Source organism: Megascapheus bottae, chromosome 3 (genome assembly GCF_031878675.1).
Source record: "Megascapheus bottae isolate mThoBot1 chromosome 3, mThoBot2.hap1, whole genome shotgun sequence".
Classification (NCBI taxonomy): domain Eukaryota; kingdom Metazoa; phylum Chordata; class Mammalia; order Rodentia; family Geomyidae; genus Megascapheus; species Megascapheus bottae.
In genome coordinates, this window is record NC_143511.1 from 31,547,999 (window position 1) to 31,677,789 (window position 129,791).

The following is a 129,791-nucleotide window of genomic DNA, read 5'->3' on the forward strand; positions in this document are numbered from 1 at the left end:
CAAACTAGCCAATCATGAGCAGAATGTGAACCTGAGCTCGACCAATCGGAGCAGAGGAACAGGGCCTGCTGCATTAAGAATAAATACTCCAGCAGATTGCCTGTTTTATGTGCTTGCTTGCCACATTTTTGGCTTAGATGTACCCGTCTGCACATGAGTAAATTTTGCCTTGCTGAGACAATTCTTTATTTTTGCATCTATCGTTGTGACTTCAATGGTTCTTGGAGAGCGTATTTATAATAAATTTACAATTCTTCTGCTCTCAGTCTTCTAAGTAGCTAAGATTACAATAAAGAGCCATTGGCATCTGGCTCTTCACTGAACTTTTTAAGTTATTAACATACATTAGCTATATAAAAGGAGATCTCTTTGTGTCATTCCACACACGTATACAATGTATTCCTATCAATCCCTCCCCTACCTCATCATTCTCCCTTGTTCCCTATTTTTCCTATTACAATTTCAATAGGTTTCTTTGTTATACTTTCTTTCTCTCTCTCCTTCTATGTATGTACGTATGTATGTATGTATGTATGTATGTATGTATGTATGTATGTGCTTTTTGTCAGTAGTGGGGCTTAAACTCCAGGCCTGAGCTCTTTTGCTCAAGGCTAGTGCTCTACCACTTTGAGCTCACAGCACCACTTCCCTTCTTCTGGTAGTTAATGAGAGATAAGAGTCTCATGGCATTTCTTGCCTGGGCTAGCTTCGAACCATGTTCTTCAGATCTCAGCCTTCTAAGTAGCTAGGATTACAGGCATGAATCACCAAGGCCTGTCTTCCTTGCTCTGTTTGCAATACTTGCTGACAATCTTTTTTTTCAACAACATCCAACTTCTTTTACCTTTGTTAGCCCAATCCCCTGCTCACTTATTATCACACTACTAACAACATCAGAAACTATTTAACATATACTTTTGATTTACGGTTGGTGAAATCTGCAGGTGCAGAAACCAGGGTTTGGTCCGTAATCGAGGGCAGTGAGGGAGGTCATCGTAAGCCAAACCCTTGGAGACCATGTGAAATGAGGTTCATTGAGCCGCATTGATGGTGTTGTGACAGTAGCCAGCAGCACCACTCCACGGGTTCTCAGGCACCCAGGAGGAACAAGAGTGCTGCGTGACACATCCAGTGGTTCCCACTAGACCATGAAGCCTTGTCCTCTCCACGGTGGCTCTTTACTGCCCCTCCATCATCACAGGAGATGGAGATGTATGATGAGTTAGTCTACAAAGGGGCACCCAGGAGGCCCTTGTCTGATCAGCACTGCAAGGAATAGTCCATCAGGAGGGCAGGAAGAATGGAAAGGCCATTTCCAGCCACATGTCTGTGGAGAGCCAACTCGATCTGATTTGATATTAATAGTTCAGCTTTTGCTCATTCCGGTTTGCTCCTTAGTATGACTTTATAGAATATAGCTGCTGCAAATAACAAGGATAGAGTACGTGTGTGTGTGTGTGTGTGTGTGTGTGTGTGTGTGTGTGTGTGTTTAGTCTTTTCTTGCCTTCTGCACTGGTTAGAACTTGTAGCCCTGCACTTCATAGAAGTGGTAAGAATGGACATCCTTGTCTTGTTCCTATTCTTTTGTTGTTGTTGCCAGTCCTGGGGCTTGAACTCAGGGCCTGAGCACTGTCCTTGGGCCTTCTCAAGGCTAGCACTCTACCCTTGAGCCACAGCACCACTTCTGGCTTTTTTCTATGTATGTGGTACCGAGGAATCAGTCTTCAAGCATGGGTCTTCGTGCATGCTAGGCGAGCAGTCCACCATTAGGGCACGCTCCCGGCCATCTTGTTCCTATTCTTAAAGGAAGAACATTCCATTTTTCAACATTATGGATACTTTACAAGTATTCTTTATGAAGTAGAGGGAATTCTCCTTGTTTGTCATCTTTCTGCTACCTGAGAAAAACAGCTAACAAGGAGGGGAGGTTTATTTTGGCTTCCAGTTTCAGAGGTCTCAGTCCATAGTCCAGTTGAATTCATTGTCTTTGGACCTGTGGCAATACAGTGAGTCATGGCAGCAAAAGTGAGGAAGAGATCTGTTCCTCTCATGGAAAGTAGGTTCAACACTACCTTCCAGGGCAAACTCTTAATGCCCTAACTTGCTTCCAGTAGTTTTTACTGATTAAGGGATTCACAACCAATAGCCCAATAGGCTGGTAACAAAGGCTTTAGCACATGGGCCTTAAGGAAATATCTAAGATCTAAGCCGTAACACCTTCTCTTCTACTACAATATGGGCTGGGAGTTTGGCCTACTGATAAGAGTGCTTGCCTAGCATGCATGAAGACCAGGGTTCAATTCCTCGGTCCCACATACACAGAAAAAAGAAAAGCTGGGAGTGGTGCTGTGGCTCAAGTCGTAGAGCTCTTTCCTAAGAAAGCCCAGGGACAGTGCTCAGGCCCTGAGTTAAAGCCCCATGACTGGCAAAAAAAAAAATAGTGCTACAATAAACATGGCCTGGTGCTCGTGTTTCATGCTTGTAATCCTTAGCTACTCAGGAGGCTGAGCTGCAAGGATTGTGGTTTGAAGTCAACCTGGACAGAAAACTCTGAGACTCCTATCTCTAATTAACCACCTAAGGAAAAAAAAAGGCAAAAATGGAGCTGTGGCTCAAGTGATAGAGCTCTAGCTTTGATCACAAAAGCTCAGGCACAGTGTCTAGGCCCTGAGTTCAAGCCCTAGGACCAACATGCAGGTATAAATATTTCTGTTACATCCTGACTTACATTCTTTTAGATAAATGCTCAAGAATGGTGTCATTGGTCTTAGGGTAGTTTGATTTTAGTGTTTTGAAGAACCCCCAAACTGACTAGTTTATAGTCCCACCAGGGTTTCCTTTCCCTACCACATTCTCATTCCTGCTCTGGCTGGCTTTGAACCAGCAACCTCTAGGCCTCAGACTTCTGAGTGACTAGGATTACAGACATGAGCCCTCAGCACTGATGAACTCCTCAAATACTTTTTAAAGGGTAAAGGATATTCAGCCACTGTGGCTCATGCCTATAGTTTTAGAACTCTCAACCAAGTTGAGAAAAATCACTTGGAGTGGGGGCCAGGAAAGTTGAAGATAAACATGGGAAGGGGTAACAATGTTCAAGAAGTAATGTACCCATGACCTGATGAATGTAACTGCAACCCCTCTGCACATCATCCAAACAATAAAAATAATTTCAAAAGAAAAATCACTTGAGTTCAGGGATTTGAGGTAGTCTCAGAAAAAAGAGGAAAGAATCACTGTGTATAACTCAAAAACCATAATTTATATTAATTTTTAGTCATTTATACTCTTGTATGAATAAATTAGTGGGAAAAGATTGAAAACTTCAATACAAAGATACCTATGAAATGGAAATTTGGCCAAATATACAAACATTTTTAAGAACATCAACTCCAGATATAGACAGTTAGACTTAAAGAATATTGAGGTGGTTTCTCATCAGAAAACAGAAACTTAACCTGAAGAAAGCAATCTACATGTGTGTGTGAAGAAAACAATCTACATTTTGGGGGCAGGATGAAGAAGACTTCCAACTCAATTTTAGAAGTTGAATTTGAAAGAAAAAGCTGATCCTGGAAAGGGGTAAGCTCTAGGCTATGGAGCAAAGCACAAGACTAAGCTAAAAGGTAAATTCTTGTGATGTGGTAGGGCCGTGTGTGTGTGTGTGTGTGTGTGTGTGTGTGTGTGTGTGTGTGTGTGTGTGTATGTATGTGTGTGTGTTTATTTTCAAAGAAGGGAAGCATTTCTACCTTTCATTAGCACAGTTTCTTATATCTAAACTGAGAGAAATTTGCATTTTTGTTAGGGATAGTTAGATAGCCTCTCTGAGTTGGCTTTCAGATCTATTTTTTGTTTTTGTTTTTTGTTTTTTTTTTTTTGCCAGTCCTGGGCTTAGGCTCAGGGCCTGAGCACTGTCCTTGGATTTTTCTCAAGGCTAGAACTCTACCACTTGAGCCTCAGCACCACTTCTGGCTTTTTCTAAGTATGTGGTACCATGGAATTGAACCCAGGTCTTCATGCATGCTAGGCAAGCACTCTACCACTAGGCCAAACTCCCAGGCCCTCATCCATATATTTTATTTGATGAAGTACCTAATCAAGTCTTTTGTTCACAAACTATCGTGCCCAGGCTGGCTTTAAACCATGATCCTCAGATCTCAGCCTTCTGAGTAGCTAGGATCACAGGCATGAGCCACCTGTACCTGGTTTTTGAAAAAGGAAAATATAGACCTTGAGAAGTCAAGATATATAAGATATATAAGATATATATATATATATATATGTATGTGTGTGTGTGTGTGTGTGTGTGTGTGTGTGTATTGGTTTTAGAGCTTGAACTCTAGGCTTGAGAGCTGTCCTAGAGCATTTTTGCTCAAGGCTATCACTCTATCACTTGCTTAATTTCTGGAATTTGTGGTTAAGTGTCCCTTAGTCTTTCCTGCCCAAGCTGGCTTCCCACCATTACCCTCACAGCTTGGCCTCCCCAGTAGCTAGGATTACGGGCATGAGCTACCAGTATCCAGTAGATTTTTTCTTTTATGCCATGCTTATCTGCATAACAGAACTGGGACTTGTATGACTATAAAGGCTGAGACCTTCAGCATGCACAAAGGGGGCTACTGACTGGTGTTTTATTAGAATTCAAGCTTACGTATTAAAGATTGCTAGAATAACTTTGTACTATCCCCACTGCTGCCCCCGCCGCCGCCTCTTCCTCCTCCTCCTCCTTTCTTCTTCTTCTTCTTCTTCTTCTTCTTCTTCTTCTTCTTCTTCTTCTTCTTCTTCTTCTTCTCCTCCTCCTCCTCCTCCTCCTCCTTCTCCTCCTCCTCCCCCCCCCTCCTCCTCCTCCTTCTTCTTCCTTTTCTTCTTGTACTGGTAGTAGATCTTGAACTCCAGGCCTCAGGGCTTTTGTGCTCTTGATGCGCTTTTTCTTTCAAGACTCCTGTTCTATCACTTGAGCCCACACCTCCACTTCTCCTTTTCAGTGGTTAATTGGAAATATGATGGTTTCAAATTTGTCTGCCTGAGCTGGCTTTGAACTCCAATCCTCAGATCTCATCCTCCTGTGTAGCTAGGATTACAGGCATCAGCCACTGGTGCCTAATTTTCCTCCTAGCCCCCTTAAATGGATTAGTAAGCTGGTGCTTTCCCCTCTAGAATCCAAAAAATATCTTCCTTGAGCCACCTGCTTTTGCTGAGTTTATCACCACATCCTCCAGTCCTTACATAAATATCACTTTAATCATTATTCTCTTAAAATCCTTATTCTCATCACTTAAATCAATATTTTCTGGCTACTTTGTAAGGTGTGACAATGCATTCATTGAAAGAAAAAAGAGGTTAAGAAGAGTCAATTGCACTTAAAGTTGAAAAAGCATTGTCTTCAGTTTTAATGCTTTATTTCCACACAGTGAGAGTACTGATTGTTTCTGAGTGAAAAGATGATTCCATCTTCCAAATTTACATGTGTGAGTCATAGTCATAATCTGTATATTTAATCATAAAAACTATGCTAGCGATCAAAACTACTATTATTACACCCACAACTGGGAAGCTGATACTCTATTTCTAAAAAAATAAAATAAAATAAAAAGCTAGTTCTTCATACCCATCAAGATGCCAAAATCCAGAACACAGATTAGACCAAATTCAAAGCTGAGTGCAGTGGCTACAGACATATTCGCTACATTTCAGGTTGACAGCCTTGGTTTATGGGACATCCTTAGGCCAGGCCCCTGCCTCAGTCTCCCATTCCCACCAAACTATACCTACCCCTAGCCCCAACTGCGTAGGCAACATGCTGTCACCTTGATCTCAATGCCTGTTATCGGTCACACACGATTTCTAGTGACCAGAGGCAAGATGCCCAGACTTGACTATGTGCCCCAATATGGAATGTTTTCCCTGGTTAGGGGCTAGCTCTAGAATGTATTGTCTCAGCTAAGGGCCAGCTATAGGATATTTTCGTGGCAATAAGCCAGCTATAGGATGTTTGGCCCTGGCCAACTGTATCTCCACTGTCCAGCTGCAATCACAAAGATGTCCTGTTCCTAGCCCCTTCTCTGAATCCCAACCCCCTATACCCTGCTCCTCCTGCCTGACGGCACTTCTCTCTTCTCTTTCCCATAGGAGATCCACCTGTCCACGGTGGACATTACGCCTTGCTCTTCCCTTTGTGACTAGTGTTCTGTGTGGTTTTCTGGCTTGGTGATTACAGTGGCTATGCCTGTAATCCTAGCAACTCAGGAAACTGAGGACAGAAGGATTACTTAAGACCAGCCTGGACTCGATGAGAGGACTCTTCCTCAACCCCCAACACCTTTTTGCTTAAAGAAAAATGGGGAGGGGAGAATATCTTATGTGAATTAAGATGTAGAGCAATAAGCATTCTCATTGTAAGAATTAAGGGGTTTTTTTTTTGTTTGTTTGTTTTTGTCTGTCAAATTGTTACTTGAGGGACGGGGACTTTGGCCTAGTGGTAAGAATGCTTGCCTAGCATGCACAAAGACCCGGTTCGATTCCTAGGTACCACAGAAATAGAAAAATCCAGAAGTGGTGCTGTGGATCAAGTGGTAGAGCTCTAGTCTTGAGAAAGCCCAAGAGCAGTGCTTAGGCCCTGAGTTTAAGCCCTGGCACTGGCAAAAAAAATTGTTACTTGACATAAGTAATGTCATTGTATGGGAAGTCATTAACCCCTATTGACAAAGTTTAAGCCCCAAGACCCACCAAAAAAAAAAAAAAAAAAAAAAAAGATGTAGCTGAGAGAAAACTCATTAAAACACTGTTAGCCCCATGGAATAGTTTTCCATCTAAAAATCTTCTTCAGAGTATGACTAAAGAGACCTGAGGTATACCGTGCATGGTAGCTCACTCCTGTAATCCTAGCTACTCAGAAGGCTGAGATCTGAGAATCAAGGTTCAAAGCCAGCCCGGGCACTAAAGACCATGATACTCTTATCTCCAATTAACCACTAGAAAAAACTGCGGCTCAAGGGGTAGGGCACAAGCCTTGAGCTGAAGAGCTCAGGAACAGTGCCTAGGCTCAGAGTTCAAGCCCTACAACTGACAGAGAGAGAGAGAGAGAGAGAGAGAGAGAGAGAGAGAGAGAGAGAGAGAGAGAGAGAGAGAGAGAGGAGAGAGAGAGAGAGAGAGAGAGAGAGGGAGAGAGAGGGAGAGAGAGAGAGAGAGACATTAGCTGCTCATGGATTTAGTGAACATTCTTCTGATGCCCACCCCTTCCAGGAAATTCCTGAACTCTGGGATACAATATCCTACTTAAGTCTTACAGCTTCCCCTTCACGATTTACAGGATCGCCTCACTCTCAGCCCTCTCCTGCTCTGAAATCCTGATATGTGGGTGCATGCACTCTCCTTCCCCCCCTCAGCAAATTGAGCAGAAGGGCTTGGGGATGCAAGTCAGCACTGGGGACATGACCAGTTTGCTGTTGCTCTCTCCCCAGCAATAGGGTCGTAGACAGGAACCTGATTCTGCTGACACTGGCATTGTTATTGTTGCTGTTTATATTCAGAATAACTGTCTTTCCTCCCTTTGCCATCCTGGTTTCCCCCTTCTCCTTTGGGAATTTGGGGTGACACTGAGAATGGAAATTCTTTGACCTCCTTGTTCAGAAAGCATCAGACTCAGGCTGGGAGCGTAGCCTAGTGGTAGAGTGCTTGCTTTGCATGCATGAAGTCCTGGGTTTGATTCCTCAGTATCTCATACACAGAAGAAGCCAGAAGTGAAAGAAAGAGAAGAAAGCATCAGACTCAACATACCTATGTCTCCAAACATGTCATAGGATCCCATAAACAGGTACAATTTCTTTTTTTTTGTACTTGATTCCTTTTTTTAATTGATGAATAATATTCGATTTTATTCATCTATTTATTGAGTTGGTGAACATTTGTATTGTTTGGGGAGGCGGGGAGCCGGAGTAGTAAAAGTAGGAGAAAAACAAGGGAGGGGGTAATAACATTCGACAAGAAATGTACTCATTACCTTACTTATGTAAGTGTAACCCCTCTGTACATCATCTTGACAATAAAATAAACACAATTTTAATGCTTCTATTTTCAGTTAAAAGTAAAATTTAAAAAAACTAAATTTTAAAAAACTAAATCCTAGCTTCTCAGGAGGCTGAGATATGAGGATTGCAGTTCAAATCCAGCCTGTATAGGAAAGTCCATGTGACTTTTATCTCCAATTAAGCACCACAAAAACTGGAAATTGAGCTGTGGTTCAAGTGGTAGAGCACTAGCCTTGAGCAACAGAGCTTAAGAACAGTGACCAAGCTCTGAGTTCAAGCAGCCCCTGTATCACATTCCTGTAAAACAACATAATGTAAAACCTACAGGAAGGTTTCTTCCAGGGCAATCTGAAAGCACTAGGGACAGAGCTTAGTGTAGAATGTTTTCCTAACATATACAAAGGCCATTGGTTTAACCCCCAACACCACAAAATATATATAATTACATATAAATATATAATGTATTTGTAAATATATAGTATATATCTATATATTATATATTTTATATGCTAACTATATATATTATATATATTAGGCAATATTCTGTGGGATACTCAGAGCTACTATGTAATATTCATGTGGAAAAACTCAAATCTGAGTATCAAGTTTCTAATTCTAAACACCAGTTCACAGGAAGTACAAGGAGGGAAGGAATGTGTTAGCTACACCATGGGAATGCAATTCATCAAGATTTTAGACTGTGGAAAATGGAACAGGCCAAACACAGGGCACGAAAACCAGAAACAAAGAGAGGGCATCCCAAACCAAAAAAGCTTAAGAGATTAATCAGTTAAATGCACCAGGAAGACTGTGTGCTTGATGCCCATTTGAAAAAAAAAATCAACTACAAAAGGTTATTTTTGAGAAAGCTACAGGTTTTTAAGCAAATGAGTATTAGATGATATCAAGACCTCATTAAGTTGGGGAAGTATAATGATATATTATAGCTTTGGGAAATGCTTATACTTTAAAGAAAAATGATACTCGTCAAGCTTGAAGTCTTAGAATTTGCTTTAAAATGTTCCTGGAGGGGCTGGGAATGTGGCTTAGTGGTAGAGTGCTTGCCTGGCATGCATGAAGCCCTGGGTTGCATTCTTTAGTACCACAAGTGGTGCTGTGGCTCAAGTGGTACAAAAAGCTCAGGGACAGTGCCCAGGCCCTGAGTTCAATCCCCAGGGATGGCAAAACAAAAACCAAACCAAAACAAAAAAAACCCTTGAAAATGCTCCAGGGAAACATTGGGTGACATAGTGAGAAGTGGAAGTAGATACAATAAGACTGGGAAAGTATCCATGACCTGTGAAGTGTGGTGGGGGGGGGGCATGCATTTGGCTTTACCAGTGAAAACACTGTCCTTGGGCTAGCGCTCTACCACTTGAATCACAGCACCACTTCCGGTTTTTCTATGTATGTGGTACTGAGGAATCGAGCCGGGATCTTGGTGCATGCTAGGCAAACACTCTACCACTAGGCCAAACGCACAGCCCCACATACAGTTATTATTTTTTTTTCTCCACTGCTTTCTCTAGATGCATCCTAGGCCAGGACTGGCTCTCTCCCTGTGGTCACGTGATTGCCCTGTTTGTCCCCTTTCTGTACTAATCCTGAGGCTTGAACTCAGGGCCTGTATCTGAGATGCTTTGCTCGAGTCTAACATTCTACTGTTTAGCCATAGCTCTACTCCTAGATTTTTCTTTTTGCCAGTCCTGAGGTTTGAATTCAGGGCCTGAGCACTGTGCTTGGGCTTTCCTCAAGGATAGCTCTCTATCATGTGAGTCACAGCACCACTTCTGGCTTTTTCTTTCTTTCTTTCTTTTTTATTTTTGCTGGTCATGGGGCTTGAACGCTGGGCCTGGGTGTTGTCCTTGAGCTCTTCAGCTCAAGGCTACAGCTCTACCCCTTGAGCCATAGCTCCACTTCCCCAGCTTTTTGTGGGTATGTGGTACCAAGGAATTGAACCTGGGTCTTTGTGCATGCTAGGCAAGCACTCTACCACTAGGCCAAACACCTGGCCTGGATTTTTTTTTTATGATTAATTTGTTATATGAATATTCAATTGGTGAGATACTGAGAAGCCACATTTTGAGAGATTGATTATTACAGCTTTATTACTACTGGTCACTGCAAGCAGATTCACGTCCCAATAAACCAGTAGCCCTGACTGCAGCTATTACAAAGTTTATAAAGGCAAAAACCATGTGATTGGGGCGGGGAACTAAACCTAACTAAAGTGTCACACAGAATGAAGGGACAATTGAAGGCAATCAAGGGCCAATTATCTGGAGAAAACTTTCCTGGAGCTAAACAACACCACATAGCTGCAATTCAAAGAATGACCTACTTCACCTCCAGGGTTTCTGAACTGGATGGAAAGTCCTTACCATCTATCAATTTGCCTGATTGGTGAGGACAAGATGACATCACTTAGATCAAATATGCATATTTCAAATTGAGGATAAGTGTCACAGACTTTGCTGCCTAGGCTGGTTTTATATCATGATCCTCAGATCTCAGCCTCTTGAGTGACTAAGATTACAGTGTGGGCCTTCCATACCCAGCTCCCTAGAGCTTTTTCTTTTTTTTTTTTTTTTTTGCCAGTCCTGGGCTTGAGCTCAGGGCCTGAGTACTGTCTTTGGACTTTCTCAGGAGCCTTCAGCCTCAGCACCACTTCTGGCTTTTTTCTATGGATGTGGTACTGAGGAATGGAACCCGGGCCTTTGTGCATGCTAGGCAAGCACTCTACCACTAGGCCAAACTCCCTGCCCTGCCTAGAGCTTTTTGCTGTTGTTTTGGTTTCAGGCATGTTGTTTTCTTGTGGAAGGAGTCAGTTGTGGGGCTTGGACTATGGTCCAGGGTGCTATCCCTGAGCTCTTCAACTCAAAGCTACTGCCCTACCCCTGGGCGCTGTCCCTGAGCTCTTCAGCTCAAGGCTACCTCCATACCCCTTGAGCCATAGGGCCACTTCCTGTTTTCTGGTGATTAACTGGAGATAAGAATCTCCCAGACTTTTGTGCCCAAGCTGGCTTTGAACCAGGATCCTCAGATCTCAGCCTCCTGAGTAGCTAGGATTATAGGCATGAGCCACTGGGCCCAGCTTTGAGTTTCTTAATGTAGAAGGCTAGCTGGACAAATAATCTTTAAGTACTGCTGTGCTTTATTAGTCTTTTCTGATGGGGAATTCCCTTTGCTTCCATAAGAAATGAAAGCAAAGATTGCTAATGCATTCCAGGGCTCCCAGGGGAGCGATTAATCGGTTAGGATTGGAAGGAAGTTGCTGGGTGATTGCTAACTCTTTGCTGGATTTCCTTTGATTTAGTCTCTTTAGATGCATGAGACACACCTTAAAACTTCAGGACCAGAATGGGGGCCATTGAGAGCTCCTTTTCATTCCAGACCACTTTGTTCCCAGAGTGAGTGGGAAGATCAAGGAAGGTGTGATGGGTCCCTTCCCCTCTCACTAGGGGTGACATATTCTGGCTTCCTTGTTCTGGAGATGGCAGGATATTTGGGAGGAAATGGGAGACTGGGGTAGAGAGTGTGCCGTTGTGGACATGGGGCCAGGTGAAGTGTCTGAAATATTCTTTACCCAAACTGCTGTTGGTATCTATTGTTAGCCTGATCTCCTCCATCTTAGGAGTTGAAGAAGGAATGGCCAAGCTAAGAAACCCCCTCTAGGCCCATCTTGTTCTGGGAAGTGAAAACTTTAGGGTCCAGTGGTCATGGTAAACATCTATTCCAGGAACACAATTCATATACATAAATTCTAGTAACTGGCCTGTTTACAGGGTCCAGCGGTCACCAGGACCCAACAGTTAGTCACCTACACCCAAAACAATCAGAAATATACTTATGAATCAAACTAAATGTCAAATCAAATGTTATCCAGTCATGAGCCTGTAGCTGTAACTTGTTTGTACATGATTATAAAAGCTGTGTAAAATCTTTGCTCGGGACCTCTCAGCATCACTGACAACAAGTGCGCAGAGGTCCGGGTTTGAACTCGTAATAAACGACCCTTGCCCCTTTGCTTTGGCCTTGGCCTCTGGTGGTTCTTTCGGGGTCCCAGGAGTTCGGGTACAACAGAGTCATTGTGTCATCTTAGGCCTTGTGGTAGAACATAGCCTTTCCCTGAAATTAGGTGACACTGCTCTTTTCAAAACAGGCAGTTGTAACTGCTAATGACAGAGAGACAGGAGACACAGACACACTGACACACACACACACACCATTAACACAATTCTTGTTTGTGCCGCTATAATCATAAATCTTAGCATGGCTACAATGGAATTCCACGCTTTCACATCCCACATGAATCCAGCTTTATAAAAAAAAGTGTGCTGCTACTCTCTGTCTGTGAGAGAGCCTGTCAGGTTACTGACATTAAACTTTGCATGCGACCAAGTGTCCGAGTGATTTTCTTAGGGAAGCCTTTCATTGGTGTCGTGACTCAGCTCAGGCCTCTCCCGTTGACCTTGTTCTTCCCCCTTCTGAGGAATCTGAGCTGCTTTGGGAACCTGGACTCCTCTGTCCCCCTTTCTTTCTTATGGTTCCTTCTCAGATCTGATTTTCTTGGGGGAAGCCTTTGATTGGTGCCAAGTCAGTGGGAGAGTCCTGAGGTGAGTCATGGCACCAATCAAAGGCTTCCCCAAGAAAATCACTCAAATCTTACATCTAACCCCCCTCAAACTATATTAAGGAACTACAATATGTTTTCCAGTCCTATGGCCTGACCTGGCGTGATGGGCACATGATCCTTCCCAGAATCCTCCTCCCAGAGAGGAGAGAAGGATCTGGGAACATGCCCAGACCTGTGCAGATGAAGCACATCAAGCCCCATTGGCACCACTGCAGTCAGACCTGGACCCACTGTGGCACTATAATGGCCTGGTGGGAAGAGAACACAGAGATTGATTTATTTCATGCATTCTCATGGATCTCTGGCAGTCCACCCAAAGGCCATCAATTATGAGAAGCTCTCTAAAATAAGCAAAGATGAAGGTGAAAATCCCTCTGCCTTCTTGGACTGCCTAACACAAGGCTTGTTACAATTTACTAATTTGGACTTCAAGTCAGAGTATAAAAGAAATCTCCTTAGGACTCACTTCTTTGCCCAGTCCTTTCTAGACCTTTGAGGCAAACTAGAGTACTTTTGACAGGGGTCCCTCTACCACACTGTCCCAGAGTCTGGAGGTAGCATTTAAGGTATATAACAGAAGGGAAGAAAAGGCAAAAAAAAAAAAAAAAAAATCCCTTAATGTATCAAATGCTGGTCAAGGGCCTACAACCACAACCACCACCATCACAGACCACTAGCCAGCAGGACAACTACTGAGGCTCACAAGGGTCACTGGGTGAGAGCCTTCCCCAACCCTCACAAGCCTCCTGGCTCCTGGCCCCAGTGCAGACGACATGGACATCGAGCCATACACTATCCTCTAGCCACTCAAGGCTATACTTCACCTTGGAAATGTAAACTGCCACTATGTTCCCAAATACCAAGGTCTCCCCTCAGATTAGAACAATGACTATGGCACAAAAAGGACACTACTTAGTATGGCTGCCTCTCCTGGACCTGCAAGACTTACTACTATATGCCCCTGGGGCCCTGGGAAACTTAGAATCTGGGCAACAGATCTATTTTTTTAGCCAACAATATAACATTAGCCTTACCATAGACAACCCATGGGACACAAAGTGGGAAGGAGCAAGGGGATAATTAATGTGGAGTGGGCTCAGGGAATAATTAAAATTTACCAGGTGTGTGAGCCCATCAACCCCAAAGGAGCCCTCAAGATGGTGGTCTACATCATTAAAAACAACAACAACAACAAATCCTCTAATAACTTTAAAAATTCCCTATGCCCCTACAGGCCCCTTACCTGGAAGAACCTGCTAAACCAGTCTCTTCTTTTTTTTTTTTTTTTTTTTACTTCCAGCCTCTAATTATACTACAGTAGATTGTTTTCTTTGTCCTCAGCTACAACAATCCCCTGTGGCTTCGGTCCTACTTAACATTTTTGCTAAAAGTGAAAGCTGCTCTTTACTCATCACACAATGGCCTTCAGATCTTCCCTTACCTTAGACTAATTCCCCCGTGCTGTGCTATACAATTTAGGATTCCTCAGGTGCCCCAGCAAATCCCAACACGTGCCAAGCGAACACGTCCATTACTGAGTCCCTGGCCAGCTCCAATGCCAGCTTCTTCTGGTGCAGCTCCACCTTAACCAGGTATATCAGTCCAGGATCTCTCTTCACCTGCATACTGGTCTCTCTTCAGTTCCACAGTACATTTTGTACTGTCAGTCACCCTGAGTTCAAAACCTTAAGCACCTTTGCTTGCCTCCAACCCACATCTCGGTCCATAGAAACAGGCCATTTTCCTCCCAGTTCTGGAGGAAATAAACTTGGTATCCACCATCGCCTCCTGAGGGCTGTCTGGGAGTCTCTACCATTCCACAACATCCACTCAACAACTCAGTGAACACCTCGTTCCTTCTACTGAGGGCTTCTCCAAGGCCCTGAACCTTTAACAAACTCAACTTAATTCCTTGGCTGATGTTACACTCCAAAATAGAGTCCTGGACCTTCTCACTACAGAAGAGTGGGACATGCATGCTCTTATGGGAAAGGTGTTGCTACTACGTAAGCATGTCAGGACAGATGGAAGAAAATATACAGGCTCTAGACAAGCTTGCCACTGACTTACACGCTAGGGACTCTCCCTCATCTCTGCAGTCATCCCTATGGAATCCACGAGCCGTATGGATTTTTGTCCCTGCTGGGTGCGCTTATGGCCATGTTTGCTTTGCTTTTCATTTTACCTTGCATTTGTATATCCTTACAGAAAGAGCAAGAGCGTTCACCAACCAGACGGTCAATCAAATAAATGCGCTTAGGATAACACCATATTGCCTCTTACCCAGAGGATATTTCCATAGAACTCCACCATTATCTAGCAAGAAGCAGTTACAGAAGACAGACTGTTAAGGGGAGCAGGGACTGGCACCATCCTGGATGCCCGAGTTCCCTGCCTCATTGTGGAAGGTCCAGTCACCTTTGCCCTTCTAGGGAGGGGCAACCTTCTCCCCACCCCCCATGAGGCGGGATGGGATATCCGTTTGGGTGTGGGGGGGGCCTGCTTTGTGTGGAGACCCGCCCACTTTGCGTGCCAACTCCAACTAAGGTGATAGGTAAATTCAAACACTGGGCTGTAACCCTACTGGCTACCTGCGTGTGGCTGGAGCTGGCTGTGGTCCCTCTGTGTATGTGACTATCCCATTGGCACCTGTCTGACCAGGTTCAACCGCATGGGTTTTGCCTTTAAAAACCCAGCGTGAGAGCTGCTCGGGGTCACAGTGTCAGCTCCTGAGTCTGCACTGTGTCCCTGGCCGGTCAGTTCACCATCTACTACTTCCCCAATAAATTCCCCTTTTTATATGAGACTGTCTCTGTGTGGTGGACTCTGCTGGGACATGGAATCCCCACCTGGAGGGATGTGGAATCCAGAACAAGACCGTTACTCATACATCCAAATGTGGTATCCCTGCCAAAAATAAACCAAAAAAGGGAGTGATGTTAGCCTTATCTCCTCCATCTTAGGAGCCACTCAGTCATCTTAAGCCTTGTGGTAAAGCATGGCCTTTCCCCAGAATCAGATGACACAGCCCTTTTCAAAACAGCCAGCTGTAACCACTAATGACAGATACCCCTCCCCCCCACTAAAGCAACTCTTGTTTGTGCAGCTACATCCATAAATCTTAGCATGGCCACAATGAAATTGTCACGTCCAGTATCCACTGAGCCCATGTTGATTCTTTTGATGTTTGAGTATAGTTCTAAATCATCTTACTAATGACATCAATTTTCTTTTCTCATGACAGATTAAAGATTTGAGGGGGGGGGATCAAATTTGACTGGGAGTGTGGCCTAATGGTAGAGTCCTTGCCTAGCATGCACGAAGCCCTGGGTTTGAGTCCTCAGTACCACATACACACAGAAAAAGCTGGAAGTGGTGCTGTGGCTCAAATGGTAGAGTGAGAAAGCCCAAGGACGGTGCCCAGGCTCTGAGTTCTAGCCCAAGACTGTCAAAAAAAACCCCACAAAAAACAAAAAAACTTCTTTACATTAGCACTACAATAGTCTGATTCCGTTGTTGGTGTCTAGTGACTTTTAGATTTCAAGGCCAGAATCATTCTCTTCCTCTCTGTTGACGGTCAGTGAGCTGATTAAAAAAAAAAAAAAAAATCCTACTGCGCCCCCCTGTGGCAGGGGGCGGTAATCCCAGCCACGCAAGCCACTGTCCCCTGGGGGGAACCCACACTAGAGACCAGCTCCAGTCTGCAGAGAACTGATTCCTGGATTTTCTATAAATGTCCAAATCAGAACGCTCAAGTCCCTCCTATCAACTGGGGTAGTATTTCCAAATAGCCTATGCACAGCTGTGTGCTTAAAATCTCCTCTGCCTCCTTAATAATAGCTAATGCAATGTAAATATTGTATCATCTATAATACTGAATTGCTTAGACAAAGAGTTTGTACTGGGGCTAGGAATGTGGCTCTGTGACAGAGTGCTTGTCTAGAATTCATAAAGCCCTGGGTTTGATTCCTCAGTACCATATACATAGAAAAAACCAGAAGTGAGACTGTGGCTCAAGTGGTAGAGTCCTAGCCTTGAGCAAAAGTGCTCAAGGACAGTGCCCAGGCTTGAGTTCAAGCCTCAGGACTGACTGAGAGAGAGAGATGAGGGGGAGGGAGAGAAAAAGGGAGGGAAAGAGAGAGAGAGAGAGAGAGAGAGAGAGAGAGAGAGAGAGAGAGAGAGAGAGAGAGAGAGAGAGAGAGAGAGGACAGACAGACAGACAGACAGAGATAGAGAGACATTCTTACAAAGTTGTACAGGGCCGGGAGTTTGGCCTAATGGCCTAGCATGCACGAAGACCTGGTTTCAATTCCTTAGTACCACATACACAGAAAAAGCTGGAAGTGGTGCTGTCACTCAAGTGGTAGAGGGCTAGCCTTGAGCACAAAGAGGCTCAGGGATAGTGCCCAGGACTGGTGCAAGGTGGCTCACATCTGTTCTCAGGAAGCTGAGATATAAATGATTGCAGTTTGAAGCCAACCAGGGCAGGAAAGTCCATGAGATTCTTGCCTCCAGTTAACCACTTAAAGCTGGAAATAGTGCTGTGGCTTAAGTGGAAGAGCATTAAGAAGCACAAGAGCTCAGGGAGAGCACTCAGGCCCAGGGTTCAGGCCCCATTCGTCACTGGCACTAGGAATGGAGAAGGAGAGGGGGGGGGCATGGGGTTGGAGAGAGAGAGAGAGAGAGAGAGAGAGAGAGAGAGAGAGAGAGAGAGAGAGAGAGAGAGAGAGAGAGAGCGCGAACTAGCTATTTCCTTGTATGACCTTTGTCTCTGCCCAACTTGAGGAAGATACACTGCTTGAATCTAATGCCATTTTTCTTGATTCCCCTCCCTCCCCCATCATCACTTTTTGTTTGTCAGTGTTGAGGCTTGCTCTGGGTCTGGGCGCTGTCCCTGAGCTCTTCAGCTCAAGGCTAGTGCTCTACCACTTGAGCCACAGTGCCACTTCTTGTTTTCTGGTGATTAAACAAAGATGAGTCTCACAGAGGACTTTTGTGCCTGGACTGACTTGGAATCATGATTCTCATGTCTCAGCCTCCTAAATATCTAGGATTACAGATGTGAGCAACTAGAACCTGACGTCATCACCATCTTTGCATCAGCCCTCACCCTTTTCCTCAAAGGCAAATGCAAAAACTCAGTTTCATAAGCAAATACCACACAGAGCCACTCTACAGACCTATACAGTTAGCCTGACCTCAGTATGGGTGAAAATTTCCAAGAAATACATGAAATACAGTGGCCCCTTCACTTAACACATTGAGCAAAGAAATGACATGTGTCATGGCAATTTTCAGGCCCCTGTGAAGGCATTTGCTGTTCAAAACACTTTTTTTTTTTTTTTTTTTTTTGCCAGTCCTGGGCTTGAGCTCAGGGCTTGAGCACTGTCCTTGGACTTTCTCAAGGCTAGAGCTCTACCACTTGAGCCTCAGCACCACTTCCAGCTATTTGCTATATATGTGGAGTACCGAGGAATCGAACCTGGTCTTCATGCATGCTAGGCAAGCACTCTACCACTAGGCCAAACTCCCAGCCCTGTTCAAAACACTTTTGCCAATCAAAACACACTTTAGCCTGCTGGTAGAGTGCTTGCCTAGCATGCACGAAGACCTGGGTTCAATTCCTCGGAATCACATACATAGAAAAACCGAAAGTGGTTCTGTAGCTCAAGTGGTAGAGATTTAGCCTTGAGCTGAGGAGCTCAGGGACAGCACCCAGGCCCACAGTTCAAGCCCCTATGACGAGAAAAAAAAAAAATAAAAGCTACCAGTGCCCAGCTTTAAGTACTCTTACTAGTACAAATTTGTCATTCTCTCTGCAAATACTTGTTATAACAAATAAGACAATGTTCAAGTGACATAACTATGCAGATGGCAGAGAACCATATGTGGTGACAAGGCAGAACGGAGTATCTTAAAGGACAAAATACACAGATTAGTTTGCAGCAGTGACTTGGGGTAAAGAGACCATCTGCTGTGACTCAGCAGTGCCCCATGGACTCAACACAATGGAGAGCCCAGGCTGTTCTTCCTCAGAAAGCATCCACTCCCTATCACTCTCTGACTCGTGTTAGCGGTCATGCTCACCTCAAAGACAGACTGGTGAGAATGGAGGACTGTGCTTGAGTTCTGGGTTCCTGCTCTGCTCTTTTCACTGATCTGGCACAGAGGTCTTGTTTCTTCCTCCTCCTCCTCCTCCTCCTCCTCCTCCTCCTCCTCCTCCTCCTCCTTCTTTTTCCTCTTCTTCTTCTTCTTCTTCTTCTTCTTCTTCCTCCTCTTCCTCTTCCTCTTTTTCCCCTTTCCCTTCCCCCTCCTCCTCCTCCTCCTCTTCCTCTTCTTCTTCTTCTTCTTCTTCTTCTTCTTCTTCTTCTTCTTCTTCTTCTTCATCATCATCATCAGTTAATGACCTTGAAAAGAGGTTAGGGTGAGAGGTTAGGGGTTATGGTGAAGTTAGAATGAGAGGCAACATCAGCACCTAGAGATGGGAGAGAGAAGGAACAGTGACATTTAATAAAATGAAAAGGAAGGTGATTACTGGTGGCCAACACTTGTAATCCTAGCCACTCAGAAGGCTGAGATCTGAAGATGACCATTTAAAGCCAGTCTGAGTGTTATCTCCAATTAACCACCAAGTGATGGAGCATTAGCCTAGAACAAAAAAAAAAAAAAAGCAAAAACATTAAGAGACAGCGCCCAGGCCCTGAATTCAAGCCCAGCCCAGAGAACGAGGCAGAATGACATTTGGAGATGTCATTCTGGGAGATGCATGGGATTAGGAGAAATTGTTTCTGGACCTGAACCCCTAAGCAAGAAGTGTGTGTCAGGAGAGCATTACAGGCCAACACTGGGGCAGTGGATAGTGAGTTGGAGGAAGGAGAAATGGAGAGTGCGGTCAGGTGCCAGCGACAGAACAACTCACTCGGAGGCAAAGGTAGGCTGTGTTCAGGCTGCAGGGTGGAGCCCAGAGAGAGAAAGTGGAAACCCATAGCACCCAGTGTAACACAGAAGAGGCTAGCATTGAACACCACAGCAACAGGGAATACAGGTTGCATGTCTCCCAGCCACAGTGCCATGTCCAGGTTTCAGGTGGTTAATTGGCGATAAGAGTCTCATGGACTTTCCCGGCTTAGCTTCAAATTGCACTTAGATCTCGGCCTCCTGAATAGCGAAGATTACTGACATGAGCCACCAGAGCCCAACTTACATGGTCTTTACAAAACAATAAATTGGGGGGCTGGGAGTTTGGCCTAGTGGAAGAGTGCTTCCCTATCATGCATAAAGACCCAGGTTCGATTCCTCAGTACCACATATGCAGCCATAGAAAAGCCAGAAGTGGTGCTGTGGTTCCAGGGTAGAGCGCCAGCTTTAAGGAAAGCCCAAGAACAGTGCCCAGGCCCCAAGTTCATGCCCTAGGACTGGCAAAAAATAAATAAATAATAAATAAATGAGTAAATAAAATAAATTGGTACCATCTTCCTGAGTGATATAAACGTAAACATTTTCTGTTTACTTCTGGCTCTTCCAGCCAACCATCTAACTGTTGGGACCCAGAGCCTAGATCATATATCAACCCTAGGGTCAAATGCCAAATTATAATCACATCTGCATTTACAAAGGGCAGGATCTCTTCCACTTAGTACAGCTCCTAAAATAACACACCACAGCTGGCCAAACAAATCTCCAAAGCAACATAGCATGAAAAGAATCAGTATTAATGGAAGATATGTGCTTTATAATTTGAGAGTCATCTATAAGTAGTCCTTTGGAGTTGAAAGCACTTAGGCAGCAATTAACTATGAATGTGCTCATTTCCTGACAACTAGCTGCCATTCTCATCCAGAGAAGATATGCAGCAAATCAACTCCGTGAAGAGGGCCCAAGAAGAACATCTGGACTGGTGACAAATGGTGGGAGTGGTTTTTGCCAAATGTTGAGGATAATCAAGGATAAAGATGTGAGACAGACTGAGGATCTGAGGTTCAAAAACAGCTGGGGCAGGAATGTCCTGGAAAGTCTGATCTCCTCCAGTTAACCTACAAAAAGCTAGACATAGAACTGTGGCTCAAGTGGTTGAGAACCAGCCTTGCACACACAAAAAAGCTAAGAGACGGCTCCTAGGTCCTGATTTCAAGTACTGGCACACACACACTTAAACACACAGAGTGAGACAGCACTGACCCATTTAAAACACTTTTCTATCATTCCCTATCTATCTACAGGCTGTACTCAGAATTGTTTCGAATTTCCAGCATTCCAAAGAAAATGCTAGGGAAGGCATAGGGGTGTGGCCTAGTGGTAGAGTGCTTGCCTAGCATTCATGAAGCCCTGAGTTCGATTTGTTGGCACCACACATGCAAAAAAGGCTGGAATTGGTGCTATGACTCAAGTGTGTTACCCTTAAGAAACCCCAAGAATAGTTAGTTCAAGCCCCAGTATTGGCAAAAAGAAAGGGGGGAGGGAAGGAGGGAGGGAAGGAAAGAAGGAAAGAAAGAAGGAAGGAAGGAAGGAAGGAAGGAAAGAAGGAAGGAAGGAAGGAAGGAAGGAAGGAAGGAAGGAAGGAAGGAAGGAAGGAAGGAAGGAAAGAAGGAAGGAAGGAAAGATGCTGTCAGGGAAACCTAAAACTTCCTGGATTAGGTTTTCTTTTTACCCTTTAACACCACAAGGTGGCGCTAGGCAAACATCATAGCATAGCCTTTTTTGCACCTTTTTTTTTTATTGTAATTAATAAAAGGGTTACATGATATTTGCCAGATAGAAGGTGCATTAATTCACATACATTGATACCCTTTCACAATTTTGGTCCCTTTATCCTCCCCCCGCACCTTTTTTTTTTTTTGTCCCCTTTTTCTCCCCTTTTTGTACTTTCTTGATGCTCTAGTTCCTTTTGGGAAAAGCAGAGGGAAGCCAGAGCTTTTTGGGAGCTCCCTGTGAGAAAGACTTCAGGCAGTAAGGAGGATTAGACACCTCTTCGGGTTACTACCATAAGGACCAGGATGGGGTCAGCAGAGAGTAGGGGTGCTAATATCATTTCAGTATTACAAAAGTCCTCATTTGCCTGGCTCCGCTCATAACTATAATCCTAGCCACTCAGAATCCTGAGATCTGTGGAACACAATGCAAAGCCAGACTTTGCAGGAAAGTCTGTGGGACTGTCATCTCCAATTAAGCACCAAAATGCCAAAAAGTGGAGCTGTGGTTCAAAGTGCTGCAGTGCCAGCCTCGAAGTAAAAAAAAAAACTCAGCCCAGGCCCTGAGTTCAAACCCCAGGACTAGCAAAAAAAGATTTGTTTTGGGGCACTGGGGGGCTTATGCCAGTAATCCTAGCTACTCAAGAGGCTGAGATCTGAGGATTGAGATTAAAAAGCAGCCTGAGATAAAAATCCAAGATAAGACTCTATATTTATCTCCAAGTAATCAGCAAATAAAAATAGAAGTGTGGCTCAAAAGGTAAATCAACAGCTTTGTGACAGTGCCAGGCTCAGTTCAAGCCTGAGTGCAGGCACCCACAAAAAGCATCCTTACATCTCATGTCTCACCTTTGAAAAGACTCACTCCTACGGTTAGAGGAGTGGCTCAGGTGGTAAATTACCAGCCAACAAGCAAAAGCAACCATCAAGTACCTAGTTCAAGTCTTGGACTCTGATAAAGAACAAAAGAGGAAATCTCACCCATCTGTCAAGGCTTGGTTGTAGTGACTCTCATTTTGGGGGGGGGGTCCCATTTGGGATGCCCCAATTTGTGAAGGCGTCCCATTTGTAAAGATTTAGTTGGCAAAAGCCCCAGTGTGAAGTACCCCATTTGTGGAGGCCCCGTTGAGAAGGTCTCACCCATTTAGGACTTCTTATTTGTGAAAGTCCAGTTGATAAAGATCTCCAGGCTGAAGAACCCTGCCTGAGACTGGCTCAGTCATAAAGTCTCCTATTGAGAAGGGGGCTTGGTCTATGAAGCCACCTTCCTTTGATAGAGGTCTCCATCCTCCCCCTCATTAAAGGTTATAAAGAGCAGTACGAGGCTGGGAGTTTGGTTCTTACAATTGGACCCTTGCCTGGTATGTGCAAGACACTGGTTCCAACAGCAACACTGAAAAAAATCAATAGGTCTCGTTTCCATGAAGAGAGAAGGTAAGTGTGAACAAGCAATCCACTTATTAAACCAATTCTGTTTTGTTCTTAATTGATTTTTTTCTTCTAAAGAATCCTCTGAGGGCTAGAAAAAAGTCACAAAGCATTAAAAAGTAATTAAGTACCTGCCAAGCACCTTTACATAACATTATACACTCTTATCTGTTGACATTCCAAATCAAAGTTTGTTCTACTCGGCATTTCTCTTCCAGAGCCATTTTGAGGAGATAGGTTAAAAGCATCTTGTTGAGAGAGAAAAAGAAATGTACTCAAGTATATCAAAATCAGGTTTTAATGTTACCAAAAACATAGTTCTTCTTCCAGATGCATGGAGACCACCAAAAAGTGATTGTCAGGAGACTGATATCTGAGCATCATGGTTCAAAGGTAGCCCAAGCAGGAAAAGCCTGAGACTCACCTCCAATTAACTACCAGAAAACCAGAAGTCAGAGATGTGGCTTAAAGTGGTAGAACTCTGGCCTTGAGTAAAATAGCTCAGGGACAGTGCCTGAGCTCAAGGGAACATTTACAGCATTGTATAGTATACCCGGTATATTAATTATGCTAAAGATACACATGTTCCTTGATTTTTCTGAATCAAAAAATTTGTTCTCAGTGATGACTGATTTTCTTCCTGATATTTACATAATTGTCTTCTAGGTTTTCTAGTTTCTCTAAATCACTTATTTACATTGAATTGTATGGTTTAGTAATCCTGTACAGTCTACTTGCTATTCAACTAAGAAAAACATTTTTTAGATTTATTTTAATATAGCTGACAATGATACTGTAGTTATTTCAGTTATTGGTTTACTGTCAGATAAATGTTGACACATAATTGAAGTTATTGTTATAAGAAAATCAAGTGCATAAATCTAGAATGGGATCTTCTGGAGTTCTGACTCAAAAATCGCAAACTCAGCTGGGCTTCAGTCACTCATGCCTGTAATTCTAGCTACTCAAGAAGCTGAGATATGAGGATCAGAGCTCGAAGACAGACCAGGCAGAAAAGTCCCTGTGAAACTCTTATCTCCAATTAACCACTCAAAAACTGAAAATGGTGCTGTGGCTGAAGAGTTAGAACACAAGCCTTGAGCAAAAGAGCTCAGTGACAGAGCCTAGGCCCTGAGTTCAAGCTTCATAACCAATCACTCCAAAAAAAAAATCACAAACCTCCTTGCAGTTTAAGAAAACTCTGGATAGCTTGTAAGTCAGGTTATAATTCAGAGTACTCAGAATGGTAAAATTCCAATTGAACAAAGGAGGTAAATTAATAAAAGAATAACTCAGCTGAGCACAGTAGCTGACGCCTATAATCCTAGCTACTCAGGAGGCTGAGATCCATGGATCATGGTTCAAAGCCACCCCGGCACTAAAGACTGTGTGACTCTTATCTCCAATTAATCACAAGAAAATGGGAAGTGGGGCTGAGGCTAGGACAGTCGGGTCATAGCCTTGAGCTGAAGAGCTCAGGGACAACGCCCAGGCCCAGAGTTCAAGCCCTATGACCCACAAATATAAATAAATAAATAACTCAGTTAAAAAAAAAAAACCCACAATATAAGAGGGCTTGCTTAGCATGCACAAAGACCTGGGTTCGATTCCTTGGAAAAAAAGCTGGAAATGGTGCTGTGGCCACAGTGGTAGAGCGCTAGCCTTGAGAAAGTCCAAGGACAGTGCTGTGTCAAGGCCCAGGACTGGCAAAAAAAAAAAAAAAAAAAAAAACACAATAACTAAGATAATGTTCTATTGTGTCTGAAAGAGTTTTGCTTATCATTTAACTTGTTCCCTCCTAATGAACTTATAGCTATAATTTATACAAAAAGTTATAGACTTTTCTCATTTTCAGCTTGCACCTTAGAGATTTTCTTCTATATTTTTCTGAAAACCCTTAACTCCCTTATCTTGGATTCAACTGTGTATACATGGAACAGCCACTTCTCTAACCTCAATGTAACCAACTCTTGAATTATGATTCATAATAGCAAGAACCTTCTACTTATTAAAATGTAAAGCTTAGAATTTGTAAAAAACAAAAACAAAAACATGCCACTTGGGGCCGTTTTCTAGTGGTAGAGTACTTGCCTAGCATGCACAAAGCCCTGGGTTTGATTCCTCTGTACCACATACACAGAAAAATCCAGAAGTGGTGTTATGGTTCAAGGATAGAGCACTAGCTTTGAGAAAGCCCAACAACAGTGTCCAGGCCCTGAGTTCAAGCTCCAGAACACACACACACACACACACACACACACACACACACACACACCACACTTATACAGAGCATGTGAAGCTGGGATTCTGAAATGGCTTCCATACATACTGTATTATAGAAAAAATAAGCAGACAAAAGATACTATTATGGTAATGAATCCCACAGGATGATTGGGGAGTGAGAATCTATTACTTGATGAAACAGTGACAGAAAAGTAGATATTTCAGGTGGACAAATTTGCTTATAATGACAGGGCCTATAGTTTTCCAGGAGGCAGAAGAAATCCAGCATTATACAATCTGTAAGACTGCAGAGACTACAAGGAATAACAGCTAGGTCTACAGGCAACGAAGAATGTGATTGTACAGAATTACAACACAAAATATATCTCTCCCATTTTCACCTTGCCTGTGGAACATGAAAGATCCAAATCCAAAATTAAACTCACAGCAAGTGAATTAAGGGAGACATCTCTGCAGCAGAATAGGCCTTGGGTAATCTGGGTGGGTAGCACATGAGTAATGAGATACTTGAAAGGCTAAGACATTTTTATAATTGTGGAACCCGCTGAGGCTGAATGGCAGTAATGAAACCACAGGGAAATGCAGTGCAGAGCATCATGGGTAATCCCCCAATCACACATCTTAATGAGAGAAAAAGCCCTTCCATTTCTCTAGGAACCAAATGCTGAATTTCCAGTGAGGAAAGTTATCAAAGCTAGTAACTATTCTTTGGAATTTGTCCTTATTCGTGGGGAAAGGCAAGTGAAGGACAGAAAGTTCAGAAAATAAATGAGTTCTAATACATTTTCTAAGAAAGTTTGTCTTTGTTTCTATGGCGTGGATGTGGTTGATTCCTCAAAGGTTCATGATTTGGGAGCTTCATCCTCAGTTTGGCAATGTTAAGGAAGAGTCAGTACTTTTAAGAATGGAACCCAGGCAAGGAAGGTGGCTTAGTGGTAGAGTGCTTGCCTAGCATGCATGAAGCCTCAGTACTCAATTCTTCAGTACTATGGGGCCTACTGGAGTTAAATAGCTCATGTCCACACTCTCAGCTACTGGGAAACAGACGCTGGAAAGATTGTGAAGCTAGAAATGGGAATGAGAAACTAAAAATTGTAGTCACTAACTAACTGCTAGTTCTGCTTCTGTAACCCACTTCACTGCCTTATTGCTAGAGACCCTATGTTGTGCTATGACCCTTCACCCACTTCCGCCCTAATGCTGGGAAAAAGTCTAGTGCAAAACAACTCTCAGAACCACAGATGGCGCTTATCTACCACTAAGATGTCAAAATATCTATAATACCAGTACAGCCCCGACTGGAGTCTGGCAATCATTACCTAGACCAGAAATCCTGAAGTTTAGCAGCATTCTCTTGAGTCACCCTCGTGGTGTCACCCAACCAGTTCAAAGTATGTCAACCCTCGGACTTAACCAATAATTTGTTTCTGCTCCTTTCCCGCTTGGTAGCATGCCAATCATACTACAGAGCTGTTTTATGATTTTCCCGTGGTGTGGTGTGATTTGTTACAAGGTACTATGATGTATGCTTAGCCCCTGCCTCCCCCCCCAAAAAAAAATGTATAAAAAGTGCTGTACCTCTGGGCTTGGGCCTCTCAGCGTCACCAGTTGCTGCTGTGTACATGGGAGACCCAAGCTTGAGCTTGCAATAAAGACTCCCTTGCTTTTACATTGGTGATGGTCTCTGATGGTCTTTTGGGACAAGGCTTCCTGAACTCGAGCATAACAGAAACATTCTAGAATAACTGAGATATCAGAGAAAGAAAGAAGGGCAATTCTTCCCAGGAAGAACTTTTGAACCCTGCCATAGCTCATGGCACAGGCGGCCATACCCTGACTCAAAGCCCATGCCCTAGGTGCGTCTTTCCTCAAGGACTCCTGAGTGCACACATGGCAGTCGTTGGAGGGAAATCTGCCAGATACTTAAGCTCTCAGTCCTAACCTGTGTCTCAGCTCGCAAGGTCCTGTAGAACAGCTGCATGAAACATTCCAGAAGAAAAATGGTAAAAGTTCTAGAAATTTCTGCAATGAATTCTGCAGAAATGATTGCAAGAAACACAGGGAGAGAAAGCAACAAAAAGCTACCAGGCTAGGAAGGTAGCTTAGTGATAGAGTGCTTGCCTCAAATGCATGAAGCCCTGAGTTCAATTCCTCAGTGCCACATAAATAGAAAAGCCAGAAGTGGCACTGTGGCTCAAGTGGTAGAGTCCTAGCTTTAACCACAGAAAGGCTGAGGGACAGAGCCCATGTCCTGAGTTCAAGCCATAGGATAGGCAAAAAAAAAAAAAAAAAAAAAGGCCAGGAGTTTGGCCTAGTGGTTAAAGTGCTTGCCTAGCAAGCATGAAGACCCGGGTTCGATTCCTCGGTACCACATACATAGAAAAAAGCCGGAAGTGGTGCTGAGTCTCAAGTGGTAGAGAACTAGCCTTGAGGAAAACCCAAGAACAGTGCTCAGGCCCTGAGTTCAAGCCCCAGGACTGGTAAAAAAAAAAAAAAGTACTATTTGGGTTGTAGGCTAGAGGAAAATGCCTCATTTTACCCCCAGAACTGTTAAGGACTTGCAATAGAACAATGATACTGACAATGTCTGTGAGTCAGGTTTGTTTTGTCTGCCAGTGAAGGAATTAATTAGAGCCAAAAATTGTTTAAAGCAGACAGTAAAGAAAACAATGAAAGGAGCAACAAACAAAAAAAGTAAAAACATCTGAGCACTGATGACTCACACCTGTAAGCTTAGTACCTCAGGAGGCTGAGATCTGAGGATCCAGCTTAAGGCCTCTTATCTCCAATTAACTACTTAAAAATTGGGAGGTAGAGTTGTGTATGAAAGTGGTAGAACACTGGCCTTGAGCAAAAAGAAAAAAGGTCCTGACTTCCAGCCTCACAACCTGGGGGGAGGGGGGAGGGAAAATAAGCAAAATTTAACTCCTATTACAAGGAGGGGTGCTTTCCCCACCCTTCACTTTGTCTCTTTATTTACACTTAAGGGCAAATGGCTGAAATAGTTTGGGTTTAGAATTCAGCAGAGGTTGAAGACTTATGCATAAACATGTTAATTTTATTATTATTTTTTTAATGTTAAACTCAGGGACTTAAACTCTGGGCCTAGGCAGAACTAGCAAGCCACTATTATTTGAGCCACAGCTGTATTTGGGACAGTGTGTGTGTGTGTGTGTAAGAGCGTTAATTAGTGTCTCACAGCTTTCATGTCCTTGCTAGTTTTGAATCAAGATTCTCAGATCCCAGTCTCCTAAGTAACTGGGATTAGTAGCGTGAGCCACTGGCACCAAGCTTGAGGAATCGGGTTATTTTGGGGGGGGGAGAAGGGGATTATGAGCTTTGAACTCAGGGCTTGGGTACTGTCCCTGAGATCTGCTCAAGGCTAGAGCTCTATCACTTTGAGCCCCAGCTCTACTTACAATTTTTGAATGGTTAATTGGAGATAAGAGTGTCATGGAGGGGTGGAAGTTTTTGTTTTGTTTTGTTGTTTTGTTTTTTGTGTGGATCATGGAGCTTGTACTTAGCCTGGGAACTGTCCCTGAGCTCTTCAGCTCAAGGCTACCGCCCTACCCTTGAGCCAAGCCCCACTTCCTGTTTTTCTAGAGGTTAATTGGAGATAAGAGTCTCAGGTCCTTTTGTGCCCAGGCTAGCTTTGAACCTTGATCCTCAGATCTCAGCCTCCTGGGTAGCTAGGATTACAGACGTGAGCCACCTCACCCAGCTACTTTGAAAGTCTTTTAAGCATCTGTGTATTTCAATTGTCTTTTAATAAGCAATGCATGTCCAACCACGTTGAAATGCTTGTTATTTTCACTGAATTTTTTTTTCTTGCCAGTCCTGGGGCCTGGGCACTGTCCCTGAGCTTCTTTTGAACAAAGCTAGCACTCTACTACTTGAGCCAGAGCATTAATTTTGGCTTTTTCTGTTTATATGATACTGAGAAATCAAACCTCGGGCTTCATGGGTGCTAGGCAAGCACTCTACCACTAAACTACATTCCCAACCCCTTCACTGGAAAATTTCTTGGCTGTGTCTACTGAGTTGATGTCTGTCTTGAGAGCTGAATTTGCTGTTTGCCTGCCTGGTCTTGAATTCCTGGCCTTGTGACCTCCTGCCTCAGCCTTCCAAGTAGTTGAAACTACAGGTTACATATGGCTAGCTCCACTGACTCTTGACCAAGGCAACATGCTCCAGAGTGCTGTGTTATTTTTATTTGGTTTGAGTTTTTGTCCTGGAATTGGAATTCAAGGCCTCCTACATGCCTGGCAGATGCTCTGCCATGGTATGTTATATAGCCATATAGACATATTCATTTTTAGTTTATTTACAGTGGGAAAATGAAAGGAATCTCTAGGGACGTTTGGCATTTGCATTTTCTGTTACCCAAAAGTAATTTGATTTGGTTTCTCAGCTAGATGTTCAATAAATTTACTTTGGATGGGTTTCAATAGAATTTTTATTAGCATACATGAGTTATACAGGGAGAGAATTTCCTTGTTACATTTCTACACATTTACTATCTATTCCGATCAAACTCTCCCTCTATCACTCTCTCCCTTTCCCCTTTCCTAAACAACTTCAACAAATTTCATTGTTTTGTGTTCACAATTGCAAATAATTCCCTTCGACTGTATCCTTGCTTTCAATAGTTTTCTGTAACTACTTTAAGGTCTGAAAAAAAACCTTTTTGACATAACCCTTATTTATTTTATTGGCTGATAATAGTTATACAGGGGAGGGTTTCATTATTATATCTCCATGTTTATAATCCATTCTATTTATTTTATCCTATCACACTCCTCAAGATAACTATGTTAAAAAAAAAAAAACCTAAAATAGTAAAAACACAAAGTTAGAAAGGCATAGTTTTCTTTTGGCCTACGTCTCCAGTTTGTCTCTGTATGGTACTGTTGGATCTTGTTGTTTGACATTTTGTTAATTATGGGGCTTTATTGTTGCATTCATACTGGCTTTTTAGATAAAACAAAATATTACTCATCTGATTATTCCTTTATAAATTCTTCCTCCGAGGATATCTTACTCATCAGCACAGAGGAAAGCACAAAAGTGGGGGGACATCAAGAGTAAAAGAATATGTGAGATCAATAAATAGCAGAGTAGCCAGATATGGTGGTACACAACTGTAGTCCCAGCACTGAGAAAGCTAAGAGAGAATGATCGCAAATTCGAAATCAGCCTGGGCTATAAAGCCTATCAAAAAGGCATACAGGTATGCCCAGGAGAGCCGAACGTTCCTGGTCTCCCTGAAAAAAGGGTCACTCCTTTTTGCCATTGTTCTGTTTTCTTTTCTGCTTTTTTTTTTCTTTTCGCCAGTTCTGAGGCTTGAACTCAGGACCTGGGTGCCCATCTCTGAGCTTCTTTTGCTCAAGGCATTCTAACACTTGAGCCACAGTGCCACTTCCAGCTTTTTAGATTTACATGGTACTGAGGAATTGACCCTAGGGCTTCATGCTAGGCAAGCACTCTATCACTAAGTCACATTCCCAGCCCATTGCTCTGTTTTCAAACACGTTGCCTGCACACTTTGGGGAACTTTAGGGATTGCATGTGTACAGAAAGCACAGAAATAAGACTCTGATACCACACATATGTCCCCATAAGAATGACAGTCCTGTGACAAGAATGAGCACCATCAGGGGCCGGGAGTTTGGCCTGGTGGTAGAGTACTTGCCTAGCATGCACGAAGACCCGATTCCATTCCTTGGTACCACATACATAGAAAAAGCCTGAAGTGGTGCTGTGGCTCAAGTGATAGAGCCCTTGAGAAGGGCCAAGGCTAGTGCTTAGGCCCTGAATGCAAGTCCCAGGACTGGCAAAAAATAAAGAATAAGCACCATCATTGGCTAAAGCTGTAAAACAATAGGACCTTATATACAAAACTTGTGTTCCAAGCCCTCTGTGTATGCCACAGTATTTCAAACCATGGAGCAGAGGGACTGTGTACCTTTCGTGGTCGTGGCCATTCTTAAGCCTGTCTTTACAGCTAGTAGAAGGAACAGAGAGTGCTAGCAGTTCCTGTCTTTGTTTGGGGTCAGTTATAGGAGCAGCCTTCCCCAAATCCCTTTTATATCCAGTCTAACCAGAACTAGCTATTGATGGAGAGAGCACATGACACTATTCCAAGATGGGAGTTCTGGTGCTATAATTTGGAATTGGTATTCCTTTATACTGTTCTACTATTCATGTATTTTAGACAGAGTATCTGCCTCCATATTCCAGAAGCACTTGTAGACCAAAGCTTTAGTCCTACAAATCCTGTCATCAATCCATGTGGGAGGAGGCGTGAGGGGGCAGTCCAGGATGCCACCTCGGAGAAGGGGGAGGTAACTGTCTCTAGGTTGTGCTAGTTAGCTAGGTAACACAGGTACTGGGTGAAGACTTAACCAGGAGCGGGGAGAGAGAATCCATGTGCAGATTCCCACTTGAGGCTTGACTGCTGCCTTTCCTCAATATCTCTGCCCCATTGTCACAGAGGTATAATTGTCAAGCCATTTTAGGTTCACCCAGCTTCTGTTTAGCTAAGTCTTACAACTTCTCTGCTCTGGGCAAGCCATAAATATATATATATATATATATATATATGTATATATATATATATGTATATATATATGTATATATACTGAGCCAGTGGGCCCATAGGTTTGCTTTTCCAACTTGACTGGACAACTTTTTGCATTTTGTAATCCAGCATTTCTGCTGGATTCCCCCATACTTCTACAGGCATCCTTTTAGATCCATCCTGTTCTTATCAGTTTTTAGGGAAGCAGGTCACTCTGCGTGCCATTAGGCCAGTATGCTAGACTGAATAATTTTGGCCAAAGGTGGAGGCAAGTATTACTTGAACAAGCATGGGGCAGGTACATGTGTGTCTGTGTATCCCAGGGAGTTAACCCACCTTAGAAAATAGAACAAAAGGGGTCCATTATCAAGTCCTATGACCTTCTTGGCAACAACATATTGGGCATACGCCTGGACTAAAGACTCAGAGCTTTACATGATGTACAAAGGTGAATTCATTTTTTTTGCGCTGGCTTCCTTAAATAGTCTGGTGGCTTTTTCTGCCCTAGCTTTGAAGCTCTCCTGCAGGTCTTCACACACTGAGTTAGCCAAGACTGCAGGCATGAACCACTGGCACCTGGCCACAATAGAGTTGGAAGCTGTTGAAAGGTCCTGTCACCAGGGAAATATGGTAAGTTTTTCTTAGAAGCTTATGAATTAGGTAACCAAAAGTTAGCATGAGACTGTATCAAACAAAAATAAATAAAAAAGAAATCATTGCTTTTTATTATTTTTATTTTTTAATATTATGATTATAAAAGACAAAAAATCAAATTGTGAATTACTAGAGCTACTGTAAATTAGAACTGTATAATAACAGCTAAGAGTATTATTTAGGTAAAAGTATACAACAAAAGAAACTCATCTCCAAAATATAAAATAGAAAGGATAATTTTTTAAGGTAGAAATGGGTGAAATCAGAATCTACAGAATCAAGATACAATTAACTAGATTAACACAGTTGGATTTTTTTTTTTTTTTTGCCAGTTGTTGGGCTTGAACTCAGGGCCTGGGCACTGTCTCTGAGCTTCTTTTGCTCAAGGCTAGTACTCTACTGCTTGAGTCACAACACTACTTCTGGCTTTTTCTGTGTAAGTGGTACGAGGAATTGAACCCAGGTCTTTGTGCATGCTAGGCAAGCACTCTTACCACCAGGCCAAACTCTCAGCCCTTCCCTAACCTTTTCTTACTCTTAAGGAAAACTCCAAGGTCTTCTGCTTGCTTTATGTCCTTTGCATTTCTACACTGGCATCATCATTTCCTTAAAATTAAAAAAGAAAATTATCACAAATCCTTTCTATGCAACAGCTGATCATACCTCAGCCTCCCAGTGGCAGCTGAGTGGTTCGATCAGTGGTAGTAGCCTGACATGCAGCGCTCATGTGGCTCCTGCTGCAGGCTAAGTGCTCTGGGATATCCCGTACATGAGGAGAAACACAGCTCCTGACACTCAGCAGGCTCTGTTGGCATCTCTAATGGCCATTGCAGAGTGGGAGACTGACTCAGGCCGGAACAGCTGGGAAGGGGATGGTTCTGGCTGCTCCCAGGTCTCTGGATGCCCAAGTGCCACCTCTGGCTTCACAGCTGGCAGAGGTGGTGTCCAGTCCCACAATAACTGCAGTTCCTTAGAGGAAGGATGTTGCCCTGATCCCTGCAAGGCTGGGTTCCCATGCAGAAACAGCGCAGATGTCTCCAGACAAACTTGAGTCCCAGCATTCTTAGCTTCCAGATGTGGGAAGGGCCTTTGGAGAGCAGGTGGAAACTCAGGTGGATCCCAGGAGGGAAAGTAGAAATCTCTCGAAGACTGTCCTGGCATGCTGGCTGGAGTCCCCAAGTAAGGATCACCCGTGCTAAGACCCAAGACACCAGTGTGGCCCCAGAAGGTCGCTTGATCTTGATGGGAAGCATGTTCTGACTTACAGGAGAAGTAACTGTTCTTCCTCTGGGGTTTCGGAAGGCCAAAACAGTTCAGGGCAAATCCTCCAGGCCATTCTAGGTCTGGGATGGAGACCTGTGCCCAGTGCACTTTTTTATTAAGGTTGGTCTGGTTTTTCTTTGCTATCCTAGCTCTCCGGTTCTGAAACCACACCTGGAAGGGTATGAGGGAGAGATGGAGAGAAGGAAAAGAAGAGTAGAAAAAAATATCTGATTAAATTCATTTGCAAAAATATCATCAACAAGTAGCCTGTGATAGATGGTAAGAGTTAAATGGTAGCCAAAATAGGATTTCAGGCTGAGAATGTGGCTTAGTGGTAGAGTGCTTACCTAGCATGCATGGATCCCTGAATTCAATTCTTCAGTACCACATACACAGAAAAATCCAGAAGTGGTGCTGTAGCTCAAGTGATAGAGTGCTTAGCCTTGAGCAAAAGAAGCTCAGGGATAGTCCCCAGACCCTAAGTTCAAGCCCCAGGGCTCACAAAAAAAAAAAAAAAAAAAGAAAGAAAGAAAGAAAGAAAAGAAAGAATGGCAGCTCAGCCACAGGGGAGCAGCAGGCCTTTGCAACATCCTTACAGGAGATCCATACTACTTTTCCAGTTTTGTTTTATTTTCCGCTTTTGTTTGGGGCTTTGGTACCAGTATAGAGACTTGAACTCACAGCCTCGCACTCTTGAGGAGGTTGCTCAAGGCTAGCACTTTACCATGTGAATCACCAAGACCTATCCTTTCCTTGTTTTTTAAACATACACACATCCTTTCCATTGCTTTCTTCCAACTCATGATTGAGGCAATAAGGATGGATGGATTGACAGACAGACAGATAAATTGGAAAAGGAAGCCTGGGAAACAGCAGCCAGGGATTCAGAGACAAGTATTTTATTAATGAATAGCTTCATTAAAGGCACAGAAGCTCTACTTTCGTCTTAAACCCTTATTCTCCTTCATAAACTCTAATATTTAGTAAAAGAGAGGGAGAGAGAGAGAGAATTATAAATAAAGCTGGACATTGGTGGCTCCTGCCTGTAATTCTAACTACTCAAGGGAATGAGATATGAGAATTACGATTTGATGTTGGCACAAAAGTCCATAAGACTCTTTACTCCAATTAACCACCAAAAATGCCAGAAGTGGCTCAAATGGCAGAACACTAGCTTTGGGCAAAAAAGCTCAAAGACAGCACCCAGGCCCTGAGTTCAAACCCCAGTGCCAACACCAAAATAAAATAAAAATAGGCAAAAGGACATCTCTGCTCCTGCCTCCTTCTTTGCCCAAAATAATATGCTTTGGAAACTGCACAGGAATATCTTAATGAAAGCAATTTACATTGAAGAAAACAAACACTTGGAAAAATGACTCCCTGTGACACAAATATTGTTTCCAGTTCTATCTCAAGGATGGAAATCTGTCTTGAAAGACGCCCATCCTAGCACCCATCCTTTGTTTGAAGGGATGGCCAGACATCAATAACCCAATTTTAGTGAAGAGGCTAACCTTGAGATCTCTGGGCCCCATCGACAAAACAGTATTGTTGCAACCATTGATTAAATGGTATTCTCAGTGAGTTGGAGTGCAATCCTAGCCTATTTTTTCCACCATAAATACCCATGATGCTCAAGTGCTTCCAGCAGCAATTACAGATGTTCTGATATCCAGGGTTGTTATCCTTCCTCAAATTCTTTTCTACAACAACATCAATATAAAGTACCCAAGAATTGGTAGAGGCCTTGTAAGTACTTAACACTCACCCATCCAGTAATAAGGACTAACAAGAGGAAGCCCCATCCAAAACCTCATAGCATGCCCCCTACCTGCCCCAGCTTCCCAAGACAAAGGATGCCTGCCATCAGGACACAGGAATTCTGTACAGGAGGTGCTACCTGATTAGCCCTAGCAATGAGCCATCTTGCTGGTCTCATTTCCACAATATTTGACAAACTTTTTCTTGCCTCTTTCCTGTATGACCCTTACTGGAGGCTTTGATTCTCCTCAGGCAGCTAAACAACATTCAAGGCTCCCTCTACCTGATCTTTGCTTAGAAAGGAATCTTAGGTTGGGTGCTTGTGGCTCAGTTTGTTCCCAATAATCTTAGCCAGAAGGCTGAGATTCAAGGACTTCATGTCAAAGCCTGCCTGGGCTTAAGAGTGTGTGAGAGACTTTATCTCCAAAATACTAAGCAAAAACCTATGCTCAACTAGTAGACTTGCAGTTTAGCAAGCAAGCTGAATAACCTTAGGGGATCAGAGCACAAACTCCAGCATAAACAACAAAGGGGAGGGAGAGGGGAGGGGAGGGAGGATGGAGAGGGGAGTGGGCAAAAAACAAAAAGTCTGGATTTGAGAGTATGACTTCTGGGTAGAAGCCTTATCAGAAGGCTTAAAGTTCCATTTTTTGTTGCCACCTTTACAAAAGAAATCAAATCTTTGGCTACAGATTACCAAATAAAGCCTAATTCTTTACCAAAGCACTCCCGACAGGGTAAACCCTTTGTGCCTGGACCCACCCTAGCCCCAGGCTGGCTAACAGCCCCAGCAACTAAATTTCTGCTCTCCCCTCAAGACCTCAGCCAGAATCATCAAAACTTCTTCAACAGCAAACTCTACTAGCCTTTTGGATCAAATTACTTGTTTCTTAATTGCTCTCTGGAAGAGCTCTTGAGACACACTAATTAATATTCAGTATCTGACTACACAAACTTCAAAGTTTCACACATTGCTCTACCTTGTTCCAGAACAAAAAGTTGTCGGCTTGAGTCATCTATCCAATTACACCTTAGTCAAGAACTAATCCTTGAAGAAAACTGTGACAACAAACTGCCAGGTAATTAAGGAATTACCTACCCCTAAGGCCAGCTAATAAAGAGCAGACAGCACTTAAGACTACCAATCCTCAGGGCTATCTCATTTTGGACATCCAGATTCACTACAAACTTTGGGTTTGAGAGAAAAGATAAGGAATTTGGATTACCCAAAATCAAAGGCTCCACCTTGCCTTTGGGGACATCTGTCACAATAACACTGGGTACTCTCCTTAACCTTTTCCTTGTGGGAATGAAGAGGGAGGGACAGATTCAGGTAACTGTTAGTGCCTTAAGGCTGAGATGAGAGAACCAAATTCTATCAGGAGGTCCCTAAGGAACCCTGACAAGACTATTCTCCTGGCTCAGGATATGTTGCTCAGTGATTGCACATTCTCCTTGCTTACATGAAGGTCTTGGGCTCAATTTCCCTGAGGGAAAAACAAGGAAGAAAAGAAGGGGGGGGGGGAGAGAGAGAGAGAGAGAGAGAGAGAGAGAGAGAGAGAGAGAGAGAGAGAGAGAGAGAGAGAGAGAGAGAGAGAATTAAAATGGTTCTTAGAACATTCATGTATAAATTGATGTATAAATTGCCTTTTCTCTTCCCAGTCTCTCAGTGGATGTTTATAGAAGCTGTCTGAAGTGGAGCAAAAAAAAAAATAGCTGGGTTTAGCTGGGTGCTGGTGGTTCATGCCTGTAATCCTAGCTATTCAGGAGGCTGAGATTTGAGGATCAAGGTCAAAAGCCAAGGGCACTAAAGTCTGTAAGTTATTTATCTTCAATTAACCACCAGAAAATCAAAAGTGATGCTGTGGCTTAAGTGATAGAGCACTAGCTTTAAGCTGAAAAGCTCAGAGACAGTATCCAGGCCCAGAGTTCAAGCCCCAAGACCGACTTAAAAAAAAAAAAAGCTGGGTTTATAGGATACCTGGATTCGAGACTTAGGAATCTGAGTCAGCTCGGCCAGTTCTTCTCTCTTGCTGAAATCAGGATATCGGTTATTTTCAAAGGCCTCAATCAGCACGTTGTACTGATCTTTGTTAAATTTGGTCCTCATGCGTCTCCTGCCTTGTTGAGGTCCTGGGGCAGCTTGGTGTCCTGGGAGAAGAGAAAGAGCATTCAGAGAGTCCTAGAGCCTACGAGTGACTTCAAATGGGATCTTTCCAGCCTCCAGTTCAGGCAGAGTAGAACCCCACCAGTCTCCCAACCAGAAGGGATTTTCTGGGCAGAAAACCCAGGCCACTGAGCCAGGGTCTTATCAACCCTAGTGCCTATGGGTTCTGGTGTTTCAGAATTTAAAAAAAAAATAGACTCAGAACGGAGGCACAGGGCCTTCCCTCGGTTTCCAGCTCGAGGTTCGGTCAGCATGAGTTCTCTTGTTTTGGCTTTTTTTTTTTTTTCTTTTTTTGGCTAGGGCTTGAACTCAGGGCCCTGTGCTCTTACTTGACTTTTCTGCTCAACTCTGGCATTCTATCCCTTGAGCCACAGCTCCATTTCTGACTTTTTTGCTAGTTAATTGGAGATAAGAGCCTATTGACTTTGTCTATGTAGGTTGGTTTTGGACGAGTCTCCTCAGATCTCAGCCTCCTGTATAGGTAGGATTATAGGCATGAGCCACTGGAAGCTAGCAGTTTAGTGTTCTCTCTCTCTCTCTCTCTCTCTCTCTCTCTCTCTCTCTCTCTCTCTCTCTCTCTCTCTCTCTCACACACACACACACACACACACACACACACACTTTCTTTTGCCCTTACTCAAATTTGAACCAAGTATTTCACTCTTGTTTAGCTTGCTCTCAGTGCAGACACTCCACCCTTTGAGTCATCCCCACCCCCACCCCACCAAACCAGAATGCAATTTCTTTTTACAGTGCTAGAGGGTGAACTCTGAGCTGTGAAAATAGGAAAAAATACAAGACCCAAGTCAAGGTCCAAGTTGAATCCTTCCATCTCCCTCCAGAGCTCCCGGGAAGAATGCTCTACCCTGGAAGCTCTTTCCACTTCTCCAAAAAACTACCATGTAGGCTACCTTCCATCTCCCAAACTCCTCCAGGGTGTCTTAACTTGGTTTTCCTCCCTTTTCTAGCTACCACTGGGAAGGTGGCCTGTTGGATTTAAGGCAACTCCATCAGCAGGGTTCTACTCTCCACAATCCACAAGCTATCACTGAACAGACTGGTCCTAGGTTCCCAGGCTCTGACCTGGAACCCCACAAACCCTAGGAAGGGAAGAAACTCACGGTTGGAAGCCATGGCCTGCTTGGGTGGTATTGTCGCCTGAGAGTTCTTCATTTGGGAGTAGAAATGCTTCTCTTCAGGCGGCCTCCTGAAAGGTCTGGAGGTGGGACCCACCCACTTAAGCTCTGCTTTATAGTTTCCAGGGCCCACCTTCTAGTTATCTTTCTCTGGGAAGGGATTTACCAAGAGCAATGCTGACCAAGCGCAGAGATTTTCCCCTGGCTGGGCAGAAATACTGAAATGAATGCCTCCAAGTTCTGGCTTTGAAAAGTGTGGAACCAATGCTAAGCACCTTTGCTCATCAGGGAATAGTGATCTGAGAAACTGGGTACACCTTCAATGTGCCTCTTCTGTTGGTTATCCCTAACTCAGGAGGAAAGTGGGGCTTCCTGTCCACCTGTGGGGCCCCTCGACAACTTACTTTCCTTACTCAATCCCACCCTAGTCACATGTAGATCATGAAAGTAACTCTTAGAGAGTAGGTTGCAGAAGTGGAGCTGGACCTCATATAATGGAGAGGTGATTTAAAACAAAACAAAACAAAAAGCATGTTGCATGATGCCTATCTGCCTCTTAAATGGCCGTCATTCTAGGTTTAGATCTCTGCATATCAGAGGCCCTTTTTCTTGAATTTGGACAGATCAACACCAGAGCTAGGAAACTTAAGAACACTGTAAGGACACTACCTTGAGAGTGGGAAGGCAATTGGAAATGGCAGAGGGGGGCAGAAGCCAGCTGGAAAGCTGCAGATCTGTTGGTTTACCTTACTTGGGAGATTGGCAGGGTAGAGTGCCACGGACAATTAATGAATGCCCTACAATCCCTTCTAAACTTCTATGGAGCTTTGTTTTATTTCTGGCAGGATAAAGTTGCAAATAGAATATTGTTGAGCATTCAAGTAAACTCTTTTAGGGATTGTGTTAGAAAAACAGTAGAAGTTTATTCCCACCAGGGGCAGGAAGTGTGGCTTAGCAGTAGAGTGCTTGTCTAGCATGCACAAAGCCCTGGGTTCGATTCCTCAGTACCACATAGACAGAAAAGGCCAAAAGTGATGCTGTGGCTCAAGTGGTAGACCACTAGGGTCGAGAAAGCTGAAAGACAGTGCCAGATCTTGAGTTCAAACCACAGGACTGGCAGAAAAAAAAAAGTTTATTCTCACCAAAGTATTTCTTGAGGGCTGGAGACATGGCTCAAATGGTAGAGAGCAAGTTGGGAACAAGAAGCTGAGGGAGCTGCACACTCATCCACAGGTATGAGGCACTCATACCTGTGTAATCCTTACTACTCAGGAGACTGAGATCTGAGGATCCAGGTTTGAAGGCAGCCCGGGCAAAAAAACCCATAAGATTACCTTGTTTTTTTTTTTTTTTTGCTAGTCCTGGGGCTTGAACTCAGGGCCTGGGCACTGTCCTTAGATACTCTGCTCAAGGCTAGTGCTCTGCCACAGAGCCACTTCTGTTTGGTTTTTTTTTTCTGTGTATTTATGTGGTACTCCTCGAACCCCAGGCTTTGAGCATGCTAGGTGAGCACTCTACCACTAGGCCACACTCCTGGCCAAGTTTTTTTTTTATTATAAGTATTTATTATTTATTTTTAAATATATTTTTATTGCAATTAATAGAAGGGTTACATTATCTTCACCAGATAGAAGGTGCACTACTTCACAAACATTGCTTCCCTTTCTCATGTTTTTGTCCCCATTTCCCTCCCCCCACCCCCTCTGGCCAACTTTTTAAAGAAGAAATATAAGAAAGGATTGTAGCTGGGCACTGGTGGCTCACATCTGTAATCTTAGCTTACTCAGGAGCCTGAGATCTGAGAATCATGGTTCCAAGTCAGCTCAGGCAGGAGAGTCCCCAGGAGACGCTAAGCTCCAGTTATCCAGTCAAAACCCAGAAAACCAAAAGTGAAGAAGCTATGGCTCAAAATTAGAGAGGGGGGTGGTGAGCTGCTGAGCAGACAAGCATGTGCATGTCTAATAGTTTCCTCCTGTCTTTGTTTTCTCAAGTTTCAGTTATATAACCATCTAAGTAAATGGAAAATTCCCAAAGAAATCATTTCAGCTGGATATGGGTGGCTCATGCCTAAAATCCTAGCTACTCAGGAAGCTGAGATCAGAGGATCCATGTTTGGAGCCAGCCAGGGCAGGAAATTCAGTGAGATTTTTGCGTTTTGTTTTCATTTTGGTGTCAGTCCTAGGGTTTGAACTCAGGTCCTGGGAGCCGTCCTTGAGGGCTTTTTCTTTTTTTCTTTTTTACTCATGGCTAGCACTCTTACCATGAGAAGCTATGGTAGTTTCACTGCAGACTTTTTGGACACTCCTGCTCTATCCAGTCTGGCTTCCAGTCAGACCCTCTGATCTCAGCCTCCTGAGTAGTTAGGATTGCAGGAGTGAGCCACCAGCACAAAGCCCCATTTGAATTTTGAGAACAATGCTTCAGCTTCATCCAACGGACCAGATCATGTGGGAGGATGTGAACTGTTCCACTTTATGTTTCCCATGTCTACACCATGTGTGCCATCCACCCATTCTGTTACCAAATGGATTGTGTGGGGTGTTACAAAGCTCTGTGTGTGTGTGTGTGTGTGTGTGTGTGTGTACCAGTCCTGGGCCTTTAACTCAGTCTTAGGTGCTATCCCTGAGTTTTTTAATTTGTTTGTTTGTTTTTATTTTTTATTTTTTGCCAATCCTGGGGCTTGAACCCTTGGGCTTATTCTTCAAAGCTAACGCTGTACCCCTTGAGCCACAGTACCACTTCCAGCTTTTCTATGTATGTGGTACCGAGGAATCAAACCCGGGTCTTCATGCGTGCTAGGCAAGCACTCTACCACTTGGCTAAACTCCCAGTCCCAGTCCCTGACCTTTTTTGCTCAGGCATAGCACTCTACCACTCGACCCACAGCAATACTTTCATATTTCAAGATTTAGTTGGAGATAAGAGTGACAGGTTTTTCTAACTGGACTAGCTTTGAACCTCAATTCTCAAATTTCAGCTTCCGAAATAGCTGATTATAGACAACAGCACCTGGAGGCATTGCTAATCTGTGACTAAATCTAATCAATAAACATCATAGGTGGGTTTGTGTAGGCTAAAGCATAATACAAACACTCAGGTTCTGATGGTAATTTGCTTTGTTCTCATAACCCATTGTTGCTCTTATGACCCACTGACCTCTCTCCCCTGATCTGTCTCCTGGGACTCCCCCCAGAAAATCTCCTCCCTGGAATCTTATCCCTGATATTCTCAGCAAAACCTTGTCCGCTATCTTATCTGAAAGCAGAGGATTTGATACAGCTTCAGGGGCATTATAGGTCTGCTACAACAAGAAGATATCACCCTCCCACCCCCCAAAAAAAGCAGGCTGGGAGTTTGACCTAGTGTTAGAGTGCTCATCTAGCATGCACGAAGGCCCAGATTCCATGCCACATATTTAGGAAAGGCTGGAAATGGTGGTGCTGAGACTCAAGTGGTAGAACTCTAGCCTTGAGAAAGTCCAAGGACAGTACTCAGGGCCCTGATTTCAAGCCCCAGGACTGGGGAAAAAACAAACAAAACTTATGCTGGGGCTGGGAAGTGGTTTAGTGGTAGAGTGCTTGCCTAACATCCATCAAGCTCTGGGCTCCGTTCTTAAGTTCAACATCCACAGAAAAAGCTGGAAGTGGTGCTATGGCACAAGTGGTAGAATGCTAGTTGTGAGCACAGAGAGGCTCAGGGACAGCACCCAGGCCCTGAATTCAAGCCCCAGGATCCGGAAAAAAAGAAAAAAACAAAAGCCTCTCAATGCTCAACTATATGTAAATTCTGGAACCCCCATAATCCTTGTTTTTCCAGCTCTTCTTGGTGTTACTTGAAGTCCCTCTGCAGTGACGATTAAAATCCGATCTGTTGGAATCTCTTTCTTTCCTTTCCTCTGCTTGATCTTTCCTAACAGGTTTCATACCCTCTACAGTTTCAGCCAGCCACTAAGGACAGCTAGAAGTCTGCACAGGTCCCCTTGCTGGTTACTGGTGGAGAGTTCCATCTTGAGTGTGCATGAATAGCAATTCTGGTCTTTTTGTTCTTGCTCTAGTTTCCAGGGATCTCAGAAACACAGGTGAAAATGTACTGCAAGTCGGAGAAGCAGCCCATACAGTGAATATGTCTAGGCCTGGTCTAAGGTGGTAAAGCACCAGCTAGAGTAAAAGCATCAACTATTGCATTGGAGTCATGGTCTTGGACCAAATAAAGAAAAGGGAAAGGGACAAAAGAGGAGGGGATGGAGAGGGAAGAAGAGAAGAGAGAGTTATAACAGAGACAGGAGAATGGAGGGGTTTTCTTTTGTTTGTTTTTGTGGACCATGTTGCTAGAACTCAGCCTGGATGCTGTCCCTGAGCTCCTCAGCTCAAGGCTACCGTCCTACCCTTGAGCCAAGTCCCACTTCTCCTTTAGTAGAAATTAATTGGAGATAAGTCTCAGATCCTTTTGTGCCGGGGTTGGCTTTGAATCTTGATCCTCAGATCTCAGCCTCCTGAGTAGCTAGGATTACAGATGTGAGCCACCACACCAGGCGAGAATGGAGATTTTTAAGGTCACCTGGACTCCACAGGAATACCTTGAAAGAGACAAGAAAGCAAGAAAACAGGACTGAATGAATGAAGGAAAGAAGGAAGGCAGACAGGCAAGAAGCCTAAACAAGCAAACAACAAAAACAATGGTCTCTCAAGCTGCTGGCCTCAAGAAAAGTATGGGTGCTTGAGCTTCCTGCTGGTCTTGGGCATAAGGATTTGCCTTGAAGTTATTTCAAACCGTTTGTCAACTTACTTCTTTGTTTGTTTTGTTTTGGTTTGGTTTAGGGTTTTTTTTTTTGGGGGGGGGGGGCATGGGGCTTGAACTCTGCCTGGATGCTGTCCCTGAACTCTTCAGCTCAAGGCTACTGCCTTACCCTTGAGCCAAGCTCCACTTCCCGTTTCCTAGAGGTTAATTGGAGATAAGAGTCTCAGGTCCTTTTGTGCCTGGCTTGGTTTTGAACCTTGATCCTCAGATTTGTCTCCTGAGTAGCTAGGATTACAGGTGTGAGCCACTGCGCCTGGATTTCTTTGTTGTTTTGTTTTGTGTTTTATTTATTTATTTTTGCCAGTCCTGAGGGCTTGAACTCAGGGCCTGGGCATGTCCTTGAGCTTCTTTTGCTCAAGGCTAGTGCTCTACCTCTTTAGCCCCATCTCTACTTCTGGTCGTTTCTGTTTATGTGGTACTGAGGAATCAAACTTGGGGCTTCATGAATGCCAGGCAAGCACTCTGCTACTAAGCCACATCCCCCACCCCTCAGTCTCCCCCCACAAATGTGCCATCTCAAAACAGGCCAGATTGAGCCAGGTGCCCATCACCTCAGTTTACATAGAGGCTGAGATTAGAGGATTGTTGTGCCTGGGCAGAAAAGTTCCATGTCTTCTCCGATGGAAATGCGATAGAATGGAGTATACCCATGATTCCATTGGTAAAAGGAAGACTGAAAATAGGTAGATCAGGGTCAATCTTGGCACATGAGATCTTAAACCCGACCAGTGAAAAGTTGGGTTGGAGGCATGGCTCAGTGGTTTTGAGTTAGGAGAACAAGTGCAAGGTCCTGAGGTACTGAAGATGAGATGGGGGTAAACAAATGATTGTTCTAATTTTTAGTATTGTCATTATTACTTGGAATGCCAATAGTGTTTTCCAGCTAGCCCCTATTGAAAAGTTCTGTAGTCATGCTTGTTAAACTTGTTTTGAATGTGTACTTGCTCAGAATCTGTTGTGCTCTGTATACCCACACTTGTAAGACATTGTCTATTATAACTAGATATTTTTCAGAAGGTAACTAGCCATATCTCTTACCAGAAATTGTCTGTATTGTTCTACTCTTCTATGATTTTGCACAGCTTGGCCTATAGTTACTGTAGTTACCAAACTTGTTTTACCCCACTTGTAACTGAGAGCCCCCTTTCCCCTCACCAGCAGGCACCTCCTACTTTGTCACCAGCAGGCACCTCCTACTTTGTCTCTGGATGGTTTCTGACCCGTTATCTGTCTTGTTAAAGTTTTCCAACTTTCCAAGAAACAAAGCACTATACTTAGGCAAAGGGGAAATTCTGGTGGCTTTCAGGTTTAAAGGTAACCCGCAGAAACAGCTTTGCATGGCATTTTGAGATTCCCATTTGGGTATCATCCTGATGCATCCGCCATTTCTCATTCAACAAAACATCTTTTCCATTCACGACTGTGATTTGAGTGGTCTCACTGTAGACTGTGATTTGAGTGGTCTCACTGTATGCTGATTCTCGGGCCCCATAACAAAGACAACAACAAGGAAGCCAGATTTGTATGTGGGTAGTTCCTGTAAGCTCAGAAAGGGCTATTTAACCTGTATGTTCCTATGCGCCTCAGTCCATTTAGAAAAAAATCGGTTAGGAGCTGGTTCTTCATGCTTATAATCCCAGCTTTTCTGGAAGATGAGGTCTCTGTAAGAAAAATCCTCGGAGATTCTTATCTCCAATTAATCAACCAAAACCTGGAAGGATGGCTCAAGTGGGAGAACATTTTCCTTGAGGGACTAAACCAAGCAAGAGAATGATGTCCTGTGTTCAAACCCCCATACAGGCACAAAAATAAATACAAAAATAAAACTTGGTGCAGTGGCAAGTGTCTGTAGTCTCAGTTTCTCGGGAGGTTGAGCTAGGAAGATCGCTTAACCCACAACAGCCAGGTCTTTGAACAGTTTCTATAAATGTTTACTCATAATTCACATGATCTTTCTCCTGGGATGCTGGACTCTGGGTTTGTGGCACTAGAACTATCATTAGCCCTTGCTGTTGTACAGAGTTGTGCAGAGTTTTAAAGATTGGAGCACGCCTACATACCGAGAGGATGCAGAGTTGCCTCCATCTAAGGCAAATGTGTCTGTGTCATCCTTTTGTTTTTCTCCCCACATTCCCCTTTGAAGACAGAAGGCCTCCTGGGACCTTGGTCCTGCAGGTCTTTCAGAAATGGCCTCTCTGAAAATACAACCAGAGCCTAGGACTCTCAGAGTCCTGAGAGTTCACACTCTATCAGATTAAAAAAAAAAAAAATTCTTCCCCTTTTTGAGACTATCCCTACCCAGAAGCAAATCAGAGAAGCCCAGAGCCCAGCAGGTGGCTTTCCTGAGGGACTATAGCCTTTTACATGCAAACAGACTGCTTTAAACTTCTTGTCCCAGCCCCATATTTTTTTAAATTTATTTATCTATTTATGTATTATTATTATTAAATTTTTTTTAACCAGTCCTGGGTTTTAAACTCTGGGCCTGAGCACTGTCCTTGAGCTTTTTCAAGGCTAGCACTCTGACACTTGAGCCACAGCACCACTTCTGGCTTTTTCTGTGTATGTGGTAGTGAAGAATTGCCCAGCTCCATGCATGCTAGCCAGCGTTCTACTAGGAGGACACATTCTCAGCCCTCCAAATAGATTTTATTTAAACATTAACTCAGGACATGGACAACCAACGCAACATAACCGTTGTAAGATGAGAAAATGGCGAAGTCACATTATGAAAGATCAGATCTGGAGTCTTTATCAGTCTCAAAGACTGGCAGCCCAAAACAGAGCTAGCACTTAGCATTTAAAAACAAAAATCTTAGGGGTGGAGACAAAGTCCAGATAGCCTTAAGGAAACAGTCCTGGTATGCAGAGCAGACCAGGTGGGGATATTTAACTCTTAACAAAGGTGTTTATATAGGGAAGTAAGGCTGTGACTCAAGTGTTAGAGCCCTAGCCTTGAGCACTGAGAGGCTCAGGGACAGAGCCCAGGCACTGAGTTCAAGTCCCATCATTGAAAAAAAAATGTTATACATAGGCAAAACCAACTATCCAGGAAAACAATAAGGGACAATCAGGACCCCAATTATCTAGGAGAAACATGAGCTTCCTGGAGCCCTACAACTCATGACATGTTTACAATCCAAAGAATGTCCTCTATAATGTCTAGATTTTCCAGAATTTCACATCTACTATTAACTTCTATCAGGATGCCAAGATGGTATTGTAGGGGGTCCCTTAGAATAAAAAGCCCCTAGACTAAGTCAGGAAACTGAGTCAGGAATTTGACCCCTTACTGGGAACTAAGGAATGCTATAAAACTGCAGTTTTTCTTCAACCCCATACTCAGTTTTCCAAAGAATGTCCGGGGACCTCCAGTGGAGTAACATGTAACTACCATTGTAAGTCCTTTGTTTCAAAAGAGCTGATGTTATGTTAATGGAACCCTACAACTCAAACCTGTTTACCCTTATAAGCCCAATTTGCACCCCTGCTCCTGGTCACAGAGTTAGCTCCCAAGCCTGCACTGTGTCCCTGGCTGGCCAGCTTCTGCAACACTTTAATAAACTTCTTCAAGTCCTAAATTTGTGTTGGTGGGCTCATTCACGGACCGGTAACATAGTTCTGGGGGTTCATATGGAATAGAGTCCCTAACCACGCTTTAACGTCGAAATGAAGCAGTTTTATTGAGGGTTCTTTGCAAAGCCTCGGGAGATAAGTTTTTGACCCCATGGGTTTGTACTTGTCTGAGTCTGTGTCCTTGTGTTTGTATAGGTGCACTGTTTGTAGGTCTGCAGGCCATCTGTACTTGCATGGGTACACCATTTTTAAGTCTAAGCCAAGGGTACTGGATGCAATATTGCTCTTTGAGACCAGGAAGGTCAAGGGATGCCTTAGCCCCCGTTTGCCTGCATTTGGAGGAGGGCTTAGCGGGGGATGCTTTAAGGCACGCCCCCCCCCATTTGCCTCCTCTGTTTGGAGGAGGGTTTGTCTGTTTCCTCTGTTGCCTGTTTGTATTATTATGGGGTCAGAGATCTGGGTTTCTTGAAGCAATCGGCCAGCTGGCTGACAGGGAATGGAAATCTCCTCAGGGGAGGCGCCTGCTGAAACATTTCAGGGCCCCAAGGTCTTTCTGTCACTCTGACAGTTTGTTGCATGCCATCAAAATTGGGGGGTTACTTAAAGGTCTCTATTTCTCTGTCTTTTTTTTTTTTAATGCATTTTCCTGAGGTATCTTGTCTTGTCCTGTTTTGTTTTTGAAATTGGTACCAGTCCTAAATATGGATCCTTGCTTTCTGTGTCTTTGTTATTATTTATTTGGACATTTCTGGGGAATAAAAGTTTCACCCGCCTGGTATGGCCCCACCCAAGGCTGCAGTTGAGATACGCAGAGGTCAGGCAAAGCTACTGCAAGCCTAGTCTAGTTTTCTTTTTCTTAACAACCTGGCTGAAGTGACAATCTGGAGACAGTTGGGGGTAGGACTCAGACATCAATCTTGGTTCCCCCAGGCTTAAATTTGGCCCCAGTATAAATTGGTATGTAAAATGTTCTAGTCAAATTGGGAAAATGACTAGAGTCACGCTCTGGGTGGGCTAAATTCAGCTCCAGAGAACTCCCACCCAGCTTTCCTCTGCAGAAAGTATTATGGTAATGTGTCTGATATCAGAAACAAGCTCTGGAAAAATGAGTCCCAGCTAAGGTTTGTTAAGCTTTGCTTTAAAACTTGGTCGTTACCTGCAAGAGTAAAATAGGCAAAAGATCTCTTACACTAAAAGTTCTGGAAAATATACGGCCGATATTAATTTTGTGCACTTTAAGATTTTTGTGAGTATGACTGTGTGAATGTGTGTGTGAGCACACATATTCAAGATTAAACTGTCAGCATGCTGTGTAAAACAATGGGTGAGTTTATACTTGAAACACAAAAAGGTAAATGGGAAATCTGAGTCTAAACTTCAAGAAAAATGATCAGGTTTGGGCGTTTCAAATATCTTAAAGAGTACTGCATTGTTTTAAAGAGGAACTAGTTAAAAGATTTTTCTAAGTATTTTGTAATTTGCATTTGAAAAATATCTGGTATTATAATGTACAAGGCTGCTTACATTGTAATCAAGTTATCTGGCTTAGCAAAAGGCATCAGAAAATTTGGTTTTTCCCTCCACTAAATTTGAGGCTAAGTACTAGAAATAAGTATTTGAAATTTAAATGTGAAGGTTTGTTGATCAGTTGCAAAGCTTGCCTGTTTGTTTAGATAATCAAGTGCCCAGAGAAAGGACCAGAAAACCTTAGGGTAGGCTTTTGTGCCTGTTTTTGTGGGTGAGAGGTGATCTAGCAAAGGTTCAGCTCCGTCTGGTCCTTGCCAGGTAGGAGAGTCCCTAGGGAAAGTTCCAGCATGGTGGAAGAGGGTAAACTGGCACAAAGCTGTTCAGCTAAGCCCAGTTAGCTGGGTAGGTGCCTATTTGTAGAAGGGGCTGGAAGGCTATCTTCATCCTGTCTCTTTTGCTTACAGATGACACTGGAAACCCGATGGTAAAATGGGTGATGTGACTGGTATTTCTAAAATTTCCCTTTGAGATGTCTTTAACATTTTTTTTCTGGGAAAAGCTTTAATGGTGGGTTCAAAAATTTATGCATGGGACTGGGAGCATAGCCTAGTGGTAGAGTGCTCTCCTAGCATGCACGAAGCTCTGCGTTCGATTCCTCAGTACTACATACTCAGAAAAAAACCCAGAAGTGGCACTGTGGCTCAACTTGCAGAGCAATAGCCTTAAGCTGGCTTCTGGGATTTGCCAGAATCTTCAGTGGCATCTTAGGATAAACCAGTCACATGCCAGGTGCCAGTTACTTAAGCCTGTAATCCTAGCTACTCAGGAGGCTGAGATCTGAGGGTTAAGGTTCAAAGTCAGGACAAAAGGACCTGAGACTCTTATCTCCAATTAACCTCAAAAGTGGGGGTTGGCTCAAGGGTAGGGCAGTAGCCTTGAGCTGAAGAGCTCAGGGACAGCACCCAGGCCCAGGGATTGGGGCTGCCATCTATCAGCCTGAAGGTGGAAAGTAGTTGCTGTGCTGCTGTTATACTAACTCCTAGCTCTGTTCACTGAGTGCTGGTGACTCTATTGCTGGGGGTCCAGGGTATCCTGAAATGGCTGAGGTATTGCGAGGTAGAGTGGGGAAATAAAAGACATAGAGCATCAACCTGGAGTGAAAAGCTAAGGGACAACACCCAGGCCCTGAGTTCAAGCACCAGACTGACACATCCTCCTCTCCCCTCACCATGGCCCCTGATAGCTGTCACTCCAATAGCAAGCATCCTTCAGAAAACCAGAATCTCCTTTTACTTCATGCACATACTATATTAGCCATTTTACAAAAGTGTAAGCATGAACTGGACATTGGTGACTCCTGGGTGGGGATGGGAGGGAGTGGGAGAGAATGAGGGAACAGATGACACTGCATAAAAGGAAATGTACTTATTGCCTGACTCTCTGTACAACACCTCTATAGTAACCATAAAGTAAATTTTAAAACATGTAAGTATGAGAACTCAGGGCCTGGGCACTGTCCCAGAACTTCTTTGCCTCAAAGCTAGTACTCTTACCACTTGAGTCACAGCATCACTTTTGGCTTTTTTCTGAGTAGTTTATTGGATATAAGAGTCTCACAAACTTTCCTGACTGCTGGATTTGAACCATGATCCTCAGATCTCAGCTTCCTGAGTAGCTAGGATTACAGAAATGAGTCACGTATGCCTAGTATTTAAGATCTCTTGACATTTGGAGTTCAGGCCTTAATATTCTGACAACACAATATCATGTGTAGATACCAAATTACATGTTCTTTTCCCCCCTTTGTTTCTGTATACTATGGTAGTTTAGGTACTTGCACAGAGAAATAGATGTATTTCTTGTGTCTTGCCACAAAAGAATAAAACAAAAATTAATTGTGGACCAAGTTTCAAGATAGTTGCTACCTAAATCAAGATCCAGATAGAGGTCAGGAGTGTAGCCTAGTGGTAGAGTGCTTGCCTTGCATGCAGGAAGCCCTCTCTGGGTTAGATTCCTGGGTACTACATCTTTATGTTATGAGCATAAAGATGTGAAGGTATCACAGGGGGTAATGGTATGAAAATACTAACATAATGAATATGATGTGAAAATAATAACATAATGGATATGATGTGAAAATACTAGAATAATGAATATGATATGAAAATACTAAATGAAGATAATTGGAAAGTACTAATATAGTGAATATGATTAGAATGAAAACCAATGGGATGAAATACTTAAAGAAATATATTGCCAATACAAACTTGTATCTAAAGTCAAGTGGACATGGGAGATAAAGTTGATGCAAGAACACATATGACCATAACCATAGGAACCATCAGGAGCATGGCTTACAAGATAGAGTAATTGTAAAATACCTAAGAGCCCAGACACCTGGACTTAGGAGATAGAGCAATAGCTAAAGTACCAGCACATCTCTGGGTACTACCCACTAAGGCATAACCAATCTGAATCAAGCAAGAAGGAGCTTGGGCCAGACAAGAGCAGCCAAGGACCAATATAAGCAAAGGACAGCACTTCTGCTGTTCCTTAACCGAGACTGCAGTTCGAGGATCTTTGGCCTACAGAAGCTGCTCCTTGCCTGAGAGGACCAACAAGGACCTCACATCAAGGCAGAACTGGGAGCAGCGTCTAACAACTGATGGGCAGGTCTGGTTCAACTTTGGGACTAAGAGATGTCAGAGAGGTGAGTTCAGCAGGTGTGCTGGATAGGCTGGATAGAATTAGGCAAGTTAGGACTAGAATACAGTAACTAGACTATAGTGTTAACTCTGCTACGCTATGTTAAATCAATAAACGATGTTGCATCATATTACCTGCCTATTGGTGACTTACTTCGCCTGCTTACGACACGCATACTCAGAAAAAGCCAGAAGTGGTGCTGTGACTCAAGTGGCAGAGCTCTAGCCTTGTGCAAAAAGTGTCCAAAGACAGTGCCCAGGCCCTGGGTTCAAGCCCCATGACTGGAAAAAAACCATCAAGCAAAAAAGATTTAGATAGAAAATATATAATTTCTGGCACAATTTATATAATCCTGGATAGTTTATTTGTCAGCCAAAGGCTGAACTAGATGGGAGCATCTGACTCTCTACACAAAAGTTTAAATGGCATATGGATACCTATCTGGTAGCCGTCATATTTGGATATCTTGAAATACTTCTATTTCCCAATGAAATTAATCTAAAAAAGACAATTCCTTTGCTTTGGCGCCCCCTCATGGCCTAACTCTGTAGTTCACGTTCTCTATCTGATCCACTCTTCAGCTAGTGACAAATTGTACTACTTGAGCCACATCTCTGTTTCTGATCTTTGGGTGGTGAATTGGAGATAATCTCACAGATTTTCCTGTCCAGTCTGGCTTTGCACTGTGATCCCCAGATCTCGGTCTCCTGAGTAGCAAAGATTATGGGCATAAGACACTAGTATCTGGCTACCCACTGACCTCCAGCTGAGAAAACAATGATTTTGTGAAGATGAAATGTAGAGGGGAGTGGAAAGACCTATCATTTTATTTCATTGTTTAACAGATGAGAAGTTATGAATTTAGTTTACATTTGTTTTTTTTGTTTGTTTGTTTTTTGTTTTTTTGCCAGTCAGTCCTGGAGGTTGAACTCAGGGCATGGCACTATCCTTGGACGTTCTCAAGGCTAGCACTCTGCCACTTGAGCCAAAGCACTACTTTCAGTTTTTTTCTGCATATGTGGTATTTTGGAATCAAACCCAGGGCTATGTTCATGCTGGGCAAGCACTCTACTACTGGCCACACTCCTGGCTTGCATTTGTTTTATGGTGCATAAACATATATTTATAACACACACACACATACACATACACACACACACATGTACATATATTTGTTGTTTGGCTAGTACTGGGATTTGAACCCCGTGTGCCTGGGCCCTGTCCTCAAGCCTTTTTTCCCTCAAGGTAAGCACTCTATCACTTGAGTCACAGCTCTACTTTTGGCTTTTTGCTAGCTAATTGAAGATAAGAATCTCATGGACTTTCCTGTCCTGGGTGGGCTTCGAACTGTGCTCCTCTGATCTCAGCCTCCTGAGTCGTTAGGATTACAAGTGTGAGCCACTGGTGCCCAGCTTACCTCAGCTTTCTGTGTGCTACAGGCTGTATGTCTATCAGAGCTGAGGGTACCACAGTTATAGATTTATAGATAGATACAGATACACATAGACATAGAAATATGTAGATATAGCGGTAGATACATGTTGTCAGTGGAAGAAGGAACTCCACCCACTCTATGCCACTCTGCGTCTGTTACCCTTCACCACTGGCTCTCTGTCTCCACCAAAAGGAAACAAGCAATACCTTTGTAGTGGAACCCAGTACTAGGAATGGAGCTTCTTGGTTTGCCAGGCTTAAAGAGCTGCCCTCACTTCCTATCCCAGAGGCCAGGCTCTTTTTTTTCTTCTTCTTCCTCCTCCTCCCCCTCTTTCTTCTTTTGGCCAGTCCTGGGGCTTGAACTCAGGGCCTGGGCACTGTCCCTCAGCTTCTTTTGCTCAAGGCTATCACTCTACATCTTGAGCTACAACATCACTTCCGGCTTTTTCTGTTTATATAGTACTGAGGAATTGAACCCAGGGCTTCATGCATGCTAGGCAAGCATTCTACCACTAAGCCCTATTGCCAGCCCCTTGAACTATTTCAGTAAATTGTTCAACTATTTTAGTAAATAGTCAAATAGATTGTGATAGCGCATGCTTTAAACTAAGTACATAAAGGTCTCTTTGAAAGCCTTAAAAACAGTAGAACAGAAAATGGTGTTGGTGGCTCCTCTGGAGGTGTGAGGCCTAAATTAATTGTGAAGTTTGATGAACTTCAGTAAAAAGTTATTTCTAAGCTGCTGGGAACCAAATAGCTATTACTATGACCACCAGAAACTTATAGTTTCTGTAAACTGAAAGAACTTAGTAACTGTAAGACTCTGTAAATTGAAAGAATCACCTATTGTTTCTACTTCCCCTTCCATGATGACCCAACTGCAATATTCTGTTAAGCAAAAAAGAACTTTATTTATGTATCCTGTTTGGCAGAACAGTTTGACCACCTTCTGACACTGTCCCCAGGTTTGTTTCAGGTATATGTTGTGTAGAGGTTAGTAGGCAACCCGCACTAAGCAACCTGCTTGCGTCAGTTACCCTTTACTAAGCCTATATATATTTTGCTGTGCAAAAATAAAGATTGAGACCTTGATCAGAATACTGTCTTGGTCTCCCTCCTTGTGTCTGGTTTGTCTCTCTCATTCAGGTCTGCTCCTCCTCGGGCTCTAGTTGACAAACCCAGTTGGCCGGGGCACTAAGCAGTCTCTATTTTGTAAAGTTCTGAGAAATCTCCTAACTGCCTCTTCTCAGGAGAACTGTAAGAGGCTCCATCAGTTGCTTACTCAGAGAGCGTGCAAGGACATTCAAAGGTCATTTCCAGGACTGTAGCTGTGTTCCACAGCTAGCCAGGACACCGAAAACGAAAGTTCTGTGGGAAAACCATAACATCAGAACCAATAATAAGAAAACAAAAACCAGAGGAATGTCTCTATGTACACGTTAACTAAAACATGAGGCAGTGAGAATGAAAAGGAACACTTGTTTATTCTGTACTATCAAAGCTGTGCTGATTCTGCACTCGGGGGGCCTCCAAGCGTCACTGGTTTCTAAGGTACGGAGGACCAAGCTTGAGCTTGCTAATAAATGGCTTGCATGGGTCGTGGACGCTGGTGGTCTTTGGGGGGGGGGGCGGGGATTGGGAACTTTGGGCACAACAGAGGTTGAAGTCAAAGGATCAAAACCAGCCAGGGCAGCAAAAGTCTGGGCAAGACCCGATTACATCACAGAAAAACCCCAAAGTGGCGCTGTGCCTCACAGTGGCCCAGGAAGCCTCGAAGCAGGAGGAGTTCTGCACCCAGGCTCAACTACAAGGGTCAGGACCAGACAAGACACAAAACCCCAAGCAAGCCACGCCCCCTGCCCAGAGACCACGTGGTGGCAGCGTAGACACGCCCCCTAGTGCGTGGCTCCGCCTTCTGAGCCATACGCCTGGGCGGGTCCTGATCACGTGGCGCCGGGTCGCAGTGCTCCCGGACGCCGTGGCCGCCATTGTTCCGGGTACAGCCTGCTGCCCAGGCGTGAAACCGAATGCACTTGTCAGCGTGACTCCAGTGGACGCTAGGGAGAGGTGCAGTCGCGAACGGCGGTCCCTGAGGAGTTGGCTTCCGGGTTCCCCCCCACTACTGTCCTCCCCGGTCACGTGACCCGCCGCGGCCCCGCCCCTGCGTCTGCGGGTCTCCACGTTGCTAGGTGACCGCCGCTGCGGTTGAGCATCGCTTGATGGACCAGTACTGCATCCTGGGCCGCATCGGGGAGGGCGCGCATGGCATCGTCTTCAAGGCCAAGCATGTGGAGGTGAGGAGCGGGGCCTGGCCTTTCCTCTGCCCTATTCCCTGTGCTGCTGCTGCTGCTGCCACCCAGGACAGTCTTTGGATCTGCTGACGCCCTCCCGTCTGCCTCGGTGCTCTCCCTCCACCTCCCATCTTACAGTGACTTCTTTTCCCGGTCCCGGGATGGTCGCATACCTTCTCCTCTGAACGCGTGCTTACTAAGGGCAGCAGGGAAGGGGTGTCTCTTTTTTCTCCATGGCTATCTTCCCCCCCCCATCCCCTCCGCCCCAATATCGGTCTCTTTCCCAGCCTTGAGTGCATGGACAATGTTTGTGCTCTTTGGTGCACAGACTGGTGAAATCGTTGCCCTCAAGAAAGTGGCCCTGAGGAGGCTGGAGGATGGTATCCCCAACCAGGCCTTGCGGGAGATCAAGGCTTTGCAGGAAATGGAGGACAATCAGTATGTAAGTCAGGGGCTGAACTGGGGTGAGGAGGGCGCAGGTTCGGAAACATTGCTTTCTTGCATTCTTTCCTCATAACCACTTCCCTCAAGCCCTCTTTCCTGGGCTTGAACTCGGGGCTTGGACACCGTCCTTACCTTTTTTTGTGTGTGGTGGTCAATTAGAGAGAATCTCATGGAGTCTTCTTGCTAGGGAAGACTGTGATCTTCGGATCACAACCTCTTGATGTGAACCCTTAGCATGAGGCCCATGTTGCTTTCTTGGTTCCTGGGTGGTCTTGTCAAGGAACTGTCCCAAGAGTTAGAGGGTGGCGGAGGAGGTCAGGTGACGTGAATCTGGGTGCTGACAGGAAGCCTTCCCTCAGGTGGTGCAGCTGAAGGCTGTGTTTCCGCACGGGGCAGGCTTTGTGCTGGCCTTCGAGTTCATGCTGTCTGATCTGGCAGAGGTGGTGCGCCATGCTCAGAGACCACTGGCCCCAGCGCAAGTCAAGAGCTACCTACAGATGCTGCTCAAGGGTGTTGCCTTCTGCCATGCCAACAACATCGTGCATCGGGTCAGTCCCAGTGTGGGCCAAGGTCAGGGGTACCCTTGAAGAAAGTATGCTCAAGAGGGTCAGGGCCAGAAAGTAAGCAACCCGGGGCAACACTCTAGAAGAGAGTCAGTCTGCCAAGTCCTCCTACCACACACTCCTGTAGGGAATACAGAGAGACTGATGCCTCCTGATGTATCCTCAGGACCTGAAACCTGCCAACCTACTTATCAGTGCCTCGGGTCAGCTCAAGATAGCTGACTTTGGTCTGGCTCGGGTCTTTTCTTCAGATGGCAATCGCCTCTACACCCACCAGGTGGCTACCAGGTAAGGTGGGAGCCTGGGGGGGGGGGGCTGGATCTCCTCTAACCATGTTTCTGGAGGAGATGTTTCAGTGCTTTCTGTCCAGACATGGCTGACAAGCAGTTTCTTGTCAGTCCAGTAGCCTGGCTTTGAGCTCCAAGCCTCTTCTCCCCAGGTGGTACCGAGCCCCTGAGCTCCTGTATGGCGCCCGCCAGTATGACCAGGGTGTTGACCTATGGTGAGTCTCGTAGGGACAAGCAAGGGTAATATATGACATGGAGGAATCCACCTTGGTTGTGGTGTGCTACACTTTGGGTGTTTCACATACTGATTCCCCCCCCTTCCTTTTTTTTTTGTGTGCTGTTACTGGAGCTTGAACTTAGGGCCTGGACACAGTCCTTTAGCTTTTTTTTGCTCAAGGCTGGTGTTCTTCCAATTGAACCACACCTCTGTCCCCAGCTTTTTGGTGGTTAATTGGAAATAAGAGTCTTACAGACTTTGCTGCTGGGACTGGCTTCACATCTCCATCCTCAGATCTCAGCCTCCTTAGTAGTTAGGATTACAGGCATGAACCACGGGGATTTGGCTTTCATAGTGATGTTTCTGAGGTGGATGGGAGGTAGAGGAATAATTATCCCAATAGGGAAGCTTCTGAGCTTGGAGGGAGGGGCTTGAAGCCCAGGGCATGGACTGTCCTGGGTGACATGTCCAGGGGTCAGACCCCAGATTGAGACATTTCTGGGCTAGTCAGAGACCTGTGTCCCTGAGTGCATGTTCTAGGTGTGAGGCTTTGAGATCTTGGAGCCATTTAGGGTTTTCTCTGTATTCTAGAGCCTAAGATACACACACTTAGACTGAAAGATCTGGGCTTTGACTCTGATGTGGGGTGTTAGAACTGGTTTGGTGGGTCTGTGTCTCATAGAGTGACTTGGGGTTCTATTTTCACAGGGCTGTGGGCTGCATCATGGGGGAACTGTTAAACGGGTCTCCGCTTTTCCCTGGCGAGAACGATATTGAACAGCTTTGCTGTGTGCTTCGTATTTTGGGCACCCCCAGCCCTCACATCTGGCCGGTTTGTCGGGACCCCTGGAGGGGAAGATATCAAAGCAGATTTGCTCTAGTCCCCAATAAGAAGTGATGGCCTCTTCTCTCACTTTCCCTTATGGCCCCAATCTCTCTTGATTGACAGGGACCACTGTGGTGGCCCAGCAGCAGGTTCCTCCCTCCTGCCTTCCTGGTGGCCAGGTCCTGCCTTCCCTGCCCCAGCTCCCACTTGTATAGTGGGCACCGGGAAGGTTGGGGTGGATGGGAAGTGGGAAAGTGAATGATAGAGACCCTGAGAGCTCTGAGGGTAGGGTTGCTCTCACAGCCTCCCTCTTCCTCGCCAGGAGATCACTGAGCTCCCCGACTACAACAAGATCTCCTTTAAGGAGCAGGCACCAATACCACTGGAGGAGGTGTTGCCTGATGCCTCTCCTCAGGCCTTGGACCTGCTGGGCCAGTTTCTCCTCTACCCTCCTCGCCAGCGCATCTCAGCCTCTCAGGTAAGGAAAGAGCCTGTGGTTACTGTCTCTTCCCTCAGCACCATTGATTTCCCTCACCCTCCCTGCTTTATATTCAGTAACCTTGAGTCCAATTAAGTCATCTCTCAGAACCCATAATGGTGACTCTGGTGGCTCACATATTTTATTCAAGCTGCTCAGGAGGCTGGGGTTTTTGTATTGTGTTGTTTTGGAGCTTGAACTCACGAGTTCTGGGCAATGTCTATAAGCTTCTTAAAAAAATATTACTAGTTTTCTGCTTGTGTGGTACTGAGGAATCGAGCCCATGCGTGCCTCATGCATGCTAAGCAAGCATTCTACCATGAAGTCACATTTCCAGCCTGGCCTGGACCATCTTCCGGAACCTCCATCTCTCCTTGTTCCATTGAATCTATTCACCTGGCAGATAGAGAGACTGTCTAAACAGAGCAGGTTATCCTCCTCCTACCAAGGCTCTCCTGTGGCTTCTTACTTAGAGGAAAAGCCAGAATCCTTCTTCTGACCCTGCCTGCTGTTGGCCCCATGCCCTAGCCAGCCCCATATCCTCCCCTGGTTCTGTGCTTCTCTGCCTGGCAGGGAGCACTCTTCCCAGGCTTCCTGCAACTCAACCTTGCTGTTCTCCAGTAGCCCTCACTACACTTGGTGTGTGTATGTGTGTGTATGCGTCTGTGTGTCTGTGTGCTGGTTATGGGGTTTGAACTCAGGATATGGACATTGTCCCTTAGCTTTTTCATTCAAGGCTGGCACTCTGCCACTTGAGTTGTAACTCTGCTTCTGACTTTTTGCTGGTTAATTGGAGATAAGAGACTCATGGACTTTCCCGCCTAAGCGGGCTTCAAACCGTAAACCTCAAATCTCTGCCTCCTGAGTAGATAGGATTACAGGCAGATGCCTAGCCTAAGGTTCAACATTCTAAGTCTACTGCTTCTCCATTCTTCCTTGTTACCTGTTTTTCCCACAGGACTGAGCACTATTGGGCATGCTCTGTATTTTTCATCTATCTGGTTTATTAACTTCCACTTGTACTTTTGTTTTTGGCCAGTCCTGGGCTTGAGCTCAGGGCCTGAGTGCTGTCCTTGGACTTTTTCAAGGCTACAGCTCTACCACTTGAGCCTCAGCACCACTTCTGGGGTTTGTTTTTTTTTCTATGCATGTGGTACCGAGGAATCAACCTGGGTCTTTATGCATGCTAGGCAAGCACTCTACCACTAGGCCAAAGTCCCGGCCCCACTTGTACTTTTGATAAGGCAGGGTTTGGTCTGTTTCATACACCCTCGTGTCCCCTGCCTGTAGAATAGTCCTTTAGACACGTGAGCATCCAGCAAAGACTTACTGAGTCAGCTGAGTGTACGTCAGCCGGAAGTGCGGGTAGAGGTGGTGATGGCTTTCTTTGTTCCTTATTTGCCATTTCCAGGCTCTCCTGCACCAGTACTTCTTCACAGCTCCTCTGCCTGCCCATCCATCTGAGCTGCCAATTCCCCAGCGACCAGGGGGCCCTGCCCCGAAGGCCCATCCAGGAGCCCCCCATGTCCATGACTTCAATGTGGACCGACCTCTTGAGGAGTCGCTGTTGAACCCAGAGCTGATTCGGCCCTTCATCCCAGGACCTTGACCCCAGGTCCTGCCTGCCTGATGCCAGCTGTCTCCTCTCCTGCCTGACCCTATCCTTTTAAGACTTCTCTCTGGTCACACTGGGGCCATTCCACACCTTACCTTGCTCGTTAGTCCCCTCAAGGACTGGTCTCAAGGAGGCAGAGGTGACACTAGCCAAAGTGATGTTCAGCCTTTAGCCTGTAGGTGCCATCTAGGAGGAGTGCAGAAAGTAGGATGGCCTCATCATGGCCGAAGTCACCTGGAAAGGCAGGTTTGCTTTGGCATGGGTCCCAAAGACAGAGCACTAGTTCAGTATTTAGAATTCATGTAAAGCGCCAAGTAGACCTGCCTGTGTTTGCTCCTCCTGTATTTCTAACAAGGGAAGAGGCAGAGGTGGTATTTTCCTGGCTCCAGGATTTTAGGAGTTGCCTAGAAGGTGTCTCTAGGCATGGCTACTTTTGCCTAAAGGGCTTCCTGTGTGTTTTACCTGTCTACTTGGAAGTGCGACAGACAGAAATGTCATCCTAGGGATGGGCAGTCTGGGTAGGGATCCTGCAGCAGACCCAACTCTTGCCAGCCTGTTGCTAGCAGCCATTTCTCAGGGTGAGGGTAAGCCAGAGGCAGTGGGACAAATTCGAAAACTGGCATCCTTAGAATTTGTTTATTCAATAAATTTTAGAGCAATCCCATGTGGCTTGTTTATTCTTATTTCATAGTAACTTGATAAAGTGGTTCTAAAAGTATATGGAAATGCAAAGGAGAAAGAAGTAGAAGAGAATGAAATGACTTGCCTACTAGATATCAAGACTCATGACAAGGTTATACATAATTAAGGATATTGGTTTAGGGATGCATCATACTTCATCTTAGCAATCCTTTATTTATTTATTTATTTTTTAATTTTTGTCAGTTGTGGAGCTTGAACTCAGGGTCTGAGTGCTGTCCCTGAGCTTCTTTTGTTCTCAAGGCTGGCATTCTACCACTTGATCCACAACACCACTTCCAGCTTTTTCTGTGTATGTGATACTGAGGAATTGAACCCAGGGCTTCATGAATACTAGGCAAGCACTCTACCACTAAGCCACATTTCCAGCCCTTCAAAGAGAAATTCTTAGTGAAACTTTTTAAGGAATACTGAATTGAATGTGAAGCTCAATCTCAAGTACCTGCGCCAACCCGAACCAAATTCCCCATACCCCTGTAGGACTGTATCATGAAAGCAAGTTGGTACAAAAATGATAAAGGACAAATAGTCCCTCAGTTCCTCTGGCTGCTCCTACCATGAGCCCTTTGCCTGAGAATGAATGAGTAGATGACACTACTTCATCTTGGGCTGTGGTCTTCACAATTATCCTCTCCCTTCTCTCTCCCGTCTACCCTCTCATCTCTTGTCCTGGGGCTTGAAGTCAAGGTTTTCATCAGCACCACTTTCTATGTATGTGGTACTGAGGAATCAAACCCGGGTCTTTGTGCATGGTAGCAAGCACTCCACCACAAAGCCACATTCCCAGCCCTCATCTTTATCTCTTTTTTTGGTCATGGGGCTTGAACTCTGGGCCTGGGCGCTGTCCCTGAGCTGTTTAGCTTAAGGCTGCCACCCTGAGTCACAACACCATTTCTCGTTTTCTAGTGATGAATTGGAGATAAGAGTCTCATGATTGTTTTTGTGCCCGGGCTGGCTTTGAACCAGGATTCTCAGATCTAACCTCTGAGTAGCTAGGATTACAGGTGTGAGCCACTACTCCCGGGCACCCTCCTGTTTATCTTGATCTTAACTTGATCTTGAACTTAATGATTGGGGTGGGACAGTGATGGAAAGAGAGATTATGATGCCTAGGGTGGATAAAGGTCCTTTGAACCGACTTGAACAGGAGAGAGAAGATAGACCCGGGCGAGGCCTGGTGGGATGGGGCGGGGCCTAGTGGGACGGGGCGGGGCCGGACTGAATGGGGCGTGGCGTGGCGGGTGAGGGGGCGGAAGTACCCTCCTACAGCATTTCAGCTAAGGGGGCGGGACTTACCCTAGCCGTGCGTAGGGGCGGAGCAAGGCCCGGAGGGCGGGGCGGAAGTGCGGCGGAGTGGGCGGGGTTCGGGGAAGGCAGCATGGCGGCGGGCGAGGTCGGGGCGTTGACGGGATGGCCTCCCGGCTGGGAGTAGACGAGCTTCTGCACGTTTTCTCCTTCTTGGAGGCGCCGGACCTGCTGCGCGCGGCACAGGTGAACGCGGTAAGGCGCTGGGGGCCCGGCGTCCGCCCGGGGGTTCGGGGGTCGCTGGTCCTCCGCCTCCCGGGCGTTTGCTGTGCCGGCGCGGCGCCCCCCCCCCCCCACGGTGCTTGGCCCAGGGCTGCTTCCCAGGGCGGCTTCTCGTCCCTGCAGTGCCCGGCCTGGTGCTGCCGCGCCGCTCCTCCAGGGCTCGGCACCAAAGGCGTTCGATCGTTCTTAGACTCCTTCTGCGAGAGGGATTTTGTCGCCTCCAGCGCTGTCTAGCACCCGGTTGTAGGCGTTGACCAGTTGTCACTGTCCCCTCTGTAAACACTTGTGGAATGGTTGAATTAAAAAAGCATGTCCTTTAACAACAGCAAAAAAAGATGACGAGCATCCCAATGTGAAGACCCATCAAAAGGGGTTTTGGAGTTTTTTTCTCACTGTTTCAAGTCTTACAAATTAAATAAAAAACATCGCACAGCCAAAGCCTCCCTCCCGAGCTTCATTTGTTTTTCCAGTCTTAAAAATCTTTTTTTTCATATATTTTTTATTGTAGTTAATAGAAGGGTTACATGATATTTGCCAAATAGAAGGTGCATGAATTCACATGCATTGATACCCTTTCACATGTCTTGGTCCCCATTTCCCTTCCCCCCACCTCCCTTAAAAATCTTTAAACCCAGTACAATCCTCTTCTTTCTTAAGGGTTCAGGTGATGACTGTTTCTTTGGTGTCCAGCTTGGCAAGAAAGCTAAAGGTTCTAGACATTTCAAATATTTAGGGAAGATATCACCTCATTCTTGAGCTATGTAACCAGCTGTCAGACCCTAGTAAATATAATCCATGTTACTGGAAACCTGGTCATGGGGAAGAACTATATGACTATATCTGCCCCATCACCATCAGTAATGTAACTGGCTTTTACTTTATTGTATTTGTGTGTGTGTGGGGGGGTGGGTGGGTGTACTCACTGGTACTGGGTCTTGAACATACGGCCTAGGTATTGACCGTGAGTTTTTTTGCTCAACCACTTGAACCACATCTCCTCCTGACTTTTAATGGTGGTGCAATACAGTGGTTTTATTTAAGCCATTTTTAATGTCTTTACTAGAAACGTTTCCTATTGTCTTTTTTTGTCATATTCAATACGTTTCAGTAACAAGATGTATTTAGGAATGTATTACATTTAGAAATGTATTACATTTCCAAATGTACATCTTTCCCTCATATAAAATGAAGGAACAAAAAGAGAAGGTCTATGAGGCCGAGATTTGTGGTCTAGTGATCGAGTACTTGCCTAGCATGCATGAAACCTTGGGTTCAATTCCTCAGTACCCCACGAACAGTAAAAGCCGAAAGTGGTTCTTCGGCTCAAATGATAGAGCACTAGCCTTGGGAAGGCTCAAGGACAGTGTCCAGGACTAGCAAAAAAAAAAAGAATTTGAGTGTAGTAAAGTGAAGTTCTTATTGAACTTGTTTATCTGTTAAGAATAGTATTTTAGCCGGGCACGGTGGCACATGCCTGTAATCTTAGTTATTCCGGAGGCTGAGATCTGAGGGTCAAGGTTCGAAGTCAGACCAGGCACTAGAGTCTGTAAGACTCTTATCTCCAATTAAAGTATTTTTCCAGTGCTGGGAATTTGGCCCATTAGTAGAGTGCTTGCCTAGCATGCATGAAGGCCTGGGTTCAATTCCTCAGTACTACATACATAGAAAAAGCTGGAAATGGTGCAAGATTTCTTTTTTTACAGGTCCTGGGCTTGAACTCATGCCTGAACACTGTCCTTGGGCTTTTTCCTCAAGGCTAGCACTCTGCCACTTCAGCCACACCACTATTTCTGGCTTTTTCTATGTATGTAGTACCAAGGAATTGAACCTGGGTCTTCATGCATGATAGGCAAGCAGTCTACCACTAGGCTAAACTCCTGGCATAAAATTTCATCTTCTTTTAAAGTATCTTCTAAATATTTTGAGTAATGTATTAATGGTTCATGCCTGTAATCCTAGCTACTCATGAGTCCAAGATCTATGGATCATAGTTCAAAGCTAGATTGGTCCAGGAAAGTTTGAGACTCATCTGTAGTCAACAGGGGAAAAGTGCAAAGTATAATGCAAAGTAAGTGGTAGACTGCTATCCTTGAGTGAAAAAGCTAAGGGATAAGTATCCAGGCTTTGAGTTCCAGCATGTACACACTGTAGAACCGGAAACATATGTTTCCTGTCATGACACCCCAAAACCCCTCCAGGCAGTCTCACTAAAAATGAAAAGAGGAAGGCCTCTTCAGTGTAGTATGGCCCTCTGTGGGCTGCCAATGCTGGGGAAGGCAACTGTAGGATTGATCTGATTTCCTTTCTGGGATCAGTCATTACCAGTGTCTGCTCTGTTTTCTAAATTTAGCATTAGGCCCTGGTGCTCCAATTATAAACACCTGACCCCCTAGCAAAGGAAGAAGAAGGCTCTGTCCCTCCCTTGTGCTTCTCTCTTCTTGGAGCTCATAACCTGCCTCAGTTACTGATAAGAGAATTTAATATCACACAGCTGTTTGCTTAAGGTACTTGTCAATTGTCATACACAAGGATAGAACAGGATCCTTGGCACAGGCTCCTGTTCCACAGGATCTGTGTCCACAGAAATAAGCTAGGTTTAATTTAGGGGCACAGTTTGAAAGAGAGATGCCCTACATTCTTTGATAGCATCAACTTTCTTTTTTTTAATATATTTTTATTGTAATTAATAAAAGGGTTACATGGTATTTGCCATATAGAAGGTGCATTAATTCACATACATTGATACCCTTTCACATGTCTTGGTACCCTTTACCTTCTCCCCCCACCCCCCCTCCCGTCTTGGTTTTCCCCCTTCCCTATCAAATTTCAAATAACCAAATACAAATAAATTCAATATATCAGATAACAAAGTGAGATACTATAACAATATGAGATACCCAAGGGACAGCAAAGGAGATGAGAGATAACATAGTACATTAAGGACAACAATCATTCGTTATATGGCTTTTGTTTCAATATCCTGGAGGTCCTTTCAATTAGCTTCATACTATATGGCCTTTTGTATCAAGGTTTTGCTCTAATGCAGATCTCTGATAGCATCAACTTTCATGGTCATAGTTTACTCATAGGTAAAATGAGGTCAGTAGACTGTCTAGTGATGTCCTTCCTCGTGAAGACCAGTCCCTAACAAAAGGATCCTCAAAGATGGGTGGCACTTACTCAGTAGGCCTACCTACAGTTTTCTATTTGTGAAATAAGATTTCAGTTGAACTAGAAATAGAAAAGAACATGTTCAGGTAGGTGCTAATGGATCATGCCTTAATCAAGAGGCTGAAATCTGAGGACTGTGGTTCGTTATGATTTTGGGGAGTTGGTCTAAACCATCTGCCAGCTACTTTTCCTATTCTTTTACAACCAGGCCCTGATTTTCTAATTAAGGTCAAATACTCACCCATCTTTTTTTTTTTTTTTTTTTTTGCCAGTCCTGGGCCTTAAGCTCAGGGCCTGAGTACTGTCCTTGGACTTTCTCAAGGCTAGAGCTCTACCACTTGAGCCTCACCACCGCTTCCAGCTTTTTTCTATGTATGTGGTACCAAGGAATCAAACCTGGGTCTTTGTGCATGCTAGGCAAGCACTCTACCACTAGCCCAAATTCCTGGCCCCCCCACCCATCTTTTTTTCACATTTATAAATCATATTTGCCCACCTGTTTCTCCTTACAGTGCTCCAGCCATTCCCTTAGAGAACAGATATTCATGCTTTGAAACTTCTCTGCCCTGACCACATATCTCCCCCAGTTATTTTATTTTTTTTTATGTCCAAATCTGTCTCCTGATTTCCCGTGGTGAGGTTTCTTGAGTGATTTGATCTTCAGTCCCTTCCACAGGGCTTGGGAAGTGAGAGGCTAACTACCTGTTCGCTGACCATACTATACTTTCCCTTCTTGTTCTAGATCTGGAATGAAGTTTCAAGGACCAAGGAACTGTGGAGGTGAGTGAGAAGCCATAGGTGGTCCTGCAAAGGGAGATGGTGGCACTGGATAGGATTTGTGATTCACTGTCTACATTTCTGGCTCTCTAGAATGCAGAGAAAGGATAATCCAGGTAGGAATGTCCTGTTTGTAGAATAAGAGTAGAATGAAATACTTGATAAAAGGTAGGCCTACAAAACTCAGAGGCAGAAGTAAACAGTATATGAATGTAGCTGGGTGACAGAAGACACAGTAACTGAATTATGATTAAATTACTTTTTTATGGTTATTGGTACTATAATTTGAACTCAACCTCCATCTTGGTTGGGTCACTTGCTCAAGTGACACTCTACTACTTGGGCCACACCCCAGACATGCTTTTTGTTGATTAATTTGGAGACAGTCTAGTCTACCTGGACTAGCTTTGAACAGTGATCCTCCAGGTCTCAACTAATAGCTATGAGCTATTGTTTAATTTGTTTTTAAATATAATTTTATTGTTATTTTAGTGTTGTACAGAGGGATTACCATTTCATGAGTCAGGTAATGAATACATTTTTTTTTGACGTTATCATCCCTTCTTTCTCTTTCCCCTAGTTTTCCCCTCCCATCCTTGCCCACAAGTTACATATTCGTTTTCCACACAGAGTCTACTGAATAGCATTATTGCATTTGTTCACTCGCCCTTCTTTTCTGCACTCTTTTCATTATTCATTCGCTTTTTGTCTGTCTTGGGACTTGAACTCAGTGCCTGGGTGCTGTTTCTAAACCCCTTTGTACTCAAGGCATAAAGCACCACTACCATTTGAGCCCTAGTGTCATTTCTAGTTTTCTGATGGGTAATTGGATGTAAGAGTTTCACAGACTTTCCTGCCCAGGCTGGCTTAGAACCTTGATCCTCAGAACTCAGCTTCCTGAGTAGCTAGGATTACAGCTAGGGAAATCTGAGTTTTCATTGTTGGCAGCTACATGGGACAAATGAAGTAATCTGGAAGTTCTTTCTTCCCACAGACTGTTAAGGTGCTAGATGTGGTAGAAAGCCAGAGTCAGCAAGCAGACTAAGCCTTCCACCGATGTGGACATTGCAGTCATAGGGCTTGAACTCAGGGCCTGAGCACTGTCCTTGGGCTTTCTCAAGGCTAGAATTCTACCACTTGAGCCACAGCACCACTTCCGCTTTTTTTTTTCCCTATGTATATACTACTAAGGAATCAAACCCGGGTCTTAGTGCATGCTAGCCTTCAAGCACTCTACCACTAGGCCAAACTCCTGGCCCATATAGTCAATTTTATAATAGTAGTGGTGGCATTGAAAGACATAGGTGTTTGAATCCTAGTTGTTTAACTTCTTCATTCCAAATGTAGAATGGAGGTGAGATTCTATCTCATAGGGTCATCGAGAAGCTCCACTGGATACATAAAAGAGCACTTCATGCCTGATGTGTACTGAACACTTACTCAGCATTCCCTTTATCTCTATTTACGGGAGAGAAAGCTGAGGCCTAAATAGACAAAGTGAGTTGACCTACTAGCTCCAAAGTCCTGCCTTCCATTGTCTGTTTTTTCAGGAAGCTGTGTCTTAGGCGCTGGTCCTCCTGCAGAGCCTCTCAAGTGGTCCCCGGCAGACAAACGTGGAAGCAGTACTATCTCTCCCGTTCTGAGCTGGAGTTTCGAGTGGAATCTGGGCGGCCTGAGGACTTTGTCTGCAAAGCTATTGCTGGGCACACAGGTACAGGGTGGGGAATGGAGTAGCTGTGCCCACTCCCCTCTTCTCATGGGCAGGTCTCATGGGATTTGGAGTTTCAACCAATGACTTACAAAGGGTTACTTGAGGAGGAGTATTTTGCCAGTTCTGTAAACATTTGCGTTGTCATCAGATCCTCATAATAACCCCACGAGGAAGAGTAGACAGAAGCAGAAGCCAAGAAACTAAGAAGTTTAATGTCATGTTGCTGGAGAGTGACAGTGCAGAGAGCAGCTTCAACTGTTTCTAGCCCTAGTTCTTTCCTGTTTTACTGTGCCCGAGTAAGCAAGTAACCATTGTGTATCTGAGTGTGAAGCGGAGTGATGGCTTTCCTGCCAACCCTTTTTCTCAAATGGCATGTCCAATCTCTGGTTTTCTGTGTCTGTGTTCTCTCACAGGACAGATAGATCAGCTGGCTTACGTGTCCATCAATGACTACTGCTTTGATGGAAGGGAGAAGTCTGTGGTTTGCACTGTGTCTGCAGATTGCACTGTGCGTGCCTGGGATTTGCATGAGGTGAGATGGCCATGGACAGGAAAGCAATGCTGAAGTTGCCTGATCCCTTACTGCGTTCTTGTCACATCATGCCATTTTGTCTATGTAATCTTTACTTATCTTGGAAAACTTCTGGGATCAGAGTAGGAGCCCCATTTCACAGATGAGAAATTGGAATTCACAAGAGGCTCAGTCACCACACCAAACCATAGTGCTAACAAATAGATAGTAGAACCATGTTTGAAATTTGAGTGTGACCAGTATCTTATGACACATTCTTGGCTTTCTGTTTTGTGGCCTTGGGAAACTGAACTATACCAGCTTTGCCTGGTGGGGACAGCGTTGGCATGCCAGCTTCTATGCTATTTCTCACCCTTTCTTTGCAAGCACTTCTGGACTTGGATCTGAGATCTCTCAGTCATTTGATTCTTCACATGGTGCTAGCCTGCTGGGTCATGTTGCCTAGATTATTAGAGGTTTTAGTCATCCCCATATGTGAGCCTAGATACCCTGGTTAACATTTTAAACATTGTTAACACTTGCAGTTAAAACCATTTTTAGGGTTTTTTTTGTTTGTATAGTTGATGCTGTGCTTTCATTGTTTTGTGCCTTCCAAGATTCATGTTGAAAATTAAACATGTTGAAACAGTATTGGGAGATAATGAATCATGAAATTTCTGTTCTCATCTGGGTTCTTAGATACTTAAAAGACTTGATGACTGAGTATCTATAATCCTAACTACCCATAAGGTTGAGGTCTGGTTTGGAGTTCAAAGCTAGTCTAGGCAGAAAAGCCAATTAACCACTAAAATACTAAAAGTACAGCTATGCCTCAAGTGGTAGAACACTAGCCTTGAGCAAGAGAAGCTCAGTGACAGTGCCCAGGCCCTGAGTTTAAGCTTTAGGAAGCTTCAAAGATATGAAGTTCTAAGCTAGTCTAGGCAGGAAAGTCTTTTGAGACTTTATCTCCAATTGACTAGCAAAAAGGCAGTCTGGAGGTACAGAATATACAGTGAAGTGCCAGCTATGAGCAAGTAAGTCAAGTGAATGCCAGGCTTTGATCAGACAACGGAACCTGCTTGTGCCTTGATTTGGGATTTTTCTTTTTCTTTTCCTTTTTTAAACTTAGCATCAATTAGTTGTGCAAGGGAGTTTCATTTTAGCATGTCCACTTGACCATTGTGAAACTTCTTTTAGATTTCTTAGCTTATGTTCTGTATAAATTAACTAGTCTATTCTTTTGTTACTACTATTACTTGATCCATGGCAAATGATAAGCCTTTGCTGGATCTAGCTGGTGGTGGCACTACTGGGGGCATATCCCAAATTAGGTATAGGTGTTCTAAGCAGGGTAGCTGCACTCTACAACAGAAACTATGGTCAGATTATCATTAAAACTGGACTTCCATTAGACTTAAATGAGAAAATACATATCCAAAAGCAATAGATGGTAGTGCAGAGCCTGGACTCTTGTGCATGGGATCCAGTCTGCAGCTTCCTTCTTCATTGGAGGCCTAGGTAACACTGGATAGGGCATGCCATTGTGAATGCCTCTTCCTTGTCTCTTTAGCACCCGGTGAAAACCATGTAGTCTTCAGAAGACCTTTCCTCATGCCCCAGCTAGGTTCTTGCCCTAAGTCTACCTGGGCCACACCCAGTTTTGCCATTCCCCCTGTTGTATTATAGACTAGGGCACATCCTTTCCCCTGTGCAGTCCTGTATGCATGTGGAGCCTGGTATATGTGGATTGAGTACATGAAAATAATATATGTCTGTTATAAGTGGATCACTCTGTTAACTTTTTTGTGTTAGGGCACAGAGATCTGGTCCAGCCCTGTGCAGCCGGCTCCTTTGGTGAATTTGGTGACCTATCCTCAGCAGCAGCTTGTCATCACTGTGGACACGCAGGGATTGATCAAAGTGTGGAAAGCGGAGACTGGCTGTGAAGGGGCCTCCTTCTCCTTGCTGACGTCCTGTGCTGCCATGGAGGCCTATGACCGTCCTGAGGATCCCTTTCTGCTGGTGAGTTACCCGGCTTTCAGGAGCCTCTGCAAGGCCTAGTTGACTGCCAGAGCCTGGGGCCCAGCCCCGTGACCACATGATCACATGATGTATGGAGCCTTGAGCCTCTGTATGGCAGACAGGAAGCTTTCTGGCTCCTTGTTGCCCACCATCTGGAGTGCGGCCTACGGTCCTTCAGCTGCTGTCTGTAGCCTCTCCCTCTCTTTCCTAGTGAGATTTAGCTGTGCGGACTCCTAGGTTTCTGTGGTCACATGTCCTTGCTTTCTTGTCTGTGTTAGTGTCTTTCTTCTACCTGCATATTTCTTTTGACTTCACTTTTGTTTTATTTTCTGTGTGTGTGTGTGTGTGTGTACATTGGTGTTCATGTACATGCATGTGTATGTGCATGCGTGCACACGCCAGTTCTGAGGCTTTAACTTAGGGCCTGGGCCCTGTCCTTGAGCTTCTTTTGTCAAGGCTAAAGCTCTACCAGTTGAGCCACAGCTCCACTTTCAGCTTTTTTTTTTTTTAATAGTTTATTAGAGATATAAGTCTCATAGACTTTCCTACTCAGGTTGGCTAGGCACCACAATTCTTGGTCACTTGATAAGAGTGAAGGAACAGAATCCCATGCTTCACATATTTCTATTTCCAGTTAGTGCTCAACACTCTTCAAATTCACATGCGAATGGTCACTGGCAGGGTGGACAGCAAAAACAGGCAGGGATATCTGTGCAGTAAGACACATTCCAGAAGAGAATCTAAAATTGTAGCAAATGAAATAACAGATTGAACAAAGAACCCAGTAGGAGTTCTGGAGTAGAAGACTTCATTAAGCAAGGTTAAGAAAATTAGTGGCGAGAGGCCAGTGTATATGTGAGTATAGATGTTGGAATCACACATTGACTGAAAGGGGGAAGGGGAGCTTGTGTTGCTGGTAGCATGATGTCTCTTGGTTGTTGACATGAATATTGCAATAGGTTTTGTGTAGTTGTCCTCAGTGTGTTGTTATCACTCTAAAAAATTAACACAAAAGAATTGCAGAGTGTAGTGGCCCATGCCTGTAATCTCAGCTTGCATAGGTAGAAGAATTGCAGTCTGAGGCTGGCTCAGACAAAAAGATGAAACATCTAAAAAAAAAAAACAAAAAAACAAACAGCCCCTAACGTTAAAAAAAGTATAGGGGCATGACCCGAGTGGTAGAGTGCTTGTCTAACAGGCACAAGATCCTAAGTTCAAATTCAGGTACACCACCCAAAAAGAAAAAGAATAGAACAAAATTGAGGTCAGAAGAAAAATTAAAAACAACAACTCTATAGAATAACTCCAGGGATGCTCAGAGTGGTGAATGTGGAAGAGAACAAAAACTGTGGATGTATGCTTCTCAGATTTTTATGTTTTGCAGGGCTAGCCCTGGCATTTGAACTCAAGACCTGGGTGCTGTCCCAGTGCTTGCTTTCTTTTTAAATTAATTTACTTTATTATTACAGAGGTGATGTACACAGGGGTTAGAATTTGAGGAGTCAGGTAATGAGTACATTTCCTTTCCCTTCTCTCATTCTCTCCCATTCTCTCCCTCCTCTCTCCATCCATGTGTTACATAGTTCGCTTTCATCAGTGTCCAGTGAGCTCCACTGCTGCACTTTTCACCCTTTTTCTCTCAAGTTCTGTACCCTTTCCCCCACCCTCTGGAAGACACACACACGGATACACCCTATATAAGGTAAAGAAGAGAGAATCTTCAAAAACAAAAAACTAAAAGGAAAAAGGAAAGGTCTTTTGGTCCCACATCTTGGAGTTTGTTTTGGCATATATATTATGGTATATAAATATGAAGAGGCCTTAGGCATTGCACCTTTGTGATTCTCTCCTAAGAGTATCCTCTTTTGTATGTGAGTATGTCAGTATCTAGATTCTTGTATAATTTGTCATGTTCCTAACTTCCACGTATCAGAGAGAACATGTGCTGTTTGTCTCTCTGAGGTTGGCTTACCTACTTAACACAATTTTAGTTTCATTCATTTCCCTGCAAATGCCATTATTTTTTCTAATGCCTGTGTAAAATTCCATTGTGTATAGTACCTCATTTTTTTGGATTTACTCATCCATCTTGGGGCATCTGGGCTGCACATGTATCTCGGCTATTGTGGACAATGCAGTAATTAATATGGATGTACAGGCATCCTTATCATATCTTGGCACATGATGTTCAGGGTAGATGTGCAGGAGTGGTATGGCTGGGTCTTAGGGAAGGTCTATGTTTAGTTTTTTTTTTTTTTAGCAATTGTTACTTTTGTTAATGAAAGAAAAATGCTTTAATTTCTTTTAAAAATCTTCTGTACTTTGCATATTTTTGAAAATGGAAGTACTTTTAAAATCAAATACAATAAATGCTATTAAAACACAGCTAGAAAAATTCCCTGAAGTAAAAATAAATCTCCGTTTAAAACAAATCAGTCAACATGTTTAGTTTGTTGAGGAACCTCCAGACTGCTGTCCAGAGTGGTTGTACTTGTTTACATTCCCACCAGCAGTGCAGTAGGATTCCGTTTTTTCCACATCCCCACTAGCATTTGTTGTTCAGATTCACAAGTTAAAGCTTTCTTTAACTTAAGGCTAATGCCACTACTTGAGCCACAACTTCATTTCTGTCCTTTTTGGTGGGCAGTCTCAGTCTTTTCTGAGCTAGCCTGGAATTGTGATCCTCAGATATCAGACTCCTGAGTAGCTAAGATTACAATCATGCACCACTGTTGCCTTCATTTTTCTTTTTGAGATAGAATCTTGCTATGTAGGAAGCTCATACTGGCCTCAAACTTGGAAACCTCCACTTTACAAATTCTGGGATTACGGGAGTGTGCCACTACACACTCTCTTCCCCAGGCTGTCACATGCAACAGGGACAGTGCTGTCCAAAAAGTCTGTGAATGAACTTTCTAGATTGCTTACATGTTCTCAGAGCCAGTGGTCTCTTCCAGGGCCTTCTATCTGGAGGGAGACTTGGTCCTCCTACAGAGGGGATTCTCCAGGTCACCCTGGTCTGCCTTTCTCTTGAAACCACTGTGAATGTGCTTAACAAAGAAACATCTGTGGGTGCTAAAGCCACTTTGAAGAAGGTATTCCTAACTCTAAACATCAATTATTGAAACTTGATGGGACCCAGCAAGTGCAGGCCAGAGCAGCACAGCGTAGGTGCCACAGGACAAGCCAATGCAAGTGATGTATGGGACTTCACCTCTACTTGTTGCTGGTTTTCTTGTCGTCACCCTGGAGGGAAAGAGTGGGAATAGCACCCCTTCTTCACATTTCCAGCAGATCCCTGACACCTCTTGTGCCCTGGTGTTCTGATGCCTCTTTCTGTTGCAGGTAGTCTGTGCTGAAGGAAACCTCTGTACACTGACGGTGCCTCAGCTGACGGTGGTCTCTAAGGTGGCCACATTTCCCCATGCTTCCTTGGGCTTCGCAGGGTCACCTGATGGACAGTGGGTGTTTATTTTCCCACAGCATTTGGACCTGGGTCCACAGGTCAGTACTGAACCCTTTTTCCCTAGGGAGTCTGGCGCAGTGGAAGATGGAAAGGTTGGAGTCCTGAGGCTGTGTTTGTAAGCTGCTTCTTGCACAGGATCATGGTCCATAGCTTGGCAGTAGGAAACTGATAGGAGGAGTTGCTCCCTGAGAGCCACTCTAAACTCCTTATAGGTATCTGCTCCTGGCACAGACTCCTTCCTGCAAGAAGCTCAGGGGCTCCTCTGCTCCCACTGCTCCTGCCTCCCTATGTGCTGTCTATGAGCTGGAAGAGGTCATCCCCCTGCAGGAGTGGGCAGAAGTCAGTTTTCTGTTTTTGTTTTTTTTCTTTTTGGATCATGGGGCTTGATCTCTGCCTGGGCACTGTCCCTGAGCTCTTCAGCTCGAGGCTACCACCTTACCCTTGAGCCAAGCCCCACTTCCTGTTTTTCTAGTTTTCTAGAGGTTAACTGGAGATAAGAGTCTCAGGTCCTTTTGTGCCTGGGCTGGCTTTGAACCTTGATCCTCAGATCTCAGCCTCCTGAGTAGCTAGGATTACAGGCATGAGCTACTGCACCTACCACCCGGCTAGAAATCATTTTTAAACATATCAGGGCCTTAAAAGGAAAATCCTGATAGAAATACTGAAGATTAGTGAGGTGATCTGACAACAGTGAGGCAGAGATGTGAAGGAGAGCCTGTGTAACAGAGAAGTGCATCTCCTAGAGAAGGGCCTAGTGGAACTCTGCTGTACACCTGCACTGCCACCAGGAGTGGCGTCCTGTCCATCCTCAGACCCAGTGAGTCCCAGAGTCCTGATCATTCACAGACATGGAGGTGTCCAGTTCTTTGCTAGAGTCTAAGCACCTTTCAAGTACCAGATTCTAAACTAGGAAGTCAGACCATGGTAAAAAGCAGATAGCTAGCACTGGTCTATGGAATAGGAGAGCCAGAGAGTGAGCTGTCACAGAGCAAGAAGGAATTGGGAGCCTAGGGACCTGATAGCCAGGTAGTAGGAAGAGAAGAGCAGTGGGTGCAGAGACACTATTTGAGGTGGCCACTGAGACTACCATGTACCAGGGGAAGCATAGGAGACAGGAAAAGAAGGTACAGCTGAGAAAAAGAAATGTCATTTGAGTGATTCGTCCATTGTACCAACCTCACTAGGGTTGGCATACCAGCATGTTCCCTAATGGGAGCTGGTGTGAACCTCCAAATGTCTCTGGGCCTTTCTTCATCCAGTCTAGAAAGAAGGTCCTGCAAGTGTCATGGGCTGTCCTGAAAGTCAAAAGGGCAGATGTGGACTTGTGGGCAGAGCCAGCTGCCTAACCAGGCCTTGCCAGAGGCACGAGCCAGGTTGGGGTGGAGTGTTTTCTGAGCTTTGAGAGGCCCCTCCCTCACCCACGCTGTGACCGAGCAGGTGTGTTCCCACAGGTCTTCTACATTCAGTCTCTGCTGGACCCATTGGAAGATGAACCTCCAGTGTCTACCATGCTCCCTGTCAGCCTGGCTTCCAGGGCCTGCTGGGCTCCAGTCGAGGCAGCCAGGCTTATTGTGATGCACAGAAATAATGATTGCACACAGATGATTGTCACTACCTTCGAGTTAAAGGCGGAGAAGTCCAAGGACAGAGTGACCACTGTGGGTAAGGCCCTCACTCTAGCTGCATTCTGTGGGTCGCTTCCCGAGCACTTTCTTCACCTTTTCTTTTTCTTTGGGCCATTTTTCTTCCCTCTCATGGAAATATGTGTAGAAGTTCTTTGATTTTATGTACTTGCTAAATATTGGAGAACCCTGTGTGCTTTCGGGATTCACGCAGTAAATACTGTCCATCTCCACTCTCCCCCTCCTTACTGATCTTCGTACCTCCATTCATTCCTACTGTCACAAGTATGTTCAAATACCCAGTTCTCAGCACTGCATGCAAACGTGCATGTGTGAAAGCTAAAACACTGTCTTCAAGGCATTCCTAGGCCAGTAGGAAAACAAGATCCACAACTCTCCAATATTTCCTAAACCTCATATTATCTAACAAGCCTTATCTTCGGTCCTTATCATTTTTCCCTTTGTTTATATTCATTTGTTCTCACATCATTTGACCATAAATTTTACTCTAAGCTTCCTGACAGCTGAGAAAAAAAAGGGAAATGCGATGTGTAAAATACCCCTTGTCTGATACAAGAAAACACATGAATTCTTCACAAGAGGTAATTTTTTTTCCTGGTATAAATTAGTACTGTACAGTATGAAGGACAGTCTCTTCAATAGTAGTTTTTGGAAGATGTCATATAATTTTTGTTGTAGCAATTTGTTCTTGGTTTTTCGTGGACACTGGGTTTGAATTCAGGGATTTTGACCAATGTGGTGATTTTTTTTTTTTTTAGAGATTTTATTAACATTGATTTTTACATCATATTTCAAATGTCATGTTTAACAAACATGTATTCAAGAAGGGATTCTGTATATACAATCACTGGCACACAGATTTTAGAACATAATTAAAATTAAGCTAAGGGTTTGTATGTCATAGATACATAAAATATGGTGATTTCTTATATCATCTTTCGACGGGAAAGGGAAGAAGGTAGGCGATGGCCTGTTCTGTTTGCCAGGTACTGTGCTAGTCACTTCACCAGCCCGCTGTTTTGAACCCTCACTCCTGCCTGAGTGCAGTATCGTATCAGCATTTGGTAGCTGATGAATTGGTATCTAGTGAATGCAGGGGGCAGGGTTGAGCCGTGAAGCCTTCGTTCTCTGCCGTGTGTCACCTCCTCGCAGGTGAGGTAGACGCCTGTTCCAGAGCAGCAGTCTGTGTGTTTTTATCCCTAAAGTACAACAGATGTTCAGTTTCCCCTTGCCGGACACCATGATGCCTCCCCACCTCATGCAGAGCCACGGCTCTCAGGTCATCCTGCTGGCCTGTGGCTCTAAGCTGGTGCTCTTCACCATCTACGGCCGGCATTTGACCACCTTCCACGACCACCAGAGATCCATCACATCCTTGTGGGTGGTGAGTACAATGCCTCCTGCTTGTGACGTGCTCTCTGCCCTCAGCGGTCTCTGTGTCTTCACCTCACTTCACTTCCTGTTAAGGATGCAAACCGAGTTATCACCTCTTCCTTGGACCTCTCTCTGCGCATCTACATGTGGAATAAGGAAAATCAAGTCCCGGCCCTCAAGAGCTGCTATCACTTGCTTGGAGGATCGCACAGATGGGCCAGGTAATTGACTGTTTTCCTCACCTAGCCTGAAAAATGGCAGAGCAGTTTTGGTTCACTTGTTTGAAAGGTCTTAACTGTGTTTCCTGGGCTTGGACTCTGGGCCTGGGAGCCGTCCCTGAGCTCTTCAGCTCAAGGCTAGTGCTCTACCTCTGAGCCGGTGGTTAACTGGAGATAAGAGTCCCATGGTCTTTTGTGCCTGGGCTGGCTTCGAACCACAATCCTCAGATCTCAGCCTCCAAAGTAGCTAGGATTATAGGTATGAGCCACCAGTGCCTGGCTGAATTTCTTTTTTTTTTTCATATATTTTTAATTGTAATTAATAGAAGGGTTATATGATATTTGCCAGATAAAAGGTGCATTACTTCACATACATTGATACCCTTTCACATGTCTTGATCCCCATTTCCCTCCTCCCCACCCCCACCCCTCATCTTGTTTTCCCCCTTCCCTATCCAATTTCAAATAACCAAATACAAATATATCCGATATATCAGGTAACAAAGTGAGATACTGTAACAATATGAGATAACCAAGGGACAGCAAAAGAGATGAGAGATAACATAGTACATTAAGGACAACAATCATTCATTATATGGCTTTTGTTTCTATATCCTAGAGGGCCTTTCATTTAGCGTCATACTATATAGCCTTATGTATCAAAGTTTTGCTCTATTGCAAATCTCTGCTAGGAGCTGGCTGAATTTCTTATCTCAAGAGATCATCTGGTGCATGCCACTGTAAGTGCCTCAATGCAGTGTTTTCTAAAAGAAATGCTGAAAGGGTACTAATAGGACTTAAACCAAGCCTACTGCTTATTAAGTTGGTCCTGAAACCAGCCACTGCTCACACTGTGTTTCTCCTTCTCTTAAAAAAAAAGAGAGAGAGAGAGAGAGCAGCTGGGATGTAGCTCATTGGCAAAGCACTTGTCTAACAAGTGCAACGTCCTGGATTCGATCCCCAGTACCAGAGAGAGGGAGGGAGGGAGGGAGAGAGAGAGAGAGAGAGAGAGAGAGAGAGAGAGAGAGAGAGAGAGAGAGAGAGAGAGAGGGAGGGAGGGAGGGAGGGAGGGAGGGAGGGAGGGAGGGAGAGGGAGAGAGACAGAGACAGAGACACACACAGAGAGAGAGAGAGTTGTGTTGGGATCCAGTGGCTCACACATACAATCCTATATACTTGGGAGGCTGAGGTCTGAGGATTGTGGTTTGAAGCCAGCAGGAGAATCCAAGAGATTCTTTTCTCCAGTTAACCAGCAAAAAGCCAGAAGTGGAGCTGTGGCTCAAGGAACAGAGCATTAACTTTGAGTAAAAAGTTAAGGGATGGTACCTGCGTTCAAGCCCCACACCTGCAATTAGCATTTCCCATGTCGTACAGTTGACACTGGCTAAGAGATAGATGTGTTTTATCTGAAGTTTCACAGAGAATGAACAAATAAGCTGAACTTGATCTTGAATCTAACTTATGAAAAACGACTGCATTCATGAGCTCCTAAAGTTACACCTCTTTCATTCAAGAATTCTGTGCTCTAGGGAAATGATTCCAACTTGGCTAGATTAAACTAGGTGCTCCTAATCAGATGTTTCTTTTGGTCATGGGGCTTGAACTCTGGGCCTGGGTGCCGTCCCTAAGCTCTTCAGCTCAAGTCTAGCACTCTACTCCTTGAGCCACAGCGCTGGTTCCCTGGTGGTTAATTGGAGACAAGAGTCTCACGGACTTTTGTACCCAGGCTGCCTTTGAACCGTGATCCTCAGATCTCAGCCTCCTGAGTAGCTAGGATTACAGGCTTGAATCACCAACACCCAGCTCAGATGTTTCTTAGAATACCTAGAATCCCTGTGGTTCAGGCAGCTGCTGTTACTCTCAGTAAGGTCATATATTGATATTCCTGTTTTAGGATGTGATGTTTCCAGTCATGGCAAATATTCAGTTCTTTAAAATAGAGCTCAGAATAAACAAGGGTTGTATAGAGTTAGTTAGGTGAGAAAAAGTACAGAAAGCTGAACTATATCTTCATGTAAAAGCACTTATTAAATGTTTGCCTCCCTCCCTTCCTCCCTCTCTCTCTTTCTCCCTCTTTTCCTTCCTTCCTTTTTTTTTTTTTTTTTTTGCCAGTCCTGGGGATTAAACTCAGAGCCTGGGTGTTGTCCTTGGGTCTCAAGGCTAGTGGTCTACACTTGAAGCCAAAGCACCACTTTTGGCTTTTTCTGTGTATGTGGTACTGAAGAATAAAACCCAGGACTTCATGCATGCTAGGCGAGCACTCTACCACTAGGCCACACTCCTGGCCCTTTCTTCCTCCTCCTCCTCTTCCTCCCCTGCTCCTCCTCCTCCTCCTCCTCCTCCTCCTCCTCCTCCTCCTCCTCCTCCTCCTCCTCCTCCTCCTCCTTTTTGTTCCAGTCCTAGGGCTTGAATTCTGGGCTCCAGTGCCACTTCTGGGATTTTTTGAGTAGTTTATTGGAAATAAACAGTCTCACAGACTTTCCTGCCTAGGCTGGCTTCTAACTGCAATCCTTAGATCTCATCTTCCTGAGTAATTAGAATTACAGGTGTGAGCCACCACTGCCTGGCTATCCTTTCCTAAGATTAATACCTGGCATGTCTTTTCTCTTTGCAGTGGATTTATCCATGTGAAAAGTGATAGCATGAGCATTGTGGCTGTCGAAGCCAGAAGCATTGGAACAAGTATTCTGAGGTCATATTGCTTTAAAGTTCGGCATAACTGAAAGATTTCATCAGTTGAAGACTTTTTTTTTTTTTGCCAGTCCTGGGGCTTAAACTGATGGCCTGAACACCATCCTTGGGCTTTTCTTCAAGGCTAGAGCTCTACCACTAGTGCCACAGTACCACTTCCAGCTTTTTCTATGTATGTGGTACCGAGGAATAGAACCCGGGTCTTTGTGCATGCTAGGCAAGCACTTTTCCCACTAGGCCAAATTCCTGGCACCTTGAAGACTTTTTCATTGTTGGTAAAGAGCTTGCATGCATACAAAGACTAAGTTATATTATCCATGTTGGGAAAGCAATGAATAGTTCTCAGATGCCCACTATGTACCAAATACATTGTGCCTCTGTTACTTGACTTCTCACAAGAAGCCAGTGAAGTAGGTGCAATAAATAATGAAGTTGTTTTTCTGGAAAATGAAATACAAAATGGGAGCAGCTAGCCATTATCAAGCCCATTTTCTAGCTGCTGACTACCTACTTAAGGTTTTTAACTCCTAAATGGCAAACAGAACCTGAATGTTTGTCTATTGGAAAGCTGTGTGTAAAGTTATTAGAATTACATTATTGTTTTTGTCATCCAAACGTGTAATTAACTAAAATATTTTTATCTTTCTATTCTATTCTGTCCTGTAAACACACATTAATACATATTCTTGCTATCACGTAGGTAATTTTTGAAGGACCATGCATATAACTCAAGAACAGCCATTTTTATTTTGAGTCCTTGGTGTAGAGCCTGGCTGGCTTGGTGGGCATGTCACTCAAGAGTTTTTTAACTACAAGCAATAGGCTCTGCCACTCACTAAGTGAAGCCAGGAAAGCAACTTTTTGGAAGGCATTGTCCACCCACTGGCTTCATGGGAAAGCTAGAAAAAAAGGACCGATTCAAAGACAGCAGGCAGTTGGAGACAGTCAAGATGCCTTCCCCCCAATCTGTCTTGGCTATGTGATGTCAGCACCACTGCTTTGCTTATCTCATGTCACTGAATAGGTACCACAGTCACAATAGGAAAACTTCCCCATTTCTCCAGGGGGGAGGGGCTCAGAAGGCATCAGTGATTTGCTGTATCTACCTAGTTCATGGACCCACAAGTCGAGGCCAGGTGGGAAAAGAGGAGGAGAAGCGAACTCTTTTCAGCTTCAGTCATAGGTATGCCTGACCAATGTTTACAGAGTGGACCATTTCTTCAAAAATAAGGAGGAAAATTTTCTCAATATTAGAAAATAAAGATTAAAAAGCTGTTTACTTCAGTCTGCTTTGTACAATATCCTAACATGCCATTTCCTAAGTTAGCTCTGTCAGTGCAGAGTTTTGTTTGTTTTGCCAGTCCTGGGGCTTGAACTCAGGGCCTGGGAACTGTCTCTGCTCCTCTCTCTGTGTTCAAGGATGGCACTCTACCATTGTGCCACAGCACCACTTTCAGCTTTTTCTGTGTATGTGGTACTGAGGAATCAAACTCAGGGTTTCATGTATGCTAGGCAAGCACTCTACTACTAAGCCACATTTTCAGCCCCCAGTGCAGGTTTTACCTCCCCATAAGATCGCAGCTGAACCCTGCATAGTCATGGCTGTGGTGGATGGAGTCATTGCTAGAAGTCTATGTTAGCTCTTGACACTGTTGGAGGAGTTCTGAAGCTCCATCGTAGATGTCCTCAGATGGGCTTCCTGAGTGGTGAGGCGGATCAGGACTGAGGCATCCCAGTAGCACTGGAGGAGAGAATGGGGCAAATAGAGGAACAGGCTGCCACAAGTCCCACTGCACAGCAAGAAAGACAAGAGAGCTGTCCTACTCACATGAAGGGAAGATTTGGATAAGTTGAAGTGCTGGAGTTTTTGCTGAGGAAATAGCAAAAGGCATATTAGAGATCTAATAAGGCAACATGGCGTTCCCAGTCCCTCTAAACCTCTCAGGAAGGGTTTGAGAGGCAGGGATACAGTTCCCCTACATGGGAGGTTTCTTGGAAGAGGATGATGAGATCCAGACCTATCCTCCCGGGGAGGATGTGTGACCCAGGAATACGCACAGCTCTAGGGATCCCTGACCTGGAGCTGTGTGGCAAGGGCAGTCTTGATGGGGACAGAAGAAATTAGCATGCTGAGTCAGACACTGACTCTTCCCAGGACAACATGGCCTCTGGGATTTGAGTCCTCATTCCAGGAAGAAGCACCTGGAAAACGTGCCAACTCAAAGGGTTGCTTCCATGGCATTCAGCAGACACTGCCACACCTGGGGCAGTGTAAGGGCCCATTGAAGTCCTGCAGAGTCCTGCAGAAGCATGCAGAAGATCGATAAGACTTCCTCAGGTCTTCCCATTAGTCAGGTTAGAAAGGAGATAAGGTAAGAATGATTACCACTGCAATGAATTCGTGCCTTGGAGGGCAGTCTGTCCTGATCCCCTCATCATTTAGGCTAATACATGTAGGGCTTCTATTTATTTTCAAATCCAAAGAAAATTCATGATAATTACCAAACAAAAATTCATCTGAATTAGTTAATTATTTACATTTTAATATGTGTAATAAAAATTGTGGCTGGTGGCACCACCAACACTTTTCTGTGTCTCCAGAAGGTATTTGTTGAGTCTAAAGCAAAATAATTGAACCTGTAGCTTCAAAAATCAGTAGATAATGTGGACAGACATTTGTAATATGATCAGTGGAAATGTTAAGACTGCATAAAAAAATGAGTAGTAAGCCAGTCATGGTGGCTTAGGCCTGTAATCCTGATCTCAGGAGGCTGAGATCAGAGGATCTTGGTTCAAAGCCAGTCTGGGCACTAAAGTCTGTGAGACTATTATCTCCAATTAACCACCAGAAAACCAGAAGTGGTGCAGTGGCTCAAGGGTGGTAGCCTTGAGCTGAAGAGCTTAAGGATAATACCCAGGCCCAGAGATCAAGCCCCACAACTGAAAAAAAAAGTAGTAAAATAAGTATACAAGATAAAGTCTTTTAAAAAGACATGCATAGAGATTTTTGCTAGAAAAATAGCATTCAGAAATTATAAGTACATCAATATATTATTCCCAAATTCTTTTTTTTTTTTTTTGCCAGTCTTAGGCTTGTACGAGCACTGTCCTTGGGCTTTCTCAAGGCTAGAGCTCTATCATTTGAGCCACAGCACCACTTGTGGCTTTTTTTCTATGTATGTGGTACTGAGGAATCGAACCCTGGTCTTGGTGCGTGCTAGGCAAGCACTCTACCACTAGGCCAAACTCCCAAATTCTTTAGAAACCGTTCAGTCTTGTTTTTGTAGTGCTAGAGATTGAAACCAGGGCTTTGCACATAGCTTAACATTCCACCATTGAGCTACATCCCAAGCTCTTAAAAGCCATCTTTTATTATAGGTATTATTAGCTTCAGCTTGAATCAAAGACTTTCTAAGTCCAGAATCACACAGACACATAATTGAAGAAGCCTAGAGTAGAACAGATTCATCTTATAGATTCAATAATCTATGCTTTCTTGCTATTATTTTCAACATAATTTCAATATCAACTTTTATTTATCCATACTATTCAGACTATAGGAAAATAATTGACATCAGTGACAAAAGGACAGGATTAAAGAAAATATAACATTTTATTGTCAATATTAAAAGGCACTTAAAAGCAGCTAAGCTTTGCTCTTCTCTCAAAGAAAGCTTGTAAGAAAGTAATGTGTGCACCACGTATTATAGCTTCCCGTTGTAAAGAAATGAGGTCATCAGGAAAAATCAACACATAGTCTCTATTAAAAGTAGTAGATACCAGTTAATTATTTCATAGACATTCTCTTTGTGCCTTTAATTACAGTCTTTTTTTTTTTTTAATGTCATGTCCTGGTTGCTTATACTGCTTTCTTGGATTCTATAGAGGTAATTGGAGGCTCACGTTCTCCGAGTTGAAATCTTTGCCATTAGTCAATCACAAGAATGATGATGTTGAGGGAAAATAACCACTTGTCTTGTGAAGCTTCAACAAAAAGTTCTTCAAGTTTGCCTTTTCTTTATCAATCTCTCGCACGCGGATATTTAAAGCTTTCTGGAGTTTTTGAATGTGAAGCTTGGCCCTCTTCTCTTCTGCCATATTGTTCACGAGTGCTCTCCGCAGGTACCCTGACTCTCCTGTTTTGAAGGGTAACTTCTGTATTACGAAACCCATTCTGCCCGTTAAGAGACTGGCTGGGCAGGTCTGAGATAGAACAGTGAGGCTACCTGGAAGTTTCTCTGTAAAGTGATTTAATAGTGGTTTAGAATATTAAACTCACAGCACCATGGGAACAGAGCCTCATGGATTCCCTGATCCGAGTGACCTCAGAGATGTACCTAGCTCTGAAATCCTTGAATTTGACTCTTCCAAAGAAGATTTAAAATTGGCAAAGAACAATTCTTAGTTTAGGACTATGACGTAAGTCTTAATAAAAAAAAAAAAAAACTTTATGTCTGATCACTGCAGCTACTTATTCCTGCTTATCACTCAGAGAATATGTATCCTAGCTAGAAACTGTAAACCCAGCTAAAAACTGTGGGCCAGTTCTCTCCTGGGAAAACCAGAAAATATTGCTATTTTCTAGTGAAGACCACTCTTGGGAAAGAATCCATCTTTTAAGCTTCTTTGATTACTCACACTTTAAATGTTGCTTTTTGTTGTTTGTGGTGATTTTTTATTTGTTTGTTTCTAGTCCTGGCTTGGATTCAGGGCACTGTCCTTGGGCTTTCTCAAGGCCAGAGCTCTACCTCTTGAGCCACAGCACCACTTCCAGCTTTTTCTATTTATCTATGTATGTGGTACCAAGGAATTGAACCTGGGTCTTTGTGCATGCTGAGCAAGCACTCTACCACAAGGCCAAACTCCTCTCCCCTTGATTACTCATACTTTATAAAGTGGTATTGGCAAAGCAGCATTCCAGTCTTTAGTTATCATCCATAACCTAGCAGAGTGAAGCAGGAAACATATAGCATCGTAATTTAAAGACTACCTGATTAATCTCTGTATTACTTTTTGCCAGACCAAACAGGAAAGCTCAGAGACATTTTTTCATATATTTTTATTGTAATTAATAGAAGGGTTACATTATATTCACCAGATAGAAGGTGCGTTACTTCACAAACATTGATACCCTTTCTCATGTCTTGGTCCCCATTTCCCTCCCCCCACCTCCGCCCCTCATCTTGTTTTCCCCTCTTCCCTATCCAATTTCAAATAACCAAATACACATTTATCCAATATATCAGATAACAAAGTGAAATACTGTAACAATATGAGATAACCAAGGGACAGCAAAAGAGATGAGAGATAACATAGTATATTAAGGACAACAATCACTCCTTATATGGCTTTTGTTTTTATATCCTAGAGGTCCTTTCATTAGCATCACACTGTATGGCCTTATTTATCGAGGTTTTGTTCTATTGTAAATCTCTGCTAGGAGAGCCCAAGGTTTCTACTGATTATGATAAATGAGGAACACCATTGAGCCTAAGTTCCTTAGAGTCTGGCTTACTTCACTTAATATGATCTTTTCTAAGTCTTTCCATTTCCTAACAAATGGGGCAATGTCGTTCTTTCTGACAGCAGCATAGAATTCCATTGTGTACAAATACCACATCTTGTTGATCTACTCATCAACTGAGGGGCATCTGGGTTGGTTCCATATCTTCGCTATGGTAAATAGTGCTGCAATGAACATCGTTGTGCTAGTGGATTTAGTATGCCCTTGTTTCTGGATGGTTGGGTAAATGCCAAGTACTGGAATTGCTGGGTCATAGGGGAGCTCTATGTTTAGTCTTTTGAGGAACTGCCATACTGCTTTCCATAGTGGTTGAATGAGTTTGCACTCCCACCAACAGTGTAGTAGTGATCCCTCCTGGCCACATCCCCTCCAGCATCAGAGACATTTTGTTGTTGTTGTTGCTGGTCAGTTGTAGGGTTTAAACTCAGGACCTGTATACTGTCCCTGAACTTTTATGCTCAAGACTAACACTCTATCCTCTTGAGCTGTGGCTCCACTTCCAGTTTTTAGGTGGTTAATTGAAGATTAGAGTCTCATGGACTTTCCTGCCCAGGCTGACTTCAAACTGCAATCCTCAGATCTCAGCTTGTTGAGTAGCTAGAATTATAAGCCACCAGTGTCTGGCAGCCCAGAGACTCTTATCTCTAATTAATGAGCCAATAGTGGAGCTATGGCTCAAGTGGTAGAGCTCTAGCCTTCTGTTCCCAAGTATGAGTCCCTGAGTTCAAGTCCCAGCACTAGCCTAAGGAGAAGAAAGAAAGCTTATATATCCTGTAAATATGAATGCATAAAGAATGTCCAGAACAGCAAACTTACCAAGAATTAGAATGCAAGCTAATGTTTTCACATTTTCAGCCCATCTTTAATCTTTTATTGACTTGGTCTTCCTTTCTAGTTTTATCCCGAGAGACATCCTTTTCACATGATATTCTCTGTAACGTTCAGCATCCTTGGTCTGAAGGAAATGAAAATCAAAAGTACACTGATAATCTTTTTCACCCGAGTCAAATGTTTTTTCACCAAAGTCATCAAAAAACAACAAATGCTAGTGAGAATGTGATAACAAAGAACTCTCATATGCACTTTGTAGGAATATATAATCTAGTACAACTGCTATGTAAAGTCATCATAAAATGATTTTTTGACATTTTTATATCACACCTACGCATATATCCAAATGCAGAGAAATCAACATACAAGAGAAACACTTGCACACCCATATTTATCATAACAATATTCATAACATGTAGTTGTGAAATTGGCCTAGGTGCCCAACAACTAATGAATGGGCAAAGAAAATAATAGAAGTGTGCGCTGGTGACTATACCTGGAATCTTAGTTATTCAGTAGACTGGAGATCTGAGGGCCCTAATTCTGGGCTATCCTTCCCAGAACATTCCTCAGACTATTTCTAACCAAATAGCAAAATTGCTGGACTAGAGGTGTGGCTCAAGAGATAAGAGTACAGTCATGAGCACACACACACACACACACACACACACACACACACACACATACCTACTGCTCTGACACTGTAGACATAGGTAATTGAAAAATTCAACAGGTGTGAAAAATAGGCATTTTATATTAGTGAGTGAGAATCAGTGGTTTGGGGTGGCTCTAACAGACAGCACTCCTGCCCCCTCTGGACAGAGTCACACACTAGAGCCCTTTGGGGACCCCACCTCTTACACAACAGGTGGCTTCAACATGACCATGAAGAAGCAAGAGCAAGACCCCAAGAAGGGAAGTCCCATGGCTGAGCCCAGAGCCAGTGGGGGAGGGGGATGGTGCAGGCAGGGGTGAACCAGGTGAGTAAGTTGGGTCACTTTTGACACAATTCAACTAGGTAGAATGAATTTTATCTGATAAAATTCATTACTGCGGTAGAACTGTGGGAAAATATGACACAAAAGAAAAAAAGGCACGCTGTCCAAGTCTATATTCTTCATCCTTTGCTTTTACCTAGGCACAGACACCATAATGTAAGCTTTCCAGGATCTCCTCTTATCCCTGGGGTCTGAACACTGCCAGACACACCATTGGTAGCTCTCACATCATTGTGAGGCAAATGCTGAGGCTGAAGTTTAGATGTGAGAGCAGGGACTGCAGGCACTCTCCAAGCATCAGAAGACTTGATGATGTGTGGATAGGAAAGATGCCTGCATTTTTAGGTCACAAGCAGTTTATTTGCTAGGCTTCAGAATACTTATGACAACATGTTATGCCAATCACCTAACCAAAGCACTTCACAGACACTAACTCTAATCTTCACAGCCCCTGGAGTTAGCAGTTATTACTCCAGTTTCACAGAGAAGCCCAGGCTCAGTTCGCAAAGCTTTCCCAGTGTCACAGAGCTGACACAGATTCAGGGATTTCCACCAGCAGCCTGGCTTCTTAGTCTGTATGTTCCTCTGGTCCAGGCTACACCTTAGGAAACCTTCTACACTTCTATGAGAAGTGCTTCATTCCACACCTCAGTTCTAAGCTTGGGGGAGGACAGATATACTTGTTTCCCAACAGGTAGACCAGTAAAGGCTTAGCTGTTATGAAGAGTCTAGACCACTGAGCCCCAAGCTGAGACTCCTGAATTAATTCCCTGCTATCTGCATATACAGGAGGTGAGTTTGTACAGGCCGGGGAAGAAGCCTGCTGTGTTGTGGTTATAAAGGGTGTTAATATAATGAAAATATTTAAGAGGAGTAGCTTATAAGAAGGACATAGTTATTTGGGTTCAGGATTCCTAGGCTTCAGTCCATGGTCACTTGGCTCATTGTCTGGGCCTTGATAGTGGCCGGTGTAATGGAAGATTCCTCAACACCCTATGGTGGCCAGGAAGTAGACAAAAGACAGCTGTATCTTCCTTTAAGGAATCACCAGGAGCCAGGAATTTGGCCTAGTGGTAGAGTGCTTGCTTAGCATGCACGAAGACCTGGGTTTGATTTTTCAGTACCACACATAGAAAAAAGCCAGAAATGGTGCCGTGGCTCAAGTGGTAGAACTCTAGCCTTGGGAAAGCCCAATGATAGTGCTCAGGCCCTGAGTTCAAACCCCAAGACTGGCAAACAACAATAACAAACCCACCATAGCCATGCACCAGTGGCTCATGCCTGTAATCCTAGCTACTCAGGAGGCTGACATCTGAGAATCATTGTTCAAAACCAGCTAGGCAGGGAAATCTGTGAGATTCTTATCTCTAACCATCAGAAAACCAGAAGTGGAGCAGTGGCTCAAAGTAGTATAGCACTAGCCTTGAGCACTAGGGAGAGCTAGGCGAAGCTCTCCCACAGGAAAAGTTCTCATGAGGTGAGTGAGAAAGCGAAGCAGGCAAGTTATACAATTGTCTTATTTGGACAATGCACAGAAGGAAAAGTCACTAAGTAAGTTATTAGGAGCTGGTTAAGTTTGCTTTCATTTCCCTCTCTAAGTGATTATTCACAAATTAATTTTAAGTGCACAAAACAAATTCTACTCCATTTGATGATTTTGTTTCTTTAAGAGTGGTATTTAAAAGGTCACTAGAGGGCTGGGAATTTGGCCTACGGGTAGAGTACTTACCTAGTATGCATGAAGTCCTGCGTTCAATTGCTAAGTACCAGAAAAAAGCCAGAAGTGGTACTCTCATCTTGCTCAAGTGGCAAGATGTTAGCCTTGAGAAAAAAAGTGTCTAAGGACAGTGCCCAGACCCTGAGTTCAAGCCCAGGGCTGGCAAAAAAAAAATCATTGGACTTCAAGATTTATAAACTAGTGGGTTAAAACAAAACAAAGCCAACAGACAAGATAAAATAATGGCATTCGCTGGGAAGTGGATGAAATTAGAGCGAATCATGTTGAGTGAGATAAGTCAAGACCAAAGGAACAAAAGGCACATGGATATTAGATCCAAACAATACAAGAGTGATGACTCAATATTTGGCTACCCGAGGTTATGGACATGGTCTTGGAGATATAAATATAACTACATAGACATAAAATATATGATGGAATATATTCTCTATAGACATAATGTTATATAATTGATATGTATCTATGACATACAAACCCTCAGCTTAATTTTAATTATGTTCCAAAATCTATGTGCCAGTGATTGTAGATAGAGAATCCTTTCTTGAATACTTGTTTGTTAAACAGGACATTTGAAATGTGATGTAAAAATCAATGTTAACAAAAATCTTAAAAACAAAACAAAAAACCCCACAAGCAAACCCCAGAGGCTCTAGGGAAAAAAAAAAAAACAACAAAACCAAAAACAAAAACAGAAGAATGTAGGTTAAAAAAAAACCCCAGCAGGATCCCACATTTAAATGCAAGGTATTACAGAGATGGGGTGTGCCTTTGATATTAAGATCTTGTATCCCACAATTCAATAGTGATTTTACTGCTTATGCCAAGTCTGACAGTCTCATTAAATGGTTGCAATACCATCTTCATTTTCCTGATAAACAGTATTCCTCCCTATGGTTTGTGTGTGTGTGTGTGTGAGTGTGAGTGTGTGTGTGTGTGTGTGTGTGTGTGTGTGTGTGTGTGTGTGTGCTAGGAATGAAACCTAGGTTCAGAGGCACTCTACTTCTTTCTTATCCCGTCCCAATTCTCTAGCCTTCTCCTAGTGGATATGTGGAAGCCTGGGGTCAGGCTGGGATCAGGGCTGTGCCAGGACCCCTGAGTCGGTTGGAGTCTGTTGTAGGAAGGACTAGGGCGGGGCCAGGGAGGGAGAGAGGGCCTGGATCCAACTGAGGTCAAGCACTGTCTTGGGGTGTCTTGGTCGGCTTCAAGGCAGGGTCCATCCTGGGTAGGGCAAGATCAAACCCTGGTCAGGGAGCGGTCGGGGGCCTCTTCCAGGGATTTGGCATGGGCGCAGGAACTGTGATGACTCTCAGTGGGCCCTGCGTTCTGCTTTGGCCTCTGCCTCTTCTGCTGCTGCCCCTGACCCCCAAAACTACCCCCACTACACTGCCTAGTGACCCAGGCTCCTCCAAGGCTCCGAGGACCCAGCAGAGAAACGTTGGATCACCATTGGACTGGGGGTCAACGACTCTTGGGCCCCAGGGCTCTGAGGGTTGGGCTCAGGGTCGGTTGGAGGTCAAGGCAGAGTGGGAGGGAGTGGGGCCAGCGCCAAATCGCACCCACATCTTACCGGCCTTCACCTCGGAGCCAGATATCGTGGGCATCGACCAAGGTGGGTGAGATGGGAATATACTCCAGGACCCAGCATGGGGTTGGATAAATGTCTAACATCTGTCCAGCCCTGGAGCAGAATAGAAGGACAGAGGAACAGGAGTGTTTTGGTGTGGGCTGGAGGAGGATAGGGAGCAGCAGAGGCTGCTGCTGAGCCTACAAATTTCTCCTGTTAGGTCTGGGAAGCTTAGGCCTGGGCACAAAGCATTCTTGCTCCTCTTCTAGGTGTGTCTTAGAACCCAAATTGTCCACCCTTTCTTTTAGAAATGGAGTATCTTGAGGCCTTAAATTCAAACCCTGAGCGGGGAGAGACAAGGAAGGAGAGGGGGAGCAGAAAAGGAAAGAGCAAGAGGAAGGGAGAGAGAAGGGGGTGGTGAGAAAGGTAGCAGGAGAGACTTGCCTCAAATTACACTGAGTCTTGTTTGTCATTCTTTCTCCCTGGATATTGGGATGAAATGAAATGGCCACAGCCATTAGGGGCCACACCTTGAGCAAGTGACAATAGCAGCCTGTGAGAACATCATTTCTTTGATCTGAAAGGTAGACCTAAAAATGTGTTACATGAGAAAATGTCACAAGGCATCCCTCCCAAGTACACCTGCCCTTGGCAGGCCCACTCAAGAATGGGCTACTCTTTCATAGCCCTTGTGATCTTATTTCCATATAGCTTGCCAATGTTTTTGGTCACTCCATCCCTGGCAGTAGGCCATTTAGGCCAGGTCACTTGTACTTTGGCTTTGATCTACCAAACTTGAAATGGTGTGGAAAGACTTGTTCGGGTGATATTCTGGGACACAGAATAGTGTGTCTCTAACAGGTGGTTGGAATGTCTTCACAGTTTGTGGGAAGCCCAAGGTGATGGGAAAGGTGTTTGGAGGCCAGAGTGCAATGGCTGGCCAGTGGCCATGGCAAGCCAGCCTGCTCTTCCGGAGCCAGCACTTCTGTGGAGCAGTCCTCATCGATGCCCAGTGGCTGGTTTCTGCAGCCCACTGCTTTCTCAAGTGAGTTCTTCCCTGGGACCTTTAAGGAGGGTCTGGCAAGGTCAGAAGATGCCAAGGTAGTAAAGAGAGGGTTTTGCCCCGGGTTGTCTGCCGCCACTAAACACACATTGGTCTTTCCTTTACTCACAGTTCCTCCTCTACATGGGTTACTCCTCTGTACCCAGTGCTTCTTTTCATGCCCAGCTCCTCCTCATCCTTCACCATCAACTCTATCACAAAGGCTCCTGTCCTGTATGTCCATCTCCCACAACACAGATGTGCTCTGTGACCATCCATAGAACGTGTCCAGGCTACTTGCAGACCTAGGTGTCTCTTCACCATCCCCGTTTTCCAGTGAATCACATTCTAAGTAGCCAAGTGACATTTGGTTGTTGTTGCAGTTGTTTTCTTATTTTGGCCAGTTCTGAGACTTGAACTCAAGGCCTGGGCACTGTCCAGGAGCATCTTTTTCTCAAGGCTAGCATTCTACTACTTGAGCCACAGATAAGAGTCTCGAAGCCTTTCTTGCCCAAGCTGGCTTCAAACCACAATCCTCAGATCTCAGCCTCCTGAGTAGTCAGGATTACAGATGAACCATCAGCACCTGGCTCAAGTGATTTTTTTTTTCTTTTGATCACTTCTATAAAATTGGAGGCCTGGAAAGAGCTGTGGGAAGCACAAGGCTGGTCCCACACTCAGCTCATGGTGATAATGGGTCCTGTCTTGTCTCTTCCAGCAAATCTCACGACCCAGAGAACTATCAGATTATGTTGGGAAACACTCACCTGTATCAGCAAACCCAGCACACCCAAAATATACTGGTGAGCCGGATTGTCATCCACCCAGAATTTGAGAAGCTTCATCCCTTCGGGAGTGATATTGCCATGCTGCAGCTACAACAACCTGTGAAGTTCACATCTTCCGTTGTTCCGGTCTGCCTCCCACCCATAGACTTACAGCTGCCTGGTCATACATCCTGTTGGATAACTGGCTGGGGCATGATCTCTGAGGACAGTAAGGAGCAGGGGAGAGATGGGAGGGATAGGAAGAGGAGGGCAAGGAGACAGAGGAGAAGAAGCATGTGAGAAAGAAGGGAGAAGTAGCACAATCAGGAAGAAGTCCAGGCTGGCTCCACAGCCATTTCCATGTCTTATAAGATGAGGACTGGGCCAGGCCTGTCTCTTTTAAATTGTGATTATAAAGCTGATGTACACAGGGGTTATGGTTACATAGGCAATTTTTTTGGACAATGTCAGCCCTTTGAACTCTCCCAGTTTTTCCCTTCCTTCCCACCCACAAGTTGCATAGTTCATTTTCAACAGTGTGGAGTGAGTTCCACTGCTGCATTTGTTTATTCTTGGTCCCTCCATTTTTGTGCCCTCTCCCTAATCCTCGCAAAGATGGATAAACAAGACAGAAAGAAAAGGAGACAAAAATAGTAACAAAGAAAAAATACCTCTTGTTTCCATTTCCTGGAATTCATTTTGCTATTAGTTTATATGAGCAGATGCACATGCTATTGTGCCTTTGTGTTCCACTCCCAAGAGTGTCCTCTTTTGGTCTTAACTGAGTGTGAATGCCTAGAGTCCTATATAACTTACCATGTCACGGTGTATTTTAGATCTAGCTTCCACACAGGGGAGAATATATGCACCATTTGTCTTTCTGGGCTTGACTTACCTCACTTAACATGATTTGCTTTAAGGCTCTTTTAGTTTTATGAAAGACTATTCTGTCTTGTCAGGTGAAACCAAATAATGGAGAAAACCTTGTTTTTGTTTTTGTGCCAGTCTAGTACTTGAAACTCAGAACCTTAACTCTCTCCCCAAGTATATTTTTTCTTGTTCAAGGCTAGTATTCTGCCACTTGAGCCACAGATTCACTTATGGATTTTTGATATTTAATTAACAGTAGACTTTCTTTCCTGGCCTGGCTTCTAACTATGATCCTCAGATCTCCTGAGTAATTAGGTTTTCAGGCATGAGCCATTGGCACCTGGCCTTAATTTTTGTTTTTTAGAGTTTTGAAAGTTAAGAAATTTAGGCAAAGACTTCTACCCAGGCATACTTATTTTAAAGAAAGGATTGTTTATGATTTGGAGAACATACTTATGACATAATGGAGACAGAAGATGGGTTTATAATTATAGGATTGTAGTTTGGCATGTTGTTTCTTAAAAGGGATTATACACACACACACACACACACACACACACACACACACACACAAATGAGAATATGTCTTTATTGATTCCGGATTGCTAGCATTCCTAGTCCTTATCCATTAAATGTCAGGAACACTTTCTATTCATATATCAGCTAATGTTAAACATACACCTACATGAAGCAGTGCTTCATCCTTGAAGGGAGAGGTCATGTATTTTTTGATTTGTCAGTCATGGGACTTGAACTCCGGACCTGGGCGCTGTCCCTAAACTCTTCACCTTAAGGCTATTGCTCTACCACTTAAGCTGCAGCGCCACTTCCAAGGTCATGTCTTCTTTTAAAAAATAAATTATCCATTCATTTAATTGAGCAAAAAGGGGAGATAAAAATCTTGGTTACTGTGGACTGAGCTGCATGCATTCTACATCTTCCTTCATGTCTTTTATTATTTTTTTTGCCAGTCCTGGAGCTTGAACTCAGGGATTGAGCACTGTCCTTGGGCTTTCTTCAAGGCTAGCACTCTACCACTTGAGTCACGGTACCACTTCCAGCTTTTTCTATGTGTATGGTACCAAGGAATTGATCCTGGGTCTTTGTGCATGCTAGGCAAGCACTCTACCACTAGGCCAAACTTGTGGCCCTATCCTTGAGCTTTTTTTTTGCTCAAGGCTAATGTTCTACTACTTGAGTCACAGTACCACTTCTAGCTTTTTCTGTGTATTTGGTACCCAGGAATGGAACCCAGGGCTTCACGCATGCTATGCAAGCGCTCTACCACTAGGCCAAACTCCCAGCCCTCATGTCTTGTTTTAACATAGTAATCTGTGCCCCAGGGCGTAGTATATTGGCACATATGACAGTATTACTATGCAGTACAAACAACATCATTTCTATGTGTAGTATATTCTAATTCCTTCTTACATGTGCTTGTCATAAAATTCAAACTCCCACCTTGCCTATAAGGTCTTACATGATGTGGTACCATACTCCCTATCTGCCTCATTTCCTGAATCCTTCACATACCCCATTCAAGTTACACCAGCCACCTCACTGATGCTTGAATATACCCAGGCCATTTCCTCCCCCACTTCACCTGGTCTTTCTAATCTTTATATGACTACTTCCATCTTGACCTGCAGAACTCATATTCTCCTCTGAGAGTTTTACTTAGTCATGTAAAGTAAAATAGGCAACCTCTACTACCTACCAGGTCTCTATTTTATTTCCTTCATGTTACTTATTAAATCCATTTGTTTATTTATTTATTTTACTCCTCTGTTTCCCCAATCAAATATGCTTCCTTATATTGATGATGCCTGAAAGATACCTAGTACCTGGGTAAATGAATAGCAGAGTGATTTGGTGAATGGATAGATCATAAGGAGACTTAAGAGGGCTTTAAGAAGATGGAAGGGAAAAGGGATGGATGAGTGATAGATAAGGTAGATGCATAGATGGAAATGTGGGTGGATTATTGAAAGGATGGCTGCAAAGTAGGAAGGAGAGAGGTATATGGAAAGATAGATGATGTGGGTGGTTGTGTTAGGAGAGGGAGAGGAGGAGGGTGTGTGTGGAGGTGAATGGAAGGTGTAAGTGGTTGGATGTGTTGCCACAGTAGATGGAAAGGGAGTATAATGGAGATATTGGTGAAAGAGTGACTGGATAGAAGGATGAGTATGAGAAAATGGGTGGGTGGATGGAACAAAGGGGGAATAACCATCTAATGGTGGGTCAATGAATGTTTGCTGAATGCCATTGAGTGGGTCATGAAGTAATAGTAGAATATAGCCTGTTGCGGTGAGTCTGATGAAATGTGGAAAGGTTTGAGAAATGGAGAGGAACTTTTAGGAATGGATGGAGGACTGAAGCAAATGATAAAGCTCAGCTAATCTGAGAAACCTTCATGTTTAGGGGTAGCAGTAGATATCATAGTGAGAGTGGGCTCGGAGTAGCCTGGGCTTCCTTGGCCTAAGCCATGGGGACATTTCGCTGACTACCTGCTTATTTTCACAGTGAAACTGTTGCCACCCTTCTCACTCCAGGAGGGTAAGGTGGACCTGGTTGAGAGTAACATCTGTAATACCTTATATGGACAAATACCTGGCAAAGTCAAAGGCTATGTGCACGAAGAGATGCTGTGTGCAGGGTCCATCTCAACCGGAAGGGCCATCTGCCAAGTGAGTAAAACTGGTACCTGCTTTTCTTGTGCCTATTCTCTGGGCTTCAGTTTGCCCAGGGGACCTAGGTTCACCTTTGCTTTCTTTGTGGACATGCATGGGCTTCTTGTGTCCATTCACTCTCTGTTTTCCCTGGGTTCCATTCCACAGTAGTATCCCCCTGCCAGACTAGCCCCTTCTTTAGCCATTGGGAGAACTCTCCTACCACATCCCTTTTGGTGTGTATTCTAAACATCGCAATAAAGAAGAACATGTAAAAAGTTACAGGTGTACAGTTGATTGAACTTTCCCACATGGACACATTGCCTGCTTTCGCTTGTCTTTTTCTTGTCTCAAATGTCCAAGAGTAACAATTATCTTCATATTGGAACTTTAAATGATCCTGAATTTTTTTGTACGTAGGATGTACAGATGGTACTCATATCTGACTGTTTCATTCGTGAGTTTCTTCTAGAGTATGATTCTGTTTCTTCATTCTCATTGTTCTAGAGGTAGTTTATCTGTCTACTGATCTCAAGCTTACAGTTGCTATCCAGAAGTTGACCTGTCTGTGGAAAGGCAGGGGCTATGGAAGTTTCATGAGATGATATGAACTTAGGATCTTCAGTCCTGCCCAACAATTGATACTTGCTGGGATGCAGCAGCTAGGTACAAGATTCAGCATTTTTCAGACCCAGCCTAAGCAATTCACCTTCCTCTTGTGGGTGGGTTGAGGTAGAGAGGCTGTGGTTGAGAGGATTTGGGCTTAAGTCTAGCAGTCAATACTTCTGGCTGGGAGACAGGCCCCTAGATACTAAATACTAAGCTGGCTATAGACTAAGTTCTTTGTTGTTATCTGATTACTGTGAATAGAAGTCTAGAACTCCATCCTCACCCTACAGGAGAAAGCCTGTGCTCACAGGGCCCTTCCTGGCCAGAGCTCTTCACTGCTTGAACTCATCTGTGGAACCATATCTGCCGTCCCTCTTCTTGAGTCACCGACATGGAAGTGACTCAAGACTCCCTGAGCTACCAGTGTTCCTTGTTGTCAGGCTCCAGAGTATCTCAGTCTCTCAGGTGGCACCTGGCTCTCACCCTCCAAGACAGGGAACGTGACAGAACATTTCTTCACTAAAGCTATCCCTTTACACGGAGGTAGTAATTCTTACCCGATCCCTGCATTGAGTATATGGGAGTTACAGGATTATCTTGTAGCTGGATTTTCAGTTTGTGAATAGGATCATCTGATTTACCTTGTAATGGTGTCTTCAGTCTTCCTTACTCATTCTGGGAAACCAGAATGGAAATATTTGCTACGTTTTACTTTTGCCGGTTTTTCCATTCTTTTCTCTGTTCCACCACCTGTTTGTGACCCCCCCAATGCCCTTCTCTTTCTTCAGAGTATGTAATCTCTCCTGTGTAACCTGATTCTTCTCATTCATAGAATCAATCCATCCTCTTGCTGTGATGCTTGGAATGTCTATTTGATTTTATTTAATTTTTAATTTTTTTTTGGCCAGACCTGGGGTTTCTTTAATGTGTATACACTTCTTCTGTAAGCATATAACAAGGTGTTATTTAAATCCAGGATATTTAACAGGAAAAATGGGAGGCTTTCCACATAGACATCATTCACTCATACTTCTAGCACCTAGTCAGAGCTCCCCTGGGGCTCTAGGGTCCCCACAAGTGGGGATTTCTGGAGTTCTGACTCAAGCAGGAGCAGCACAGACAGCAGTCTTGTACCTGTCTGGACTCAGACTCCACACTAACCGTTCTCTCTCTCATCAGGGCGATTCTGGAGGACCCCTTGTCTGCTTCCACTCCCATGTCTGGGTTCTGGTTGGACTGGCCAGCTGGGGCCTGGAATGCCAGCATCCTGTCCACCCCAGTGTCTTCACCAGGGTTGCCTACTTCGTTGAGTGGATCAGTGAGGTCAAGAGGAAAACTCCTCTCCTGAACTCCACGACCACACCTCCTCACATATATTTTTCCCCTTCAGTACATATGAAATCTTCTGGCTCAGCTCAGTCCTACAGCACTCTCATGTCTGCACAGACCTGGCTCCTGCTGCCTTTTATCTTCACTGTCCCACAGCAGGCCTTGTGTTGACCCTTGGTCCAAAGTTCAGTCTCCCTCCCTCCAGCCCATCATCAATCTAAATGGATCCTTTTCCTCATCTTCTGTGTCTTTCAAATGTCACACCCGGAACCAAGCCTGGAAAAAAAAAAATCAAGCCAAATAAAACCTGCCACTTTGTTGCTCTGCTGCAGTATCTGCTTGTGGGCTCTTTCTCCCCCTCAGTATTCATCCTTCCCTTGGGGTCAACTATAGTAATCTTCCTTCCCAAGAGAGGTAGTGGTGGCTCATAGAAAGACTCAAGCATGGGTTCCTGGAGAAGGAGGGGTAGGAGAAGCATATCAAGGGGATGTTGAGGACTTGGGGCATTTGAAAGAGAGTGGGGTCCATCTTCCCCTGGAGATCGGCTTGGTCCTAGGGAAGGCCAAGTGCATGGCAGGCTGTGCCCCTGGATTTCAGGGGCCTCTAACAGGCAGAGAAGCAGATTCCTGGAATTTTAAGGAGAAAGAGCCAATGTCCCGCAGGCCTGAGGAAGGAAGTGCCTGAAAGGATTGGTTGGAGCTGAGGCGCTGGGCTCAGGCCATGAGGGCAGAGTTCTGGCCTGTAGATAGGGCCTTTTAGATATGAGGCTACTATATGAACCAAAAATAGACAGAAGGGCTCTCTACAGTGTTCACACCTGTGATCCCAGCTATCTATGAGGCTGAAATCTGAGGATCATGGTTCAAAGCCAGGCAAGAAAGCCCATGAGACTCTTATCTCCAAAGTATTCAGAAAAAGCTAGAAGTGGCTCTGTGGCTCAAGTGGTAAAGTGCTAGCCTTGAGCGTAAAGAGGCTCAGGGACTGCACCCAGGCTCAGAATTCAAGCTCCAGGACTGGAAAAAAAGAAAAGAAAAGAAAAGAAAAAAAAACCTCTCTGATGCCATATCAAGAACTTAAGCATATGCTATCAAAGCTTTTACAATAATTCATGGAACGTGACCAGGCCCTGACTCCAAGCCCCACTGCTAGCACACACACAAAAAAGACTTTCCAGATAAATAAAGCTTGAGATAATCTGTCACCAATAGATTTCTTTTTTCTTTCTTTCCTTCTTTCTTTCTTTCTTTCTTTCTTTCTTTCTTTCTTTCTTTCTTTCTTTCTTTCTTTTTTTTTCCAGTCCTGGGCTTAAGCTCAGGACCTGAGCACTATCCTTGGACTTTTCTCAAGGCTAGAGCTCTACCACTTGAGCTACAGCACTATTTCCGGCTTTTTTTCCCCTATGTATGTGGTACTGAGGAATCGAACCGGGTCTTCATGCATGCTAGGCAAGCACTCTACCACTAGGCCAAACTCCTCGCCTACCAGTAGATTTCTGTTGGAAGAAATGAGCAAAGAAATTCTTCAATGATAACAGAATAATATAGGTCAGAACCTGTATCAATAAAGAGAAGGAATAAATGAAGACAAAAGAAACATTTTAATCTTGGGTGTGTGTGTGTGTGTGTGTTAGAGAGACAGACAGAGACAGAGAGACAGAGCACGATAGCTTCCCCTGGCCCCGGTGAAATGTTTCCCTTCCCTGGGCCTCAGCTTCTACAGAAGCAGGCTTGGCAGCCTCCTCACTAGCAAGGCATCTGTCTTCAGGCACCCTTCCCAGTGTTTCTCTGGGGCGAGTCTTCAGCTGGCTTCCAGGAATTCCAAAGATTTGCAAACCTTTGGGCACCTGCGGCTTTTATAGGCTGTTTTCTTTTCTGTGGACAAACAAACAGGCATCTCTATCCTGCTTCTGTGCACACTGCTCTGCTCTGGGTCCTTGCAGCCTTTTCCATAGGCCAACATATTTTTAATGAAATTTTCAGATTTTCACTTTTTTTTTTTTTTAAGGTGCAAACAAGAATGAAACAAATGAAGCTGGGCACCATTAGCTCATGCCTATAAACCTTTCTGCTCCGCAGACTGAGATCTGCCCAGCAGGGGCAAGAAAGTTTTTGAGACTGTTATCTCTAGTTAAGTACTGAAGCAGTCTGAAGTGGCTGAAGTGGTAAAGTGCTAGCGTGGAGCACAAAAAACAAACAAACAAACAAAACCCTCAGGGACAGCACCCAGGCACTGAGTTCAAGTTTCCAGACCTGCAACATAAAAAGAATAAAGCAAGCAATCAAAGCACCTAGAGGAGTATAAGACTTTGCCTTGGGACAGATTGTTCAGAGTGGCTGGGTGTTGTCTAGGTGTGAGGGTGGCAGCTGGTAACTCTGGACATGTGAGTGATGGGCGTCTGATGACAGGCTGGTTTTAAGAAGGATGACCACTGAGGGTCTCTGAGGGGCGTGGTCTGAAAGGTGAGCTCAAGCCCCAAGCTGGGCAGCCAGCACGTGTGCACAGCAGAGGCATGCTATGCACTAATGGGGGTTCAAACTGTTCCAGGTGTTGGGCTGCTGACCTGCTGGGGGACATGTGCAGGTATGAGCATGGCCAATGTCGTTCCAACGGTCGGTGGTGAGTGCCACGGCATCCAGAATCAGTTATCTCCCCCCTCAAAAAAAGGTAATGTCAATTCAGACAAGGGACTCTGCTAAGAGCCCCTGTACTGCAGCAGTGCTTTCCTGTGACCGTGGGCTTGGTGCCCTGCGGAGTCTGGCGTCTGGCTGTGTGTCTCGGGGGTTCGTGGGCTGCCCTCATTGTTCCCCTGTGGGAGTACAGTGTGCACTCAGTGGAAAATGACCTATGTTAAAAGGAAGGGGAAGGAGAAACGGGGATGAAATATACTCATTACTTGGCTTACGAAGTGGTAGTCCCTCTGTACAACACCTTAGTTCCAGTAAAATGATTTTTAAATGCAAGGGGTGGTTGTGACAACAAAATACAATGTAACTCAGGCTGGGAATGTGGCTTAGTGGTGGAGTGCTTGCCTAGCAAACCTGAAGCTCTGGGTTTGAATCTTCAGTACCATATAAACAGAAAAGATGGGAGTGGTGCTGTGGTTCAAGTGGTAGAGAGCTAGTAAAAGAAGTTCAGGGACAATGCTCAGATCCAGGCCCCAGGATTGGCAACAACAACAACAAAAATATACACACACACACACACACACACACACACACACACACACACACAGGTACATGACACAACTCATGACCTCATCGATGGAACTGTAACCCCTCTATACATCACCTTTACAATAAAAATTTAAAAATTAAAAATCAAAAAATATATGATGTATATTGTGCTTGGCCAATGAAGATTGTAATAATAAAAGGGTATGGTTGATTTGCTGTCTATGTTTTGGCACATGAGCTGAGAAATTATATAAGTGTGTACTTAAAATTTGGGGGGGCTGGGAGTTTAGCCTAGTGGTAGAGTGCTTGTCTAGCATGCATAAAGACCCAGGTTCAATTCCCTAGTACCATATACATAGAAAAAAGCCAGAAGTGGTGCTGAGGCTCAAATGGTTAGAGCTCTGGCCTTGAGAAAGTCCAAGGACAGTGATCAGGCCCTGAGCTCAAGCCCAGGACTGGAAAAAAATTTTTTTAAGTTTATTTTTATTTTATATTTTTTGAATAATAATAATATGTGCATTTGCCTGTGTGAGTGGTTGATATCTGTGCAGATATTGGGTTTAGAGGATTTGTGACTGTGTTTGCAATGTGAGGATAAAGGGTATTTGCAATTGGCAATTGGGGTTGTGCTTAAAATTTGGGTTTTCCCCTTATCAATTTTGGGTTTGTGTGAGTGTCAAGGTGAATATAGAAGAACATGTGTTGTGCCTATATGCTATGTTAAGGAAGTATGAATTTGAAAGTTAGTTATTGGGGGGACATGCTGGGGGATTATTTGTGTACTTAGGACTTGCTAGATAGTTGTTTCTATGCTTTTCATAATTTATGACTGTGTTTTTCAGAATAAAGATAAGGAACATTGTTAAGAAACAACAGGTCTATGATTAATTTGGTGACTTACAAAATGAAGCTATGCAATTTTATGTGAGTTTGTATGATTCCACATATAGAAGATAGAAGTTATTTTCTTGAGCTTATGAGATTATCTATATATAAGCGCAATAAAATTATATGTACTATTATGACTATATTTTCATAAAATACTATCATGCACTGTGTGTTTGCGTAGTAGTTTTATTTCTTGGTGTTAAGAAATAAATTCAGGGGGCTGGGAGTTTGGCCTAGTGGTTAAAGTGCTTGCCTAGCATGCATGAAGACCCGGGTTCGATTCCTCGGTACCACATACATAGAAAAAAGCTGGAAGTGGTGCTGAGGCTCAAGTGGTAGAGCTCTAGCCTTGAGAAAGTCCAAGGACAGTGCTCAGGCCCTGAGCTCAAGCCCAGGACTGGCAAAAAAAAAAAGAAAGAAATTCAGGGCCTCATGCATTGGAGATAAAAACATTGTGCATATGATCTGGGTTTCAGGTGCAGGTTCATGCGTATATGTTTGTGGTCTGTGAGTATAGAAAAGGCACAGGTGTTTTTTACATGTGTTCTGGATTAGAATGTTCAGTTGCTTGCATTTGTGGTGCTTATGGGTATGCTGGGTCTTGTGTAGGTGATAAATATAGGTTTCTGATATCTAATGTGTATTAGAGTTCATAGAACACCTGAGTATGCATTCTGTAGATGTGAGGGGTTCTCCCTGTATGTTTGTAAATAGAGTATAGACTTCACGTTCAGGAATTGTAGAGTATTGGGTAACGGGATTGTGGTGTTTTGTATGTTTTGGGGGGAAGGGGGTTATTCATGGAATAATTTTTTTGTACACTAGTTGTTATGTAATCTAGCTCTGTTGGATTTTCCTATACTCAATAGGGCAATATGCAACTTGTTTTTGTGCATTTTTGGTAATGTTGTACATCGGTTTATAGTTGCAGCAGTGACATGTTAATAATAGGGATGGATAGGATTTGGGGGGGTTGTACATGCACATTCAGGAACTGTGAGTTACGTGTGTTCTGCAGTTTGGTGCTATGGTTTTGTGTATATATTTGGAATGAGAATTTGCTACTCTAGGGGCCTGTGGATTAGATCGATCGGTCTATCTATCTGTCTATCCACCTATTCCTATGAAAGGACATGAGCGTGGGGAGCTAGCTTGTGTTAGACACTGGTGTAGACACTGGTGCTCATCTCTTACCAATTCTGTGTTCAGTGGTATCAGTAAGCTGGGATAGTTTTGCTGAGTAAACCTAAAAGACAACACTTTCTTGCCTCTCTCAGAGTATGAATTATTAAGTAGTTACTATCACACTTTGTGTGCGTGTGTGCGAGTGTGTGTGTGTATGTGTGTGTGTGTGTGTGTTTAGTACATGTAATCAGGCATCTGTATGAAATAAGACCATACGAATAACATGAGTACAGATATTGGAGATCTACCTGAATTTTCACTGGAGCCTCAGGAGCAACGGGCCCTCGTGTGTATGTCTATATTCAGCGTAGTCTTTGTGAGCTTTTCTTCACTTTAAACTAGGTTAGCTAATTCTCTTTATCTTTCCTTTTTTTTTTTGGTCAGAGACTAGGACTCAAACTCGGTACCTGATGTTTGCTCATTGGCTAGCGCTCTACCAACTGAGCCATGCCTTCAATGTCAGGTTAGTTAATTTTCTATGGCCAAAGGGTCTTCATAATTACCGCCTTCTGGCTCTTGTTTATTGAAAAGGATTTAGAGGTGCCTCAGAAAGGTAGATGTTCCTTCAGCATTTGTGTGGTCCTGTTATCTGGGTGTTAAAGCGTGGCTGGGAATGGTGGACAGACAGCTGTGGGGAGAGCATTCATAGATGTGCTGTCTGTGAGATGGGGTGCTGTCCATGGAGAAGTTGCTGGCCAGGAGGTCAGATGAGCCAAGAACTTTATCTTGTAGATCTCATGAGAATCATTAGGACAGCCAGAGGTGATCAGCTGGTGGAAAGTGACATGCATCAGTGGCTTTGGAGCTGGTGAAAGCCCGTAGAACCTCCAAGTCCCACTACTATCTCCACCCACCCTTTGGGGTATTAGGTAGATCAAGTATGCTTCTGATTTTGGACCAACACATCTTTGTGGAAAACTGAAGTTTCAACGTAAGGGAGGCTGTCCATGGGTCTTGGAGGCTGAGAGAATGTTGGTTTCTCTTTCAGAGGATCGTGGTTTGAGGAAACATTTTCTATTCTCTGAAAGCATGGGATAACAGCTCTGAGAGTTTATGTCTGCTTCATGCTTCTCTATAACATAGTGCACACATCTTCATTGTTTCTATTCCGTTCTGTAGCTGCTGCACAAGAGGAAACTTGCATGATCATGGTGGTTACTAGCTGGCCACACGATGCCACCTATCTCCTTGAGACTAACCCAGGGTTTCCGATCATGGATTTTCATGACATATCTCCCTGAAGCTAGGAGCCTGAGATAATGATTGAGGTAAGCTTAGTGTCCCACAAAGCTTGTGTGTTAATGACCTAGTCCCCAGCCAATGGTAGCTGGAAGAATCATTCCAAAGGTGGTTTCTAATACGAAGAATTTAGGTAACCAGAAGCTATCTTCAAAAGGGATATTGTGATTCCAGACTCTCTATGCTTTATAGATGCTGAGAGGTGTCTATGTTTTCTTTTTTTGTTTGTTTGTTTGCTTAAATCATGTGTACTTGACTATGATAAACATACCTGCTACAGGCTCAAACAGGCTCAAATAAAGTAGATAAAGTGACCCTGGATTGAGCCCCCAGAATATGTGAGCCCAAATTAGTCTTTCCTTCTTTTAAGATGTTTATCACACATGTTCTTAAAAAATCACAGTGAGGATAAAACAAAAGCAGCAGTCTGGATAAAGTCTACAGTGTTGGAGGTAGAGCTTAATGAAATGATTCTGGTGGTAGCTCGAAAGAGCAGAATGTTGACATGAATGTGCACAGTAAAGACTGAGCTCATGAGGCTTCAGATGGAAATAAGCACGGTTGGGTGTTGAACTAGTAGCTGCTTATATTTCATGTTGACACTGAATTTGTATGCATTCTTTCCATATGCTGAAACCATGTGAGGCTCAGATTAAAGGTGACAGAGTAAATGAATCTATCATGGTGTGATAGGAGTATGGCTAGATGCTTTTAGCAAGAGCTATATAGCAAAATACCACTTGAGCTTAGCCTTCACTTCCAGCTTTTTGCTAGTTAATCAGAGGTAAGCATCTCTTGGATTTTCTTGCCTGGACTGGCTTTAAAATGAAATCCTCAGATCTTAGCTTCCTAGGTAGCTAGAATTGCAGGTATGGGCCACCAGTTTCTGGTCATGATTCTCTTAATTTTTTTAAAAAAAGAATTATATTGTAATAGTTGTACAAAGATGTTTCGATTTAACATTTTGTTGGTGGTCATGGGGCTTGAACTCAGCCTGGGTGCTGTCCCTGAGTTGTTTTTGTTGTTTTTTTTTTCCCTCCTCAAGACTAGCACTCTATCACTTTGAGCCACAGTGCCACTTCCGGTTTTCTGGTGGTTAATTAGAAATAAGAGTCTCACCCACTTTCCTGCCGAGGCTGAGTTTGAACTGTGATCCTCAGATCTCAGCCTCCTGAGTAGCTAACATTACACGCATGAGACACCAGGCACCAGACACCTCAACATGTCATTTTTTGAGTACAAAGCATCTTGATTAATGCCATGCCTTCCAACATGATTTTTGCTTTTCTTTGAGTTCATTATCCAGTAATCAGAGCATCATTTGTTGAAGAGGCTATATTTTATCCAGTGCGTGTTTTAGGCTCCTTTATCAAAAGTTAAATGCAGCTGGGCTTGAACTCAGATCCTAGACACTGTCCTTGAGGCTTTTTTTTTTTTTTGGTCAAGGCTAGTACTCTATTACTTGGGTCACAGCTCCACTTCATTTTGGTAGATAAAATTCTCATGACTTTTCTGCCTTGGCTGACTGAGAACCATGGTTCTTTGATTTTAGCCTCCAGAGTAGCTAGGATTACAGGTATGAGTCACTGCACCTCTTCTGAGATCTTCTTATATAACTTATTTCATTTAGATGTTTATATGTATCTACTTTGAACAGGCACTACACAACAATCTTTCCCCAGAGCCCAGAGTCCAGGAGAATCCCTTGCAAATCTGAGTAAACATAAAAGAGAAATTATCAAAAGGTATTCACAAGAACAGGTATCTTCTGGTCATTTCCAGAGAGCATGGAATCTTCATGAATGGGGGAAGAATCCTTGTTAAGGTTTTCAGCTAAAGATTCCCCAGGAGCCAGTAGCTTCTTCCCCTAGAACAAAGCAGACAACAGGGCAATGGTAGAAAGGTGGAAGAAAAATCTACCACTCCTATTAGGTGGGGGAGGGTCATGTCGTGATGCGCACACAAGGACCTCTTAAGTAGGTGAAGCCCTATGAATGGGTTTTAAACAAGATCACAGAGAAATTCCAGTTTTCCAGTTCTAGAAGCAGTGGATGAAAGAACTGGATGAGCATGTGTGCACATTAGAGCCTCATATCTCTAGGTCTTTCCCTCTTCACCATCCTCATTCCTTATACAGCCCAGACTCTTGCTCAGCTGCCCCGAGCCTATGTTCCAACCAAACAATATTTATTGTCGCCATTTTAAATTCCCTCATCATCTCCAGGTTCACCATACTTTCCCCTCCTCCCCCTCCCACTGCTTTCCCCCTTCCTCTGCCATCATAAAGACCTTGGATCAGCACTAAGCAAAGAGGGCCCTTAGCTTAGCCTGTTGCAAAATGCAGTCCTGGTAAAATCTGACTTAGGCCCCAACTTTAAGGTCAAACTTCTATAGAGGGTAGCCCATTAACCCCACCCCACTGTCTTCAAATCTTTTCTTTTTTTCTCCTTCTCTTCTTCTGACTGTCTAATGACTCATGTGATCTCTTCTGGGGCTGTGACAGCTGAATCAGCTGCAAAGCCAAGTCTTTGCAAATTCCTCAAGGCAAGTCCCTGGATGGGAATTCTTTTCTAGGGTGCACGAGGCTCTAATGTGAGCTCTTTTCTTGGACATGACAGGTGGAAGGGGATCCAGGCTACTGCCTCTTCCCTTGGACAATGAAGGTCTTGGGACTTGGTGTTCAGAGCACAGAAGGGTGGAGGATCTGGGGCTCTGTGATATTCCCTAGCATAGGAGATGGTACTCAGTGCCCAGCAAGGAAGCCAGGCTGGGGACACCTTTCTTGTCCACCTTCCTATCCCCTGGTAGCTTGCATGGAGTCCCAGAAGGAGACTCTTCCATGTGATGCAGTGTGTCTCCGGAGCCCAGATGTTGGTGTTGGGACCCATGTCCATGGGGAGAAGCCATGGACCACGTGGCTCCAGTGAAGGAGACCCTTGACCCCCTGGAGGACAGCAGCCGCATCAGGCATCAACTGCTCCACATCGCTTCCACCGTGGCTCTGATCATCACTGGAAACGCTTTGCACCGTGCCGGCTTCTGCACTGACTCCTTGTTGGCGGCGCTGGTCTTGTCTATCTGCCCCTTGGCAGGTGGCCGACTCAGAAACACCTGTGTCTACTCTGGGCGCCCCAAGACGCTTCTCCACTATCTGTGGGAGGAGAAAATGAATAGGCAATGGCTTTGCATCTGTCTGGAAGAGACCCAAGGACAGGCGACAACCAGAGGCATTGCCTCCTTGGCTGCAGACACACACACTAGTGCTTGCCACCTCCCCACTGGGAGCCCCTCCCTGCTCCGCGTGTCCTTCCTTCCTGCCCACACCCACATCTTCCATTAGGAATGACCTGGAAGGCCAGGACTCCCCAGGAGCCTGGGGCCATGGCCCCTCCCTTCTGGTTGTGCTCCCTTCTACCCCTCCTGATCTACCTTCCCTCAGTCCTTCCTGTGCTTACCTGGTCAGGGGTAAGTCCTTCTTCCTGTTCCAGCTGTGGTTTGGAGGAAAGCAGTCCTTCCAGGAATGTGGGATGGATGATGGCCTCCAGGAGGGTGTCAGTGTGTGTAGAAAGGAGCAACCTGTGTCAAGGGGACTTAGAGGAGACAGGAAGGAATGACCTCCCCCAATGGGTACAAGCACAATTGTTAAATATTAATACACACATACACACATAGACACACACACCAGATCAGCAGCTAGGGAATCGAGCTTCATTCAGAAGGCTAGGGATTGTGGCAGAGAGCAGATCTGAAGATGTTATCCACATTTGCCATAAAATCCTCTTCGGAGGTAGAGGTGGTCAATGAGGCTCAGGAGCTCTGCGTCTGAGCAGTTCTTATTCAGTCCCCCCTACTGCTCCATTTCTCCCCTCCTCCCCCTCCTCCATCTAATGATTCATGTGTTCTTTCCTGAGGCTGTGAAGGTCCAACCAGGCCCAAAGTCAAGTCCTGTTTTCTAGACTGTTCAAGGCAAGGCCCTGGGTGGGAATTATTTTCCACAGTGCACAAGTCTCTAATGCAAGTGTGTTTCTCCAATTTGACAGGTGGAGGGCAATCCAGGCTGTGGCTTTTCCTGTGGGGAAATGAGCCTGGGTACTTGGTTTCCAAGCAGAGGTGGATGGTGGGGGATCTGGATCTCTGTGACATTCCCTAAGACAAGAGATGGTACTGCGAGCCCAGCAAGAAGGCCAGGCTGGAGAGACAGCCCTTCCTTGTTCGCATTCCTCTCACTTGTTAGCTTGTGTGGAGCCCCTTCAGAAGAGTCTTCTCTGAGACCTGCTATATCTCTGGACCCCAGGCACTGAGGGTGGAGTTCATGCCCTTGAAAGAACCAGTGGACAGCGTGGCTTCCAGTGATGAAGATCCATGTCAACTCTGGGGGACAACAGCATTTTTGGGCATCAGCAATCGGGCCTCTGTGGCACTGTGTATCTGGTGGTCACAGGAAAACTATTTCTGTGCTGCAGATATCTATGTTCTTTGTTGGGGTCTGTGGTCATCTCTGACTGCATGTTGGCAGTAGAATGTAGGGGTCAAGACATGCTATGGTGGGGGGAGGGGCAGAGATCCAGCAGGGCTGGGTGGGGACTGACATATGTTCCATTAAGGGCTCTGGTGGGTGGACCTAAATGTCGGTTTCCTTTGAATAATACAGTGTGATAAGATGATTGGTGGGTGCCCAGGCACCTTTAATCTCTCTCAGATGCAAAATAAAATGGTTTTGCTGATGTTTTCTTCCTTCAATTCTTCATCCATAATCCTGGTTTTCTTTTCCTCATTTACCCTGCTTCCTCTTGCACAGGTAGGTTCTTGAACAATTTAAATGGTTGTCCAAACTCTGTGTTTACATTCTATCTTAAGTACACATGTGTGTATGTATGTGTACATACACATATTGAATGTTTATACAATGTGTACATGTATATACATACTGTGTATGCATTTTATGTAAATACATTTGGTGGTTAATGTGATGACATAGACTATGGAGTAGTCAATGCAGTCTGTGGATTTTGTGGCAATAGAGATGGATGTGAGGAAAAGAAGAGCAGAAAAATCTTCCCTTGCCCTAAGGTGAAGGTGATTAGTGTTTTTTTCTTTTTCTTTTTTTATTGTATCTTATTATCAGGGTTATGTATGGAGGGGTTATAGTTACATTCGTCAGGTGGTGGTATATTATTTCTTGAACTTTGCTACCCCTTCCCATGTTTTCCTCCGGTTGATTAGTATTTTCCTTTTCCTCTTTATGCAGACATTAGAAGTATTGTATTTATGGAATGGCTGTCCATTTTGAGAAAATCCAGGCTTCCAACCTCTAACCCTCATTTTTCTGTATCTCTCCCACAGTAATGGGAGCTGTCTGCTGTGGCCCCAGAGGTTAAAGAAGCATGTCTTCAGCAGAAATCATAAATTTATGTTTGTGTTTTGACCTATATCCAGGCTAGTGATTTTCTCATATTATTTTGTGAAATTTCTTTGAAACAGAACACTGTTGGCAGGTAAGCTTGTAGCCCTATGCTAAGGTACATTGACCAAAAGGGATTGTTTCATGAAATTTCTCAAGTCCATAGCCTACAAACCTTCTCCCAGCTTTGCTACATTTGTGTGGTCTCATTCTCAACAACTCTCCAGTTTTCTCATGGAAAATTCTGTTTTCTCCCACCTATATTTTTGCATGAACTAGTGTATATTTCCATCACATTCTATCACTGTGTAGTCAGTTACAGAAGTGAGCAAACATGGTGGTTACCCAATTGCATATGTCTTCTGTTGTGTGTAAGAACTGCTTTCTTACATGTGCCTAACATTTCTGTCCTGTCTGGCAGCTTCCCTATACAACTCTTGCTAGATCTTAATTGGGAGGCTGTAGATGTGTAGATATAACCAAATTATTCCAAGTATAATTTGTGAAGACACATCACACAAAGGAGTAGATAACAGTTCTTTGGACCCTGGCTTGTGACAAGTGTTGCAGAAAGACCACAGGCCATGTTGAATGCTGAGGAAAAAGAAAAAAAAAAAAAAAACTAGTGAAATTGCACTGAGGAAGCATCACTGTGTTTCTGTGGATAGATGCCCTCCCCCCGCTCCCATGCTCTTGAGGAGACAGAATAGTGAGAGCATATATCTTGTCTTTGCAGCTATTCAATGGGAAAATCTTGGCAGTAAAAGCTTGGAGGATCTTCCTGCTGTTGTGCCAAGATTGTCCCATGTTCTGGGAATGACTCCCCCTCCTTTGTTTAGGGCCCATGTACTTGAACCCCAGGTGGTAACAGCTTGGTGCTCAGTGGTTAGACACCTGAGCTCTGATTCGACCAGTGGTTTGAGTCAAATAGCCAATCAGGTCATTGTACTTTCCCTATAAAAGCAGTGTGAAGTTCTTGCTCAGGGCCTTTTCAGCGTTGCCTGCTGCTGGTACGCAGAGGCCCGAGTCTAGACTCGTAAATAAAATGATCCCTGCTCTTTAGCTTTGACTGTGGCCTCTGGTGGTCTTTTCGGGGTTCTAGGAATTCGCGTACAACACTGCCACCATGTGGCATGAGAAAGTATTTGAAACTTGCAATGACCCCCCCCCCCATGCTATTTGTAAAATTGATCCAAATAGGCTCAAGTTGTTAAGTTCACTCAACATTTAACAAAAAAACTTTAAGCATTTGTGTATCAATATTTACCGGAGGATCTCTGTGTGAAATAAATGTACATAGTAGAGTCAGTGTACTAGAGCTCTAGTAACAGGACAAATCACCAGGTTGGAAACTGCGTGAAGGCTCTTTAATGGAATTTGCTGATGGTTAAGTGTGTGGGTGCTAGCTTGGTAACTTTGAGAATCATGAGTAATCGAATCTCAACAGGTGGTTTTAAGGAAAGTTGATCACCATGGCCCCATCTCATATGGCCCACGCATGTGCATGAAGAAGGCTCTCTAACACTGCCTGCTAGAAGCCAGAGAAGCACAGGGATGTGCATAATGGGTCAGGGAAGGCATGGACTTGGGCCTGCAGGAGCATAGATGCGCAGGCGCAAGCGTAAATGGGGGGGGGGGTGCAAGCCTAGATGCGCAGGCGCAATCGCAGGGGCACAGGCACTAGCGCAGATGGCGGGTGTAAGCATAGCTGCGCAGGTGCAAGCAACAGATGGCGGTGCAAGCACAGATGCGCAGGCGCAAGCACAGATGCGCAGGCGCAAGCACAGATGCGCAGGTGCAAACAAAGGACTGGCACCTGAGAGTGAGGTTGCGCAGGCGCGAGCTCGGAGGACAGTTTTCTAACGGTCGTGGCTCCCATGACGACGTCGAGAGTTATTTATCCAAAAAAACAAAGGTAATGGAAACTTAGAGCTAACGCCTTCTAACATGTTACTGCATTGCCCCCCCCCCCTACCCCTCACCCCACAGTGGGTTTTGATTCCCTGTGCCTGTAGGAGGGACCCACTGGGCCTCCATGAGCCCTGAGCCTGGCCTGGTACCTGGCAGTGAGTCCACCATGGATGCTGGCTAGAGCTACAGTGCTGGGCTTCTTGCTTGCAGCAGGGATGGGGGCGGGGGGGGGGGTGTGGAGGCTAACAGTTGTGGTGAACCTAATGTCACTGCAAAGTAATGGAAGTTCCAACAGACTTTGTTTCACTTATGAACCTCATGGAAGCAAGCAAAACTATCAAGCATCCCTGTTTGGACCACTTTCCTCAGTCCTATTAGTGCCTTTACAGAATGTAATAATAAGAGGGGGTGGGGGGAGGGAAATGGGGACCAAGACATGTGAAAGGGTATCAATGTATGGGAATTAATGCACCTTCTATCTGGCAAATACCATGTAACCCTTCTATTAATTACAATAAAAATATATGGAAAAAAAAGAATGCAATAAGTTTCCTTAGACGGATGTTGTCCTATGATGACCGACTTCCTGTGGGTTCAGGAGTCTGGATAAAAAACAGAAATCTTGTATTTATTAAGTTTAAGAAAAGGTATTTATATGAAAGAGGATTGGCTAGTTCGTTGGATGCACCTCATCTTTGAAGTGCAATGTAACTGTATAATGTGTATGTATCCTTGTTGGAAGTCACTGAGCATTTTTAAATATGGGAAGGCATATTTTGATTTATGATAATTACAGTGTAATTATCATAAAAATGTGATATTCTTGGCTACCTGGAGACTGAAAATTCAGAGGATATTTTTTTCTTTATTTATTTTAAAGTTGATGAACAGGGGTTACAGTTTTGTAAGTAAGGTGATCAGTACATTTTTTTTTATTACATGTGGGATTTGAACTCTGGGCTTGAGCATTGTCCCCGAGCTATTCAGCTCAAGGCTCCTGCCCTACCTCTTGAGCCACATTGCCACTTCCGGTTTTCTGGTGATTAATATAACAGTCTCACCCATTTTTTAGTGCTTTGAACCACGATCCTCAGATCTTTGCATTCTGAGTAGCTAGGATTACAGGCATGAGCCACCATGACCGGTTTACACTTTTTTTTTCTTTTTTCTTTTTTTTTTTTTTTTGCCAGTCCTGGGGCCTGAACTCAGGGCCTGAGCACTGTCCTTGGGCACTTTTTGCTCAAGGCTAGCACTCTGCCACTTGAGTCATAGCACCACTTCCAGCTTTTTCTGAGTATATGGTACTGAGGTATTGAACTGAGGGCTCTGTGCATGCTATGTGAGCACTCTACCACTAGACTACGCTCCTGGCTTACATTTCTTTTTAAACATTGTTATCCCCCTCCCTCATTTTCTCCCACTTTCCCCTCCTACTCTCCTTCCCCCAAGTTTTAAAGTTCATTTTCAACTTAATGTCTACTAAAGTCATGACTTTTTTTTTTTGGTCATTTATCGAACAGTGACATAGGGGCTGTCACCAAGTCTCCTGCAGTACTTAGATCTCAGGAACAGGAGCAGATCTTTCAGAGCAACCATCATGATGTCAGCACTGAGACAACAAAAAATGAAGAATAGATGAGGATGTGGCTTTTTAGTCTCCACAGCTCATTTAGTAACATGCTATTGTATAAAATTCATTCCAGCTACTTGATTTTGTGTCCAAAGTGACCTGACTTACTCCTCTGACCTCAACACTGTCCTGCAGGTTGAAATTCACTGTCCCCCCCCTCAATTTGTAAATGAGGCACTAGGCTTAGCTCTAGGACCTCCTTTCCTGGGGTTTTAGTCTTGCTTTCCATGGACAGGGGACCTTGCATTAGGAGGCAGACCTGGAAGGCTTTGTGTCTGTGTTATGTGAGTTTGTCCAGAAGGGTCAGGAGGACTGGGTGTCCATAAGCATCATCTCCAATCACTAAGTATCCTTCACTTTCCTTCATTCATGAGAAATTAAGAAGCCTGTTAATTACACCTACTAGATTTTCCAGTTATCTGATTGTCTACATAGTGTCACAGCAGCAGATGTCAGATAGACCACCTGATAATGAGGTAGGACTCCTGCCTAGAGTGAGGATTTCTCTTGTGCTGCAGCACACTGCAGCAACAAAAACAGTTTTATATGTGAAATGTGCTCTCCTTTACATTTTTATATTTTTATATTTTCAAATACCAATTTTTGGTAACTTTTAAAAATTGTACTTTGTTCTTTGTCTTCAAAACACAGATGATTAATAGTTTTTAATCAAATTGCTGAATGTGTGTCTTGACTCGTGTGTGTGTGTGTGTGTGTGTGTGTGTGTGTGTGTGTGTGTGTGCTCCAGGGAATTGATTTTGAGTATATTTGTATGTATAGGAAATAAGGAAAAGGTATGAAATAGAACACAATGAGATTTTTATGTATGTAGGAGTTGCATGTGGATATTTTGTAAATGTGGGGTCCAGAACCTTTGGTAGTCTCTTTGTGCTGGTTATTATGGATGTTTCTGTATGAACTGAGGGCATACTATACTTCTATGAATGTGTGCATGCACTTGAGGGAAGGCTATGTCTTCCTGTTGCTTTGTCTGTTTGATCTGTATACAGATCATATCCTAGAGTTTACATATGGAGTACATACACACGATGTGTAGTTGAGAATATAAAAGATACGTTTTTCTGTTACGAGGTTTTGAAAGAGTGGGTTGTTGTGCATCCTTAGGCATTATGAGCTGCATATATATTGCCTAGGAATGTAGATAGACTTTGTTCTCGGGATGGACACTTGTATGTGCTTCTACTTGTTGATGTGAGGTGGTATGCTTGTTTGGGGGCATGGAGCATCACCTGGGAATGTTTGGAGGAGGTCATGATATTTATGTGTCTGATTGAGATGGATTGCTATGTTTGCATGTTTGTAACACAGGCTGTTTGTTGTACGTGTTTAATTTAGGAGTGGAGAATTGTGTTTTAGATTAAGAAGGGTATGAGTCTGATGCAAATCTTCTCATGTATTCCTGGAAACTGAAAATCCATTCTGGATGCTAGGAGGCCTTACGTTTTGTGATGATAAGGATATGTGTACTTTAAGTTTTATTTGAGGGTGGTTGAGGGTAGTTTTCATTTATTGAAATAAAATTTGTTTGCTTTGACTGAACTCAGGGATTTGAGCTTACTGGGAAAGTTTTGTTTGAGTCACATCTCCACTCTGAGTATGTGTTTTTGTAATCTACACCGAATATTATGATTACATTGGAGTTTCAAGGGTAGGTGTTTTTTTTTTTTTTTTTTTTTTTTTTTGTAAAAGTGGCCATCATTCCCTAGGTAAGTAGGCCCTGGAAAGTGACCTAGAAACGGTTTCCACCTTAGCCCACACGTGGGGGGCTAACACAGGAAAACTCGTTAAGACACTGGAGATACATTGTCCAGCTGCATAACTTTTCAAAGTAATTGAAGCCAGAGGATGTATTTGGGCATTTTCCTTGATTAAAAATATAAAAAAGAACAGCACAGCAATTTCTCATGACTCATTATTTACATTCATTAGGAACCTCATGATCCTGCACTATAATGTGAGATTTGTCTGTGGTTTGCTCTTACTCTCAGTGAACATCTTTTAGTTTCCCAAACACTTTTTACAAACATACTCCGTACAAGGCTGGAACCATGATCTTGTTATAATCTAAGGCAGAACGCATTCCAAAGACAATGGTGTAAAGGCAGGATTTGTTTTTTGGAGGTTGGAAAATGAACCTTTGCTCAGAGATTTCTCAGTTACCATGTATTCTTTAAAATAAGCTCAAAGGCCATTGTCTGCTGAGAAAGCTTATGTGATGCTCTTACAACTGAGAGTTCAGTGAAGAGTTTCTTAAGTCTCTACTGCAAACATGCTGGGTAGTTGTGTCTCTTGAAAACCTGGCTGGGGGGAAGGATCTGTGAGTGCGTCATTAGGTTCTGTGGGATTCTCAGCTCTCACTTGGACACAAAAATTTTCACCCAGATCCCACAGAAGTACATTTTTTTTGCCAGCCCTGAGCCTTGAACTCAGGGCTTGAGCACTGTCCTTGGGCTTTCTCAAGGCCAGAGCTCTACCACTTGAGCCACAGTACCACTTCTGGTTTTTTTTTCTATGTATATGGTAGCAAGGAATCAAATCTGAGTCTGTGTTCATGCTAGGCAAGAACTCTACAACTAGGCCCAACTCCCGGCCTCAGAAGTACATTTTTTTTTTTTTGCCAATCCTGGGCTTGGGCTCAGTGTCTGAGTACTGTCCCTGGATTTTCTCAAGGCTAGGGCTTTACCACTTGAGCCTCAGCACCACTTCTGGCTTTTTGCTATGTATGTGGTATGAGGAATTAAACCCAGGTCTTCGTGAATGCTAGGCAAGCACTCTACCACTAAGCCAAACTCCCAGCCCCAGAAGTACATTTTTTAAAAGGAAACCTTGCTGTCTGTCCTGATAGCCAGCCCTGACACAATACCTGATTTTCCCTGAGCCTCAAGTAGAACCTGTGTCTAGTGATGGCCAATGATTCACTAGACTCTGGCAGGAGAGGACAATTTGCAGTTGCTTGGTCAGGTTCAGACAGAATGATTGTATCCTTAATCCACGGATTCTCAGCAATGCTGCTTAATATCTACAGCCCAGGAGAATGTCAACTCTGACTGAAAATTAAAGTGCAGCCTCAAAAAGGCATCCACAATAGCTGTTCTCTCCAGGTCACTGCCAGAGCGCATGGTATCCTCATGGATAAGGGAACAGTTCTTGCTGAGGTTGTCAGCTGAAGATGCCCCAGGACGATGTACCTGCTTTCCCTGGGGCCAGGCCTTTTCTCCCCTGGAGCCACTCACTTGGGAAGACCATGGCTAGTTGAGAACCTGTTCAGCCAAGACATGGGGCAGTTTAGGGAGTAGAAAGGAGTTCTCTAGGCTCCTAGGCTCATTCCTACAGAATTGGATGACAGTAGCGAGGTGGAAAGCACAAAACTGACTCTTCTAACTAGGTATTGGTGGATCACATAATAATGTGCTGTGCACACAAGGACTTTTTAACATGGCGAGGCCTTATGAGAAGGTTATGAACAAGAGAACAGAGAAATTGCAGTGTCTGTGCTTACAGGGGCAGTGGGCCAATCTGGATGGAAGAACTAGATAGGCATGTGTTTACTATAGATCTTGACATCTTTCCCTCCTCACCATTCTCATCCTTGCACATCCCAGATACCGGCTCAGCTGTTCTGAGGGCAATGTTCCAACCAAAATATGTTTGTTTATTCTTCATAATTACAACTCCCCCCTCACATAAAACTCCCTCCCCATCTGAGCTCACTGCACCTTCCCTTCATTCCTACTATTTTCACTACCCTCCACTTCCACTGCTACCCTAAGGAGTCCTAGATCAGCACTGAGTGAGGAAGACCTTTTTGCTTGCTGGGTTGTAGAATGCAAGCCAGGTGAGATCTCACTCAGGCCCCGACTAGTTTCAATGCTTTTTCTTCTTCCTCTTCTTCTTAACTTCCAGTGCTTCATGCTTTCTCTTCTGAGGCTATGACAGCTGAATTATACCCAAAGCCAAGTCCTTTGCAAACTCCTCAAGGCAAGTCCCTGGATGGGAATTCTTTCTAGGGTGCACGAGGCTCTAATGCGAGCTCTTTTCTTGGACATGACAGGTGGAAGGGGATCCAGGCTACTGCCTCTTCCCTTGGACAATGAAGGTCTTGGGACTTGGTGTTCAGAGCACAGAAGGGTGGAGGATCTGGGGCTCTGTGATATTCCCTAGCATAGGAGATGGTACTCAGTGCCCAGCAAGGAAGCCAGGCTGGGGACACCTTTCTTGTCCACCTTCCTATCCCCTGGTAGCTTGCATGGAGTCCCAGAAGGAGACTCTTCCATGTGATGCAGTGTGTCTCCGGAGCCCAGATGTTGGTGTTGGGATCCATGTCCATGGGGAGAAGCCGTGGACCACGTGGCTCCAGTGAAGGAGACCCTTGACCCCCTGGAGGACAGCAGCCGCATCAGGCATCAACTGCTCCACATCGCTTCCACCGTGGCTCTGATCATCACTGGAAACGCTTTGCACCGTGCCGGCTTCTGCACTGACTTCTTGTTGGCGGCGCTGGTCTTGTCTATCTGCCCCTTGGCAGGTGGCCGACTCAGAAACACCTGTGTCTACTCTGGGCGCCCCAAGACGCTTCTCCACTATCTGTGGGAGGAGAAAATGAATAGGCAGTGGCTTTGCATCTGTCTGGAAGAGACCCAAGGACAGGCGACAACCAGAGGCATTGCCTCCTTGGCTGCAGACACACACACTAGTGCTTGCCACCTCCCCACTGGGAGCCCCTCCCTGCTCCGCGTGTCCTTCCTTCCTGCCCACACCCACATCTTCCATTAGGAATGACCTGGAAGGCCAGGACTCCCCAGGAGCCTGGGGCCATGGCCCCTCCCTTCTGGTTGTGCTCCCTTCTACCCCTCCTGATCTACCTTCCCTCAGTCCTTCCTGTGCTTACCTGGTCAGGGGTAAGTCCTTCTTCCTGTTCCAGCTCCTCAGTGAGGGCCAGGAGATCCAGCTGTGGTTTGGAGGAAAGCAGTCCTTCCAGGAATGTGGGATGGATGATGGCCTCCACCTGGGCCCGAGGAAGAGGGTGTCAGTGTGTGTAGAAAGGAGCAATGTGTGTCAAGGGGACTTAGAGGAGACAGGAAGGAATGACCTCCCCCAATGGGTACAGCACAGAAATTGAATGTCATCTCCCTCTCTCCCTCCCTCCCTCTCTCCTTCCTTTGCTTCCTCCCTCCTCCCCCGCTTTCCCCCCACAGGTGAGCAGCCAGGAAATCATGCTGAATTCCAAGGGCCAGGGAAGGTAGCAGAGAGCAGAGCTGGAGATGGAGCCCACATTTGCCATGAAATCTTCCTGGGAGCAGAGCTGGTCAATGCGGCTCAGGAGCTCTGGGTCTGAGCAGATGTCCTCAACATCTGTTATTCCATGTCCTCCTCTTTGGATGTGCCCTCAGACATGTGAGTGGACATTTCTGGAAGGCCCTCCTCCAGTCAGTTCATGATGGCTATGTACTCCTCCACGGCTTCCGGTGGGATCTCTTCAGATGTCGTGGTCTCTGGCAGCCTCTGACCTGTGAGTGCTGATGGTTGGGCAGACCGAGCTTTGAGGTCAGTCTTTGTGGAGTTGCCCTCTAAGAGAGAGGAAAACAAGCCAATGCATGGATGGGGAAATGAGCTTCACCACAAGATTGCTAGGGAACAGAGTTTACTAGAAGGATGCCAGACCAAGGCCATCATAGATCTGGAACAAGAGGAGATACTGCACCACGTGGGTCACATAGGACTGCCATGTGGGAACAAATTCAGAGACACTGAGGCTCTAGTGCTCTCCACATCCAAACCCTGATCCTGAGCAGGTGTTGTCCAGGGTGCTAGGATCGTGGAGAATGGAGCTACAGATCTAGCCCCGACATTAACCAGTTCCATACTATCTACATAAGAAACCTCAGGCTTTAGAGGAATGCTTTGCTTCAATTGTAACAGCAACACCTGTATCTGAAAGAGGAGCTCTGGATGTGGGTAAATCCTTCCAGAACCCTTTTGGACACCTTATGGACTATGATCTCCAGTAGAACATTGAGAGACCATACCTGGCTGCTAGAGACTGTCAGGGAATGAGGGCCTTGGAGAATCTGGCTTCAGTGGGATTGTATGAGGCTGGCCCTGGAAATGCGTTATCACCTGCAATTCTGAATTCTCCATCTCCTCAGTAGCCTCACACTCCATGAACCTGGGCAGTGAGAGAGGCACAGACTGAGCTGACTGGGAGATGAGTTCCAGTTCCCAGCAGAACAACGTGGAGGGTGTGGGAAAATGACTATAAGGTATTTGTCTGCTACCAGAAGGCTGTTGCTGATAAAGGGTGAAAACAAGGTGTAAAGAAGGGAGTGATATTCTCCAAAAAGAAATGTGCTTTTAACCTGACTTATGTAACTCAACCCCTGTGTATAATTCCAATTATAATTTTTAAAATCATAGATCAAGGAGACTTTAAATCTCCCAGGATTGCACGGAACCAAGAGACCCAGGAAGGGCCTTCCATGACCATCTTCAAGGTCTATTCTGGCCCTGCTCCTAACCACAGGAGGTGACTATCAGAAGTTGATCAAGATTTGAACAATGCAGAGAACAAAGATTTGAAGTTAAAAGTTTGAGATTGTAGAGCAGGGATGGTCCCCACAGAGTCACGAGCCACTGATGTCTGGAGCAACATTTTTCTTTGCACAACTCTATTTTGGAAGTGACCACTTACTGACTGATTTCTCCTCCTGAGCTGACCCTTACGCCTCTGGTAGGGTAGACTAGGCATCAGTGAGGCAGGAGTTGTGAGGACCTCACGGGAGCACAGCCCGCACCTCGGGTAGACTGCCACTCAGAAACGTGTCAGGAGAGGAGGTCTTCTGGGTGTATCCACACCCTTCCTGGCAGTATGAGTGATGAGCCCCACCAGGGCCAGGTGTGAGTTTCTGTCCTCCTCCATCACACAACCCCAGTCCAGGGTCCCTCACTCACTTGGCCGCCATCTTGTGGTAGCTCATGCGGTCATAATTGCTTAGGCACTGCCGTTCCTGAAGGCCTCTCCACAGGCCCTGGTCCAGGGACATGGTGGACTTGAGCTGGGCCAGGGACCGAAGCACTGGGCTGCAATTCATCAGGGTCAGTCACAGTCCACAGGTGACCTTCCATCCCCAGTTGACCCAGCCCAGTACACAACTTTGTTCTCCTCACCCCTACTGCCCTCACGTCCTACTCCAGGATGAACTCTTATTTCCTGGTCCCCCTTACTGACCACAGAAATCAGTAGTCAGGGCAGCGCTGGCCTCCCTCATGTTCCCGTGAGTGCTTTCTGTTAATGTGCATTGTAGACTGAGTGAGTTTGTTCTTCAGAATTGACATGTTGAAGCCTTAATCCACCAAGCGATGCTGCTGCAGACAGAGTCATGGAGGTGACAGCCCTAGGACAGGGCAGGGCCCTTGGAGAGACAGGAAGAGCAGCCAAAGCTACCTCTCAGCCCTGGAGGACAGGGTCAAGGTAGCCGTAGGGAGAGCCATCTCCAGACATGGAATCTGAGAATTCCATCCTCTGGACTGTGAGAGAGGAATGTCTAGTTTTGATTACCAGTTCCACAAGTTGGAGTGATGGCCTAAGCTGAGTGACAAATGCATGGAATGGTCTTGAGCCTAAATCCAAATTGTGGCACCTTGTGTGTAGAGAGCTATTACATTCGCCATTACAAGATGGCGCTGGCATCCGCCTTGTGGTTGCGCCACTGAGTTGTTTGTCTGAAAGTTTCCAGGAAAAGATGTGATTGTTCTTGAGCTTTATGCATGATTGGAAGTATGTGTAATGCCATATTGCTACTTGTTTAGAATGTGCTATAGAGGTGTACTTATATTATTGGCTATAGAATTGTAAGAAAGCAAATGTGATTGGATGATGGGCCTATAAAAGCCCAGGGTTTTGAGGAAGTCGGGGTCGACCCGGCATAGCTGTAAGCTTGCTGAATAAACTGCTGCTCGAGAAGAAGTCTCACGTGTTGCGTCTTCCTTGCCGGCCGAGGGGACAGCGACATCTGGTGGCCCGTACGGGGATTTCATTTCCAACAGACTTCAGAACTCGAGGTGGTGCACCGGTAAGTTTCCCAGGTAAGGGGAACCAATTAAAGTCCTAGATAAGAGAGACCTATTAAGGTCTTGGGAGAGTAGGACCAATTAAAGTCCTAGATAAGAGAGACCTATTAAGGTCTTGGGAGATTAGGACCAATTAAAGTCCTGGGCAGAGGGGACCAATTACATTTGCTCTTTTCTGTAGATAAAGAAAGAGCGGGAGGTTTTCTCCATTATAAGATGGGGGCCTCGGAATCTACACAATTAGTAACAGCTTTAGATGCTCTTTTGCGAGCAAAGGAATTGAAAGTGAAACAAAGTACTCTCAGACTCTTTCTATTAAATATAGAAGAGGTGGCTCCTTGGTTCTCAGTTTCTGGGAACCTCTCACTCCCTGCCTGGGAAAAGCTAGGGAAAGATTTAGATAGAGCTGCGGAAAAGGGCAGACTCGGACCAGGAGTGAAGCCTATATGGAAATTAATTAGGAGCTGCATGACTGATGAACGGTGCAGCACTGCCCTGGTGGAAGGAAAGATAGCTCTAGAGGAATTTAAAGAAGAGAATAGATCCTTGTCCCTGTCTAGGCAGAATAGTGTGACGGAGGAGCCCATGGAAAGACAAATACCTACTAAGATAACTGAAAGAGTAATACCCTCTATCTATCCGCCTCTGCCAAAAGAGGGGGAGATGGATGATTTAGAGGCCGAGGAAGGTGCTTTTGAGGCATGTTTAAGGAGGTCAAAAGACGCTCGAAAGAATTTACGTACAGGACATTGGGAAGATTTAAGTGCTCCACCTCCTCCAGACCCCCCACCTATTAGGGGGTCAGGGCGTACACGCCACGCAGAGGTTTGGCGACAGGCTGAAAATGATCTTTGCTTAGGTTGTCCTGTTTTTGAGTCGCCAAATCAACAGAGATATCATGAACCATTAGATTACAAAACTGTTAAAACTTTAGCAGAGACAGTGAGAACCTATGGGATCAATGCGGCGTTTACGCAAGCCCTTGTTGAGGCATTTGGTAGATATGCCATGACCCCTGCAGATTGGTCTTCCTTAGCGAAAGCTTGCTTAAGTCCTGGACAGTATTTAGAATGGAAAGTTTTTTGGATGGAATTTGCCAATGAACAGGAAGCGAGAAATGTGGAGGCAGGCAGACCATTCTGGAACAGAGACATGCTTCTAGGCCAAGGAAATTTCGTGAATGATCAAAATGGATATCCAAATGAAGTATATACTCAGATTAATGCTATCTGCATTCGAGCTTGGAAGGCCCTCCCTAATCGGGGAGAAGTGGCTGGAAATTTGACCAAAATTATTCAGGGTCCTCTTGAACCTTTTTCTGATTTTGTGGCCAGAATGGTTGAGGCAGCCAGTAAAATCTGGGGAGATGCAGATAGAGCCATGCCTTTAGTAAAACAGCTAGTATATGAGCAATGTACCAAGGAATGTAGAACTGCCATCACTCCCTATAAGACCAAAGGAATTGAGGCTTGGTTGAAAGTATGTAGAGAAATTGGAGGACCTCTAACCAATGCAGGTTTGGCTGCAGCAGTTGTTAAAATGACTAGACAAGGAGTAAAGGGAAGTGGTAGCTGCTATAGATGTGGTAAACCAGGACATATAAGAACAAACTGTCCTGAAAAAGGAAGGACTGGGGACCAACCAGTAGGGCGCGCTTTACCAGGTCTTTGTCCCAGATGTAAAAAGGGCAACCATTGGGCTAGTGAATGTCGTTCAGTGAAGGATAAGGAAGGACGACCCTTGCCCCCACAAGATTCTCAGCTGCCAAAAAACGGCCTCCGGGGCCCACGTCCCCAGGGCCCTCAAATATATGGGGCAATGACAACTGCCTCCCCGCCGCCTCCCGAAACATGGCCGACCCTCAGACATCCGAGTCAGCGAGGCGAGCCACTCCGGGTTCCGCAGGCATCGACCTCTGTTCCACCACCAGACTCATATTAACTCCTAAGATGGGAGTTCAACTCATTAATACAGATTTTAAAGGCCCCCTCCCTGAGAATACAGTAGGACTTTTATTAGGACGTTCTTCGTCTACCCTAAAAGGTTTGAGTATTCATCCAGGAGTGATAGATTCAGATTATCAGGGAATAGTTAAAATTATGGTTGAGTCTCCCCGGGGCATAACGGCTATTTCCCCCGGAGATCGTATAGCTCAATTATTATTACTTCCTAGTCATCATAAAATTTTTCCTGCTAAAGATAATATTCGAGGGCAACAAGGTTTTGGCTCTTCAGGCACAGCAGCATTTTTGTCCCTGGATCTCAATGAAAGACCTATGTGTAACTTAACAGTCAATGGAAAGAATTTTATGGGCCTTTTAGATACAGGGGCTGACAAAAGTATTATTTCACAACACGATTGGCCTGCGTCATGGCCCCTGAAAATAACTAACCAAACGCTTCAAGGTTTGGGCTATGCCTCTAATCCACAATTAAGTGCTGCCTTTTTAAATTGGAAAGATGAGGAAGGGCATAAAGGTATATTTCAACCATTTGTTCTTGCTGTCCCTATTTCTCTTTGGGGCAGAGATATTTTACAGCAAATGAACTTTAAACTTACCAATAACTCTTTTAGTAAAGCAGAAAGAATTATGTCTAAGATGGGATTTCAACCAGGCTCTGGGCTAGGAAAACAGTTACAGGGACGCACCTCCCCAGTATCAGTAGTACAACTTCCAAAAAATCAAGGCCTGGGTTTTCCCTAGGGGCCACTGAGGATATTATACCCATTCGTTGGAAAACAGAGGAACCTGTATGGGTTCCTCAGTGGCCACTTCCCTCTGAAAAATTGATTGCAGCTCGAAATTTAGTACAGGAACAATTAAAACTTGGACACGTTCGTCCCTCAGTCTCCCCCTGGAATACTCCTATTTTTGTTGTTAGGAAAAAATCTGGAAAATGGCGATTATTGCATGATTTGCGTGCTATTAATAATCAAATGCAGGTCATGGGGCCAGTGCAGCGAGGACTGCCTTTACTTTCTGCTCTACCTCGGGGCTGGCCTGTAGTCGTCATTGATATAAAAGATTGTTTCTTTTCCATTCCATTGAATGATGTGGACACCTGTAGATTTGCTTTTACCCTGCCTTCTGTGAATCAAGAAAGTCCAGATGAACGTTTTGAATGGGTGGTATTGCCTCAAGGAATGGCTAACAGCCCCACCTTGTGTCAGCTGTATGTACATACCGCGTTACTCCCCCTACGGAAGGAATTTCCATTAGTGAGGTGTTTACATTATATGGATGATATTTTGTTGACCTCTAAAAATCAAGAAATATTGGATGAAGCCTTTGCCTTATTAATAAAATATTTGGAAAATAAGAATTTATTCATAGCCCCTGAAAAGGTTCAGAAATATAAAGTATCTCAGTACTTAGGGAGCATTATAACATTTCAAAAAGTAAGGCCTTTAAAATGGCAACTACGAAAAGACAACCTTAAGACCTTAAATGACTTCCAGAAATTGTTGGGAGATATTAATTGGATTAGAACCTCCCTCCCTATGAGCAACAGTGAATTAAAGCCCTTATTCGATATATTACAAGGTGATTCTGCCTTAGACTCACCAAGAATGTTAACCCCCGCAGCCAGAAGAGTTTTAGAAGTTTTGGAAGAAAGATTAGATTCAGCATTTTTACAAAGAATAGAACCAGGACTAGAAATTTCTTTGATTATTTTGGCTTCTTTTAAACAGCCTTCAGGAGTCTTGTGGCAGACTGGACCTTTAGCGTGGGTTCACCCTAAATTGTCACCTGCAAAATCTATTGAATACTATCCCACAGCCGTTGCAAATTTGTCCATTTTGGGTATTAAATTTAGTATACAACACTTTGGTTGTCAACCTAATCTTCTTATAGTTCCTTATACTTCTGATCAAATTCAGGTTTTAAGTGCCACCATCGATGAATGGGCTATTTTAAATTGTATGTTTACAGGAAAAATAGATAATCGTTATCCTAAGAGTCCTTTTTTACAGTTTTTTAAAGAACATCCCGTGGTTTTTCCAGTAGTTACAGCAAAACAACCTATTATTGGAGCAGTTAATATTTTTACCGATGGCTCTAAGAATGGATTAGGGGCCTATTTAATTGAAGGACAGCAACCAGTTTTATGTCACTTTCAACCTGGGTCGGCACAGAAGGTGGAGTTACAAGCTGTTATTGCTGTATTTCAGAATTGTCCCTTTTCTTTTAATATTATTTCTGATTCCCTTTATGTAGTAAATGCCTTGAAAAGTTTAGAACTTGCTGGGGTTATCAGCAAAAGTAGTAGTGTTTATAAATTATTTGCACAATTGCAGGAGTTAATTTGTGCCCGCAAAGCTCCATTTTTTCCAGTTCATATACGTGCTCATACAGGATTACCCGGACCAATTAGTTTGGGTAATGATGTAGTGGATAAGTGCACACGTGTGCAAATGGCCTTTACTGTTTTTACCCCGGAACGACAAGCTCAGGAATTTCATAGTCATTTTCATGTTAATGCCCGTACTTTACAATCTAAGTTTAAGTTAACCCGGCAGGCGGCCAGACAAATTGTGTTAAATTGTCCAAAATGTGTTACCCACCTACCGGTTGCGTCATTGGGTGTTAATCCTCGTGGTCTTCTTCCTTTAAAAATTTGGCAAATGGATGTTACCCATGTTATGGAGTTTGGAAAGTTGAAATTTTTACATGTCTCAATTGATACATGTTCAGGAATTATTCATGCCACTCCTTTAAGTGGAGAGACAACTCATCATGTAATCACTCATTGCCTGGAAGCTTGGGCTTCCTGGGGCATGCCTTATCTATTAAAAACTGATAATGGCCCTGCTTATACTAGCAGACAATTCCTTCAATTTTGCCAAACCATGGGAGTACAGTTGTCACATGGACTGCCTTATAATCCTCAAGGACAAGGTATCGTGGAACGTGCTCACCGCACCTTAAAAATTTATTTACAAAAACAAAAGGAGGGAATTGGACATAAGAGGACACCTAAAGAGAGAATTTCCTTAGTCCTCTTTACTTTAAATTTTTTAAATTCGGATATTCAAGGCCATTCTGCCGCTGATAGACATGTTTCACCAGCTATAGGATTGCATAAAGGATTTGTAAAATGGAAGGATGTATTAACTGGCCAATGGAATGGGCCAGACCCCGTGCTCTCTTGGGCACGAGGAGCTGTTTGTGTGTTTCCACAGAAATCACAAGATCCTATTTGGGTGCCGGAACGTTTAGTGAGGAAAGTGCAGAAGGATGAGCGTCATGAAAATCCTGTCGATGATGCTGCTACTGATGATGCTGTTGTGGCCATTAATGGAAACTCGAGTATTGTGGGCAATAATGAAGACATTTCCTCTACCAATGCCAGTGACTAGTACTTCAAACGTATACCCATATATATTCACCACTAACAGTTCCTTGATTGTTCCCTTTCTGAATGTTATTTAAGTCAATGTTGGAATGTTAGTGAATTTAATTCTGCTGTGGTTATGCACATGCCTACCTTTATTCCAATTCCAGTAGAAGCAACAGAAAGGAATTTAATAGTGAAATTGAGAAGAAGACCAAAGCGTAATTTTGGAGTGACTGCATTAATTGTTTTAGTATCTTCATTAATTGCAACTGCCGCTGCGTCTGCTGCCACTATGATTACTTCCATTCAGACTGCGACTGCCGTAAATACACTTTCCGAAGCGGTTTCACAAGCTATGGATACTCAAGTACAAGTAAATCAGCATTTAGCCCGAGGACTTATAATTTTAAATCAAAGAGTGGACTTGTTGCAAGAACAAATGGATTATATGTTTCAATTTACTCAATTAATGTGTGTAGGAACCACGTCTGGTTTATGTATTACTTCTTTGGATTATTATAATCTTTCCTATGCTGCAAATCTATCCCGGGAATTGGGTCATATGCTTCAAGGATCTTGGACTCAAGAATTTGAAAATCTTACTAATCAATTACGGCATGAAATTATGATTGTTAATTCCACCCGTGTAAACATTGCTACTGTGGGAGAGTTGGTAGATTGGATTTCTCAATCCCTTGGTTGGGTTAAAGAATGGGCTGGGAGCGTGTCCTTAATTGTTATATTATGTGTTGGATTAGGATTGTTGTGTTGGTTTGTTTTGGTTTTGCGCAGACAAATTATCAGACAAAGAAAACGTGATCACATGGTCATTAAACAAGCTCTTATGGCTCTTCAGCAACAAGAATCCCCCCAAGTGTGGCTGGGTATGCTGGATCAGTAGTCAAAGACGGGTAAGAGTAGAGATTGGTCTTGGTATCAACCTAAGACAGACTTCGATGCTCGAGTATCGGATGTTGAAGACGGGTAAGAACCAAGAGGCATCTCTCCAACCTAAGACAGGCATGATCCCTTACCCTCAGTATGAGAAAATAGGGAAGGCGTTTGGAGATCTGGCCAGTCTCTGAATTCCTACTCGAATTCTCTATACTTTCAGCCAAAAGAAAAAAGGGGGAGATGTAGAGAGCTATTACATTCGCCATTACAAGATGGCGCTGGCATCCGCCTTGTGGTTGCGCCACTGAGTTGTTTGTCTGAAAGTTTCCAGGAAAAGATGTGATTGTTCTTGAGCTTTATGCATGATTGGAAGTATGTGTAATGCCATATTGCTACTTGTTTAGAATGTGCTATAGAGGTGTACTTATATTATTGGCTATAGAATTGTAAGAAAGCAAATGTGATTGGATGATGGGCCTATAAAAGCCCAGGGTTTTGAGGAAGTCGGGGTCGACCCGGCATAGCTGTAAGCTTGCTGAATAAACTGCTGCTCGAGAAGAAGTCTCACGTGTTGCGTCTTCCTTGCCGGCCGAGGTGCTGTGTGGGAATTTGGTACTCTCCATGAGCTGATCCTTCTTGAAAGTTATGATTGGTTCTATCACCGGGCCACCGTGGTGTGGAGAGATAAGGTGTTTTCCTTGCCTTGGTGTGACCCTCCTATTCTATGGGTGGTTTTCTTCGAGGAGCCCTCTACCTCAGGACTTCCCTGGCCCTTGTCAGAAGGATCCCCATGCAGGCGCTCCAGCAGGAGCTCCTGGGTCCCAGAGGAGGCGCTCACATGAAGAAGCAGGGGAGTGCTTCCACCTCACGAGTCTATGGAAATCTCTACAGACCAAGGTCTTGAATTGCTGCCTGTGCAGAAAGTTCTGGTAGACACTGGGAGCAGAGGCTTGGCCTGGGGTGTAGGCAGACTGCCCTCTGCACAGAGCTCTGTGGCCAAGGTCCTGGAAGGGAGCCTGCAGGGCATCTGGTGGCGTGGCTACAGAGGGCAGTCCCATGAATGAGCTGTCTTGGGCAGCCTGCCTCTGCTTGTTGGTGGGGACAGTCACTGAAGCATGGGTGTCAGGACCTGGCAAGAGAAGTGGAGCCTAGAGCCCCAGGAGAGACATTCCAAATGAGAGGGGCCTGAGTGACAATGACTGGTCATGCAGGGGCACTGGTGGCCTTCCTCCTGTCCCCATTTCCACTGTGGCACTGGAAGGGCCTGCCCCACTCAAGCTGAAGCTTCTTCCTCCTGACACCAGAGCTGTGCTGGGGAAAGCAGGCTGCAGCCCAGGGCCCCTGGAGGAGGGAATGCTGCAGCCACTGCGGGTGGTAGAGGGGGCTGCTTCTTCATTGACCCATCTGCTGGGCCTGGGGCTGCTATGTGAAAGCACAGGTCTGTGAAAGGACTTCCGGAGGCAGCAGGGTTCAGGCTCACGTAAGGTGCAGACACTGGACATGCTGCTGGAGAAAGAAAAGGGCTCATTGAAGAGGGAGGGAAAAGACAGATTTGGAATTACTGAGGACAAAGGAAGGAATGTCTGTACGTCGGGGCCTGGAGTGGGGGAATAGTGTGATCCTCCAGTGAACGTCATGCAGTGTCTGTCTCTCGAGAATTAGTCCTGCAGAGGACTTGCTCCAGGTCACCCACACTCCCTCACTTATGTGTGCTGGGGAGAGCCTGCCCATGGGCATTGCTGCCTCCCTGATCCTCTCTGTGGAGGTGTCACATGCAAACCATGTAGCTTTAGCTCCTCAGCCTGCCTTTTCCTATTGCTCTACATGAACCTTTCCTTTTCTTCTCTAACCAGGCACCCGAAACAAAGGTGCCGAATGAAATCTCTCAGCTAGCTCCATAGGAAACCTAGTTAACCTCATAACACACACCCCCCCCCCCCCACTGTGGCCTGCGGGTCCTTCACCTGGCACCTGGCTAAGCAGTAATGGAGGCAGATGCTCACCAGCCCTTGCCTGCGGATCTGTTGTCCCTTCCTTCACACAGCCATTGGGGTGGCTCATAACTTGTCCTTGCACAGCCAGACACCGCTGCAGAGGACCAGAAAGGTCAGGGAATGGAGAGTGGTTAAGGCAGCAAGGGGAAATTTCCAGAGAACTTCACAGTCTTGGGTCACATCAGAAATCTATGATGCTTTTCGATTTTGTTCCCAGTCCTATCAAAGATTGGTTAGAAAGGATCCAGGCATGAGCCAGGTAGCAAGTGGGAAGCAGTGCTCTAGAGCACATGAAATTCAAAGAACCTCAGGTAGCGTGGATGGAGAAGAGTGAGGTGCCTAATCACCAGGGCACCTGCTGTGATGTGAATCACAAGAGTAAGAGCAGAACGTCCTCCTCACTCAGTGGCCCTGTCTGTCCTCTCTTGAGAAAGACAATCCTAGAGTCTGTGAAAGGAAAGCCAGCGGCAGTCCACATCAGCTCCCAACTCATGAAATACCAGACAGGGGAAATGGGCCCAGTCTTCACGTCCACAGTGAAATGAAGGTCTCAGACTGTTGACAAAGCAGAAAATCTGAAGGCCTATTTGCATCAAGGGCTTACACTTGACAAGAGAGGGCAGCCCTGCTTCAGGTCAGTTGAAGTGACCAAGCTGCCCTGTTCCTTTGCAATGAAGAGCATGAGGTTCCTGCACTAGAATAGAAGTCCTCTGTGGATGGGAAGAGACCAGGGTTTCTGGGCTGTGGCCAGTGTAATAACCTGCAGCCTTGTCTAAGACACTGTACCCCTAGGGACCTTGTGATGACCCTCTCAGGAGTCGTCTTCAAATTGTCCCATTGTCCCCAGTCCTCTAGAGGAACTTGGGAACGTTCAGTGCTGTGCTTTTATACTGCAGCTCAATCCCTTAACTCAAGTTGGGAGGGTGGGGGCAACTTTAAATTCTAAACGCTTTCAGGGAGAGCTGGGCATTAGAGGCTTTGGCTCTGACCTTCAGGCTTCCCTCCATCTGAAG

General features: G+C 44.4%; 5 protein-coding genes and 1 long non-coding RNA gene across 9 annotated transcripts in view; 3 read left to right on the forward strand and 3 right to left on the reverse strand.

Moving 5' to 3' along the window:
* Positions 1–54,568: 54,568 nt before the first annotated feature.
* Positions 54,569–59,278, forward strand: Cdk20 (cyclin dependent kinase 20). The gene is made up of 8 exons (XM_090329335.1): positions 54,569–54,857; positions 55,183–55,296; positions 55,658–55,846; positions 56,028–56,149; positions 56,301–56,363; positions 57,074–57,197; positions 57,514–57,669; positions 59,081–59,278. The coding sequence occupies exons 1-8, from the start codon at positions 54,783–54,785 to the stop codon at positions 59,276–59,278; spliced, it is 1,041 nt and encodes a 346-aa protein (XP_090185461.1). The 5' UTR covers positions 54,569–54,782.
* A 2,104-nt stretch (positions 59,279–61,382) lies between these two features.
* LOC150065216 (F-box/WD repeat-containing protein 12-like) lies at positions 61,383–79,740 on the forward strand. 4 transcript variants are annotated; one of them, XM_090329783.1, is made up of 10 exons: positions 61,383–61,483; positions 65,424–65,461; positions 67,009–67,169; positions 67,583–67,701; positions 69,493–69,702; positions 73,048–73,206; positions 74,620–74,830; positions 76,017–76,195; positions 76,279–76,406; positions 79,018–79,740. In XM_090329783.1, exons 1-10 carry the CDS (start codon positions 61,394–61,396, stop codon positions 79,124–79,126), a joined length of 1,404 nt encoding a protein of 467 aa, XP_090185909.1. In that variant the 5' UTR covers positions 61,383–61,393; the 3' UTR covers positions 79,127–79,740. The 4 variants fall into 4 exon arrangements, with proteins under 4 accessions (XP_090185909.1, XP_090185910.1, XP_090185911.1 ...); XM_090329784.1 differs by having other exon boundaries at positions 61,383–61,474; XM_090329785.1 differs by having other exon boundaries at positions 61,398–61,483; positions 67,009–67,176.
* On the reverse strand, positions 76,190–89,083 carry LOC150065217 (uncharacterized). The gene is made up of 4 exons (XR_016534926.1): positions 88,177–89,083; positions 85,435–85,573; positions 80,658–80,835; positions 76,190–76,270 (listed from the first exon to the last, which is right to left on the reverse strand). It is a non-coding gene; the product is annotated as an uncharacterized LOC150065217 (long non-coding RNA).
* LOC150065218 (uncharacterized) lies at positions 82,684–83,337 on the reverse strand. Its single transcript, XM_090329788.1, has one exon. It carries the CDS (start codon positions 83,265–83,267, stop codon positions 83,031–83,033), a length of 237 nt encoding a protein of 78 aa, XP_090185914.1. The 5' UTR covers positions 83,268–83,337; the 3' UTR covers positions 82,684–83,030.
* A 331-nt stretch (positions 89,084–89,414) lies between the features above and the next one.
* LOC150065219 (putative serine protease 47) lies at positions 89,415–118,896 on the forward strand. Its single transcript, XM_090329787.1, has 5 exons — positions 89,415–89,794; positions 90,632–90,794; positions 91,510–91,787; positions 94,952–95,115; positions 117,679–118,896. The coding sequence occupies exons 1-5, from the start codon at positions 89,467–89,469 to the stop codon at positions 117,724–117,726; spliced, it is 981 nt and encodes a 326-aa protein (XP_090185913.1). The 5' UTR covers positions 89,415–89,466; the 3' UTR covers positions 117,727–118,896.
* Positions 118,897–128,057: 9,161 nt separating this feature from the next.
* Positions 128,058–129,791, reverse strand: part of LOC150065220 (spermatogenesis-associated protein 31-like) — an 8,207-nt gene continuing 6,473 nt past the window's right edge. The window contains exons 4-6 of the mRNA XM_090329337.1: positions 129,768–129,791; positions 128,749–128,872; positions 128,058–128,287 (exon numbers count right to left, since the gene is read on the reverse strand). The exon at positions 129,768–129,791 is cut by the window's right edge and continues 45 nt beyond it. Of these exons, the coding sequence (XP_090185463.1) occupies positions 128,058–128,287; positions 128,749–128,872; positions 129,768–129,791 (378 nt within the window). The remainder of the gene's footprint in view (positions 128,288–128,748; positions 128,873–129,767) is intronic.

Bases quoted from the DNA above. Each gene is read 5' to 3' on its own strand.
- Cdk20 (XM_090329335.1), top strand. From the start codon at position 54,783: ATGGACCAGTACTGCATCCTGGGCCGCATCGGGGAGGGCGCGCATGGC. The intron at 54,858-55,182 runs GTGAGGAGCGGG...TTTGGTGCACAG, and splicing joins TCAAGGCCAAGCATGTGGAG to ACTGGTGAAATCGTTGCCCT. The intron at 57,198-57,513 runs GTTTGTCGGGAC...CTTCCTCGCCAG, and splicing joins CCAGCCCTCACATCTGGCCG to GAGATCACTGAGCTCCCCGA.
- LOC150065216 (XM_090329783.1), top strand. From the start codon at position 61,394: ATGGCCTCCCGGCTGGGAGTAGACGAGCTTCTGCACGTTTTCTCCTTC. The intron at 61,484-65,423 runs GTAAGGCGCTGG...TTCTTGTTCTAG, and splicing joins GCGCGGCACAGGTGAACGCG to ATCTGGAATGAAGTTTCAAG. The intron at 67,702-69,492 runs GTGAGATGGCCA...TTTTTGTGTTAG, and splicing joins GTGCCTGGGATTTGCATGAG to GGCACAGAGATCTGGTCCAG.
- LOC150065218 (XM_090329788.1), bottom strand. From the start codon at position 83,267: ATGGGTTTCGTAATACAGAAGTTACCCTTCAAAACAGGAGAGTCAGGG.
- LOC150065219 (XM_090329787.1), top strand. From the start codon at position 89,467: ATGGGCGCAGGAACTGTGATGACTCTCAGTGGGCCCTGCGTTCTGCTT. The intron at 90,795-91,509 runs GTGAGTTCTTCC...TGTCTCTTCCAG, and splicing joins GCAGCCCACTGCTTTCTCAA to CAAATCTCACGACCCAGAGA. The intron at 95,116-117,678 runs GTGAGTAAAACT...TTCCCCCCACAG, and splicing joins CCGGAAGGGCCATCTGCCAA to GTGAGCAGCCAGGAAATCAT.